General features: G+C 39.4%; 1 long non-coding RNA gene and 1 pseudogene across 2 annotated transcripts; one reads left to right on the top strand and one right to left on the bottom strand.

Moving 5' to 3' along the window:
• LOC102172947 lies at positions 38,317-39,002 on the top strand (annotated as a pseudogene).
• On the bottom strand, positions 44,411-119,618 carry LOC102173237. Of its 2 annotated transcripts, none has more exons than XR_310955.3 (4): positions 118,778-119,618; positions 117,933-118,062; positions 117,087-117,184; positions 44,411-45,655 (listed from the first exon to the last, which is right to left on the bottom strand). It is a non-coding gene; the product is annotated as an uncharacterized LOC102173237 (long non-coding RNA). The 2 variants fall into 2 exon arrangements; XR_001917042.1 differs by lacking the exon at positions 44,411-45,655 and adding an exon at positions 84,735-86,183.

Genomic DNA, 144,179 nt, shown 5'->3' on the forward strand with positions numbered 1-144,179 from the left:
CTAAAATACAATATTATTAAAATTAAAATTTTCTGCTTTTACTTTTTAAAAATATGTCCACTAGATAAGTTATAATTACATTTATGACTTGCATTGTATTTCAATTGGACACTGTGCCATAGATCAGGAATTGGAAAACTCTTCCTATAAAGAGCCAGATAGTAAATATTGTAGGTTTTGCTAGCCATAGTTTCTGTTGCAACTATTCAGCTAAGCTGGGACATTATATAAACAAATGAGTATAACTGTGTCATAATCAGATGTTATTTATGGACACTAAAATTTAAATTTCATACATTATTTACATATCAGGATATACTTTTCTTTATTGTTTTCCCAGTCTTAACATATTAAAAAAAAAATTCTTAACTCACAGGTGGCAGGACAAATGAGCCCAAAAGCCAGTTTGCCAACCCCTGCTTTAGACCACTAAGCAGTATTGAGAAGAATGGATTAGGTCAGTACAACATGTACTTTCTCTAAAACAAACTGCGGCAGAATAATATATAGAATGAGATTTCATACGTCTAGAAAAGAAAAAAAAATTATGTTTATATATTTACCTAATTTTAAATGACCAGAGGGCTATGGAAGGATGAATATACACCAATCTATTTACCTAACCTGTTACCACTGGACATAAGATTAGAAGCAAAGAGAAGACATTGTCTGTGTCAAGTTTCCCAAATCAATGGAATCAATTATGACTCATAATTAAAATCCTGATAAAATGTAACTAAATTCAAAAGAAACCCACAAAAGGTAAATCATATATCCACAAAGACTTCATATTGAAATGTTGATCAGTTCAGTTCAGTCACTCAGTTGTGTCCAACTCTTTGCGACCCCATGGACTGTAACATGCCAGGCTTCCCTGTCCATCAATAACTCCCAGAGCCTGCTCAAACTCACAACCATCAAGTCAATGATTCCATCCAACCATCTCATCCTCTGTCGTCCCCTTCTCCTCCTGCCTTCAATCTTTCCCAACATCAGGGTCTTTTCCAATGAGTCAGTTCTTCCCAACAGGTGTCCAAGTACTGGAGCTTTGGCTTCAGCATCAGTTATTCAAATGAACATTCAGGACTGATTTCCTTTAGGATGGACTGGCTGGATCTCCTTGCAGTCCAAGGGACTGTCAAGAGTCCTCTCTAACACCACAGCTCAAAAACATCAATTCTTCAGCGCTCAACTTTCTTTATGGTCCAACTCCCACATCCATACACGACTACTAGAAAAACCATAGCTCTGACTAGATGGACCTTTATCAGCAAAGTAATGTCTTTGCTTTTTAATATGCTGTCTAGGTTCGTCATAGCTTTCCTTCAAAGGAGCAAGTGTCTGAATTTCATGTCTGGGGTCACCATCTGCAGTGATTTTGGAGCCCAGGAAAATTGAGTCTGTCACTGCTTCCATTGTTTCCCATCTATTCACCATGAAGTGATGGGACTGGGTACTGTGATCTTAACTTTTTGAATGTGGAGTTTTCAGTCAGCTTTTTTACTCTCCTCTTTCACTTTCATCAAGAGGCACGTTAGTTCCTCTTCAGTTTCTGCCATAAGCGTGATGTCTTCTGCATATATGAGGTTAATGATATTTCTCCCAGCAAACTTGATTCCAGCTTGTGCTGCATCTAGCCTGGCATTTCTCAAGATGTACTCTCTATATAAGTTAAATAAGCAGGGTGACAATATACAGCCTTGGTATACTCCTTTCCCAATTTGGAACCAGTCTACAGTTTGTTGTGATCCATACAATGAAAGATGAACTCCCTGGAGATCAGCGGAGAAATAACTCCAGAAATAATGAAGGGATGGAGCCAAAGCAAAAACAACACCCAGTTGTGGATGGGACTGGTGATAGAAGCAAGGTCCAATGCTGTAAAGAACATAGGAACCTGGAATGTTAGGTCCATGAATCTAGGCAAATTGGAAGTGGTCAAACAGGAGATGGCAAGAGTGAATATCAACATTCTAGGAATCAGTGAACTAAGATGGACTGGAATGGGTGGATTTAACTCAGACGACCATTATATCTACTACTGTGGGCAGGAATCCATTAGAAGAAACGGAGTAACCATCATAGTCAACAAAAGAATCCGAAACGCAGTACATGGAAGCAATCTTAAAAATGACAGAATGATCTCTGTTCATTTCCAAGGCAAACCATTCAATATCATGGTAAGCCAAGTCTATGCTCCAACCAGTAATGCTGAAGAAGCTGAAGTTGAACGGTTCTATGAAGACCTACAAGACCTTTTAGAACTAACACTCAAAAAAGATGTCCTTTTCATTATAGGGGACTGGAGTGCAAAAGTAGGAAGTCAAGAAACACCTGGAATAACAGGAAAATTTGGCCTTGGAGTACAGAATGAAGCAGGGCAAAGGCTAATAGAGTTTTGCCAAAAGAACGCACTGGTCATAGCAAACACCCTCTTCCAACAACACAAGAGAACTACACAGGGACATCACCAGATGGTCAACACTGAAATCAGACTGATTATATTCTTTGCAGCCAAAGATGGAGAAGCTCTATACAGTTGGCCAAAAACAAAACCGGGAGCTGACTGTGGCTCAGATCATCAACTCCTTATTGCCAAATCCAGACTTAAATTGAAGAAAGTGGGGAAAACCACTAGACCATTCAGGTATGACCTAAATCAAATCCCTTATGACTATAAAGTGGAAGTGAGAAATAGATTTAAGGAACTAGATCTGATAGTGCCTGATGAACTATGGATGGAGGTTCATGACATTGTACATGAGACAGGAATCAAGACCATCCCCTGGAAAAAGAAATGAAAAAAAAACAAAATGGCTGTCTGGGGAGGGCTTACAAATAGCTGTGAAAAGGAAGAGAAGCGAAAAGCAAAGGAGAAAGGGAAAGATATACCCATTTGAATGCACAGTTCCAAAGAATAGCAAGGAGAGATAAGAAAGCCTTCCTCAGTGATCAATGCAAAGAAATAGAGGAAAATGACAGAATGGGAAAGATTCTTCAAGAAAATTAGAGATACCAAGGGAACATTTCATGCAAAGATGGGCTCAATAAAGGACAGAAATGGTATGGATGTAACATAAGGTGATGGAATTCCAGTTGAGCTATTTCAAATCCTAAAAGATGATGCTGTGAAAGTGCTGCCCTCAATATGTCACCAAACTTGTAAAACTCAGCAGTGGCCACAGGACTGGAAAAGGCCAGTTTTCATTTCAATCCCAAAGAAAGGCTATGCCAAAGAATGTTCAAACTACCACATAATTGCACTCGTCTCACATGCTAGTAAGGTAATGCTCAAAATTCCTCAAGCCAGGCTTCAGCAATACATGAACCATGAACTACCAGATGTTCAACCTCGTTTTAGAAAAGGCAGAGGAACCAGAGATCAAATTGCCAACATCTGCTGGATCATCGAAAAAGCAAGAGAGTTCCAGAAAAACATCTATTTCTGCTTCATTGACTATGCCAAAGCCTTTGACTGTGTGGATCACAATAAACTGTGGAAAATTCTGGAGATGGGAATACCAGACCACCTGACCTGCCTCTTGAGAAACCTGTATGCAGGTCAGGAAGCAACAGTTAGAACTGGACATGGAACAACAGACTGGTTCCAAATAGGAAAAGGAGTACGTCAAGGCTGTATGTTGTCACCCTGCTTATTTAACTTCTATGCAGAGTACATATTGAGAAACACTGGGCTGGAAGAAGCACAGCTGCAATCAAGATTGCTGAGAGAAATATCAATAACCTTAGATATGCAGATGATACCATCCTTATGGCAGAAAGTGAAAAGGAACTAAAAACCCCGTTGATGAAAGTGAAAGAGGAGAGTGAAAAAACTGGCTTAAAGCTCAACATTCAGAAAACGAAGATCATGGCATCTGGTCCCATCACTTCATGGCAAATAGATGGGGAAACAGTGTCAGACTTTATTTTGGGGGGTTCCAAAATCACTGCAGATGGTGATTGCAGCCATGAAATGAAAAGACACTTACTCCTTGGAAGGAAAGTTATGACCAACGTAGACAGCCTATTAAAAAGCAGAGACATTACTTTGTCCACAAAGGTCCATCTAGTCAAGGCTATGGTTTTTCCTGAGTCAAGACTAGGTTTTCCCTTGTGGCTCAGATGGTAAAGTGTCTGCCAACAATGTGGGAGACCTGGGTTCGATCCCTGGGTCAGCAAGTTCCCCTGGAAAAGGAAATGGCAACCCACTCCAGTATTCTTGCCTGGAAAACCCCATGGACAGAGGAGCCAGGTAGGCTACAGTCCATGGGGTCGCAAAGAGTTGGACACGATCAAGCAACTTCACTTCAAGGTTTTTCCAGTAGTCATGTATGGATGTGAGAGTTGGACTATAAAGAAAGCTGAGTGCCAAGGAATTGATGCTTTTGAACTGTGGTGCTGGAGAAGACTCTTGAGAGTCCCTTGGACTGCAAGGAGATCCAACCAGTCCATCCTAAAGGAGATCAGTCCTGGGTGTTTATTGGAAAGACTGACATTGAAGCTGAAACTCCAGTAGTTTGGCCACCTGATGCGAGGAGCTGACTCATTGGAAAAGACCCTGATGCTGGGAAAGATTGAGGGCAGGAGGAGAAGGGGATGACAGAGGATGAGATGGTTGGATGGCATCACGGACTCAATGGACATGCATTTGGGTAGACTCCGGGAGTTGGTGATGGACAGGGAGGCCTGGCGTGCAGCGATTTATGGGGTCACAAAGAGTCAGACACGACTGAGTGACTGAATACAGTCAAAGGCCTTAGTGTAGTCAATGAAGAAGTAGATGTTTTTCTGCACTTCTCTTGCTTTTTCTATGATGCCACAGATGTTTGCAATTTGATCTCTGGTTCCTCTGCCTTTTCTAAATCCAGCTTGAACATCTAAAGTTCCCGGTTCACATACTGTTAAAGCCTGGCTTGGAGAATTTTGTGCATTATGTGCTAGCATGTGAGATGAGTGCAACTGTATGGTTGTTTGAACATTCATAGGCATTGCCTTTCTTTGAAATGAATGATTCTATGAAGAGCTACAGGAACTTCAAGAACTAACACCAAAAAAAAGATATCCTTTTCATCACACGGACTGGAATGCAAAAGTAGAAGTAAAGAGATATCTGGAGTAATAGTCAAGTTGGCTTGGAGTACAAAATGAAGCAGGCCAAAGGCTAACAGAGTTTTGCCAAGAGAACACACTGGTCATAGCAAACGCCGTCTTCCAACAACACAAGAGATGACCCTACACATGGACATCACCAGACGGTCAATACCAAAATCAGGTTGATTATATTCGTTGCAGCTGAGGATGGAGAAGCTGTATACAGTCAGCAAAACAAGACCAGGAGCTGACTGTGGCTCAGATCATGAACTCCCCTGGAAGGGTTGTTACAAAAGAGCAAAGTCGAAGCTGTAATGCCTTTTCTGGCCTAACCCTGAAGTTGCAAATCCACAATTTCCTAAGGATATACAGGTCAGTCCTACTTAAAGGTAGGAGGATACTATATAGAACATGAATACCAAGAAGCAACTGTCACTGGACACCAACTTAGAAACTGGCTAACACAGAGATTCATGGGGTCGCAAAAAGTTGGACACGACTGAGCGACTGAGCTGAACTGAACACAGAGATAGTCAAAAACATTTCTAGAGACACTCAGGAGTATGGTTAAATCTAGCTATTGACCATGTTTTACAAATAGAAATCTGATTTTAAAAGTATTTGAATTTTGTTGGTAGGAAAAAAAAACTTTGTTACATTAAAAGCACACAACTATAAGTTGTCAAATACATGACAACCAACAAGTCAGTGTTTTTAAAACAATTAGATAACACAGGGAATTTTTTATACAAGCATATTGTTGTTTAGTTGCAAAGTTGTGCCCAGTTCTCTGTGACTCCAAGGACCTTAGCCCCTCAAGCTCCTTTGTCAATGGGGTTTCCCAGACAAGAATACTGGAATGGGTTGCCATTTCCTTCACCAGGGGATCTTACAGATCCAGGGATTGAACCTGCGTCTCCTGCAAGAATTGACAGGCACATTCTGTATCACTGAGCCATTAGCTATCTGAATAAATTCCATGGGCAAGCGAGTAAACGTAACAGGGCATCAGTGCAAAAACTTTCTATTATAAAAATTGCTTGCTTTAGCTTATTATTTTCTTGACAAACTAGTATAAAATTAAAAGCACAAAAAACAATTTGTTAAAAATTCAGGTTACTAACCAGTATATAGAATATATTTTTGAATAAAAATATTTATGCATAGAAAAAAGACTGGAAGTATACAAATGACATCAAGAGTAGTCTCTGAGTGTTTGGATTGGACATGACTTTTTCCTTTTGGCTGTGGTTTTATTTAGGACATCTGCAGAGAACATGAATCAATCACTTTTATAATGAGAAAAGACTCATGTAAAAATGCTTATAGTCTATTTTTCTGGCTGGCATTAAGATATGTCTGTTACCTAAATTACCTTCTGAAGAATTTTCTTTGAGATCCATCCATCACCCTTTCTTACAAACCAAAAAAGGATAAGTTACCTATTCTAACATTTATTCCTGAGGCTACTGGAAACTAATTGTGAATAGGTGAAATAAGAAGTAAATTTCATTTACATTATTTTACTTTTATGTTCAATAAGGTCAAAGGTAAAGGTTTTGTATCTTTCTGGTCCATAAAATATGGATTGCTGTTTTCAAAGTACATCAACAGTGGTAATAGCTATTCCCATTAGTCAGTCCTATAATCTTATGAAATATTGACATGATAAAACAATGTAACTGAGAAAAAACCCAATAGAGCACAGGTTTTATTGACAAATAAATGCAGAGGCTTAAATTGTCTCTCACCAGCTTTATACTTCATTGACACATTATCAGAAAAATAAAGATTCAAGCTAGCCAAGATCAATGATTTCAAAATGATTCTTTAGTGCTCCATCAGATAAAAAAACAAATTCAATCCAATCATAATTCATATTTGGGTTCACGCCACCCTGACAGTTACATTTTATGGCAAAATGTACTTTAATTTTATATTCAAACCTTTTCCCAGATTTTCTTAGAGAATTCACTTTTTAATTTATGATACTTCCTTGCTCAATTCAAGCTTCATTCACTTTTAGATACTTTGGAAAGATAAATAACTGACATACTCTGCCATTCATGAGTAATGTACTGCCTGTAACTTAAGAAAATAAAATAGGTGGCCAAAGATATATATTTGTTTTAGAAATAAATATGTATCATATGTATAAGTAATAAAATAACAATAAATTATAAATATGTTATAAAAGTGCTTTCCTATTTTACTGGGTTTAAATTATATACTGTTATATATTGTTAGGTCATATACATTTTAAGAATGAAATACCTTAGCTGTGGCTTATGCTGAATATGTAACTACATTTGACTGTAAAGCCTGCAAGTTTAGCCATATGTTTACATATTATTACAGACTGCTGTTTCCAGTATATATCCATTGAGAAATATATTCTTTATTCTTTCTTTCTTTTGGTAAAATACTATGTGTCATAGAACTCTAATTAACAAAAATCTTGAAAAGCAAAGATTTCTCCAAGTAGTGCTTTAAACTTTTCTCCATGTCCCAGTCTGTGACATAATGAATTCAGTTCAGTTCAGTCACTCAGTCATGTCCGACTCTTTGCGACCCCATGAATCACAGCACGCCAGGCCTCCCTGTCGGTTACCAACTCCCGGAGTTTACCCAAACTCATGTCCATCAAGTCAGTGATGCCATCCAGCCATCTCATCTGCTGTCGTCCCCTTCTCCTCCTGCCCTCAATCTTTCCCAGCATCAGGGTCTTTTCCAATGAGTCAGCTCTTCGCATCAGGTGGCCAAAGTATAGGAGTTTCATTTTCAGCAGCAGTCCTTCCAATGAATACCCAGGACTGATCTCCCTTAGGATGGACTGGTTGGATCTCCTTGCAGTCCAAGGGGCTCTCAAGAGTCTTCTCCAACACCACAGTTCAAAAGCATCAATTTTCAGCACTCAGCTTTCTTCACAGTCCAACTCTCACATCCATACATGACCACTGGGAAAACCATAGCCTTGACTAGACGGACGTTTGTTGGCAAAGTAATGTCTCTTTTTTAATATGCTATCTAGGATGGTCATGAATTTCCTTCCAAGGAGTAAGTGTCTTTTCATTTCATGGCTGCAATCACCATCTGCAGTGATTTTGGAGCCCCAAAAATAAAGTCTGACACTGTTTCCCCATCTATTTGCCATGAAGTGATGGGACCAGATGCCATGATCTTCGTTTTCTGAATATTGAGCTTTAAGCAAGTTTTTTCACTCTCCTCTTTCACTTTCATCAAGAGGCTTTTCAGTTCCTCTTCACTTTCTGCCATAAGGGTGGTGTCGTCTGCATATCTGAGGTTATTGATATTTCTCCCAGCAATCTTGATTCCAGCTTGTGCTTCTTCCAGCCCAGTGTTTCTCAATATGTACTCTGCATAGAAGTTAAATAAACAGGGTGACAATATACAGCCTTGACGTACTCTTTTTCCTATTTGGAACCAGTCTGTTGTTCCATGTCCAGTTCTAATTGTTGCTTCCTGACCTGCATATAGGTTTCTCAAGAGACAGGTCAGATGGTCTGGTATTCCCATCTCTTTGAGAATTTTCCACATAATGAATAAGCTTTATAGAAACCAATAACAATAATCATTTCTTGAGGATTTTCTATGTGTAGGAACAATACACACATATTATTACTTCATCTAATCTCGTAACCTCCTGTCAAGGTAAAAAATATTATCTCCGCTTAACAGATGACGAAACTCACATCCATATATACCAAAAGCCTGGATTCTGAACATCACTTCCTTAAATACGGACCCTTAAGCATATTCCTCCTCATCTTAAGACCTGTGAGCCAAAGAAGCAAGTTATCCACCCTTGATACATCCACCATCCAATGGTGGGACAGACACAGAATAACTGCTAAAGATGGTCCTTATTCATGAGTATAGGACAGGGGGACTCACTGCCAGCACTGCTCCACTGCAGGTCCAAAATTAATGCTTTCTTTGATTGGACATTAGTCCTAGGAACTTTTTATTAATACTACAACCTTTAGTTCCAGCCTTGAGGTCAGATTTCTTTTTCCATAAAATGGAGGCCACGTTAGCAAGAAGGAAGCCTGCTTCCTGCCTACAGAGTCTAAAGCTCCCTTTTTCACTTTGTACTTACTGTGTCTGTCCCTCTCACTACAGACTGATTTAATTCTTTTAAAATTGTTGTTTATTTTTATGAATTAATTTATAATCCACTCTGTTAGACAAAAGTTGTCGTACTTACGTATCTCTCAAGATGACCCATTCTCTACACTTGGGTTTCCTATAAGGTTGGTACGAGATAACACCTTTAGGACCCTTAAAATTCCTACCGTTTGTTTGAAGTACCACTTCAAACATTTCTGAGGTCTTAATAAAAGGCTTCATAGTTACACTCTCGCTTATATCTTTATGATTTTTTTTACATTATCCTGTATTTGATTTCCACCATTTGATTAGGAAAACATCTTCTAATCTTAGAACTGCAGAGAGTATGGAATAGGAAACAGTTTAATGTTTAAACTTAGCAGTCTTATTCCTTAATGTTTCCCCTGAAATGTCACTTGAAAACTCAACAAGCTCATTAGGTACATTTCCAATTTTGCACATTAATCCAGGTGTTGATACAGTTTCTACCACAATACAACAAGAGCTCTTGATTTTCAGCTTTCAGTGTTATTTTCTTCACTTTTTAAAAGACCTAACCAATAGCTTCCTCAAGGGTCCTAAGACTTCCACTATCCATATACCCTGTCAAAATCCTCCTAGAGATCCATCATGTTTGCACTAAGAGCATCCTCATGGCCCTTCAAACTCCACCTATTACTTAGTTCCAAAGCCACTTTCATACATTTCAGATTTTTGCCATGGGATCTCCTCACTACATTACAAAACATATTCCTATTATTACAGTTAAACGCTTATTTACCCCAAACTTACTGGCATAAAATAATTGATTATTGTGCTAACAGAAATACAGTAGGACACAGCAGAGATGGCCTGTCACTGCTCCGTGATTTCTTGGATGTCATAAGGAAGACCCCACGATTAGAGGACAAAATCACCTGAAGGTTGACAAGTCTTAACTATTTGAGAATTAATCCTGGGCTGTTACCAAGGATACTAATACATGGCTTTTCCACATATTCTGTGCTTCCTCACAACATGTTTCGTGGATTCTAAAGCAAGAGTCTTGAGAAAGAGCAAAGCCGGTCAGAAGTCACATCCCCTTTAACGCAAGAGCCCTTTTACTGAATTAGACAGAATGTCATGTTCGCTATTATCTGTCGGTTGATTACAAAAGTCCACCCAGTTTAAAGACGAGAGAAGAAAGACATCACCCATGATGGAATGGCATCTGTCTCATACTGTAAAAATAGGCATACAGGATGAAATATATGGAGATATGGCCATTATGGAAAGTGCAATCTGCTAGGACAAGCTTGGAGATCTGTTTGATTAGGAACACTTTTATTTCTATACACTGTAATTTATAAGCAGCCCCAAAATCGCTGAATAAAAAACATGGGGCAGATTAAAGACCTGCATCTGCCCACAAACCAGGTCATCCAGAAAAAGATTCTATTCCTCTGCAGGTCTCAGTATCACTACTTATTTAAAAACAGAAGTATTATTTATAAAAGATTGTAAACAGATGATCTCTAAAATTCTTCACATGTCAAATATTCTATAATGCATCTATTTTAACAGATGGGCGAATGTTTTCCATCAGGTGCTGTGTGATTCTTGTTCCTTGTGCTTCGTGTCCAACTCTTTGCAACCCTAAGACTGTAGCCTGCCAGGCTCCTCTGTCCGTGGGATTCTCCAGGCAAGAATATTGGAATGCATTGCCATTTCCTCCTCCAAGGGATCTTCTCAATCCGGAGACCAAGTTTAAATACCAGAATCTTCACCTGCGAAATGACTATAACAATGTTTCCCTCTTAAGGTCATTATGAGAATAAAATAATATATGTAGAAAAGCTTAGAGTAAAACCTAAACTATAATAAGTACTCAATACATATTGCCTGTAATTTAATCGAATATAAAGTCGCCATACTAGTTTGGGAAGCAAATGTTGTGAAAGAGGTGACTTTTATCAAAATGTTAACTGAGATGCATACAAATTTAGTCTCAAATAAATGCGAATAGAAATTATTCTTTGCTATTTTTAATAGTAAATATTTATTGATATCAGGAGTGGTATTAAAGATTTACACATATTTGATGCTTACATAAACCTGTAAGACAGTTTTTAGAGTTAAAAATTGCTACTTCTCCCTATCCTATGAAATATTACCTTCTACATTGCTATATATTCTCCACATGTTTAATACTTTTTACTTTTCTGCACTACCAGATATACCAGGCAAGAGTGGTTATGAGATACTGAGGGTTATTAATAGACAGCATTAGTAATAAACTACAATGTTAATTTCATGCCCCAAATGCCTCTTATCTGCTCCTGATTGAAAAGAATTCCTTGTCTGGCCCTCTCAGCCTCATGTCACCCCAGAGCACAGCCAAGGATTGGTTTCCTTTCTTAAAGAGTTAGACAATTTAAAGGAGAATAGAAAAGGGCAACCTTTCTTTTTCAAATGAGGATTTCTAAAATTTGAGAAGTGGATACCAAAAGTAGAGGGACACAGAAAAATCTTGTCATGTGATAGCCTTATTTCAATCCTTGTTGTTTCAATTACCAAGCTACACTTTTCCCTTTAAAAAAAAATGAGGTAAAATTAGTATATAATGTTATATGTTTCAAGTTACAGCATTATAATTTAACATCTGTGTCGAATTACACTACAAAGTGATAACCACCAAAGGTATGTTACCATCCATCACTGTACATTTGACCCCCTTCAGCCACTGTGAAACACAGTACAGAGAACCACCAAGCTACTTTTCAAAAATACAAAAAGTTAACAAAATAAACTGGTTTTCTTACCATAGGACCTTTCAGAGCTAACATCTGAGAGTCTCCAAGGAGAGTTCATGAAGAATTTCACAGATATATTTAACCTTGAAATTTATCTCCTAAAGGAGATCAGTCCTGGGTGTTCATTGGAAGGATTAATGTTGAAGCTGAAACTCAACAATATTTTGGCCACCTGATGCAAAGAGCTGACTCATTGGGAAAAACCCTGATGCTGGGAAAGATTGAGGGCAGGAGGGAAAGGGGACAACAGAGGATGAGATAGTTGGATGGCATCACCGACTCAATGGACATGGGTTTGGGTGAACTCCAGGAGTTGGTGATGGACAGGAAGGCCTGGTGTGCTGTGGTTCATGAGGTCACAAAGAGTCGGACATGATTGAGGGACTGAACTGAACTGAAATTCATTTTTATTTTTCTTACTAGATTAGTATTCATTGGAATACTAGTTTTCATTCACAGAGTGCTGGGATGGATTTATCAAGAATTCACACAATGATGTCAGATAAACAGATCTGGTAGAAATGGTAGTTTTGATTTGGAAAGACAGTAAGAGGCATGGAGGCATTTCTGCAGTAGAGAGTCCCAGATTAGTTGGCAACTAGAAATACCCAGACACTGGTATCAACACGAAGACAAGAATGTCTGCAAACTGGGAACAGGAAGAGGGAAGGTACCCCAGGTAAGTTTACTCTGCTTTACACTATTTTCTTTCATCCTGCAACTTCTCCAGGCCATTCAGCTTATTCAACAAGTGAACTCTAAAAGTGCTCCATTGAGAGACTTCATCCACAGCCAACTAATCCTTGTATTCCAGAGTAAGAACCATCATCAAAAAACATGCAGCACAGACTAACTCAAGGTCAAGTAAGCTTTATCTTAATTTGTCACTGTTGATCAATCACAAGCACTTCCTTTTTATTAATAATACTTTTTTAAGATGGTGAAAACTTCTATCTCATTTGTGACATGTCGGGAAGTAGAATCACTGTCATACACTCACATCTGCCTTTGGTTCAGGTGGAGAATGTGATAACATATGGCCTTCCTAGCTGCTATCCTGCACTCCAGCTCAGTCGCTCAGTCGTGTCCAACTCTGCAACCCCATGGACTGCAGCATGCCAGGTCTCCCTGTCCACCACCAACTCCCGGAGCTTGCTCAAATTCATGTCCATTCCATCAGTGATGCCATCCAACCATCTCATCCTCTGACGTCCCCTTCTCCTCCTGCCCTCAATCTTTCCCAGCATCAGGGTCTTTTCCAATGAGTCAGCTCTTCACATCAGGTGGCCAAAGCACTGGAGTTTCAGGTTCAGCATCAGTCCTTCCAATGAACACCCAGGACTGATCTCCTTTAGGATGAACTGGTTGGATCTCCTTGCAGTCCAAGCGACTCTTAAGAGTCTTCTGCAACACCACAGTTTAAAAGCATCAATTCTTTGGTGCTCAGCTTTCTTTATAATCCAACTCTCACATCCATATATGACCATTGGAAAAACCATAGTCTTGACTAGATGGACCTTTATCCTGAACTAGGGGTCCGTTAAGTTTTGACTGTTTACAATGATGAGCCTAATAAACCCACAGACAGCTCTTCTCTGGATTCTGTCCCAAAGTCTCCCTTATAAGAAAGAACATAATGAATGGAGTCTAAAAGTTAAAAATAATAATAGTGACAATAAAGCTTTGGCTATAAACACTTTATTCTTCCTTTTCAAATAAAAACAAATGACATATTACTTGCAAAATTTTGGATTAGATACAAAAATTCTCAGAGACATTGAAGCTCACTGTATTCAGAGGTATTTCTTGTTATTATTTTTGTCTAGTCAGTCGTCTCCAACTCTTTGCAACCCTGTGGACTGTAGCCTGCCAGGCTCCTCTGTCCATGGAATCTCCCAAGCAAGAATACTGGAGTGGGTTTTCAGTATGCCACAGGGATCGAACCCATGTCTCCTGCATTGCAGGTGGACTCTACCACTGAGCCACCAGGGAGCCTGTATTCAGGGGGATACTCTTGGTCATTATTTAAAACACTCATTCACATAGGGATAACATACTCTATCTTTGACATTTTAAAATGTTCTACTTAATTTTACTTGATTAAGATTGTCATTTTTTTTCAGCCTTGCTCAGCTTTACATAGTTGATCTTGCCACATAAAGCTGTAAGTCCAAATAACTGAGAGAAGGAGAAAATTTTCAATCCAAAACAATTATATGAAACTTTCTTCTGATAGATAATTTTTACAGTAAAATGTACTTAACAAGATGTCTATTTCTAATATACTCACTTTTAGGCAAATTTCATAGAGAATTGGACCTTCAAATTTGGCAGGTACAGTATTTTAATAGTCTAATCATAAAAGAAAGCTTATGTGTTAGATAAAAATGTTCTCAACTGACATTAGAAGACTTGGACTTTTATATGTATGTGTATATAAGACTGTGTGTGTGTGCGTGTGTGTGCGTATATATATATGATTCTCCAGCACCTACTGAATGAACTTTTATATATATATATATATGTTTCTTTCCCAAATGGTGAAATTTGTGCTTAGTCACGCCTCTAACTTAGAGGTCTATTCATTAATTCGTTCGGCATATATTTACAGAGTTATCTATTCTAAGTCAACTACTTGGATATTGATTGGGATTGAATAGAAATTCATTCATTCATTCAACAAATTCTATGAGCTTGGCTCCATGCTACATGCTAGAAACAGAAGGGTGAGTAAGATAAGATAGAGTCTGGGGAGAGTCATGAACAAATAATCACAGTGATGAACCCAAGAAATGAAAAAAAAGTCTAAGCAACCAAAACCAAAACAATTAGGGATTTGACCAGGGCATTAAGTTAGTTGGTGAACCAGCCCCCTGTGCATACCTCCCAATCCTGTACAGAGGTAACAAAATTAATAATGTTTCCCACAGAGTTCCAGGTGCTGGCTGTGTGCCCATTTCACCCCTCAGATGATGATTCCATTTTACTCTGACAATGTCTCAAAACTATTCTGAAAGAGAAATCTTCAGAGGCCATGTAGAGCCTCCAGGCTTTAACTTTTCTGTTCCTACCCTCCTCCCCTGCCCCCCAAACCTGGAGGCACCTTAATTTTTAACCCTGGCTAAGGTCCCTGACCAGGTCACATGTGAGTAGTTAATATCCTAGGGAACTATCACCAGATCACTGGTTTCCAAGCCTGGCTGAACACCAAAATCACCTGGGGGTGTGCGGTGGGGTAGTGCTTAAAAACAAAAATTTCCCAGAAATGCACAATCTAGGACAGAGATAACTAAAATATTGTCCCCAGTCCAGCAGTATCAGGACCATCTAAGAACTTACCAGAAATGCAGAAGCTTGTCATTCAAAAAGATACATGCACCCCTATGTTCACAGCAGCACTAGTGACTATAGCCAAGACATGGAAACAGCCTAAATGTACACTGACGAATAAGGAAGACGTGGAACATAAATAGAATGGAATACTATCCAGCCACTAAAAAGAACGTGATAATGCCATTTGCAGCAACATGGACAGACACAGAGATTATCATACTAAGTGAAGTAAGGAAGGAAGAGAAAGACGAATACACAATATCACTTATACATGAAATCTGAAATATGACACAAATGAATGTACCTATGAAACAGAAACAGAATCACTGGGGGTCAGGAGAGGGATGGAGTGTGAGGTTGGGGTTAGCAGATATAAGGCCTTTTATAAACAATGGATAAGCAAGGTCCTACTGTACAGCACAGAGATCTATATTCAACATCCTATAATAAACCATAATGGAAAAGAGTATCTTTAAAAATGTGTGTGTATAACAATCACTTTGCTGTACAATAGTAGTTAACACAACATTGTGAAGCAACTATACTTCAATTAAGAGAAAGAAACATCCAAGAGAAGGAATCTTGGGCCACACCTCAGATGCCCTGAATCAGAAAATCTGTGGGTGCAGCCTAGTGATCTTCACTCTAATAAGCTCTCTAAATGCTTCTGAGGTACTAACCATTTGATCTTGAATTTATGGGGTAGGCGCTAGGAATTATTTTTTTAGCACCACAGGTAACTTTGAAGACAAATGAGTTTGGGAACAAAAAGGAGAGTACCCCTCATGGCTTCAAACACTATTTGGAATGTCTCAGAAAGGTGAGATAAACAATGCACAAAACAAAATAATGGAAAAAATCTTGAAGAAGGAGAGAAATTTGCCAAAGAATTCACAAACTGAAAGGTATTGCTATCAATAGTAACACATTCAAAAGTTACACTATGTTTTTAAGAACGCATTTATTTCACAAATTGAGCCTATTTTGACACCTACAAACCTAATCTTTAAAAAAATTATCTATTCTAAAGCCATGATTTTTAAAATAAAACAATTTAAAGAATACATGCCTGAAATAGTAAAAAAAAGAAAAAAAGAAAAATGTTCTCTTAAATAAATGTCCTGATAAAAAGAGAGCTTTTTATCTTGGATAAAATGTGTGGCATTTTATTCTATTTACATTTAACACTAGCTTAAAGTATTACTGTATTTTAAATGTTTATAATATGAGTATATCTCTGTTAATTAAGCTTATCTGTGCTTTACATTGTTTAATACCTGAAAATTAATAGGAAAGAGGTAAGAGCTAGAAAGACCATCACACTCTTGATTGTAGACTGCATATAGTAAAGGTGAAAACAAAATCTTTAATGGTTATGACTTTTTACTGCTTGTTGACTGCAAATAGATATCCCGCAGAAGCACGCTAATAAGCTATGCTTTGGAACCCAACAGACGCTTGCTAAATCCCAGGTCTGTGGAGCCCTGTGTTAAGAACATGGTCCCTCTGAGTCTTTTATAGTTTCATGCCTTGGGTCTGGACTGTGTCAAGTGCTTTCATGCATAATTCTCCACTCCCACCCCTACACACACACACACACACACACACACACACACACACACACACACACGCACGCACATGCACACACGCACACACACACACACACACAAAATCCACTGTGAGTGCTGGATCATTAGAATCCCTACCTCAGGTAAGAGAACTGAGTGTTAAAGAGGCTAAGCCACTTGGCTGCCTCAGCTGACCCTAGGCAGACTTTATCCAGCCCATGTCTCTTCCCCTCCTTGAAGCCTAACACAGTACTAGGAACACAACAGATACCAGGAATGCTCGGGAAATGCAGGGCTGTTTTGTTTGCTGTGCACATGGCTTTCTGTCTGGCCTGGCTTAAGACTTAAAGAGTCCCAAAGTACTGAAAAGATGACCTATTTCCAATGTTAAAACTATACTCAACTATAAACTAAGCCTACGAAAGTCCAAAAAGATTTTTATTTTTCTCATGACTACTACTCTGTTGCTTTGTTAAAAGATCAAATGTAAAAAATCTTTAAAATAAATGTTTATTGTTTTGGCTTCACTAGGTACACTAAAAACATGCATACAACATGATCCAGGGCTGGCCTATTTCAACCTGATTCACTGAAGAGGGTGTTAGACTTTTCTCCATATTTTTCCAACTCAGGGCTTCTCAGAAGTATGGCTGGCAAGGGAAGAAGGAAGTCTGTCTTTCTGTCTATCTTGGCTTTAATACATCCTTGACTAAGCTTCCACGTATCACTAAAAATCTGCAAGAGGGAGCCAAGTGCTAGAGCCTTCTCTCCTAAGTGTGAATATTCTAAAACCAATCCAGGTTTAACTAGCTTAGTCAAAAAGATCTTGGGAGTCTCAGCACCAGGCCATTTGCTTAAGCATGGGAGCAAGCACTGTCCGTGTGTGTATGTGTGTGTCTGTGTGTATGTGCATGTGTGTGTGAGTGTGAACTCCAGCTGGCACTGGTGTAAGAAACAACTCCAAAGTTATGAGCATAAAGCAGGCAACTACTGTCATCAAGATAGGCCAAGAAGAAGAAATCAGGCTTTGACAATAAACTGAATGTAAAAGCCTGTATGGTTTGGTTTTCTTGGGAAAACACAAATTCCTCACCGCAGCTTAGCACTCACTGATGTGGAGTCTATCAGCGCTTTGCCTGACCAACTCGCCTTCTAACACACCAGTTCCTAAATGTTATACACACCCTAGTGCTCCATCATGAACTCCTCACCTTGTTCTGAAGTTTCCACGGGAGACGTCTTTTGTGACAAGGGTGGGGAAAATGTAGCGAAGAGTTAAAAGTGAATCTCTTACCTCTTTGAACTGTTTTCTTCATACTTTGTGTACACAGATACACTTTTGATGTGTTAACTAGAAAATCTGACTAGAAAAGAACAAAGCAGCTGTCACTGGGAGGAAGACACTGACAAAAAAAAACTACACAGCCCTTTATTGAAGAACTGTCAAGCCCGTCCTACACTGCTGGGGTTGTCTGTGGCATTTATCAAAGACCTAGATCTGATGCAGGAAATTAAAAATAATAATAATAATAAATCTGTCCACTGGACATTTATTAAAAGAGTCTAAAATTATATTACATTTAAAATAACAAAAATTGATATTTTAACAATTCAGACACAACGTTGTTTTTATTAAATTTATTTATATAGATATATACTTGTATATACATGTACATGCTTCTCTAACCACAAAAATATCCAAGTATGCATAGAGAATTACAGTACACATGTCAATAACAGGTCTATATAAAAATTAAAAGCATATATATTTTTCTCACCATGAAGGAATTCTTAATGAATTTAAATGCTTTTTCTCAATGTAATTTTCACTTGAATATCATAAAAAATTGAATCTTTTTAATATTCTGAAGAGATTAGAACTTAAACAAGGTCCTTAAAGGCAAATTGATGTCTTCACGTGCTCTACTGACTTACAATTATTTTACTGAGCATCATTCCTGGCTTTAAATAATATACAGACTTTGCTTGACTCCAGGTTTTTACATAATGGTTATAAATCTGGGCTCAGTTCTAACTACAATACTACATGGAATTTAGTAACCTTTTTCTAAGTAAATATACTGTATGTAATTAGTGTTGTTTGTTGTTGTTTTTTTAACAAAATCCCAATAGCATGGACATGAGGAAAAAAGAAATCCATTAAGGAGTACACAAGAAAAGAACTGTTCAACATAGAAACTATACATGTTTCAAATGAATGTAGCTCCTTATACTTTCAAGTCACAGTGACAGAGTATGATAAAGCTTCAGGCTTCAGCCTTCAAATCTTACCTCAATATCACTGAAGAGTTGCATGACCATAGGCAGGTTATTTCACTTCCCTGAGTTCAGCTTCCTCCCATCTGTAAGACCTAACAGGGTTAGGTTTTACCTAACTAGGGTTGTTCAGATTTTTAAAAGGCAGGGAGATGTTCTCATGGTTAAATAAGCTGAGAAGATGCAATACCAAACAATTCATTCTGCATTGAACAATGGTAAATAGATGGCAGAAAAGAATGCAGACCTTCTCAGAGCCTTTGACAGGTTCAGGTATCTTTTTAATCTCAAGTACAACTCAGTGTTTAGAATGCCACAGAATTATTTAAACTGGAACATTTTTATGATGAGTATTTCTAGAGATTAGCATTTCCCCAAACACAGTTTGAAACATGGTGGTTCTAAGGGACATCTTAAGTCAAGTGAAACCCTTTTATGGCACACTTCAACTTGTATATGTAGACCAGGTCACAAGAACTGGGAAACTCTTTGCTAACTCTGGTCACTGTTGCTTCAGTTGCAAAATGATTTCCATGGCCTGAAATGACAAGTTTACTTTTCCTATATCCATTAAGAAGAAACTCTCTGGAGGATAAATTATTAAGTAAATACATTGTTCAGAATTATTTTTAAACTAAGATTAGAGACTCCCCAGGGTGGGATTATGGGTACAAAATAGGTGAAAGGGATTAAGAAGTATAAAACTCCAGTTGTAAAACAAATAAGTCACAGAAACATAATATGCAGCACAAGAAATGTGATCAGTAATATGGGGACACGTGGTTACTAGACTCATTGCAGTTATCATTTCATAATGTACATAAACGTCAAAGCAATATGCAGCACACTTGACGCTAACAAAATTATGCATGCCACCTATATCTCAACCGAAAAAAGAATTTGAGATGTTGTTGCAAGTGGTTTATATGCATTTATGTATCCAAACATTTATCAAGTTGGACTACAGACCAAGCAGGTATCTAAATTTAGGATAAGCACTGGGCAAGATGGCCAGTGAGATGAGTTTTACTATATTTTCCCCAAAAAAATGAAATAAAAGGAATATTTTCAGGCAGGTATAGCTTAAATCCATGATTTCTTGTTTATTTTTGATTCTCAAAAGCTAAAACATTGCATTGAACAGGGCTTTATCAATCTAATTTAACTTTTCGATCCTTTGAAGACAGAAAGAATTGATGATTAACTTCTCTCCTTTTTGAAAATTCTGTCCTCTGAAAATTCCAACATTTTCAAAGGATCTGATAAATAATACCAAGTTCACTGGCATTTCAAACAGACAAGACACATCTATTTTAAACCATTATGAATGTCATATTTCCATTCAAACTTGAGAAGATCACATTTTCAGCTACCAACCAACTATGGAAAAATCTTTCAGACAACAATAACCTCTTAATTGAAGATTTCTCTTAAAATTATTTTTATAGAATAATGTGGGAGTTCTCCTTCTGAAAAACAAAATTACTTTTAATGAAGCGGTTCAAAATCAGGGCAGAGAAAGAGCAAAGAGTTTCCTTGAGGTTCTCGTGACAGTTTACATAAAAAGATGTTTTATTTTCTCTTTGCAGGGTGTACACCATCATTTTGTCTTATTATTCCTGACATTCAGTTCATCATATTAGCATCTTTGTGGGAAACAAGAAAGCAATTAAGGTTTTAGCTCTTTATTCTTTGGGAGACAGATTTGCTTTCCCTCAAAACTCTTAATGATGAGGCAGACCTGGTCAAACACCAAATGCAAGGATTTTTAATGCAATAAAGATGGAGCTTTAATAATTTTCAATTACAGTTATTCTGCAATAATGTTAGCAAATCTCATCTAAAAAGTAAATTATTCATTGAATAGGAAATGGGAAAGTCTCAGGATTGTGTGACTTTCCCATTTAAAGTTTCACTAAGATTCTCCTTGATAAAGTCCTTTTAAAAGATTACATATTTTATACTTTGTTTCTATCCTTTTTCTTCATTCTTGATGCTGTTTCTACTTTTTAATATACTTTTCTAACAAAACACAGTAGTTATAGAGCAGCCATTCAGAGAGATCTATTCAGAACGAATACTCATTCACTTGCTGCCAGAAATACTGATAATATGATATTTTTTATTTAGTTTTAAGAATACATTTTTCATTTTAAGCAAATGAAACCTAGAACCAAATTTTTAAAAAAGTCATTGACTTTCATTAGAAAATTGGTAGTAAAAAGTCTTTCATGTTACTTTTGCATTTCTTACTTTTCACATAAATAAATACATCATTTATTGAAAATTACACAGAATAGAGCAAAACTATAGAAAATAATTTAAGTTAAAACAAACTTGAAAAAAAGGCAACACAGTTTTCTTTAAAAAAAAAAAGGCAGCAGTGCCTTTCTCATTGAACTTGAAAATATGTTATTAACTTAGTCACTTTCTATATTCCCTTTGCAATAATTTCCAACATTTATGCTCAGATAAATGTTAGATTCTTTATAATCTACCTCCTCACTCTTTCTCTAGACAGGAATTTAGCTACATTTGTTTAATCTTCATGTCTTAAACCTGAAGGGGGAGTCCCAAATTTAACTTGGTGACTAGCTTTGTACAATACTCTTTCAACGAAAACTCATGACTGGAACACTTTGTGTTCAGAATTCTAGAACATATTATAATACAAATTTGCAGAAGATTTATGGGAAGTGTTCTTGAGTTCAGTAACACAGAAATCTCAACTTTTCCTCCAAAGGATATCACCAATTTATCTCACAAACCAAAGCCAACATGTTTGAGATGGCAATGTTGTGGAAACTGTGAAGGCACATGTCAAATTCACTGCTTTCTGACAATTATTTTAAGTTCCTCCTCTTCTGTTTGTTTTAGATTTTGTTTAAGGAAAGAAATTGTTTCTCCACTGTAATAGGAAACTAGATTAGGGCAAGAGTAAGTGAATTAATTCCAGTATCTGTGAACACTGTTTCAGCTGGGATAAGAAATACCTTCTAACAGCCACATCTATTACCTTCAATCATGCCACTTTATAAAATGCTTAGGGTTTATTTCAATGACAGATACTTTAATGACAAAATAAAAGAAACAGAATCCACATTTTTTCTTAAGGAGCATCTTGCAGCACTGCCTCTCTAGATAAGATATGGATGCTTATATCTTCATGAGTTTAATTTAATTTACATAATTAAGTATGTATCAATGCATAAATATTAGAGGAACAATCTTGTTCATGAAATTATTCAAGAAGAATAGTTGTAGTATTAACTTTTATTTTGGAAACCATTTTGAAAAGCCCTTTACTGTTGGAATTTAGGTAGAACTAATATAGCAATATAGCTGTTATGGGCTTCCCAGGCTGCACTAGTGGTAAAGAACCCATCTGCCAATGCAGGAGATGTTAAGAGATGCAGGTTCAGTCCTTGACTCGGGAAGATCCCCTGGAGGAGGAAATGAAAACCCACTCCATTATTCTCGCCTGGGAAATCCCATGAACAGAGGAGGCCTGGTGGGCTACAGTCCATTGGGTCGCTGAGTCAGACATGACTGAAGCGACTTAGCACGCACAATGTAGCAATTACATGCATGGTGCTTAGGGTCTAAGAGACATAGGTTCAAATTCATGCTTGACCAATTACCAAAAAGCTTTAACTTCACATTTCTGGAGTTCTATTTCCTTTTCTTGGAAGTGGAGATGGCAATAGTAGCTATCTCATGGATTCTGAGCTGTCTAAGGCAATAAACATATCTGAAACTCTCAGACCAGTATCTGGCACAGAGCAAGCACTTAAGAACAGGAGCTAATGACTAGCAAATTGTTGCAATGAATAAGCAGAAGTAAAAAGGCATCTTTTCCAATCTTGTCAAAGTTGACCTGCATCAACAGAAATTATGGTCTTATGTGAAATTTAGTCTCTTTCAAATCCAGCACTGTATATTTGATTCCATAATTCTTCATATGATTTGTACGGTTCTGTTATTTATTGCTCTCTATCTCCCTATCTCTCAGTTCAGTTCAGTCGCTCAATTGTGTCCAGCTCTTTGCGACCCCGTGAATTGCAGCATGCCAGGCCTCCCTGTCCATTACGAACTCCCAGAGTTCACTCAAACTCATGTCTATCGAGTTGGTGATGTCATCCAGCCATCTCATCCGCTGTCGTCCCCTTCACCTCCTTCCCCCAATCCCTCCCAGCATCAGAGTCTTTTTCAATGAGTCAACTCTTCACATGAGGTGGCCAAAGTATTGGAGTTTCAGCTTTAGCATCATTCCTTCCAAAGAACACCCAGGACTGATCTCCTTTAGAAAGGACTGGTTGGATCTCTTTGCAGTCCAAGGGACTCTCAAGAGTCTTTTCCAACACCACAGTTCAAAGGCATCAATTCTTCAGTACTCAGCTTTCTTCACAGTCCAACTCTCACATCCATACATGACCACTGGAAAAACCATAGCCTTGACTAGACAGACCATTGTTGGCAAAGTAATGTCTCTACTTCTTAATATGCTGTCTAGGTTGGTCATAATTTTCCTTCCAAGGAGTAAGTGTCTTTTAACTTCATGACTGCAATCACCATCTGCAGTGATTTTGGAGCCCCCCAAAATAAAGTCTGACACTATTTCCCCATCTATTTGCCAAGAAGTGATGGGACCAGATGCCATGATCTTTGTTTTCTAAATGTTGAGCTTTAAGCCAACTTTTTCATTCTCCTCTTTCACTTTCATCAACAGGGTTTTTAGTTCCTCTTCACTTTCTGCCAAAAGGGTGGTATCATCTGCATATCTGAGGTTATTGATATTTCTCCCAGCAATCTTGATTCCAGCTTGTGCTTCCAGCCCAGCATTTCTCATGATGTACTCTGCATAGAAGTTAAATAAGCAGGGTGACAATATACAGCCTTGACGTATTCCTTTTCCTATTTGGAACCAGTCTGTTGTTCCATGTTCAGTTCTAACTGTTGCTTCCTGACCTGCATGTAGGTTTCTCAAGAGGTAGGTCAGGTGGTCTGATATTCCCATCTCTTGAAGAATTTTTCCACATTTTATTGTGATCCACACAGTCAAAGGCTCTGGCATAGTCAATACAGCAGAAATAGATGTTTTTCTGGAACTCTCTTGCTTTTTCCATGATCCAGTGGATGTTGGCAATTTGATCTCTGGTTCTTCTGCCTTTTCTAAAACCAGCTTAAACATCTGGAAGTTCACAGTTGACATGAACTGTGAACTTGCTGAAGACTGGCTTGGAGAATTTTGAGCATTACTTTACTAGCACGTGAGATGAGTGCAATTGTGCGGTAGTTTGAGCATTTTTTGACATTGCCTTTCTTTGGGATTGGAATGAAAACTGACCTTTTCCAGTCCTGTGGCCACCGCTGATGTCTGGGGAGGCTTACAAATAACTGTGAAAAGAAGAGAAGCAAAAAGCAAAGGAGAAAAGAAAGATATAAGCATCTGAATGCAGAGTTCCAAAGAATAGCAAGGAGAGATAAGAAAGCCTTCCTCACGATCAATGCAAAGAAATAGAAGAAAAGAAACAGAATGGGAAAGGCTAGAGATCTCTTCAAGAAAATTAGAGATACCAAGGGAACATTTCATGCAAAGATGGGCTCGATAAAGGACAGAAATGGTATGGACCTAACAGAAGCGGAAGATATTAAGAAGAGGTGTCAAGAATACACAGAAGAACTGTACAAAAAAGATCTTCATGACCAAGATAATCACGATCGTGTGATCACTCAGCTAGAGCCAGACATCCTGGAATATGAAGTCAAGTGGGCCTTAGACAGCATCACTACAAACAAAGCTAGTGGAGGTGATGGAATTCCAGTTGAGCTATTTCAAATCTTGAAAGATGATCCTGTGAAAGTGCTGCACTCAATATGCCAGCAAATTTGGAAAACTCTCTATGTCTAGAGAAATATTAACATAAGTTTTGTTGATATGACAAGATTATCATTGGTTACTATGAAAGTGTTCAGCAAAAACATGAAAATAAAGCACTACCTGCCAACATTAAAAGGAAGAATCTCTTAAAGTAAGCCTATTTTTAAAATAAATTTGAATATTTAGTTAAAATCTCCACTTGCATAATTAACATCTTTACATATAGTGTTACTTTGAACTCCATATTATACTTGAATCACTATTCAAATTCTTTATTGCAGAGATCACTGTTTATCATTTCTACTTGGCTTCATCAAAGATATTTTCTTAAAAATCTTTTCCCAATGTCTTGATTTCTAAAAAAAAATTCTTCTTTTCCCTGACATCATTTTTTGGCTAAGAGGTATGAATGAGAAAAACACTAAACAGAGGCACCCATGAGCACTGATATGTATTTGTGGGCATTTTGTGAAACTAAATGACTTCTACCCACTTTAGCTTAAATGAGTGCCTTGACAAATACTCTAAATACAAAAGTTACTAAAAATGCCTTTGATTCATGTTTTTGATGCCCATCTGCATAAACAACTTATGTTTGACTACTTTCCTTTCAATTTTTATTTATGTTTTTCTGTATTTACAAAGAGGTTTAGTTGGAGAAAGAAAATTACCCAATATTTTCTACCTGAGGTCAAAAGGAACATCCAGCTATGAAAAAAATGATCTAGATGTCCCATCAATTCCTCTTGAGAGTCCAATAAGTTGAGAAACACAGGGTAACCTACTCATTGTAACACTCAACAAAATATAAGGTAAGATCTGGTTTCAAACATTCTCATCAGGAACATACACAACTAGACCAGCACACATCAGAGATTTAGATTCAAGGAGTTCACTGGCTACTCAAGGTTCAGTTCTTCTTCCCACAATCTCCTATGGTGGGTATAAAACTGAGATGAATGAATTGGTGCCTCCAATTTGATCTACCTTCTGATCCCAACCTCATCAGGGTGCCCTGTTGTCTCAGTCAGCTCAGGCTGCTAAAATAAAATACCACAGACCAAGTTGCTAAAACAAGAGATACTTATTTTTCACAGCTCTGGAGGATGGGGGTCCAAGATCAAGATGCTGACGGATTCAGTCCCTGGGGAAGATCCTCTTCCTGGCTTCCAACCATGGGTTCACAAGGCAAAGAAAGAGAAGCTCTGATCTCTCTTCCTCTTCTTCTAAGCATACAAATCCCATCATGGGAATTCCACCTTCATGACTTCATCTGAACACAATTATCTCCCAAGACCCTCACCTCCAAATATCATACTAGGAGTTAGAGATTCAACATATTAACGGGGTCAGGGGGACAAACATTCAGTTTATAATAATGTGTCACCGTACCATATCTCAATTCCAAAACTCATAGCAGGAGATAAACTCATATATATCATTTTTCATTTATGAGTGTGCTAGATCAAATCCCTTGGGTTAGCTCTTCCTACATTAGTTGAATCAGTGGTCAAGCAAAATATAAATAATAATGTCTTGAGATAAAAACTTAGTGAGACTTGATAACCTGCTTTTTCAGTTCATCTAATTTTTCCTCTGTATATATATTGATTTTGGTAATTGTTTGTAAATTTGGCTTGTGTACAATTACATGAATATAACCTGGCCTATTATTTACTCTAGCTTTTAAGAATTATGTACATGATCAAAATATCAACAGCCTAATAACATGGGGAGATTGATTTAGTGAAAACAAGAGAGTTATGTCATAACATAATCACAGATAATTAAAGTCTTCATGCCTTTTAAATTTCTGTTTTATCATTATGGTGCAGTAAAACTTCCTAATTAAAAGAACTCTACCATATGCTGTTATATGTGTCCATTTTGTTCTGAAAGGAGATGTATATGTCCCTTCATATGCTTTACTCTGAGCCATCTGTGAAAACTAATCCTGTGGCAAACACCAACCAGCAGTTTTTCAATTTGATATTATAAAACATTAAAATACTTGGAATCCTACATCTGGCCATGTTCAATTACTATTATTTCTTGTTCATAGAAGGCACCCTAGAACATGGGTCTGTGTGAGTTTTGGCAACTCTACTGTGAAAATGGAGTTTTAGTGACTTTCTTAAGATTCTCAAAGATTAAAAAGAGATCAAGTCCAACTGTGTTTGTATTCAACATCTTTCTTTTGAAAGAGTATATAACTGGAATTTTTTAAGCCAACATAAATATCAGACCATCAACTAGCAAATTGATTCATTTACGTGAACTGTGGTTATTAAAATATTTGCACTTCTTTCTCCCATTATATTTTGCAAATTGTAAATATTTACCATGATTTCTTTTTGTCCCTCCCAAATAAAGAAAATTCTTTGTTAAATTTTTACCATGCTATCTTAACAAAGCATTGAAAATTTTTAGATATAGCCAACAATACTTAAATTCTGCTCATTTTTGTTCTGTTGTGGAATATGGCAGCTTGATGCTGTTTTACTCTCTTTATCATATTAGTCTTTACCCTCAAATCAATATCCGTTTAGGTAACTCCCACCATCTCCCACATCTTGGTTCACCATTGCTTCTTCTGTTCCACCATTTCCTTTCTCCTGAGATTCCATTTTCCTCTTCCTGAAGTCCATCTTTTGGTTACTATTTGGCAAGCTTCTATGAGGGAAGCATGCTTTATATTACCACTTTTACTCCTGAGTAGCATATGACCTGGATTCATAACTGTAGGTTGATAATTATTTCCCTCAGGACTTTGCAGGTATTTTAGTGGTTGGTTTTTTTTTGTTTTGTTTTGTTTTTTTGACACTTGTTACTATTGCTCAGAATTCTACTCTGAATGAATGCTCTGCTCCTTTGTAAGTAATCTGTCTTTTTTCTCTCCCTCTTTATAAGGCTTTCACTTTATCTGTGGCATTTCACAATTTATTTGTTTCTAGGTGTTGATTTACTTTTATTTACCTTGCTTAGGATTCACTGTAACTCCAATCAGGAGATCCATGTCTTTCATTTATACTTAAAATTATCAACCAAATATAATATAATTTACCTCCCAATCACTATATTATTTCCTTCTAGAAAATCCAGTAAATTTATTGGACTGTTTCATTTTCTCTGCCATGTATTTTAATGTTTCTACCTTATTTTACAATTTTTTTAATCCGTCAGGATAGCAACTGCTATAATGCCTTTAAGTCCCTCTTCTCTCTTCCTACCATTCACCTCCCATATATCTAATCTGCTTTTTTACTTACTCTCTGAGGTCTGTTATAGGACTGTATTCCCCTTTTGTGTAACTCCTGATTTTAAAATCAAAATTGCCTATTATTAAATTTATACAGTCCCTCCTCATTCATGAAGTCTTTAATCAATTTAAACTTACTTGTATAAAACCTTCTTATACCTCAGATTCATTTCAGTGTCAATCCTCCTGTTTATAGAATCAGTTTATTCTATTAATAGTTCATTTCCTTGCATGATTTGTCTTTTTCCTTTTCCTTTTTTTTTTTTTAACTGCAAACAGAGGTCCAGCTAAGATTATTTTTCCATGGGAGTTCTATGCACTAGAACAACATAAAAACATCATAAAAACATAAAAACATCATAAAAACAACTCCATAGTATAGTTTTGGGGTTTTGGCAGGTGGGGAGCCTAAACTAAGTTCCCCCATCAATGTTAAGAATCCAGCCTCTTGTCATTAAAGATTATATACAAACTGCTCTCCTGCTAACTACACTGGATAGAGTTCCCTCTATAAATCCCTGGAACCTGGATATTTCCCTCATCTTTCTTTTTAACTCAGCTATAAAATGTTTTATCATTAATTTTATCCAGCCTATCCATATGTTCTCATGTGAGGTAAAAAAACTCCTTCATTAACTCTGTTCCTTGTATTATAAGACCAAGAAGTCCCCACTCCACAGTGTTATATAAAGATCTAAGATCAACAGCACAGTGCTTGGTGATTCATCAATGAGGTTAAACTAAGAGACATGACTTTGATCAAATGAGGAGTAGAGGTCCCCAGGAAAGCCAAAGACATTATGAGCAAATGGATTCAGAGGGTCTTAAATTTGATCAAAGAAAGGTTTCTTCCTATTTACTAATTTCTTATGCTCTGGTAGAGGTGTTCTGCCACACCCAAGGGCTTTCCTTCCAACTCTACAGATAGGTGGCATTTCTTGAGGTGTCTGCCCAGAAAACAATAATTTCCTCTTTCTCTGGGAACTATCTTTCACCACCTCTTTCCTATCTCCACAAGAACAAGTCCTCAACAGCCTTGTTTTCACTGATCCAAGCTGGACCAAAAAGATACTCTCTATGGGAAAATTAGAACTGAAATTGAATGAAGCTAAGTTAGTCTTTACATGTGGCTGAATGTACAGTACCTAAACCTGGGAGGTATAAAGTGGCTGGATTCCACTATGCAAAGAGAAGACACAGCAGTTCTGTAAGAGAAATGGGAATGAACAACTGAGAATTCAGAGGGATTAATATGCTTCTTAAATTCTGTGTGTGTGCGTGTGTGTGTGTGTGTGTGTGTGTATTTGAGAAAGAGCTCTTAGTTAGAACAGTCTATCACAATCAGCATGGGTAAACATTAAAATGTAAAAAATAAGAGGTAAACACATTTAAATCTAAAATGATACTTCTGATTGATTTTAGACTATTGTTAATTAGTGATATAAAGGATAAATACAATTGTTTCTAAAATATTTTTAAAGACTTTACTTTACATACCACAGAGTGAAATTATGATTGAATGAAACTGATGATCCACGGAGATGTACCAGGTTTATTTTGTCCTTCTTATTTTACCAAGATACTGTAGGATGCGATCAACTTAAGAGGCATAAATTCAAATAATTCCCAACTAAACTCCACATCTCTGGATTCTCCCTTCACTACAGTTTATGAGACAGACTCACCCTTCAAAAGGTAGTGCATAGGATCCTTCCTTCCATCCATCATATCCTGTTGATTCCTAGGACAAATCCCTTCCTTTCATAATCTCTTAATTTACAGACTATCAAAATTAATTTGAGTTATTATTTCAAATTTGAGTTATCTCAAACTGATAATTTTTTAAAAAGAAAAAAATATTTGAGAACAATTAGAACATCTATTTGCCCACATATACACACATACACACACACACACACACAATAGTTCAAATGAATAAGAATAAAGAAGTTCTGAAAGGGAAATGAGAATAAGTGGCTTGGGTTAAAAAACAGCTCCCCAGTGACTACTAAAATTCAACCCAAACATCTTTCACTGGATTTTGAGGTCATTCCATTTGTAAACCCAACTTTCGTTTCCAAGGATACTGTCAACCATAATCCCTGCATGAAATCCACATTTCAGCCAAAATGAAACTATTCCCAGTTTATGACACATATGCTACTTTTCCTACCATCTATTTTCTCAAGCTTTCTCTTCCTATAATATATTCTCACCCCAGTCCACACTTCACAGCCTCATTTCTACATACCCAATCTCATAATTCAAGTCTTAGTTCAAATGCTACCCTCTCCATAAGGATTCTTTTGGGCTCTACGATCAGAGGAGCTTTCTTTCTTTCCCTTGAATTCAATTAACATTTAATTTGGGTCTTTATTACATCACCTTAAATAATCTCCATTTCATGCTAGTTTTCATGTGTATACACTGTGTCTCCCTCACTCCACTTACAACGGAGTTTAAGCTTCTTGGTGGCAGATATGCACCTTATTCAATGTGATTCCATGCAGCCCTCAAGAGAATGCACCGCACAAAACAGGATCCAATACTTAGAGAAGTTGCTCTATCTGCAGCTCAGGCTACATAAGTGAGTTGTGGATGTCACTCAGATTGTATGTAGTATTTGCAATTCAATGTGAGCTCTTAGGAAAATAGCTCTTATTAGGCAGGGATTTTTGTGAATCATTAACAAGCAGCAGCAGTACTAGGGATTAATTTTAAGAATATTTCTGTTATAAAATTCAAAGGCTTTCTTAACCAAAATATGTATATCCCAGATAAGTGCACCTGTTGATCATCACAATGACCACAGCTGAATTTTAAAATTCATCCCTTAGTTAGAAAGATACGTGAAGCCTTGCCACTTCAAGTGTGAGCCAGAGACCAACAGCATAGTTCAACCCAGCAGCTTATTAGAAATGCAGAATATCAGTATACCCTTCAGACTCAGTGAATCAGATCTGCACTTTAACAAATATACACAAAGGAAGTTTAGAAGCTCCAGTCCAAATGTTTAAATGGATATTTATTAAATTTTAAATATTCATTTGATTCCATTTATTTGAACATATATTTATGTCCAGATATATTATGTCCGTCTATTTATTAAATGGGTACATAGTTTAGTATATTTAGTAGGATTGAAAATATGGAAGTTAATTGAATGTAATATAAATATAAAATTAAAAAGGAATTAAAATAACACATCAAATCACTGTTTCTTACATTTTGCCTTCAGCTTTCCAAAAAGTAGCACAGAAAAACTGTTCAGGAATGGGGAACACCAGCTATCTAGTGGTTAGTAAAATTTTTCTTCTCATGAAAAAATGAAGAAAAACACTAAATATGGACATGACAGGGTTGGAAGTTGAGTGGTGGCTTCCCAGGTGGGGCTCAGGAAATCCAAACTGTTTGATTCAAGTCTTCAAGGGAAAGAGAAGCTTGTATATAACCTCTGAGGAGAGATCCAGAAGACCCCTGAAAAGAGGAGAAATATGGTCTTCCTGCCACACTGACACCCTTAATTATGGCTTTTGAGCTTTTGATGTTCTGACACATAAATAGCTAAAAATTTGCTTTTTCATTTTGTGCACTTGTAAGTTGGAAATGTCATCAAGTTTCATCAAGATTGAAATGGGGTCCAATTTGCTAAAAATGCCTCATGCATAAGGAAGTTGTGTGCTCTCTTCCACATGGGAGTCAGCCCGCACAATGCATTATGCACCTCGAGCTGGAAAGATCTCGATTATGCCACTCAAATACTGAGAAGGAGGGAGCAGTCACACGTCAGGGTCTTTGCCCTTTCAGGGGGAGGGGTGCTCTTATCCCTCAAATATTCAATCCCCCAATAAAACAGTTCTCTGTACTCTCTATACAAGTACTGTGTATAAATTATGCAATACACAGACTGCTTCCTCTGATTCGTAATTTCTGAAACAAAGACGATTGTTCTGCCATAGCGCACCCCCAAACAAAGGCAGGCAAGCCAGTGGCAAAAATATCTGTTTTATATTCCTTTTACCTTTAACAAAGTATAAAAGCAATAACTTCTTTCTTAAACAGTAGGAAAGCAAAGCGAATTAGTCCAAGAAAGACCACATCCTTAGAATTTCACCTTATCTTTTTCACTGGGATTCCATTTCCCTTGATTCTGTCAAGAATCTCTCTGAGATTCTAGGTCTAGTAACAAACTTTGAGAAGTATTTGAGTCACTCTTCTAGAGAAGTGTTAGTGACTCAGTCATGTCCAGTTGTTTGCGACCCCATGGACTGTAACCCATCAGGGTCCTCGGTACATGGAATTCTCCAGGCAAAAATACAGGAGTGGGTAACCATTCCCTTCTCTAGGGTATTTTCCCACTAAGGGATTGAACCCTAGCCTCCTGCACTGCAAGCAGATTCATTACCATCTGAGCCACCAGGGAAGCCCCACTCTCATGGGCAGACAAATTTTCATTTACTTCTTCAATATTTTCTTTTTCCTTCTGCTCTTTCTCTGAATCCACACATAACCACTATTTTATATACTCGTCATGTGATTCAGGACACTGAGAACCTACAGCAAAGAGTCTGCTGCCCAATAATTCACATTGAAAGGAACAAGATCACAAAGTTGTCAGATTATTTCCCACTGGGACCCCATATCTGAAAAACAGGAACCTGGAAAGCAGGCTTTCCAACCCACCCACAGTCAAAGATATGCACCCAAGGTGTTTGCATACAGCTTGATGTATTACCAAAACTTCTGAGCAACTCTTGTTGCATCCAAAAACTCCTTACAATTCATTTTATTTCTCAATGTATCTGTTTATTTTAAAGATTTTCTAAAAAACATTTTAAGCTCCGTGCCACAAAGTATAATTGGCTCTTGTTAAAGGTTCCTCATGCTTCCAAATACAGCCTGACCCAGCCCTTCCTACCATGGGATTGCTCATACCCTCGTCTCCACACTGAAAATAAAAGGTCTGAGTGATCACAATAGTTTTAAAAGTGTTTTTATGTTGATCAGCATCATCAAAACATTAATAGCCAACATTAATTAAATGCATACTGTATGTCAGGTATTATGGGAACTCCTTACACACACACTCTCATTTAACAGTTAAAATATTCCTACAAGCCAGCACTTTTTACTTCTCAATGTACAGATATGGAAACTGAGGCTTAGAAAAGTTAAATAACTAGTACTTAGTTCCACAGCCAAGAAAATCAGGATTTTGATGATTCCTACAGTTGGTGAAATGAAATCCCTGTGCCCAACACACAGTGAGGCCAAACAACACCAACACGTCAGAGTTGCGAACGGTGAAAGGTTTACTGAGCACCCTGCAAGGAGATAGATGGCTCCTGCCTTAAAAACCCCAAACTCCCCAGAAGCTCTCAGAAAAGTCCTTTCATAGGAAAGGTTGAGGGAGGGGTATGGTAAGTTGCTGCAAACTTCTTGGTGTGAGAGCCTTTGTTCTTGAGGTGAGTCATGGTCAGGGCACAAATGATCCCGTAAATCTCCACCAAACAAAAGTTACTCTCTGTTCTGACAAGAAAGGGCAAGGATCTCAAGGCACAACTTTCAACGTCTGAGACCCAGGTCCTGGCTGAGAGAATGCAGATCTCAGCTAGCAGCTCCCTCAGGGCCAGTCCTCAGGCCCTGCCATTGCTGAGAGAGTCAGGCAACCAGGACCTAACAGGCCCTCAGGTTACTCAGGCCGCCCACACATTGGGGCAAGTCCCACAGACCATGTTCCAAACAGACAACTGCTGCCATTAGGCCTCAGAGGTAGGGATGGGGGAGAGGTTCACCATGGCCTTCAGGTCTGGGCCCGGCCAGTGGGCAGACTTGGCAGGGGCTCTGGAACCCTGCAGGACACAGCCCCCATCCTGTTCCCTGGGCCTTCAGCTCACCCACTGGCCAGAGGCCAGGTGAGCTAGAGAGCTAGGGAGAAGGCCAGGATCCATCTCTTACCTCTCTCCACCTCAGGACCACAGCTCTGCTGACTGTTGACAGACTAGCCCACGAGGTACCTGTTTAACAGTTGGTCGCTTGGGGGAAGGGCCCACTGCAGCACCAACCAGTAGCTGAGCGGGACCACTAACCTTCACTCTTTGACAGATGCTCACTTGGGGGAGGGGCCCATTACCAAGCCAACCAGTGGCTGAGTATGACCACTAATAGTCCCAAGGTAACCTTCCTGGCAATAGTACATGAACCGTGAACTTCCAGAGGTTCAAGCTGGATTTAGAAAAGGCAGAAGAACCAGAGATCAAATTGCCAACATCCGCTGGACCATGGAAAAAGCAAGAGAGTTCCAGAAAAACATCTATTTCTGCTGTATTGACTATGCCAGAGCCTTTGACTATATGGATCACAATAAAATGTGGAAAATTCTTCAAGAGATGGGAATACCAGACCACCTGACCTACCTCTTGAGAAACCTATATGCAGGTCAGGAAGCAACAGTGAGAACTGGACATGGAACAACAGACTTGTTCCAAATAGGAAAAGGAATACATCAAGGCTGTATATTGTCACCCTGCTTATTTAACTTCTATGCAGAGTACATCATGAGAAATGCTGGGCTGGAAGCACAAGCTGGAATCAAGATTGCTGGGAGAAATATGAATAACCTCAGATATGCAGATGACACCACCCTTATGGCAGAAAGCGAAGAAGAACTAAAGAGCCTCTTGATGAAAGTGAAAGAGGAGAGTGGAAAAGTTGGCTTAAAGCTCAACATTCAGAAAACGAAGATCATGGCATCCAGTCTCATCACTTCATGGGAAATAGATGGGCCAACAGTGGAAACAGTGACAGACTATTTTTGGGGAGCTCCAAGATACTGCAGATGGTGATTGCAGCCATGAAATTAAGAGACTTGCTCCTTGGAAGAAAAGTTATGACCAACCTAGACAGCATATTCAAAAGCAGAGACATTACTGTGCCAACAAAGGTCCATCTTGTCGAAGCTATGGTTTTTCCAGTAGTCATATATGGATGTGAGATTTGGACTATAAAGAAAGCTGAGTGCCAAAGAACTGATGCTTTTGAACCACGGTGTTGGAAAAGACTCTTAAGAGTGCCTTGGACAGCAAGGAGATCCAACCAGTCCATCCTAAAGGAAATCAGTCCTGAATATTCATTGGAAGGACTGATGCTAAAGCTGAAACTCCAATACTTTGGCCACCTGATGCAAAGAAGTGACTCATTTGAAAAGACCCTGATGCTGGGAAAGATTGAAGGTGGGAGAAGAATGGGACTACAGAGGATGCAATGGTTGGATGGCATCACTGACTCAATGGACATGAGTTTGAGTAAGCTCCGGGAGTTGGTGAAGGACAGGGAAGCCTGGTGTGCTACAGTCCATGGGGTCGCAAAGAGTCGGACATGACTGAGCGACTGAACTGAACTGAACTAAACCTTCCTGGCAGTGCTACAGTCCATGGGGTCGCAAAGAGTCAGCTGTGACTGGGTGATTGAACAAAAGCAACAACAAACCCTCACCTGGCAATGGGGCACCAAAGGCCGCATGCTAAGGGCTATGCATGGCCACACTCTGTTACACTATAACATACTGCCTGTTCATATTTGTTTTTCACACTACTTGCAGAGACTTTATCAGACTCTCACATTCAAAAGAGGAAACCAATACTTCCAGTTTCATATCATATACTGAATAAGCAGCAGAAGTATCAGTTCAATATCTTCTGACTTTAAGAGTTTCCATTCTACCACAACTGCTAGTATCATTTCCAGTTTCACATTTCTAGAAATCATGATAGAAAAAAGCTTAAATGAATCAACGGAACATGAGGAAACTTAGAGTCCTTATTTTCATGTAAATCGTCTCAGAATGAAGGTCAAGACATAAAGATTCAATGACCTTAATTGTAAAAGAATTAGAAATTCCATTAGTAACTATCACAATTTAATAATGTTCATTTTTTCTAAGAATGGGTGATACTTACAGGAAATTATAGCTACCTCTTAATTTCTAAGACTATTTTTTCAAGCGCATTTTCCTAGTTAAAGATTAGGTGACTTTTTCAGCTGCCAATAACAAAAAGGTTGAGAAAAAAAAATTTGCTATTAAGAAGTTCCCTATCTTCAGACTGCTTCTAATAGGAATGCACAGTGGTAAGTTCCCTGTCCCCAGAGAAACAGGCAGACACTAGAAAAACTTGTCAAGGATGGGATAGAAGAGATTCACAATCTTTTACGTTGACAGACTTTTGGAGAATGTCATAACATTGAGAATGTCATGGACATTTCCCCCACAAAAACAGAGATGTGCAAAATTCTGCATACAGGGGTAAGAGGCTTTGCTCTGCCGCGTCTATATGGCAGGAAATCACTTAGTTTGCAATGACTTCACAAGTGTAGGTATAGAAAACAGTATGTTAACTGGGCAGGTTTTCCATGGGCTTTGGCTCATCTCCCTCCCTCAGCCTGGTTTCCAAATACCTATGGAAAAAAGCAGTTCAGTTGCAACATGGCATATTTTGTATGGCCTACCAGATGATTTATTTATTTTTTTGTTGTTGTTGTTCAACCAAGAGCTGTCACATAAAAAGATTTCTAGGTTCTGATGAATAAAATCAGAGGTTCAAAGTAACCATGGGCATTTCAAGAAAATACCAATTTGCTGAAGCTGAGTGAAGACCAAACCATGCCTTTAGATGAGGCCATGCCAGTGTGCCACAACCCTTATCACCATCTATCATCATCCTCAGCCTGATTTACTGATTTATATTTCTTATTTCACTATGCATTTCAGCTTGTGATCCCTGAAAGAGAAAAATCTTTTTTGGTCCAAAGTTTTCCAAACTGGCTCTCAAAGCAGCTGGCATGCTTCTGCTTAACCAGTGTCTCTCAGTAGAGACACACATAGTACTGAAGGGAGGGGAAAGAGTGAGCTTAGGGCCAAATCAGACATAGGAGCAGAGAAACCTTTGACAAAAGTCTAAGGAACAACCAAATAGACCCATTAATTTTCAGTCCATATGCCCATTTTCTCCTGATGACCAGAAAGAGGTGGTCATCTCCTGATGACCACTTAGCAAGCTTTTAGAGACCAGAGACAAGGTGCAGTTGTTTCAACCAGAAGCTTTCTCTCCAAGTCCACTGACTATGAGCTTGAACTTGGAGCTGTTCATACAGAAACAGGAAACGATTCTCCCTCCTTTGCCCAATTCACCTTGTGTAACAGAGCCCCCAGCTCACTGATCAAGGACAGAGGAAGGATCTGGGAAAAAAGGTAGGGACCTGAAAAGGAGATGCTTCTCCAGGGGCGTTTCCACTAAAATACAAATTGAGATTCCAAGAAAAACTCTGGGGGCACCTACAGAAATGATTACAAATAGTCCTCCAATTTCATAGAACTTTCATGTCAGTACATTGGACATTGACAATTTCAACAGAGTGTTTGGATGCCAGATTCAAGTGTTTTTACATCACGTGACGAGCAAACATCTGCGGCGGTTTCATGATGATTCAGTTACATTTCTCTGGATGGCAGTACATGGCCACTGATTTAGGAGGTGTTACTGTTTCTTGGATCTTCCACATTGCAGGCAGACTCTTTACCATCTCTTTACCCTGAACCATCAGGGAAGGTTGGTTCTTACGTTATTACTAAGAAGACAGAGGAGCAGAGAAAGATGAAATGCTGATGGCAGTAACAAAAATTGTAGATCTGATCACCTTAATTATAGAATCACTAAACAGCATTTCACCTCAACTGAATGCTCACTGGTCTCAGCTGTATATTAACTCTGAAGGCAAAGACCTAATTTCAGAACATATAGAAAATACCAAAAATATATCAAAGAGAGAAACCAATGACTGTAATTAGAAAACTGATCATTTATTTCTAATACTCTAGCATTGGAATGCTGCCAGAACTTCATAATTTGTACTATAAATTCTCATGATTTGTAAGCAGTAGTCAACTTTTCCATCTTCTCCATTTTGCCTACATTTGCAGGAAGGCATTAGGTATGACACCATAGAATTATAATTTTAGTTTTGTTATTAATTGATTTCTCAGTTTAATTCAAGCCACATAACCATTTCTGGTCTGGTTTTTCCTCTCTCAAATGAGGCATTCTATCATCCCAAAGATACTGGAAGGAAAAGATCCAATAGTGGATATCAAAATGTTTAGAAAAGGCAAAGTAAGATACTACTCAGATATAAAGCGCTAGCAAGGCATGAGCGTGTTATGTAGACAGTGCTTGTTGTCTCACATAAAAACCTAACTAATGGGTTGCAGCTGCTCTCCCAATTTCACTATGCTGCCCAAGGACAAGAAGAAGAAACATGCTGGAAACATGGTAAAGAAAGACAAACCTCCAGTGAAAACATCTGGGGGAAAGGCCAAAAAGAAGTCGTAGTCCACAGGCAACGTCTGGGACAAGCTCAATAACCTAGTCTTGTTTGGCAAAGCAAATACGACAAAACTCTCTAAAGAAGTTCCCAACTATAAGATTATAACTCCAGCTGTCGTCTCTGAGAGACTGAAGATCTGTGGTTCCCTGGCCAGGGCAGCCTTTCAGGTGCCCCTTAGTAAAGTACTAATTAAACTGGTTTCAAAGCACAGAGTTCAAGTAATTTATGCCAGAAACACCAAGGATGGAGATGACCCAGCTGCTAGCGAAGATGCATGAACAGGGCCAACCAATGTTACATTTTGAAAAAAGAGAAAAAGATTTATTAAATAAAAAGACAACTCAGAAAAAGTTGCCTTTTTGTCACAAAGACATTAAGACATATTTATTTTATTTTACTCTAAAATCTTCTTTTAAAACTCCTTAAGTTCTCTTTTCATTAAACAATCCCCCAATAGTCTCCCAGGTAACACAATCAAGATGCAATTTAGAAAACAAGTGATTATAAACACTTAATATTCATTTACTTCTTCCATCCTGTCATTTGTTATTGTAGCATTTATAGCTTTAAATATTAGTCCCATCTTATTTAGAACAACATTGAGAAGCGCTGCTCATTTATCTATTTAAGAAAGGCAATTTGGAGGAGGGGTAGCTAGAGTGATAGCAATTTGTCATTAACAGCAGTTCTAATTAAATAACCTCATCTACACACGACTGCACCCACCATCTTGTGCATTTTCCCTAAGACTAAGTATCTTCTAAACCATAATAATCCACCAGATCAAAAATTCAGCTGCTTATGAAAGTGAGAAAATAGTGATTTACATGTTACACTTTAAAAGGTTCATCAAAGCTGTAATAATTTTGTTGGATAAACAATGTGATTCTTGAAATTAATAAGAATTTATAAATATGAACAATATGTACCCTGAGGAGAATATGATTTAACAAGGAACTGATAAATCATGTTGGGCAAATAATCTGCATACTAAAATCTGTGTAATGGAGACAGGAAATTAAATATTGAAACGTGTAAATAATACACAGTTTGGTGTGTTGGGTCTTTTTCCTCCCCTTAGTCAGGTTAAATCCTAGCTTCATAATAACAGACGTCCCAGTGCAGGTCCTGGTCATTTATAAAAGAAAGAAAACAGAGTAAATTGACACGGATCCCAAACACAGATTCACACTAGGCACGAAATAGAAAGTGGTTTGATTAAGCTCCATTTGGAATAGCTATCTGGTAAAGAATGGAAGAAAATAGCTGTGGAATTTTTTTGTAGACTTCAAATCTGCATTTGGAGCTCTTTCCTCTCAATTGAATAAGCGTCTTTGAAAACTGGAATCAATGTTGCAGGTCCAAAAGACCATGGTGATATGGAACTCAATGAAAATACTGCCAAGGCTAAATTAATTAGAATATTTATATAGGACCTGAAATCTGTAGACAAGTGTTTTTGGTAGGCCATTCAGGAAGATCTTATCAGAACTAGGTGACTAGGTGGCAAAGTCATCAGACATTATTTTCTTCTTCATGATAATTATTTCTGGGAGGAGAAAACCTAAAAATTCTTCCCCAGTCTGCACAGGGCATGGTGCAAGTACAGATGCAAGGCATGGTGCAGGGAGGCAAAAACTTTCTGAAAGATTGGGCTGTCAAGACTGATAAATGTTAGCCAAGCCAGGAGCAGTTACAAGCACTTTAAGGAGAGGAAACAGCATAAGCAAGAATCTGGAGGGACGAAGCTTATGTGCCAAAGCATAAATAAGAGGTGCAAAATGTTGAAAATAAAACCTTAGGAGAAAAGGAGGCAAAATTCCCTATGCTTGTATTTTCCATGCTAAGAATTTTAGAATATTTTAACCTGAACACATTGAAGAACAAGCTTAAAGAAGATATGAGTAATATTGGCAAAATGTGTAATTGACAAACGGTTGGTATCCTGAATATATAAAGAACACTCACCAATCAATAAAAAGACAATCCAGGTGAAATATGGACAAAAGCTACAGACAGACAATTTTCAGAGTACAAAGCCTAAATGATTACAAAAAGACACTTACAAAGATGTTTTGTTTGGTAGTAATCAGGAAAATGGAAATTAAAACATAACAAGGTACCAATTTAAATCCATCAGACATAAAAATCTGACAATGTCAAGTACAATGAAATACAGAGCCGTCAGAACTCTCATACACTATTAATGTGCATACTGGTATAACATTCTACAGAAAAAGCAACAGTTAATAAAATTTAAGATATCGATACCATTTGATCCTACATTCCCCTGCTTGTAATATATCTTAGAAACGTCTCACATCATATATAAATACATGTAAGTACCATTATAGTAGCAGTGTTTATATTCAAAAAATATAACTCACCTAAACATCAACAGAAATAAAAAAATGTGTGGCATACTCAGAGTGAAATATTAAACTGCAATGAAAATGAACCAGAGCCACATATATCAAGGGTGAAATCTCCTAAAATAAAATACTGAGGAAAAAAAAAAGAAAAAACAAGTTGCAGAACGATATATACCTTATGATGCCAGTCATATAAACTTTTAAAACATGCAACATAATAATCTATACTATTCAAAGATGCATATGTATCAGTACAGTATAAAGATAGACATGGGATGTGGGAATGATCATTGCCACACTTCACAGAAAATTGTTTTACAAGGTAGAAACAAAGACCCTGAGAGTTTCTGCTTTTTCTGGTAATATTTTATTTCTAAAGCACAGTGGTAGAGATATGAGAGCTCATTATACTATTTTTTGTACACATACATGGACTCTAAAATATGGTATAGATGAACTTCCATGAAATAGAAACAGACTCCCAAACAAAGAGAAGAGACTTGTGGTTGCCAAGGGGGTGGGGCGGCTGAGAGAGGGAAGGACTGGGAGTTCGGAATTAGCAGATACAAACTATTATATAGAGAATGGATAAACAACAAAGACATACTGTATAGCATGAGGAAATATATTCAATATCCTATAATAAACCATAATGGAAAAGATATATTATATTAAATATATATATTTAAGCAATGACTCATAGCCCTGCACTTTCCAAAGAGGGTTCAGCAAGACACTAACTTGACCTGAACTTGAGTCTCAAAATTAACTCAAGAATTCTATATTCAAAAATATCCACAAATGGTTAAATTTGGCAGAAGAGACACAAACTTAGAGATGGAAAACAAAACAGACAACTCAATTAAAAAGTAATACTAAGTTCCCTATGGGGGCGGGGATGGGGACATAATTTAACCTTTCAATCCCTTGCTCCATATTTATTATGTGGTGATAATAATACAGGGGATGTTATGAGGATTAATAAATTCATTTCTCAAGCTTTGTAGATAAAACTGTGCTCCATAAGTACTTTATTTTAAGAACTATGAAATGGTTTGTTTATGCCAGTGTCCTATTCAGCCATTCCATAAACCTTATCTCCCAGTTCTGGGTTTTGAGATGAATATGGGGTCTTTCAAATAATTGCTAGTAACCTTTGAGGATTATGCATTTTAAGCACTGGTTCACAATGAATATGTGACCGGATATATGTCACACAAGAGAAAGTCAAAAATATAATCCCTGAGAGGTTAACAACACAAATTGTATTTAGAGTTTCAATTTGCTACAGTAATTTCAAACACTTTAGTATAAGTGACTTTGGCCTTCATACCCAGTGTTTGCCAATACAAAGACATCCTGATTAGGGGTCTATTAGAAATGTTAGGGTTTGAACTAGAAGGCAGTAAACGAAGTTGTAAAATTCAATGGAAATATATACACTATGCTCTTCATAAAGATAATTAAAGAAGTTTGTGAATAGTTTTCCTAGAAGCAGGCAATGAAGTGTTAGTCACTGAGTCATGTCCAACTCTTTGCAACCCCATGGACTATATATAGCCCACCGGGCTCCTCTGTCCATGGAATTCTCCAGACAAGAATACTGGAGAGAGTTGCCATTTCCTCCTCCAGGGGATCTTTCCAACCCAGGGATCAAAACCAGGTCTTCTGCATTGCAGGCAGATTCTTTACCATCTGAGCCACCGAGAAGCCCCTAGAAGCAGGTAATGGTTTATCCCAATTCATCCACACTTTCTTGCCTAGCCTCCTTCTGGAAAAAAAGAGCACAAAGTTGAAAAAAAGTTGGCCCTTTTTCAATAAAATCAATTTTGAACCAAAAATTCTGGCAATTTTATGATAATTTTAGATGTATTCATTCATCCCACAATTATGTACCAGAGGAATGCTTTTTATACTTGTCTTTTAACAGCCATATTAATACCTATGGTTAGGTACTTACTAGTATTCTAGGTACTTACTATATATATTCTCATTTAATCCTCACAACACCACCTAGGAACTATCACTGTCCAGAGAGGGTAAGAGAAATTTAGGAAAATTAAGAAATTAGTGTGGCCCAAGATTCCACCACTGGTAACTGGCCTAAATGAGTGTTGAACCTCCTTTTTAACTATGATGCACATGGTTTTAACTTGATTCACAGCAACAAGTACAAACTGTACACTATGATGGGTTCTACAAAGAAAAGGTATGTGGTCTTAAGACAGACTAAATGAGATTTAAACCTAGCCGGCAGTAGGAGACACTTGAGCTGAAATCCGAAAGATGACTAAGACTTTATTCGAGAGAGACAAGAATTCCAGGGAGCAAGAAGAAGAAATGACAAGGGCCCTGTGGCAGGAAGGTAGGACTAAAGGCAGAGAAGAGAAATGAGATCACTGGGGTAGAGATGAGACATTGAGGAGAGACTGAGGGAGAGCAGATATGCCAGACCACACAGAGCATCCACACCATATGAAGGAGCTTTGTCCGTTAAGATCAGTAGGTGGAATAGCACTGGAGGTGTTTAACAAGGATGGGAGGGAGTAGGAGGCTCACATGAGCATATCCACTTTTTGAGATGATCTAGACTCTAGAACGGGCTTCCCAAGTGGCTCAGTGGTAAAGAATCCATCTGCCGATGCAGGAGATGTGGGTTTGACCCCTGGATCAGGAAGATCTCTGGAGGAGAAAATGGCAACCCACTCCAGATTCTTGCCTGGGAAAATTCTATGGACAGATGAGCATGGTGGGCTATAGTCCATGGGGTTACAAAGAGTCAGACACACCTGAGCACAAACACACACACATACACACAGAGAGAACAGACTGAAAGGAGTCCAGAAAAGACGTCTGAGGCTATTAGATTGATTCAGTTCAGTTCAGTCGCTCAGTCATGTCTACCTCTTTGCAACTCCATGGACTGCAACACACCAGGCTTTCTTGTCCATCGCCAACTCCCAGAGACTGCTCAAACTCATGTCCATTGAGTTGGTGATGCCATCCAACCATCTCATCTTCTGTTGTCCCCGTCTCCTCCTGCCTTTGCTCTTTCCCAGCATCAGCGTCTTTTCTTTTTTTTTTTTTTAATTTTTTAATTTTTTTTATTTTTTAAATTTTAAAATCTTTAATTCTCAAATGAGTCAGTTCTTCACATCAGGTGGTCAAAGTATTGGAGTTTCAGCTTCAGCATCAGTCCTTCCAATGTCTATTCAGGACTGATCTCCTTTAGGATGGACTAGTTGGATCTCCTGGCAGTCCAAGAGCCTCTCAAGAGTCTTCTCCAACACCACAGTTCAAAAGCATCAATTCTTCGGTGCTCAGCTTTCTTTATAGTCACATGCATAAGTGACTACTGGAAAAACCGTAGAGTTGACTAGACAGACCTTTGTTGGCAAAGCAGATTGGTTCAGGTGAGAGATAATGGTGGTGACCTCATCAAGGAGCTGCTGGTAGGGATGGCAGGGAACTGGCACAACTGAGACCTACTTAGGAGATGAAAAGCAACAGGGATTGGAAAAAGGGAAGAAAGGAAGAGATCAAGGACCGGCAACTCTTAGGTTTCACTCATGTACAGTCTGAATCTTATACAACGTGCACCAACTATGGGCTGATGGTTACATGATTCTCAAAGTAAAAAGCAGTGCCTCAGGAAAAGTTAGCCCCTGGAGTCAGGTTTGTGGTTTCCTCATATATCACAACATAAAATGTAAAAAAACTTACTAGAGAAGGTTAGGGGCTACAAAACATCCCCCAAAGGCACCTAAGGGCTTTGACTGAGAACTTCAATCATTCACTTAAAAATCAAATAGCTTTGGTTTTAGAAAACAGATATTTTTCATGAATAGGGTAATCTGGTTTTGCTTCAGGCATCATTTCAAACATTCTCTGGAGAAGTAATTCTGAGCCTGTTTGCATCTCTAAAGAACCAATGAGATCTGTGCCCTCTCCACCCCACCACGTGGGCTGAATGGCATCTCAAGGACCCAAATCCTTTCTTTCATGACTGTCCAGGATTCTTCTCTGGGCTTGATATCGAAAATGTTCACCCCGTACATAGTGGGCAGGACATTTCTGAATGTCACACTGAGAGGAGCCCACAGTGTACTATCTAACCAAGAAACCAACTTAAAGATAGCTTCTTTCATTCAGAAAGTGGTTATAGTGCAAGTCTAATATGGAGCAGGTTATCTTGATTCCAAGCAGCTAAGCCAAGTCCTGTCTTCAGGTACAAAGATATACAATTCAAGTCAGGGCAATTAAGGCAGCACAATCCTCTAGAGTCTTATGGCTAGTCCAGAGCATTTCTCTAGCTTCTATTTAGTTTTTGTGGCTTCAGTTTCCTTATCTGCACAATGGGTATAATAACAGTCAATGAGAATTGAAAGAAGTAATCATGAATGATACATTGTCTCCAGAATATGTTCTTCATAAATGTTCATCATTATGATTATGCCCCATCTGGTGATATTCAGAAAATCAGGTGAGAACATAGATGTCAGAGAAAAGATAGCCCTTAGCTACAGGCGTTTCCAGCTTCTCTGGTGGCTCCGTGGTCAAGAATCCTCCTGCAAAGCAAGAGACACAGCTTCAAGACGTGAGTTCAAGATGTGGTCCAAGCCATGGGTCGGGAAGACCCCCTAGAGCAGGAAATGGCAACCCACACCAGTACTCGTGCCTGGGAAATCCCATGGACAGAGGAGCCTGGCGGCTACAGTCCATGGGAATGCAAAAGGTAGGACACGACTTAGTGAGTAAACCACTACCACCACCATAGGAACGTCACATTCTAGTGAAAGAGACAGGGACCAAAGGAAGGCATGTAATGAGAAAAATCAGTGGAAAAACCTTGCCAGGCCCCTAAACCTCTGTCCCCTTGCTCCTCACAGTTTTTTCACTATGCCAGTCCTAGGAGGGTCCTGGCACAAATCTGCAGAAGAAAATTTGAAGAACACTGATCTTGTTAAAAAAGAAAAAATTCTGGACAATGCATCCAGAGACTCTTGCCTAAGCACCTGATGAGACAGATCACTAAACTCGGCTGTCGCATGCCACCATTCCACAAATGCCAGGGTCACAAATCTCACCTACACACAAAAGCACATTTGTCTTTATTGCTGTTGTTCAGTCACTAAATCAGTGTCCAACTCTTTGCAACCCCATGGATTGCAGCACACCAGGCTTCCCAGTCCCTCCCTATCTCCCAGAGTTTGCTCAAAATCATGTCTGTTGAGTTGGTGATGTTATTTAACCATCTCATCTTCTGCTGCCCCCTTCTCCTTCTGCCCTCAATATTTCCCAGCATGAGGGTCTTTTCCAATGAGTCAGCTCATCGCATCAGGTGGCCAAAGTATTGGAGCTTTACCTTCAGTATCAGTCCTTCCAATGAATATTCAGAGTTGATTTCTTTTAGGACTGACTGATTTGATCTCCTTGCTGACTAAGGGACATTTGCATTGAGGAAAGGATAAAATGAGATGTTAAGTGAACAGCCATTGAAAAATAAAAGCAATTAACCCAGTGTCCATCTAGTAAAAGCTATGGTTTTTCCAGTATCACACATGGATATGAGAGTTGGACCATAAAGAAAGCTGAGTGACGAAGAATTGATGCTTTTGAACTGTGGTGTTGGTGAAGACTCTTGAGAGTCCCTTAGACTGCAAGGAAATCCAACCAGTCCATCCTAAAGGAAATCAGTCCTGGGTGTTCACTGGAAGGACTGATGCTGAAGCTGAACCTCCAATACTTTCGCCACCTGATTCTAAGAACTGACTCATTGGAAAAGACCCTGATGCTGGGAAAGAGCAAAGGCAGGAGGAGACGGGGACAACAGAAAATGAGATGGTTGGATGGCATCACCAACTCAATGGACATGAGTCTGAGAAAGCTCTGGGAGTTGGTGATGGACAGGGAAGCCTGGTATGTTGCAGTCCATGGGGTCGCAAAGAGGTGGACACAACTGAGCGGCAGAACTGATACTGAACTGATATTAGGCTTCTCTGATGGCTCATCAGGTAAAGAATCTGCCTGCAAGGCAGGAGATGCAAATCAGTGTCACAAAGAGATAGACACAACTGAGCAACTAAGCACCTACTACATGCTCTGCAACGTGTAGATGAATGCAGAGCAGAATGAGTTTACATGAGGTGCCAGTTTGGGGGCAAAGAATGGTTTTTCTCTGGGTGGAACAAGGAATAGCAGTTTTCAAGCTTAACAATACAAGGCAAGATAAAATGATAAATGATGTAGTTGAGATGATCATTTGATAGGATTTTAGAGCAATTAGAGAACAATAAGGATAATGCCATCTGTCCTTTTTAAAGGACAGAGTTGGGTCAAGGAAGATGATCCAATGGAAATTAGAGGCTGTTCCAGGGTGCAAACAATCGGAGTGATGAGCCAAAGGTGGAAACGAGGAAGGCAAATTTGCAGGAAACTGGAGTGTCTATTGTGAATCTTAAAAACTTACACATAGCTTTGAAGAAATTTAATTTTGAAATCCTCACTTAATCATACTTTCATTTCATTGCTTATATTTCAGAGCAGGCATGACTGCATATGGGCAAACTGAGACCAAAAGTTCATTTCCAAAACTAAGGCAAGTAGCACAGTGGAAACAAAGGTCTAAAGCCTGGCTAGATATTCACTTTCTCATTTCTAATCTCCTCTTGGATATTATGTTCTCAGGTTCCATGAGGAAAACAGGAAGAACTCTCTTTTATTTCTTCCAAGAACTAAAAGAAAGCAGTCAGGGGTCCCAAAATGTAGGCAGTTGGAATCGAGCTCAAGATTTAGTCTCTCCCATGTTCCTAAGGAGAAGAGTGAAAGAGCCAGCTTAAAACTAAATATTAAAACAACTAAGATCATGGCATCCAACCCTATTACTTCATGGCAAATAGAAGGGGAAAAGGTGGAACTAGTGACAGATTTCCTCTCCTTAGGCTCTAAAAGCACTGCAGATGGTGACTGCAGCCATGGTATCAGAAGATGACTGCCTCTTAGCAGGAAAGCTCAGACAGTATGTTGAAAAGCAGAGACGTTACTCTGCCAACAAAGGTCCATATAGCCAAGGCTATGGTCTTCCCGATGGTCATATATGCTTGTGAGAACTGGACCATAAAGAAGGCAGAATGCCTAAGAATTGATGCCTTTGGAACATGGTGTTGGAGAAGACCCTTGGACAGTAAGGAGATCAAACCAGTCAATATTAAGGGAAATCAACCCTGAATACTCATTGGAAGGGCTGATGCTGAAGCTGAAGCTCCAGTATTTTGGCCATCTGATTCGAAGAGCCGATTCGTTGGAAAAGTCTTTGATGCTGGGAAAGATTGAGGGCAGAAGGAGAAAAGGGTGTCAGAGGATGAGATGGCTGGATGGCATCACTGATGAAATGGACAAGAATTTGGGCAAACTTCAGGAGATAGGGACAGGGAGGTCTGGCCCACTGCAGTCCATGGGGTTGCAAAGAGTCAGACATGACTGGATGACTGAACAACAACAATGTTCCTGAAAGAATATTTTTCTCCTGATAACCAAGCATGTGCTTTGTCATAGCTAACTTAAAGGTCACATGTTCTGACCTTTAGAAAAATACAGTTTAGTGTTGAAGTCTGCTCTAGCGTCTACTACATGCTTGCCCTCTGAGCCTTTAGTTTCCAATGACATCACCAAATATTTGCACACTGCCTCAAATGATGGTATTGCCAGACCGTTCCATTCAATGACAGTCTCAGAAGGCCATTTTGCTTATTAAGACTGTCCTTATATATTAGCTTCCCCAGTGGCTCAGACAGTAAAGAATCTGCCTGAAATGCAGGAGACCCAGGTTCAATCCCTGGGTTGGGAAGGTCCCCTGGAGATGGGAATGGCAACCCACCCCAGTTCTTGCCTGGAGAACCCCTGTGGACAGAGGAGACTGGTGGGCTATATTCCATGGGGTCACAAAGAGTCAGACATCACTGAGCCACTTTCACTTTTATATATGAGCATCCTTCAATATTCAAAGTGCTTCCTTTCCAGACGCTTTTTCAACAAATTTGAAAGGTAGTTGCTCAAGGTGACTAAGTGGAATTTCAGCAAGTCAGTGAATGACAGGAAGCCAATCCTTACTGATAAAGATCCACTTCAAATTAACAATATGCCACAAAAGTAGACAAGAATTATTCTGGCTTTAGCTGGCAGATATGCTCAGGTGGTAGTCAATCTCTGGTCAGACCTGGCAAACCAAATGAATCCTGCCACCTGAAAATCACTGAGGGCTTGTTTTCATGGAAAGCTCTGTGACTGAGCAGAGATCCGGGAAATACAAATGCATTTGTGTGAAAAGCAGTGGTGACCTATGCCTGAGGGCCTCACACACACAATCAGTTAGGACCCTCATCTCCCAAGTGCCTTCAAATGGCTAGAAATTATGCAGGCTAGGCCATGTTGCAGCCTCATCAAAAATAGACTTGCACATTTTTCCCCCTGAGGTCACATGTTAGGTCACCCAACATAAGGAACAATGCACAAAGCCATCCAAAGCATCAATTCACCCCATTTGTATGTGGCCCATGATGGATGGATGAGGAGAGACTAAATGAGACCCCTTTCTCAGAGGCTAACATAAGTTACAGTTCCACTTACACATCAAGACTAAGTATAACAGTAATATATACATGGATCCTGCATTTTTAGAAGAGGTGAGGGGGAAGGATTTCTAATAATATGCTACTGCATACAAAATTTATCTAAGTAAATAATTATTTTTAAACCTAAGATTTAGGCAGTTTTACTATTCCACATTATGCTAATGTTTGACAATTACTAAGTGTGGGTATCAGCCAGCGTTTTTTTTTTTTTAAGTTTAATTTAAAGCAATTTGACACGGAAAGGTTATTACTTTAGTTGCCAATAAAAGCTGTACTTTTAACATAAGTGTACAGTAGGCCCTAGGGTATGTGACTATTATCTTTTCTGCAATTATGTGGTGTTCTACATAAATGTTAAAAAAAAAACTTAGAAATATCAAAAGTACTAACTTAGATACAATATGAAAGTTCAATAGAAAGAGAACAGAAAATCCGATTATTTTAGATACAACATGGGTTGAGGTTTCCTCCTAGAGGTTATATTGGGATTAGCACCAGCTGGCTTTGAATAAATTAATTCAAAGTATATCTTAAAAACACACACTTAGCAACCAGAATATCGATTTTATGAACATTCTGTCTTGAGATGCAGTTGTTCAATTTCACAAGCTAAATGCCATTAACAGTAAGAGCAAGTCTCTGAACCAATTAACCTATTTTCTGGAGTTGCTGTGCCACCAAAATAAGAAGAACATTTCTCAGATGCTGTTTGCCATCCCAAGCTTTCATACGGCCCCGAGAAAAGAAAATAATTTATTGCCAGTAACTGGGTAATCTAAACCTTTTCTCCTCCCTTGATCTCTTAGCAAGATAGGACTTGAACAAAACAACATACTAATATTTTGTTCTTAAAAAGACAGAAGGCAACCCAATGCCAGCTCACCTCTTTTCACCTCTTTGCATTTATCTTTGAGGTGCTCAGATTTAACTAATGGGGGAAAGTCAAGGAAAAGAGGCTAGAAAAGAATTTAATCAATAGTGCCTGTCAATTTTTCATTATTATGGGATACTCCCTTCCTATAATAGGAAATCACTCAAGAAAAGTAAGGCCAGCAAAGACAGGGACATTCGCCCAGCCATCTGCTTAATAGGAATATTTAATCCATCAAAGGAGGCCCAAGGGGCACCCCCAGAGACAGAGATGGGGCTGGAGGAAGCCAAGTTGCACACTCTGGCTTTGAAGACTCACCCATGGGAGCAAAAGTTATGTGGACAAATATTTTTTTAAATCCTGTGTCTATCATGACTATTATTATTATTAACATAACATTTCTGGAGAACAGCCTTCTCTATAAGTGCTGACTAAACACTTTAAAAGCATTGCCTTATTATCCCTTAAATTAACCCAAAGGGGTAGGTGCTGTACTTAAACGCATTTTCCCTATGATCACGCCAAGATTCCACTGATACTAGAGGTCATACTGGAAGTCCAACCCCATGTGTCTGCCTACAAAATTTCTGGCTTTAGGACAGTAATTCAGTCAGCATCAAGCAGAATAAACTCATTGAAACTACTTCTCTGTGTGACTCAGTTTCCCTATCCATAAACCAGGGATAACTACAGTACCTATGTCATAAATTTGAGAGAATTATATGCACTGATGCATATGAAACATTTAGAAACTGCTGCATAGTGGACATTCACTAAGAAATGCTACTTTAGTAGATAACTACTGACTTTCAGCACAACCTATCAGCCTTCTTTAGCAAATGTCTTCTATGCTTCTCTTGGCACTTTGAGAGACACCCACCCCCAAATAAATCAGCCTTCCAGGCCCAGAGGTGGAATAAAACTCACATACTGATAGGCTATGCTTCCAAAGAATCCTCAGTAGTAAGCGGTTTGTTTTTTGAAGCATCGTCTTTAATTGCCCCAATTCAGTGCAGAAGTGTGTTTTTTTTTTTCATTTAGCAACTTCTATTTTGACTCTTTTGCTCAGTGACCCCAACGATCTGCTTTTCCCCTTCCTGAGATAAGAATTCAGATCACATCAGAGGTTTGTGAGTGAAAAAAAGTCACTTGCTAATGAAGGCATCTAGTTACCTGCCCAGCATTCATCTCCCAGTTCACTGTTACTGATATAAGTTCATCTCAGATCCAAAAGGATCAGTTCTATTTCCTTATCATCTCTACTTCAACTTGAAGGGGGAATCAAACGCCATGGAGAAGTAAGCAGATTTGTGAATAGAAGGGATGAATATAATACCTTGAACAGTTTGACTTCCATCCCATGAACATCCTTCTCATAGTCACACACACACACACACACACACACACACACACACATACACAAACCTATTGTAGAGATATTATCACACACAGCTGCAAAAAAATAAGAAGCTGAAGCTCAGTAACTCAACCACAGTGACTCATTGGTACCAAGTACAACTGTTGCCTTACCTTCTCCACAAAGCATCCCAATTTAACAGAGAAAAGCCTGGCCAAGGTATACACAAGACTTTCTCTCATTTTGATCTGAACTGTAAACTTTGCTTTCCAATTCTAGTTCCTGCCTCACTTCTATTATGGATGCACCATGGTTAACATATGTTATATCTGCCTTCTTTCTCCCTTCTTATAATACAAACCCAGTTTTCCTTCAAAATTATACCTCTTCTGTCCTCAGCTCATGAGACTCAGTAGGACTACCTACTCCCAGCTCCAAGTTTGGTCACTTAGAGCACATGGATTCAGGCAGAAATGCCTGGTTCAGGGACTAGCATGCAGTCCAAGCCGGACTACAGTTCTAGGTCCACTGGAAGCATTAGCAGAGAGAGGCTGTCTTTACCCTAGAGTTACTCCAATCCTAAGACTCTAAGTCTACAGCATTTGAAGATCTTAAGTGAAAAGAACCTACCTGCAAATAAAGCCATCAGAGAGGAAAGCAGACCCAAAACAGGAAGAAAGCAACTTTTCTATCAACATTTGAGTCCCTGGATTCAGCCATGCCTGAAGCAATACTACTCCCTACACTCGTTAGTTATGTGAGCCAGTAAAACCCCATTTTAATTTACATCCAAATGGGATGAGTTTCCTAGCCTTCTCTCTAATACACTCATCCACAAAGGCCTGCATCTATTAGCAGCTTGTCCTCCTTCTGAGTTGTGACCTGTCACAGTGCATGCCTGATACAGACCTGAGGATCTGGAGAAGTGACATGCCCTTGGTTCTCTTTCGATCATTCCTGATACGTCTCTCTGCATCCTCAGGCAGTTTGAATGGTAAATAACAAAAACGATGCATTGCCCAGACCACTCCATTCCTTAAATAGGAAAATCATCTTTCTCTTCTTTTCTGGGCTTGACTGAGTGGGGAATATAACTCAGGTGTTATCTCTGCTAATGAGATCATGCTTTGTTGCTTTACTCGGATGTCGGTGGACTCCACGTGGAAGACAGCCTAGTCCACAAGACTACTCAGGCAATACAGCTGCTTCATTTCAAATCAGGAGTCTATTTCATGCCTATGTATACATACAAAGAAAAGAGTTTGAGGCTGGATGCCTAGGATGTAAGGAATATGGCACTTCTATAACTTTATTTGCATCTATTTGGGGAAACTTTCTAAGATCATTTTCTGTCAAATTAAATAAACCTACATTTATTTGCAGACAGAATTATGGGCTGGGAACTGATCACCCTGGATGGCAACACGTGGTCCAAAGCCAGGAAGACAAGGTCAGAGGCTGGGAAGGTGGGCTTCATCAGCTTGCTGGGTACTAGCTTTTCACTAGTGGCCACTGAAACATTTCTAAGAAACAGAACATGGCAGAGACTCAGTCAAGAGGAGAACTTCAGTGTAACAAACCCTAGGAGTCCTCTAGGAGAAAGGCCAGGGCCAGCTTAAGATGGCCTGAAACTCAGAGATGGAACCTTTCAGGCTCAGAGAAAGCAGCTCTGCACTGTACCAACTTCTCAGTCAGATCTCCATGGCTTGAATCTGGCCTGAGCCATGAGGTCTGCAACCTTGCGGAAGTTACTTTTATCTTTTCTATGCCTCCATTTTCCCCCTTAATGAACTGAGGTGCCTGGTGTGATCATCACAAGTGTTAAAGGAATGAGCTTCTGCTTGTGTGAAACACAGAGGACACAGCTGTGCATACAGAAAATGCTCAATAAACTGGAACTCTGCTATCAGAAATAATCACAGTCAACACAGGTAATTTGAAATACATGGGAAGACTTCACAAACAAGAACATCTGAAAGCATTCCAGAATGATATGGTACAGGACTTGGGGGCCAGAATTTATTAACAAGTTTTTCCCAGAAGGGACAGGAAAATCTGACCAGAACTGGCAGAACTTCCAAGTCAAACCTACTATGGGCTGGAAGTCTGGGCTTCCTGTTCTAACATCTAACCCAGACAGGGATGAATGCGGCAAAAATGAAAAAGCCAGGGCAGAGTGCCTGGTGAGCTTTACCAGGCAAGCCAAAATGAAGCAAGACCTCAACTACGTTTGGACAAGATTCTGAACAGGGCACGCTTAGTTCTCTGTCTTTGTATTTATTTTCTTTCACTTTAGTTTCTGAGTAAGAGATCCTTTTGAAAACACTCAAATTTGCTTTGGCTGAAATGAGGAAAAAATTTTTTTCAAACATGAGACCTGACATAAAGGGAGTGGGGCACCCATAAAGGACAGTTATGAGTCCACAAGACAGAGGTGCCAAGCGTAACTGTAACATCTGAAGATGTGAGAAGAGAGGGAAGGGGAGCCGTGGTCCCTGAACCAGCCTCCTGAAAGGATTTTCTTTGTCAGTACCAGACTCTGCCTCCTTCCATGTTTTTCTGAGTGATAACTGAAATGACCAGCCACACCCCATCAGACTGTCTTGGAAAGTTTCTGGAAATAGTACAGCTGCCATACAAATATATATATATATATAGAAAAGAGATGATTTTAAGAACTGAAGAGTCAATTCTTTGACATTTCTAAGCAAACCAGAGCTCTTAATATTGTTTTCTTCCTTAAAGTCTAAACAGAAAGTCTGGAGTCATAGACTATGTTTGTGGTTTCACAAGGTAATTGGATTATGACTTCTTTAAAGGCATATTCCAGTCTAAAGAACTTGTCCAATGGCTGTGCCTCTCATATTAGTCCTTCTCTTATTTTGGGGAACAAGACCATCAAATTAATAGTAACTACACTATGACCTTGAAGGTTGGTGATATGATATAACTCTTTGGGCTTAAAATGGACCCATTAACAATGGTTATGATGAGATTCTTGTTAAAATATTAACAATTATCACATCACTCTTTAAAATTAGGATATGAAATTTACTTTAGAAAAATTAGGAGAGGTTGGATAGGGTAAAGGGAAGGTTGACCTCTTTCAATATATCAGGAAGAGATTCCCAAGAGTGAACTGAATGTAAACACTGTAGTAGAAAATTCAGTCAAGGTAGGAAATCAATCTAAGTCAAATCAGCACCACTGACCATACAAAGGGCTTCCCTGGTGGCTCAGTGGTAAAGAATCCACCTGCCAATGTAGGAGATGTGGGTTCGATCCCTGGGTTGGGAAGATCCTCTGGAGGAGGAAATTGCAATCCACTCTAGCAGTCTTGCCTGGAGAATTCCATGGACAGAGGAGCCTGATGAGTCACAGAGTCAGACATGACTGAGCACGCACACACGGCTATGGCATAGCTATATGGACCATCCCAAAATGTAGGCAATATAGTGAAAGCAGGGTTTTGCCTTAAAACTTACAAATGCTCAAGCCTCACTGGACTGTTTCCTCTACATTTGTCCCATGTCCTGAGTGGCAATAAAATACCTTGGTTATCAATCAAGTCATTAAGAAAATGATGGCAAAGAAAGAACCCAAGAAGTTCTGCATGGTTTTTTAAGAAGTCTGCCTATACCAACAAGAAGGTCATTAAGCAGATAAACTATTAGTTGATCCTTGCTAGCAAAATATTTTTAAACTAGGAAGTTTAGTGACAGAATGGTCATTTATTCTGAATGTAAGTGATTTCAGGTCAGCACATAGTTGAAAATGGCACCCACTCCATGGTTTGGTGTGAGGGGCCTCTGAACATCTCTACCTACAAAATATGACTTCTTGACCTCTTTTTAAGATATGGTAAATAACCCTCTTCTCTGCCCCCCTCACTGACTTCTGTACAACATCACCCACCCCTACCCCCTCCCCATTTTTAAGGTAAGACATCATTTTTATAAGAACATACTATTAAAATGCGCACATTTTGTCCTGGAGAGATTAATTTGTAACCCATTTCAACAGATTAATTTATCAGTTTGATTTTTTCACTACTCTACTATGGTCCAATTTCTATCTGTAAATTAGGGAATAATAATGGTATTTATCTCACAGAACTGGCTACAAATTCAATAATTCACACAATGTGTCTGGCGTTCAGTAAGTGCTCAACAGATGTTGGCTCATTTTGCCACTGTTGCCACTGCTTGTAAGTGATCAGCTGCAAGTCTCATGGTTATGACTACAGTACCGAGAAATCCAGAAGTAAGAGGGAAAGCAAGTTCTGTCATGCAGGGAGCTGCCCAGTTAGACCACACCGCACAGGGGATGGGGACTAGATGAAGTGTGGACTGGCGTGAAGGCAGGGTTCTTACACCCTTTTTTGTTACTCTACTTCTGAGCAAGTATATCTTCTCCAATCCTTATATATCCTCTGAGAATGCTGGAAGGAAAATAATCTCTTCAAATTTCATTAAATGGTTCAGAGGCCATTTTTTTTTCCCTTCTGAGGAGAACCAGGCTGCATGATTTAAATGCTCCTAATGAAAGATTTTCTCAGCTCTGTTAATTAGTGTCAATTGCAATGGTGGTTTCTGTTTCAAATCCATTCTTGTTCGCCACTTTACCCTTGCATGATGCTACAAAAGGCGGCAGCAGGCAACAGGTAAACCCTACTGAATCATCTCCAGTCAAAATGGTTGGGATGACTTCCTGAGGGCCCCAGTGAGGTATGTTTATTAATCCATATCATAGTGAAAAACAAGACAAAAAAGTGAGAGCAGGTATGTAATGTACAAGCTAACACGAAGTTGTCAGAGTGGAAGGGTGTGATGGGGAACAGAAATGTGTTGAAAGTGCACACGCTGGTATATCTCATAGCAAAGACCAATGTCTGTGGTTAGGATTCTAATTACACGTGGATGATTGAAAAAGCTACCTATGTAAGCAGCATTCATCTCTACTCATTCATTCATTCAACTCATACTTATAGAGCTCCTACTTGGGATGCAGCTCGCAATTTTACTGGAAAGACAGACATTCAAATGAATTATATAAAAGAAGAGATGGATGGATTAATGGATAGATGGATGGATAATAGGTAGGTAGATAGTTCACAGTGAACAGGACTGGGTGACAAATATAAGAAGGTTAACTAAAGATGACAGCCACTATAAAGGAAAGGGAGGTTATGCTGTAAAATGACATGCAAAACTCAAGCCTGAGAGGTCAGTAGCAGAGACCGAGGGAAAGGTTTGGTGAGAAAAGGCAGCAGGAAGAGTGTGAGTCTCCACTGCCGAGAAGCGCATCTCCTCCTTCATCCCCTCAACACCAAGAAGCAGGCAAGGAGACCCAGGAGCAGTAGGAGGAAGGCCTATCAACAAAGGTTCTGGTCCCGTCTTCGGAGGCTGGGCACCACAAGATTTGATGACTAAAAGGTGGCATGAGGTGAAGTAAGGCCACTTCAGCCCTGCTCTCAGTGGCTAGGAGTCACGGCTGTAGGAGATACAGAATCGGTGGAAGAGAACAACTTTCTCGAGTTCTCGTTTTAGTTTAAACAAGAAGATAAATGACCTGCAACACTTTCTGTAAAGACAGGGAGCTGACATGTAAACTTTAAGCTCCAGTGTAATGATATCCCTTCAAGAGTATTTATGTTACCGTCACATGTGGCTTCGGAATGAAAACCAAATGGCACACTATAAAAGTCTTTCAAGACAACCAATTCTGGCAAATCACTAGAATCCTGAGCTGCTTAGTAACAGTGAATGCTGCTTCTTCCAGTTACTTATATGCCCCTGAATGGTTCCACAGAACAACAAAGGCCTTCAGAGTCCTAAACTTCTCAATGGCCAAGGGGATGGCAATGAAGATTATCCCAGTTTCCCTAACTGGACACTCACTCAGCCAGCTGCTTTACAAACTCAAGAGTCAGTAACTAAACACACAGACCCTAGAGCCAGACGGTCTGGAGCTGAATTTTAGCTCCAACGTTGGAGAGCCCAATGTGATCTTGAGCAAGTGACCCAACCTTTTCACCTCAGTTTCTCCCTCTGAGACATGGAGACAGCAACAGCACCTACCTCACATGGATGTGATATACAACAAAATTAACACACAGACACACTGGAGCAGAATCTGCCATCAGGAGGGTGACTAATGCTGATCCTCCCCACACCCCAGAGAGAAAGCTGTTTAATCAATTAAGTTCAGAGAAAAGAAAAAAGATACCTGAAAATACACAGCTAAGCAAGGGGCAGGGCTAGGATTCAAACACAAGTCTGTATTGCTCCATGTTTTTCCCACTGACTGTACTATGTTCCCTGTAAGCACTGGCAAGTGAGTATGCATGAAGGCAAGGCAAGGACCAGAAACAAAAGCGGTGCAAGCACCATCTTCTTGAGAAGACAGGCTGTGAATTTACCAATGATGATTCCCTCACAAACCACATTTCCCACCAATTTGTAGCCCAAGTCCTGTTTATCCTCAAACAGAAGTAATGTAGCAAAGGAAGGGTGCCTTGAAACTTATGAATGCTCAAGCCTCAGTGGGCTGTTCTACCATATCTGCCTCATGTCCTGAGCGGCAATGAAGCCGTTATTTTTGTTCAGTCACTAAGTCGTGTCCAACTCTTTGTGACCCCGTGGACTGCAGCACACCAGGCTTCCTTGTCCTTCAGTATCTCCTGGAGTTGGCTCAAACTCATATCCATTGAGTCGAGGATGCCATCTAACCATCTTATCCTGTTGCCCCCTTCTCCTCTGGCCCTCAATCTTTCCCAGCATCAGGTCTTTTCAATGGGTCGACTCCTCACATCAGGTGACCAACATATTGGACCTTCAGCATCAGCCCTTTCAATGAATATTCAGGGTTGATTTCCTTTAGCATTGACTGGTTTGATTTCCTTACTATCCAAGGGACTCTCAAGAATATCCTCCAGTACCACAGTTTGAAAGCCATCAGTGCTTCGGTGCTCAACCTTCTTTATGGTCCACCTCTTATATCCATACACGACTACTAGAAAAACCATAGCTTTGACCACATGGACCTTTGTCAGAGAAGTGTCGACAATAAAGTGTCTTGGTTATCAATCAAGTCATTAAGATGGAAAAGAAGGAACCCAAGAAGTTCTGCATGGCTTTTTAAGAAATCAGCACTTATCAACAAAGTCATCAAACAGGTAAACTATTAGCTGTTCTGTGCTATCCAAACATTTTTGAATTACGAAGTTTAGTGAAAGTGTTGTCATTCATTCACTGTTTGAATGTACCCAGATAAAAGAATTTGTGGTGTACTACATGCAATCTTAATAAATAAAGTAAAATCTAAATTTTCAATTTTTGATGGGGCATAGTTTCTATAGTTTTTACATAAGAACTAATTTCAGGAAAAAGATCCATGAATATACACTTGTACTTCATAGAAAAGTACTAGATTTATCCAGCTCAAATAGGAAAAGCTTCTGGCCTCATGAAAAACAGGCTGGTAAATTTCTTTAAGTGACTTCACTTATTCACTGATTCACTATAATAATACTTCGTTTTTTTACTGAAGTCTAATTGACTTACAATATTATATTAGTTTCAGGTGTATAACATACTGATTCACTATTTTTATACATTAATGATACAATCACTATGATAAGTCCAGTTACCACGTGTCACATACAAAGTTATTACAATATTACTGACTATATTAGCTATGCTGTATTTTATATGCCAGTGACTTATTTGTTTTATAACTGAAGTTTGTACTTCTTAATCCCCATCACCAGTTTCATCCATCTCCACACCCTAAAAATATTTCTCGAGCCTATACTATGGCACTGTAGCCCTGGAAAGTTGACACATATCTTTTGTGTCCCACCAGCAAGAAAGTCTTTTCAGCAAACAAATCAACTAGAAAATTGTAAGTAGGGATGAAACTACTTTGACCACCTGATGTGAAGAGCTGACTCACTGGGAAAGACCCTGATGCTAGGAAAGACTGAGGGCAAAAGGAGAAGGAGGCAGCAGAGGATGAGATGGTTAGATAGCATCTCAGGATGTGAGGTGAGCTGAGACAAGCAGACTAGCAGGGAAGCCTCTGCCTCCCTCAAGAATGTGGGCCACGAGAAAGTTGCCACGGAACTGCTGAGTTCAAAGATACAGTAACACAGGTATGGCCCAGGGTCAGGCCCACCACCACTGCCACTCAACCCCTAGGAAGTCAGTGAACAGCACAAGGATATGTCTACAAACAAACCCAACATCTTCAGGCTTGTGCCTGCCAGCAGCAGCTGGAGTCACAGGAAAGGTGTTCGCTTCTGTCTTCCAAACACCATCTTCATGCACTTGCAGGGGCCTATTTTCTTTCAGAACCCTAGCTGCAAGAGAGTCAGAGAGTTGTGGATTTTAGCTACCCAACTGATGATCCTAGAAGGAAGATGAAACCAATGCATTCACCATAGTAGGCATTCTGGGAAAGGCTTTATTTGATGAGAACTTAAGGTTTGTCCAACAGGATGAAACCTGTTGGACAGGTTTGAGACTTCCCTGGGACATAGCCAGTTCCAATCCTAAGTCCCTATTGGTAAAGGCAACACCATTCATGGCCCCCAATACACACATACATACACACACAAACATAACTAGAGTGTATGATGGGACTGGTGATAGGAATCAGAAGTTTCTAGCTGAGGGACAGAGGAAAAGATACAAAAAGTTTAACATACAAAGGAAGATTTGCAAGGGGCATAAAGAGTTGGATCAAGGAATGCCAGGAGTAGTAGTGGTTAGTGGTTAGAGTAGTAAAATTATGAGCTCTAAAGCACAAGAGAAGGCAGTCCATCGGTAAGGGGTGAATGCAAAGGGAAAGCTGAGAAAATGCTTTAGATAGGCCTTTACCCGGAGAAGGCAATGGCACCCACTCCAGTACTCTTGCCTGGAAAATCACATGGACGGAGGAGCCTGGTAGGCTGCAGTCCATGGGGTCACTAAGAGTCGGACAGGGCTGAGCAACTTCACTTTCACTTTTCACTTTCATGCACTGGAGAAGGAAATGGCAACCCACTCCAGTGTTCTTGCCTGGAGAACCCCAGGGACGGGGGAGCCTGGTAGGCTGCCATCTATGGAATCGCACAGAGTCAGACACGACTGAAGCAACTTAGCAGCAGCAGCAGCAGCAGCCCATTCACCTTAAGGTAACCACTGCTTTGTTACTATCATATCTATTACTAATGGAAGAAAAAATACTAGCATTGCTCCCTGAAGTCAGAGATGGGTACAGTTAAGTAATACTAAGTATGTTACAAATATACCGTGCACTATAGACTGGAATTCATAATCATTTCCACAAAAAAGAGAATTTATAAGTCAATACAAATGCAGCTATTTCCTTTAAAAATGTTTTGTATTATATGATATACACAAACATATGTTCCATAGATGGGATTATGGATTAAAATAATGAAATACTTTCAAATCCACCATGTAACTTAAGAATTTTAGAGCTGGAGCTGCCTGTGTGTGTTTTCCCTCATATTTCTAACTCATTCTCTTTTGTTATCCCAAAGTTTATAATTTCTGTTTCTTGCTTTAAAAAATATATAATTGATTCCAAATATGTGCAGTCTGAAATTATTTCAAGTTTGCACACCAGTGATTTCCAGGTGATAGAAATTAATACTATTGCTAATGAATATTTGTCAAAACTTACTTATCAGAATTAGAAAACGAACAGAAGTCTTGAATATTTCCAAAAAGGATGGAAAAAAGAAAGGCAGACATCTTCCATGAATGGTTAATTCACCTTGTAATTTGAGCACGTTTTCATTTAAAAAAAGAATAGTTTAATCATAAAATCCTTTTAGATGTGCCAGTCGGCTAAAACAGTGGCTAATTTCAACTGTTTTTCACAATGGTGAGCAAGTTGCAGAGTTAATGAAATTAAGCTTCCTTCATTTCTCTCAAATTCTCCCCACAAAGAAGAGCTGTAACGTACAAAATGCAGCCTTAAGTGTGTGGCCGTGCTGGTTTTCAGGACTGGAGCCATCACCGATTTGTCACACAGCCTCTTAACAACGTATTTGTATTTTGCAAAATGTATAATTTTTTGTAGCCCCTGAACAAATATATTTACATAACTGTGTCTAACGAGAAATTACATTTAACTTCTCAGAAATGACAATAACTAAAACCTGAACTGCCAATTCCACTTCATTAGTGTGGTAGAAATGCATTCCAAATGTTAATAAAAATTCCAACATGCTGATAAATTAGAGCTTCTAAGGAGCATGTGACACCTTGGTTAATATATTCAACCTCAATTATATTTCTCTTCAGCACCCTGTTATCTGGAACCTTTGCTGGCAATCAGAGGTGCTGTTTTTCAGCGGCCAATTTTCTAGATAATGTAGCTTATCAACACTGTGGGTAAACTTGCCAATGGAATCAGGCTGCACTGAACCACACACACGCTAATTGCATCCCTTTTTTATGCATATTTACAGACTGTCACTTCAAAGAAATCAGTGGCCCATTGAGGCACCCAGTTAGCTGGAAGAATTGCCTCTTGCAAATGAAAATTAGCAAACAAGCTAGTGATAAATATGAAATGAACAAAGTATAAAAATACTGTTTTGTTCAGAAACTTCCTTGTCATCCCAATTTATGCTCTCAAAGAAAAGGAGTTGGGAACCTGGGATGTGCCTTTTGTTTCAAACTAAGACAGAAAGAATTCTTCCTTAAAACCACTAACAAGGTAAAAGCCTATTAGCTTTTCCCTCTGCTCCCACGCCACCCCCACCCCAAATTTCTATTCACATAAACAGGTTATTAAATCCCGTATTAGATTTGCCTTGGAGTTTGAATAGACAAATGACATGTTAACACTTCAGAAACAATTAACCCTGGGAACTTAATTAAGTTCTTCTGACTTTAAGGAAGCACATTTCAAAATAATGTTTCTAAACTCTCTGAATTTGTTCAAGAATAGCAATGCTTTCCTTCTCTCAAGTATTCCTAAGTTCAACAGCAGAAAGCTTTGGCTGACTATATATGGATAAAGGTTACGGTGTCATGAGCCTGCTGTAATTTGACTAACTCAGAGTGAGTATTAACAAAAAAAAAAAAAAAAAAAAGACAGGTACCAAAATATAACAATACTTTAAAAAAAATTTTTTTTCCAAAAGTCCCAAACACTAGCCATCTAAAAAAGCGAAAATGATTTTATAACTATGTCCTGGGAACTGCATACAAACAAAAATATTGAAATATGGGCTGTGTTTTTGTCTGAAATCCTTTCCCTTGCTTTTTAGAATAACATTTTGAAACCTTCCACCACGAGGACAATGTTGTGAAGGTAACATTAGGTTTTGGAAAACATGTCATTTTAATACAAGCAGGTCATTTTAATATAAGTTAAAATAAACCACATACCAATTAAACTATAAATACTTTCAAACGTCTTGTGCCAGAGTGAGCAATTTAGAGTGGCAAAACTCAACAAATAAATGGCACTTAAAGTCTTAGCTTACGGCTCAGGTTCAATGATACTTTATTTGGATTGGAGAACTAAACATCAAGCCTGCTGTATTTCACAGTTTCAACAGATTCCTAAATTCCTCGTCACTACCATTAGATATACAATGTCATTTGAGAGCTTTTTTTTTTTTTTAAGCACAAGCAATAATATAAATATTGATACAAACACTGGGGGAAACATTGCTCTTTTAAGAAACACACTACACCTACATGCCTACTGCTCATTTCTTACATGAGAAAATAGAGTTCTTTAGTTAAATTAGTGCTCATCTGTGTGCACTAATTTAGACAATTATTTAGTATCACTTTCTAAACTGACATACCATGGTATGTTTATCTGTCTGTCTCCCTGCCCAGACTGTGAACTCCTTGAAGACAGATACCTAAGCTGTGGAAAAATGAATAAAACAGAGACCCCACCACTGAGAAGCTGAAAGTGTATGAGGGGCAGGAAAGACACTTACTCAAAGTTATTACGTACCAGGGAGAGGAGCAAAGCGGCGTGAGACCCTAAGACAAGACTAGATGGTGACTCTGCCCAGGGCTCCGGGAAAAGAAATCACACAATTGCTGACACTGGAATCACACCTTAAGAGACATCTAACACTTCAATCCAGCAGGAGAGGGCATTTCAGGCACACTGAACCACAAGGGCAAACCAGAAGGCTGGAAGGTGCGTGAACCAGTCATGGAAAAGAGTTTTGGTGATACTAAATCCTAGGCTGGGCGGGCACGTGTGGGAGTGGGGGTGGACAGGAGCATCCACAGTATAGACAGACAGAAAGATCTGAATTCTGTCTGACTCACCTTTACCTTTCCTATCTTTTTGCTCTGGGGAAGACCAAATGTGGGGGAGGCTATGTGAGCACTTTCGAAGTAGAAAAATTCTCATGAATATGGACCAGAAGACACCCTAATTTTTAAAAGTGAGTAACAATTTTAATCTTTAAAGTTCACTTCCCATGCTACCAAGTTATATAAATACATATTCCCCCAGCACCCTCCTAGGATTTGTCTCTAATACAGTAAGACTGATTTCACAAGACACAGATCTTCTTTTCTTCTATACAGACACACTGAAGAATATGTCTCAATCACTCCTGAATCAAAGTAAATATTAACAAATTTCCCCATCTCTTAAAGAGGCTAACTGAAATTTGGCTTAATCTTTAGTCCTCAAAATGTCTGGAGGAAAAGACAGCAGTCGCATCTCATGTGGCAGAGTCTTGGTTTATCCAAAAAACTTGGTTTATTGAAAACAGTTTTGAACTTTAACATTCAAAAAAAACCTGCTTTTTGTGAATGGGCAAAAAGAAAAAAAAAACATCAAAAGATAACGAGTTATATAATATCAAAGTTAGGTAGTTGGTTTCAGAGAAAATTTGTGGATTGATTAATACATCATTCACTATTTCTTAGCTATTTTATAATACAGACACTGCTCCTAGAACATAAAAGGCAAAATAATCATGGTAATAGTAACAGCAATATTTTAGCAGCTAACAATTTCAACACACTATCTGAAAGGAACTGAGCCAGTGACTTACAGTATGCCATCTAATCTCTAGAACCTTCCTTTGAAGGCAGTATTCTCAGCCCTGGGTTTTATAAAAGATTCTTTTCCATTCTCTTGGACAAGACTGTGAACCAGTTAATGGCAGAGCCAGGATTCCAATCTGAGTCACACCCTTCCAAGCCTGGGGTGGTAACTACTGTAAGATGCTGCCTCTTCCTAAATTAATGTGAGATTGTTTCTCGTTTTCAACTTGAGCTAGGCTGAATTCTGTTTTACTTTTTCCACTGGTCCATCTCTCTGGTAGAGCATAAGCTCCATGAGGGCAGGAACTGTATCTGTCCTGGCCACCACAGTAATCCCTACAACAAGCACAGAGTAGGCAAAGAGTAGACACTCACTGTATGAAGAAATAAAATATGTCTCTTTCCCTTTATGACTTGAATATTTCACTTGTCAACTAGCTGTTTTCTTATTCTTGACAGCCTCAAAACATATGCATCAATGCCTAAAACTACAAGGATTGAACAATTCCATTCTCTTGTACCCTTACATCTGCAATCACAAATGATTTAGGTCCAAAGAGTGCCACTCTCCTGTCACCGTTAAGTAAGCCTTCCTAAGTAGGAGCCCTGGGCTCCTGTATGCTTTCCCAAGTTTTTATTCATCTGCGACTGGGCACTGGATGAATATAAATGCGAGTAGAGTCCCTCTCCCTTCTAACTTTCGAAAATGAAATCCCTATAAAGCAGTTGGAGGATAATTCCATAACCGAAATTTCACCACTCTCAACATTCCACAGAGGTCAAAGATCATTTTAATAATTTTTGTAGCCAAAAACTTGTACCCTTAACCCAATGAAAAATGATTTTCAATTGGGCTATTACCCCACTTAATACTATCAATCAAAAAAGCCATAGGCTTCAATATATAAATGTATGTTCTACATTCAAATTTGGAGAAATACATATTTGCTTCATAAATAAAAACAACCTAACAGCAAAAATACATGTCAAGGATGTGCCTTTATCTTGCTGAGTTTCTCACTGTTTATTTTTTTCTTACTCTTCATAAGATACCTGTTTTGTATTGAAATCTTCATTAAAAGGTTTTACTGTTGTTGTTGTTGTTATTTTCCTTTTCTCTCTATTCTCAAGCCCTTTGCTTTTTGGATTAAAGCTGCAATGTTTATCTGTATTCTCAGACTCCCCTTTCACTGGTCCGGAGGAGAGTTTATCTTTGTGTTAGAATTATTCACAGGGCCCATGGAATGAGGGCTGAGTACAAAATAAACTCCAGCTCAGGAAAAAAAAAAAGTGTTGTTTGAAGAGGATGGCTGTGGAAAGTTCACTGAGCCCAGGACGAAATAAACAAAAGTAGAACTAACTTGGGAGCAAGAATATTCTCAGAGCAAGCAGCCAAGCTGGGAGCCAAAGCAAAACAGAGCGTCCTGAACATCTGTTTTGTTTTCATTTCAGGAATGAAGAACACCTTAGTCCTCACTGATTGTTTTGCTCTGAGAGTTCCTTTGGACTTTTGCTAAATCCAGAGAAAACCTGGGACAACTTGGATAAAATGTGAAAATGCAAAGCATTTACTTCATATTTAAAAGAAGGAAGAGAAAAAGAAAGTCAAAGAGATAGAAAAGAGAGAGGTACCTTTCAAAGTTTCAAAACATCAGGTAATATACAATTTATTCTGAATATTTTTGACACAAATCACCCTATAATTGCCATTTCTGCAAGGTGTCTCAATTACAAGAATACGATGTGGTTGTTTAAATGCCTATACATTTGTCTGAAGAAGAGAAAAAGCCACAACATTGTCTATGAAATGTCAGAAAGCCTTTTCTTTCACTATCGAGGGCTTGGACAGAACTCAGGAAATACTTCAACTGCAAAAGAAATGTTAAAAGCCACCCTTCAAGCTACTGGAAAACCTATTATCAAATGTTAAAACCTTTTAAAAAAGAAAATCTGTGACTATCCCAAGGTGGATCACAGATCTTTGTTTAGCAAAGCTTGGCCATCACGGATACCCAAAGTCAGAGTAACAAAGGACGCAATCTACCTGCTCGTTAGGAATTACGATGCTTCAGTTAAGAAACTCAAGAACAGGGATCTGATGACGTTTGTTCTCTGGATGCAGGAACCACAGTTACTTACAGAAAATGCCGTCCGTGTTTCTCTTTATCACATCTCTAAGTCATCATGTCAGCACTTTGGACGCTGCGAGCTGTCACTGTGTGTGAGAACCCGGGGGGTGGGGGGTGAGGGGGAACGGGAGGGGGAAATGAACATAACTTTCCTACAGAAGAAAAACAGTGTGGAGAAATATACATCGTGTACATGCACAGGCAGACAACCTTTCACTTCTTTTTCTTGGTTCATAGGACATAATGAGAATTAATTAGCACATGCCTAAATCATTTGCCCCCATTTCCTCTCTAATGTGTGTATCTATGCATAAGCAAAGATTTTGTAAAGAAAGGAGACGGAAATCAGAAAGCTGAGGTCAGAGGCAGGAGCACAGATGTACAGATGTACATATAAATGGATGTTCTGAGACTGTGTCTCTTTGTGATGCGGAATTACAAAGGATTTTAATTCAGCCCCTTTGATATGAGTGCTCCTTTTTTTCTGTTCTAAATACAGTACCTACAAGCCCCCCAAATTCATCTCTTACAGACTTGGAAGATTTAAAAATTTCTCCAAAATGCCACATGTCAGTCAAAAAAGCAAATGATTGGCTTTTAAAATTATAATTTAAAGCACAATGACGAGAGGGTATATTTTCATTAAAATTTAACCCTTTTTTAAGCTCTTGAAGCTCTGGTGTCTGGGGCTTTGGGGAACACACTGAAAACTTGGGGGTTTTGCCTGCATATCCTTCTGAGTTAAAAAGAACTACAAACAAAAGCACAGAATTACAATGAACTGTGTAGCCCGTATTAACACAAGGCTATGTCCTTCAATATACAACTCAGTACAGGAGATATACAGAAAAATTGAGTCATTTCCATCTGTAAATGTTTAGAAATTAAATCTAATAGGTAAGGTTTAAACCGTACATGTACGGGAACTTTATTTTTTTAATGGAGTCATTTTATACCCTCTGAGAGGAATCATTTTCTATAAAGTGTGACCTTTCTATACTATGATTAATCATTCTTGCATCATGGTAAGAGTCAATTAAAATTAAAAGAATATTCTACTCTTTTAGCAAAAGAGTAATCCCAAAATATAAGAATTAAAAAAAAAACAAACCTGAGGGTTCAAAACATTTTCTTTTCCTTTATGCCAGCATTAAAAAGCATCACCTTTGGGCAGTTACACAAATCTACATGTGTGATAAAATTTCATAGAATTATACAAAATAGTTGTTCATATCGAAAAACTGACAAAATCACATAAGGAACTATAGCCTAGTTGACTATTTTGCACAAGTCACTTTCTCACTTTTGATACGTACTGTGGTTATGTAAAGCGTTACTATAAAGGAAAGCTGGGGTAAGGATATGTGGTACCTCTCTGCTGTTTTTTACAACTTCTTATATATCTACAATTATTTCAAAAGAAAAAAAAATCACCTCTATCCAAGTTTTATAAGTCTGAATTCCCAGACATTATGTTGGAGTTTCACAATGCAAGGAAATCAAATCGCTTTTCACTAAAATTTAGATCTACAGAGCTTTCAAAGAAATCTCTGAAAGGTTCAAAAATGCATCCTCCAATTGACTCCAACTTGAGGGAAGCCGGATTAAGTCTTACCATCTTTCAAGTCCTGATCACAGGCATGTCTCTAACTTTCTCTGATTGCCTTATACCTTTTCTGGTCCTAATTCTATACCTATCCACCTCCCCAGGCAGAAACAATGTCTCCCTTGATCTCACAAACAGTCAAGTGTAGTGGTTAAGAGTCTAGAGTCAGATTGTTTCTCAGATGCTATCTGCTCAACCTTAGTCAAGTTGCTTAACCTCTCAGAGCCTCAGTTTGCTAATCTATAAATGGGGGACAATAACAGTATCTAGTGTATAGCATTACTGTGAGGTTTACATGAAGCAGTGGGTGCAAAAACCTGACATGTAACAACGCACTACACCAATGTCAGCCGTGACCTAGGGTACTGCTTCGTATATACACTTTTACTGTAGGAAGTGAGTAGAGGATAAAGAAGATGAAACCCGAGCCATACAGATCTTTAAATGCTGGCCCCTCCTCTTGTTAACTACAGGATCTACCCTACCTCCAAGCCACAGCTCCCTTGTCTGTAAGAGACTAATGATACCAGGCACTCAGTAAGCATCCAGCACCAGGCTTTTTTTGTTAGTGTTGCATCTACCAGACCATAAATATTTCTCTTGATTCTGTTTTGCTGTGCTATGAAATCCTGATAGGCAAGTCAGAGTCAGCTGCTATTGCATCTTCCTGTCTCCTGCCCAGCATCAGTACAAAAGACATGTCTCGTGAATGCTTTTTAAATTTTTTAAAAGCTAATGATTGAAAAATAAAACTTAAAAGCCACTTGAACCACATCACTAAGGACCCAGAAGTGAAAAAGACATTTACAAAACCATTCTGGTTGCCAAAAACTTTTTCTTTTTACAAGGATGGTACCTCTTTTGAGTTTCCAGAAACTGAATATGTGAAACTTAGCCTCAAGGAGAGTTGTAAGTTCTGGGTTCTGAAGCCGAGGAGGCATGCACCAACAAAAACCCTGCTGTGAACACTCAGGTCCCAGAGTAACTAAGTGAAAGTTACACCTACAGAAGAACACCAGCGATCAATGGGAGGGTCTTACCTGTCTTTAGTAACATATTCCCACGTGCTGCTGGTTAAATAATATGCTTGAAAAGTTGAGAAATGCCCACAGTAATGGCCTGGATGCTATCATTCCCTGTAACGGTGTTAATTCCTGTGCTTTCACCTCTTCATTACAAAGGGGTCTCGCCATCACCCTGAAGTCACTTAAATGAATGGAAAGTCATCTTCATGAAGTAGCTGGTTTTCTATCCTAAGTCCTTATTGACTGTGACTTGAGAAACCCTCCTACAGATAAATCTAACACCCCAATAATTCAATATTTTTCTTCAAAACAAAAACCATTAGAATTTTATTAGAAGAAATATTTCATCTCTCTCTCTCTCTCTCTATTTAAACACGCCACAGATGTAGCACTCTGTGTGGGTTGTTAGAAAGTCAAAGAATATAATTTCTTGATTAATTGCCATACACAGGATCCAAGTTATGCACAATTTTGGTAGTTAACCCCACAACCTCCCATAAGCAGTCTTGCTAAACCTTCCAAATAAGCACATTTCTGATAAATCACTTGCAGCTCTTTAAGTGGATCAGGCTTTAAGTTATTCCTTGGGATAGATCATGTCATTTTCAAAGTGCAAGAACTGCGGGAGAGAGATTCCATAGTAAACCTCTGCTGCGGTAGCTTTGTTTCACTTGCAGGCTTCAGGAGTCTTGGTCAATATTTCTTACTTTATTTTTAACTATGTTGTGGTCTACGAAATGGTTGGCGATTCAGAAATTACATCAAGAGTCTAAAGATAGACTTCAGTAAATGCAGCAGTTCTTGAACAGGAAAAGAAAATGCCTGTTGGTTTTAAGAATGTAGGGAATCCAAGAGCTATTCTTCGTTGGGCCAATTAGAGTCGATCCCTCCAAAAGCAAGTTACTGTCTCTCTTTCAACCATCCACTTAACTGGGTTCAGTTCAGTTTAGTCACTCAGTCGTGTCCAACTCTTTGCGACCCCATGAATCAGAGCACGCCAGGCCTCCCTGTCCATCACCAACTCCCGGAGTTCACTCAGACTCATGTCCATTGAGTCAGTGATGCCATCCAGCCATCTTATCCTCTGTTGTCCCCTTCTCCTCCTGCCCCCAATCCCTCCCAGCATCAGAGTCTTTTCCAATGAGTCAACTGTTTGCATAAGGTGGCCAAAGCACTGGAGTTTCAGCTTCAGCATCATTCCCTCCAAAGAAGATGCATGAATATAAATCGCAGGGATCCCTGGATATTGGAATAGTGCTCAATTCTGACCTATAGATACATTTTTATGAACTTTATTCCCCTAGCACAGGAGGAAAAACAAGTTTTGGGGAACAGTTACCATATTAGCTATTTCACCAACAGAATAACTGATGTGCCCGAGACAGCGGGGCTGATAGCAGCAGCAGCAGAGAAGGTCAGGTCTCAGATGCACCTGGTGGATGCTCTTTTATGCCACCCGACCTCAGTGAATACTGTCCCACGTTTCCACCATTTAGACACTGGCATGAAAATTATTTGCAGGTGATCCTATACCCCTCTTAAGCTCTTCTTTTTCCAGCACAAGCATAACTATAAAAAGCACCTCATCTTATCGCCAACAGAATTAGTCAACCGATACGTAAATGGCAAGCAACTGGCGCATCTTGCCTTCAAGGCCAATTCAAACCCTTAGCCAACTCCTCCATTTCTCTGAAAATTTATCTTCTTTAACACCAGAGGTGTGTTTCCCTAAATGTGAAGTTATTTGGGATTCATCCAGACAACCATTCCTTTGTTAGTTCAAAAAGTGTGGGGGTATACAAGAATTCTGGAATGGATGACAGTCAATTAATCGTGACTTTCTAGTAAAGGAAAAACACGCACTGGTACTCTCCTCTTGAATACCACATCTTTGTAAATCAGGGACAATATATGTTCATTAAAAATAAAAACTGCATTTGTTTTTTGATATTCTCTTTAGTTTATATGATCTAAACGTCCCGTAGTAAGCATGTTCCACTTTTGCAAATACAGATGATCTTTAAAATACATTAGACAAAATTTTCTAAACATATTAATACAGTGTCAAAAATACTGTAAGAATGTCTCCCTGAAGCTCATGCCAAGTTTTGTTCACTTTGTTGTTGTTCAGTTTTGTTTTTGCTTTTTATGTTTCTCTGACCAGCCCAGCTTACTTTATTATTAGACTACAAACCATTCAATAATTGACTCCTCAAAAGTATTTTACTGAATCTGTAAAATGAGAATGAAGGGGAAAAAAGGAAAGAAAAAAAAACATGAACAAAAATGTCCTCTAAGTTTTCCTACACATATCCTATAATTTTCCAGTTGGCTTAACCACTCAACATATTTAAATAACCAACCAACATATTTATTTAACATTCGGCAGATGGACATGATAGAAACATCATGATTTTCAGATGTACTTTCATAACTGCAAGGGTTTCCTCTTGCCAGGATCACAACAGGTTCTTAAGGTAAAGCTGCTCCTACCTGCTGTTTCTTTAATGTCAGAGCAACTCTCAACCTCAACATGTCCACTCAGATTAATTTAAAGCCCTGACATTACAGTGGAAATCAAATCGTTCTCTTCCATCTATTTTTTACCCACAGCATAAAAGAGACTATTTTACATGTTAATAGTAATCTGATGTGGTTGTATAAATCTGATATAAATATGATACTCTGTTTGGAAATGATGCTAATTTAGTTTAAAATGGAGATTACATTTCAACTTGTAAAAAGAGCAGGATGGAATATTAGCATTCATGGCTGTTATATAATTTCCCTTTACACTACACAAGTGTTACTCAAAATCTTTTCTGAGCCTCTTTGTCCAAAGATTTCCCATTCTTCCTATAAGAAAAAGGACCTCTCTATTTAACTATAAGTTAAACAGGTGGTACAGACCCTTGAAAAAAGATTAACAACAACATTATAAATGCATTTTTGAAGAAACATTTAAAGTTACAGTGTAATAAACTGAACAGAATGTCATAAGAATGTCAAACTGGGCACAGTAAAAATAAATGTTATTCCCAAGGAAAATAAAAAGTCTGCATATTTATGTAACATTCAGCAGATGGACGTGATATTAATATAGGGTTTTCAGTTGTACTTTTATAGCTACTAGATTTTCTTGCCTAACTTGGCAACCCGAGGCACCATTTGAGTTTTGGATTTGGACAATACTGCAACAGATGTCCAGACCAATAAAATAAATTCCTTAAGGGCCCTGCTTAATTTGTGTAATTGATCAATTTTGGTTACATAGGCCTCAGCTCACCAGCATGTAACTGCCTTCCACAAAAGCTCTGCAGCGGGGATTTCATTCCATATGTTACGAGGGTTTATGGACGCTCTCTTTGACAATGCTGCAAATAGAACAGGGCCTGGGGTGACACCTGTTGGCAACCAGTGGTGAAAACCAAGAATAGAGCGGATGGATGGTTCTGGGGCACTGTTTGTGAAACTGAGCTCTGTGGACATTTTGGACCAATTCTTTGTCCCAGGCACTAATCCTGTGCATTGTAGGATGTTTACCAGCACCCCTGGCCTCTCCCACTAGATAAACCAAAAATATCTCCAGATTGTGCCGAATATCCCCAGGGTGACATCACCACGCTGGGTGAGAACTCCAGCAGTACCATGGATGCTTCTGGAAGGGCTTAAGATATCTCACATAGTTTTGTAAAACAAAACACAAGACACTCTTCTTTTTCCTTACCTTAAAGTCTTTCAATCTAATCATAGTTTTATAGACAACTCACAAAAATTTTGGCCTGATTGAAGGTAACCATAATATCACTTCATCACTGCACTCAGGCAGATGGTAATTAAGACATGGATTTTGAAACTGAACTCGAAGTGTTCATCACTCACCTATTAAACTTGCCAGAGTTGCTATGTTAATTATCTCCCTGTATCCTTGATTTAGCATAATACGGCCTGCAGCCTGTGACAGAAATTAAAGGAAAGACCAGTGACCTCTTTTGTGATTGTGCTAATAACTACATGATAATAAATTAGTTTTCAATTTTCAGAAGACTTTACATGGTAAAAAAAAAAAAAATGGAGCAAGTATGATACACAAACTTGATAAAAGATGCCTGATCAGCACCAACTTTGAGTCTTCTTAAACTTGTTTCCAATCGATGTAAACAGGAAATTGAATCAGACTGCAGGATTATTTACCTGGCTTATTATTATCCATTACTGAATAATAATAATGATGAGAAAATGATGTCAGTTTATAGTTTATATGGGATATTACAGCAATAAAAGCCTACTCATCTGACGTTTACCGAGGCGAGGAAAACTTGACACATATACACGGCACACAAAGCACACATCCAAACACACAAAAGATTTTTGCAGTCAGACAGATTGATCTGAAAGATTCATACTAATATCCGAATAAAAGTATGCAAAGCAGAATGACTTACTTAACAGTAAAGAAGTACCATGACTTCTTGGCATGTTTTATGCCTTTCTTACATCTGCTCCTGCCTCTAACAGCTTTCTTCCTTTGGCTGACAAAACACAAATAAGAATGTACAGGAAGCAGGGCCCCTCTCCGATGCACAATAATATTTAGCTAATTAGAAGAATCCTCCAGCTCATTATGCTAGGCAGTAGGAAGTAAGAAACGACATGAAAGCATGACACTTGCTAAGCCCCAGGACGGTGTCAGAGCTGAACTGGCATCACTTTCTTCTATTTCTTTATAGACTTGGTTGGGTTGCAAGTTTATTCCTTTAAAATCAGTTTTGACTTTCAGAGGGAATGATCCCTTGAACACTGCACCATCTTCTGGCCAAACGGTGAACTACAAGTTCTTAATTAAAGCATGAAAGTCCCAATTTTCTAAGCGAGTCTGCTGGATGAGTACTTGGTATATTTGATTATTCCTTCCTTCAGACAGTACAGTAGATCAATGAGAAACAGGAAACATTTTCCTTCTAATTAAATGAAAAGGCGGCAGAACTCTGTTTTAAGACAGCTTTGTGCTTCGCAGTCTTAAATAATTGTTTATCTCACAAATACTCATGGAAAGTCCTGTGTAAACTTGGCCTTTCGAATATGCTGACTGGGGCCAAAAGAGGTATACAACATGGTTCTGGCCTTCTGAGAGCTCACAACCTCATCGTACAATGGGTGAATTCTGTAAGAACCCAGACAAGAAGGGCAGTCAGAATTAAGAGGAGGGAATGTGAGGACTGATCTCCCCTGGTGGCTCAGAGGGTAAAGCGGATGCCTACAATGCGGGAGACCAGGGTTCGATCCCTGGGTCGGGAAGTTCTCCTGGAGAAGGAAATGGAAACCCACTCTAGTATTCTCGCCTGGAGAGTCCCATGGACAGAGGAACCTGGTTAGGCTACAGTCCATGGGGTCGCAAAGAATCGGACACGACTGAGCGACTTCACTCACTCACCTCAATCTGAGGACTGACCTTGGTGGAAAAAAATTTATTGTGGACAGGGGTCCGTGAATCACGACACAGAGTGATGGTGTTTCCGCTAATGAAGGCACTGAGCTAAGTCCTTACAAATATTACCTTAATTAATCATCAAAACAACCTCATCTTGCTGACGAGTCTGGAATGGAGTGGAAGAGGATAAGACTGAAGCTCAGGTTCCAGAGCCCACGCTCTGAACTACCTTGCTGTCCCGTCTCCCATGACAAGAATGAGATGCCCACAAAGGATGACAGAGACGTTTCTGGAAGAATGAGGAAGGAATGTGCAGCTGCAGCTCTAGAATTTTCCACCAAAAGGTAACTTAGGATGGAAATCATTTTGGAGGAAAGGAATATAGCTCCGAGACTTACCCGTTTGAAGCTGTGCTCTCAGAGGAGACACAGAGATCCCGCCTAGAGAAACGAAGACGAGCCGGAGGGAATTCTGGGAAGGGCTGACCTCCAGGACTTCCACAGCTGCTGCCACTGAGTCCGTACTCAAAGAAGAGCAAGAAAACCAGTAGGGGGTAAATAGCTAAATAGTTCAGAAGGCAAACGGAGGGAAAAAATGGATTAGAAAAACAGGTTGGGAAAAGATAAACAGGTTCGGAAAGGTAAGAATATCAGGGTTCCAAAAGAATGACGAGTAAGCAGCTGGTTCATTCACTCATGTAATTATTCATTCATTCACAAAATGATTGGGTTCAAGGGCAAAAGAGCATGGGAGGAGCGTAGAGAGAGTAAAGGGAAATGCTGTAGAAACAAGACACCATTGAGGAAGTAAAAGGAGGAGGCATGTGTTTACTGGGTAGAGATTGAGGGCACCTATCTTCAGAAACGTTCCTCTCAAAGGTATGTCAATAATTCAGTCATAACCTGAACAGGGACTGTCAACTCAGTTTTGAGGCTGGGAGTCAACGAGCACGGTGTGCCAGCCAGGTGAAATTAATAGGGAGCAGTGGATGGAGGCAACCAGATGGCATGACCCAGCGAAAGGGGATGGCTAAGCCTCAGCTCAGGCTGCTGCCATGCCAAAACCAGAACCCATAATTGCCAGATGGGCTGATATTCCAAGACAAGCTGAAAAGATGGGTTTCTATATGCAGTCTCTCAATGTGTATGTTGTTAGAAATTTTAAAGATTTTTAAAACACTATGCGAGCCAAACAAAACACATCTGTAGTGCAGATGGGGCTTCAGGTTGCCAGTTGAGAACCTCTGGCTTAGAAGAAAGACGTTAGCGCGGTCCCCAGACCCAGTCATGGTTCTGAGCGCAGGACACACAGTTGCATTCACCAGCTAGGAGGCCCCCAAATGGAGGTTTTGCCAGCATCTCAACCTGAATACCCCCAAATCCAACTTCATTTCCTTTCCTCCAACCCTCTCTTCCTGCTGTGCCTATCTGTCCTAGACCCCATTGTCAAAGCACTCACCTTTGGAATGGCCTTTCCTTTCCTAAACCTTCCACAAGCCACATACTCAGCTCCTGTCCTGTGCAGCAACTGGACAGCCATCCTTCTTTCGGAGCTACCTCTATCATCATCATCCATAGTTGAAGCTCTCATGATTTCCCATCCAGACTTCCGATGTCATCTCCCACCTCCACTTGCTCCCTATGCCTCTCATGCTACTCATATCACTGGACCCATCTTTCTTTTTTTGCCACCCACATCAGCCTCATCCCAGAAACCAGAAATGACTTTCCTCACTCCTTATTAAAATAAGTACAAATGATTTCAGCTCACCTACATCCATTTCTCTTCATGACAAGGCATCATTATGCCATCAAAGTGGGCTTCCCTTGTGGCTCAGATGGTAAGGAATCCGCTTGCAATGCACAAGACATGGGTTTGATCCCTGGGTTGGAAAGATTCCCTGGATAAGGGAACAGTTATCCACTCCAGTATTCTGGCCTGGAGAATTCCATGGACAGAGGAGCCTGGTGGGCTACAGTCATGGGCTCACAAAGAGACACAACTGAGTGACCTACACTTTCACTTTCATGCTGTCTAAGTAGCCCAACATTTCTCCCCAAATGAAATGCCCTTCCAAATCTGTACATATCCTAAACTTTTGCTGGTGAGAACTACTCACCCTTCCAAATGCAGCTTAAGTTTTCATATATGTAGATCAGAGTTTCTCACAGTCAGAACTATTGATATTTGGGGCCAGATAATTCTCTTTTGGCAAGCGGAGTGCCCTGGGTATTGTGAGGCGTTTAGCAGCATCCCTGGCCTCTACAGACTAGATATTAGCAGCCCTGCTCCCGAGCTATGACTGCCCAATGATGTGATGGAAAAACCCTGAGCCCTCTATTTCTCTCAGGATAACCTTCACATTAAGTCGAACTCTAGAGCTTCACCAACAGGTAGCAGAAAAGTTTGCTCAGAAACAGCCAGAGGGGCAGAAGAAGGCTGGCCACTGATTAAAAGTTATGCGTATAAACAGCATATCTTCCTGACTTTTTCGTCTCTTATCAAAGAAAAGAGTGCTTCCCCTCAGGAGGTTTTTTACCACTGAACCACCAGAGAAGCCCCCTCTTCATGTAATTCTTAACAAATCCCAATATTTATTCCTTTCAGACATAGCTCACAATAAATGATCACCATGAAGACACCCTTGACTAATACCAACTGACTATGATCTCGCTCTTCCTGTAAATTCATACAGCATCTCATAGTGCTTCTTACTCATGGCTTTCCATATAGTAGATCCTTCTCACCAGTGAATATCAAGATCTTCAAGAGAGTCTTTATCTTTGAGCTTTTTCATTATCATCTTTAACGATAAATATACAGGTGACAGTTCTAAATATTTGCAGGTGCAATGAATAAATGATTGTTTTATTCACTAAAACAGCTAAAAAGCCAGCCATCACCAAACTGACCCTGGAAACCAAAATTTGAATGTATGATCTCTGTCTAAAGTGCTTACCTAATGTTTTCTTCCCGTATTTTAAAATTAAATTTCTATTGACTCACATTCAATTATTATTTATTCGTACCATAAACATGTCACTTTACAAATAATACTTACAAAAACCTTCTCACCAGCACACATTTTTCTCATCCCACAAGTCTGTGGTCTGGTAGAATAAGTTATTTGTTAGAAAAAAAACAGAGAGCTGTGAATTCAAGCAGCTCAGTTAACCTTCCTGGTTTCCTCAACCCATAAAATGGGTACATTAATACCTACCTGCTGGCATGGGGAATGATCATTCCTGTAGGCGTAGGGTTTGGAGTCCTACAAACCAGATTCAAATCTGTGCTCTTAGTCAATTATTCAATCTCTTTTCCTTGGTTTCTTTAAATATAAAATGAGACTAAAAATAAAACCTACCTATTGTGAGCCATCTATGATGATGTACACTGTTGTTGGTGAGTAGCAAGCACTCCAGAGAAGGCAATGGCAAGCCACTCCAGTACTCTTCCCTGGAGAATCCCATGGACGGCGGAGCCCGGCAGGCTACAGTCCATGGGGTCGCTAACAGTCAGACACGACTGAGCAACTTCACTTTCACTTTTCATTTTCATGCATTGGAGAAGGAAATGGCAAACCACTCCAGTGTTCTTGCCTGGAGAATCCCAGGGACGGGGGAGCCTGGTGGGCTGCCGTCTATGGGGTCACAGAGTCAGACATGACTGAAGTGACTTAGCAGCAGCAGCAGCAGCAGCAGCAGCAGCAGGAAGCACTCAGTGAATGCAAGTCCTCTTTTAGCAGAAAGAAACAAATGAGACAATGTCAAGAGAAAAAAACTTTGGACAAGAATAGTTTCTAGGCATGACCCCATTTCACAATTACTGGAAAGTTAAATGATAAAACCAGTTACCTAATATCCTAAGAATTTTAGACAAAATGCTTACTTCTCAGCCTTAACGGCTACAAAGTCAGCCCTGAGTTCCAGGACAAGCATTATACTTCAAAGTGTATAAATCCTGTCATTTTCTCTCTTGGTCTTGTAATTTTAAGAGATTTACTTTTGTTGTTAAATCTGGTGATTCTGTATGGCATATCCCAATCTTTTCTGAGTTAGTTGGACTTTTACTGCACCAAAACTGAGACAAACTAGAACTGCAGGTGCAAAGCAAGTTGAGCAGAAAAGCAGCTTCATGATATGGAGTGCAGCACCCACTCTGCTGCATAGTCGTGAGACCCTGCTACATCCTGCCAACCGGGCTGGGAAAACTGGGCTGCTTGCTGTCTACCTCTCCTGCCCTCCCTCTGCAGTGCCAGCCGCGACTGCTACCTTTAGGTCCATAGGTCAGCCTTTCCTCGCCTACTCTCTGGAGGCTAAAGAAAATTCAACTAAATTCGTGGGTTAGACGGCATTTTTTTCAAAAGGAAGAAAACAAATGAGGGGATACTGTGACCATTCAGAACCCAAATCTCTTTCATATGGATATTTCATTCACTCAACCAATACTTATCTTCAGCTTGAAATAGCATATAAATGTTTCAGATTTCCTTTTCACTGTGGCTCTGAGGACCTGGATCTTGTTTGACCTTGAACAAGATTTTACTCTCAAATTTCCCATCAATAAAGTAGAGATAATGACAGTATTTGCCCACTGCATGGGGGAATTGTAAAACTTAATTAATTGAAAGCTTGGATGAAGTGTCCTAGCAACACCAACATTCTGCATTACTTCCTGACCTGGATGTGAATGAGTGTTAATTTAAAAAGACAAATTCTCCAATTTCTAGCATGATTGTAGAGTGGAGTTCTACACACACACACACACACACACACACACACACACACACACACACACACGTGCTCATCCATATACATATGTATATGCATATGTATAGCTTGGCATTTATACGAATGTGTGATTTCAGCAGCAAATCAGCCAAAGGAAAAATTAGCTACAGTTTTTTCCAAGGGAAATAATTTTCTGTTCATGTTCTGTTATTTTCAAAAGACTCTAATGCTGTTATTTCAAAACTGAATGTCCTCAAACAAGGCAAAGACAATTCTTCGTTGAATTATGCTTGCGGGTGCCAAAGTTTCAGTGTTGTGTTAAAGTCCTACAAGAATAATCCAAAATTTTTTAAATGTATGTGAAAACATTCTTTTAAAGCGAATTAAAAATATTCCACCCCTTTAGTCTCAAATAACCTTAAAAAGAAGATAAATAAACATTCCCCAAGAGAGAGGGAAGGAAGGCATAAAGAAATTGTCATCACTTCCCTCTCCCCAAGAAAAAGTTACAGATCGCCCACAAAATTTATTCTGCATTCCTGCTGGACTAAAGCTGGGCAGGGTCACTCTGTGACAAAAGAAGAGAAAGGAAGGACGCTGATGTAATTGAGCAGGGGATTAAGAAGCTAAGTCCTCTTCTCTTGGCACAGATCTCTGGCTCTCACGTCCGTAAATTCCTGCCTGCCTTTTTTTGGGACACAAACAGATTAGTTATTTCTTACAGATAAATGTTTTCTCTGGATGCAGCTACTTTCAGAGCTGATTAGTTGACTAAAAGCCATAGTATTTTTAAACTAGTTCATTTATATAGATAAGGCTTTTTTTTCAAGATAGCACCAGCTAACTTTGGCATCAAGATACAGCCGCCTGTCATAGGAAAAGTACATGGAACTGAATCGAACATGGCCTAATATGCAAAGTGGGAAGAACAGATAGCTTAGGGCTGTTTATCTTCCACCATGAATGAGAATCTTTTGTTAATTTCAATAACACTCTGTCTTAACACCTAACGAAGTGTTAGAGGTGATATATAAACATTTGTATTGATATGCTATGAATTTTAATATTATTTAACTGAATTTTATTAAATTATTTTCTACCTCGGCAGCATATATCCGTTAACATTTTTAAGGAGGAGAGAAAGACACCATACGTAAAATAACAAACATGTAGTAAAAAGAAAAGGATAAAGAGTTCTCTCTGAAATCACATACTCAAAAAGAAAACAAAAATAGAAAAATCTAAAAGGGATCATAACTACTGATAAAGAACAGATACAGCTTTTAAGAAGCTACCAAATCCTTCTTTCCATTGTGGAAACCCAGTTTTTATTTATCTTCCTCATTCATTTAAGGCAAATATTTGTGTCTGTTTTGTTTACAACGAGGTTCTAACAGTCTAGAACATGGCCTGACATATAGCAGGTGGTCGACAAATCTCTGCTGAATAAAAGAGCAAAGGAAGCGAGCTTGTCAAGGCAGGATATCAAATCTGAGGTTGGGAAAAATCAATAGGAATTCCAAGAAGCCCTTCATCCATCACTTTCAGGTGTGCTAAGAAGGAGACGAAAGAAAAAGAAGATCAAAATCAACCAGCCCATGAGGCTCTGGATCAGTGCGTACATAAGCCAAGAGTAAGAAAACAAGGCCCCCAAAGGATAGCTGGAATATGATGCTCCTCGTTCAGAAGAGTAAGACCATCTCACTTTCAACAACAACAAAAAAGTAGAACTGAAGTAACTAGAAGAAATAATATCTAAAAATTGCTACATAGTAAGAGGCTCAACAAATATCTCTGAATAAATGAAAGGCTGTCTACCCACACAGGCACTGGCCCAGCACTGCGATGCCAAACCATTAATTGTCCTCAAGGAGCTCACAGTCCAGAGAGGAAGGGATAAACAAGCAGATTCCAATTCCAATAGAAAAGAAAGAAAATGTAAGTAAGAAAGGTGACAAAATTTCAAGAGGTAGGGGACATATGTATACCTATGGCTGATTCATGTTGAGGTTTGACAAAAAACAAAATTCTGTAAAGTAATTATCATTCAGTCAAAAAATAAATTTATTAAATTTTTTTTAAAAAAAGGAAAACTGATCTTTTTCTCAACATATGACACATTTGGAATTTGTGCAAAAATCATATATTTCTTAGAAAAGACACAACCAAACTTCAAACATATACAAACTTAAATATGCACGTATCCAACCATTATCCAGGGTCAAAGTCATTTCATTTATACCTCTGTTTCACTGATTCCCATATCCCCACTCTAACCTCTGGATCATTTTGAAACAAATCTCCAACACTGTGTCATACATCTGCAAAGAGTTCAGTGAGTATTTCTAAAAATACAAGAAGAGTTTAAAAAATGTAACTTTCATGCCAACAGCATGCCCAAAAAGCTAACACTAATTCCACCACATCATCAAATATCCAGGCAAATTTCAAAATTCTCTGATATTGTCTGAAAATTCTCTGATAGCTACACAATAGCATTTTTAAAAATTAGAAATTAATTGTCACGTTTGAAGACAGTATGGCATAGGAGACTATACTCAGTAGTGTATAATAACCTATAAGGGGAAAGAATCCAAAAAGTATATATTTAAATGGCCTTTCCTGGTGGCTCAGACAGTAAAGAATCCACCTGCAAGAGACCTGGATTCAATCCCTGGGTCCAGAAGACCCCCTGGAGAAGGGAATGGCTACCCACTCCAATATCCTTGCCTGGAGAAATCCATGGACAGAGGATCCTGGTGGGCTACAGTCCATGACTAACACTTTCATATATACATATACACACACACACATATATATATATGATTGAATCACTGTGCTGTACACCTAAAACACGATACTGCTGTAAATGAACTAACTACAAATTTTTAAAAGGGGAGGGGAAAAGGAAAGAAAATAGAAATATTTCAGTCAAGTCTAGATTTATGACTTCTCTCTTAACAAAAATATCTGGCAACACTGAGTGCACACTGCAGAGCATTGAGCAGAAACGATGGAGCCGCTTCCCCTTTTAGGCAGGTCTTGAATGCTCCGGTCCCCACACTCCTCACCACCCCTACTGTCTTGCCCACTGCACACTCCACATACCTATATCACTGATCTGGCTTTTGGACACAACTGAGTCTACAATTCTAAATCTAAGCTAATGGAAATTTTGGATGATTGGAACCTCTTCTAGAGCTTTTGGGTAAATGATGTCTTAAGTAGTGGCCACAGCTATGACTTAGCTTTACAAACTTGAGTAAGTCACAGACAGAACAGAAAGGAACAACCCTGAAGACAAATGCTCACATTTGAGGGTCAAACCAGGGACAGAAGAGGGAAGATGCAAAATCAACAGACAAGGAAGCCAAGAGAGGGAATGGAGGAGTTATGAGGTACAGATTGATTTGATTAGTTCAAGAATTATTTGGAGAACCAAATTATGTGTTGGGCTTTCCTCTTTGCAAGGTATTCCAAGACCCAGAGATGGGTAATGTTGCTTTTAAAGGAGTTATGCCAAGTCCAACACTACATAAAGCCTTCCCACCTTCCCTATTCGTCAGTTTTGAAATGTGAGAATGCAAGCCCGGTAGGTTAAATTAAAAGTGTAGTCACTGGGGCGACATATTAATGCTCTTAAAATTGAAACAAAAATTAAAATCTAAAATAAGATCTCTTGCACTCACCTATATCTATTAATATATGTTGACTCCTTCTTAGAGAGGCTGGAATGCTTGAGACTCAATGTAAGAAAATAAAATGGTGTGTGTTTGACAACCAGATGCTATTCAAAATTAAAAGAGCTTAATTTTAAGAATGGTGCAAGAAAAGACATATAATTTGCTTGCTATGCACACAGTAGATTAAAAACTAAAAAAAGGCAATGAGTGTGAAATATTAAATATTTACTTCTCAGGGTATTTTCGTGCACTCTGATATTAATGGGTAATAATAATTACTGTACCTTATCCAAGACACACCTAGACTGAGAAATTAAATTCCCAGCATATGGAGAGATATATCAGTCGATGCACATGCTTAATTCCCATTATGTTAACAGAACCAGAGGAAATGCACCTATGGAAAAAAAGAGATCCCTTCAGAAACTTAATATAATGGGAAATCTGGAAGTATCTCTTCCCCTGAAAGTAGATGAATTAATTCCATTAAAATTTCTCAAAATAAATATGCATCCAGACAGAAAAGTTGAGTATGTAAATGAAATGATTTCACAGAAAATAACTCACAAAATTGATACTTGTCAGTCTCCTTGAAGATTAAAAATGTGAAGATGGCTTGGGACCCTAGGAGGAAGCTCAGTCAAGGAAATCAGTCATCCATCTGAGACCCCCAGCATCACTCACATCTTTAATAGGAGATGTGTTGTCCCTCTGTTCCCTTTTCTGTTTGCTAATTCTAATTCCCCATCAAAGAGTCTATCTGACCACAGGAATAGGAAGCCCAGCGGATATCAGAGCCACGCCTCCATATCACACATGGAAAATGTGATCAGCACTGGAGCAGTGGGTAAGGAAATTCACGATCAAGAGGCTAGAACTGTGGTGCAAGTTCTACACTTTAGCCACTTGGATGACCTTGATCTTGACCTGAGTATTTAAATCCATAAAGAAGGGATTATCCACCTACTTCACAAAATTGAAAGTCTCCAAAAGAATATGTATATGTGAAGGTAACCGCAAATGAGAGAGCACTCTACAACTGCAAGTGCCTTAAGTAATTTAGCGCTGTAGGTTCTGTTCTTCAGAACTCTGCTTCATTATTATTATTTGTTTTGTCTTCTGGCCTTTTTTCAAATATCAAGAGTCATACACATCAGTATAAACAAATTAGAACAAGATAAGCAGACAGAAGAGGGGATGTTAATCATGCTGTCACCATCTCAAAATAATGCCCATGAATATTATACTTACGTATCGACCTCAGCCAGGGTTATCTCCCCACTCCAGGGGACATCTGGCAATTTCTGGAGACATCTTTGGTTATTCACAATTGAGGAAGAGGTAGATTGGATAGCATCTAGTGAGCACTGGCCCGGGAGGCTGCTAAGCATCCTATGGCGCACAGGACAGCTGTCTCCACTAAACAATTATTCATCCCCAAATGTCGCTAGAGCCAAGAATGAGAAACCCTGATTTAGTTTACACGCAAGTATGTGTGTGTAGTTATCAAATGCAGCATTAATGCTAAAGGGGCATTCTAAATTTTCATCAAATTAAGCTGGGTGGGATGGCAACCCTAGAATCCGACATTTAGCCAAAGTCTGCTGCTATAATAACATAAGGCTGTAAGTGAAATTTAATACAGAAATCATAAAATATTTCTCCACATACATTTAAAGGAGGCAAGGTTTATGATAATATGACACTATTTATTATTTACTCTTCCAACTTCTTCACTAACTGCAAGAAGATGCTGGGCTGATAGATGAAGAGAGACAGGACGGCTTTGCTCAAGCAGAGTTAGGAGTGACTTCTTGGTATCCTGATGCTCCAATGACGTCACACTGACATCAGGCTGGTTACCAAGAGTACACAAGAAATTCAAATTATTATGGCAGCACTGTTAAAGTGGAAACATTATTGGGGGTAATCTTTCTTTTTTTGCTTTTCTTATGAATAAGTAGTTATACAGTTAAGGAAATAAGTTTTCTATTCTAAATTCTCTTTACTAAAAGTAAATATTACTTTTGATATGGCTAATAAATCAAACATCAAAACGTGACCAAAATAAAGTGAATAATTAACAGAAAAAGAAAGATCTCAAATAGAAAAGAGGTTCCACAATTTCTTCTTAAAGAACATTGTAGAAAAATATAACAGTTCAATGAGATCATCATGATCAAAATTAGAATTACCGTCTTATTTTTCACTTAATAATATATAATACACATCTTTACATGACATATTTATATATATACACACACACATAAACATAGATGTATCCTTTAATAGCACAAAATACTTCATTGTATGAATGTCCATAATTTACTTAACACCTCACTATACGTATTTTCGGAGAAGGCGATGGCACCCCACTCCAGTACTCTTGCCTGGAAAATCCCATGGATGGAGGAGGCTGGTAGGCTGCAGTCCATGGGGTAGCAACAAGTTAGACACGACTGAAGCGACTCAGCAGCAGCAGCAGCAGCATACATATTTTAATTTCCAGTTGTGCATTAAACAATGCTAATCTGAACATCTTCATTGTTAAGTCCTTTAGTATGTCTTGAATTATGCTGTTAAATTGGTAGAAGGTGAATTAGAAGTCAAAGTGTATGGTACATATAGGCATTTCCCTTCAAGAGATTTTATTGGAAGGCAAAATTCAAGTTACCTTTCTATCTGCTGTTTTACCTTTTCTAACAATGTAACTCTACTTCCAAAAGTCATGCCAACTGCAATTGGTAGTGAGCAGGATTTTTTTCAGTGACACGGACTACTTTATGCAACAAGAGATATCCCACAGCTTCTCCAAAAACTGCCTATATTAAAGTGACTGCCAGGTTCTGATTCAACTGAGTACTGATCACTGAATTATCATTCAGGTAAAAGTTCACAGAGACAGACCCATAGCAAATCTGATTCAGCCATGAGGGGAGCCCTTATTAGCAATTTGTCATTCCTTCAAACTAACCTCCTAACCTCACCCAACTGTCTACGTGTCAATTTAATTTACACACATAATTAATTTTTTAAATGTTGTCCGCAAGCCCCAAGCCTCCTCTTTCTGATGGGTTCTCAGCAAACACTCATGGAGACAAACACTATTCAAAGTTTCTGACCTTGCTTTTGCTGTCCCTATTGTCAAGAATTTTACCTTTATTTTTCTTCTGAGACTTGCTCAGCCAAACTAGAAGACACTGGAAGTGGTTTGGCTAACACAATGGAAAACACATAAGGTCCCCAAGGTCCCCCACACGTTGGTGTGAGGAATTAAGAAATAACTACACTGAGGTTTTTAAAAGTCGTTACAGTAGACCATGTTTGTCCCTGGACATATATGCCATTAATACAAAATATTTCCGACTATGGTGCGACCCCATAGACGGCAGCCCACCAGGCTCCTCCGTCCATGGGATTTGCCAGGCAAGAGTACTGGAGTGGGCTGCCAGTGCCTTCTCCAATTCAGTGGAAAGGCTTCCTCAAGTGTGAAAAGGGCGCCATATTTCAATAATCTGAACGATGATGTCATGATGCTGCAGTTCTCCTCTCTGGCCACTAGGGTGTCATTTTCTACTCCAAAGGGGAATTGGCTAGATGAGGCCTCTAGCCTATAATACCTCCCTCCAAGTGTGAATTTATTCTTTCCCGCCTCGCAAGCAATTTTTACTTTTCCAGCTTGGCACATAGAATCTTGCAAGTCTCCCTGGAAGGTGACTCATATTTAAATATGAATGGGGCAGCTGGCTTCTGTTATCTTAAAGGGTTTCATTATGTCACTGCACATTTTCAACTGGGGTAAAAACAAACTGTGCTCTTTCCACACATCAATTCCAGTAATATATATATTTGTATAAGATCACAGGGACTTATAAAATGTCTGAAATTTTTCCAGCTCCAAAAATTAAGACCAATATACTAGGTTTCTTAAGAATTCAGCAGCTACTAAAGAAATCCCTTTGTTACCTGCCTTGCAGTTTAGGATTATTTCTCTAAAAAAGGATTAATCTCCAAAATATACAAGCAGCTCATGCAACTCAATACTAGAAAAACAAACAAGCCAATCAAAAAGTGGGCAGAAGACCTTAACAGACATGTCTCCAAAGAAGACATACAGATGGCTAATAAACACATGAAAAGATGCTCAATATTACTCATTACTAGAGAAATGCAAATCAAAACCACAATGAGGTATTATCTCACTCCGGTCAGAATGGCCATCATCAAAAAGTCTACAAACAATAAATGTTGGAGAGCGTACGGAGAAAAGGCAACCCTCTTACACTGCTGGTAGAAATGTACGTTGACATAGCAACTATGGAAGACAGTATGGAAATTCCTTAAAAAAACAGGGAATAAAATTGCCATATGACCCAGCAAACCCACTACTGGGCATATACCCTGAGAAAATCATAATTCAAAGACACATGTACCCCAGAGTTCACTGCAGCACTATTTACAATAGCTATGACATGGAAGCAAGCTAGATGTCCATCGGAAGATGAATGGATAAGGAAGTTGTGGTACGTACTGTACAATGCAATATTACTCAGCTATAGAAAGGAATGTATTTGAGACAGCTCTAATGACGGGGATGAACCCGAAGCCTATTATACAGAGTGAAGTCAGTCAGAAAGAGAGAGACAAATACTGTATATTCATGCGTATATGTGGAGTTTAATAAGATGGTACTGATAAACTTATTTGCACTGCAGCAAAGGAAACACAGGCGTAAAGAACAAACTTTTGGACACGGGGGCAAGGAGAGGGTGGGACAAACGGAGAGAGCAGCATGGAAACATACACACTACCATATATAAAATAGATAGCCAGTGGGACTTTGCCATATGACTCAGGCAATTCAAACTGGTGCTCTGAGACAACCTAGAGGGGCGGGATGGGATGGGAGGTGGGAAGGAGGTTCAAGAGGAAGAGAACATATGTATGCCTCTCGCTGCTTCATGATGCTGTATGGCGGAAACCAACACAATATAGTAAAGCAATTATCCTTCAATTAAAAAATAAATAATTTTAAAAAAATTAAAACGATGATGACAATGAAGATATTGACAAGAATAAAGACAATAAAGGTTAAATTGTGTTGACATTCACCAACCACTGAGTACTGGGCCAACAGTTTTCCCTATAGTCTTCAATGCACTCCAAAGAAAGAGATATTCAAATAGTTCCCAACTTCTAGATAACAGTTTAATGGAAAAAGGTCAGAGCTAGAAAATGGAAGAGGCAGGGTTTGAAAATAGCCAGTTTTAACTTCAAAGCCCATACTCTTAACCATTATGATACACATTCAACCTCATTTCTTAGTAAATAATTTTCTAAGGATCTGGTAAGCAAAGCTTAAATTTTCCTCGGATGCATTTCCTCTATGAAACCTTTCCTTGCCACCTAAGGCTAGGTGAGATGCCCTGAACTTTCCTAAGTAGCACACAGTCAAGGCCTTATAAGACCAGGCAGCACACTCTATTTAAACCATCTGTCATCCCTGTCTCCACAGTGGAGTGAGAGTGTCCTTGTGGACACAAATTTAACCTGATGCTTTTGAACTGTGGTGTTGGAGAAGACTCTTCAGAGTCCCTTGGACTGCAAGGAGATCCAACGAGTCCATTCTGAACAAGATCAACCCTGGGATTTCTTTGGAAGGAATAATGCTAAAGCTGAAACTCCAGTACTTTGGCCACCTAATGCGAAGAGTTGACTCATTGGAAAAGACTCTGATGCTGGGAGGGATTGGGGGCAGGAGGAGAAGGGGACGACAGAGGATGAGATTGTTGGATGGCATCACTGACTCGATGGAAAAGAGTCTGAGTGAACTCCGGGAGTTGGTGATAGACAGGGAGGCCTGGCGTGCTGCGATTCATGGGGTTGCAAAGAGTCGGACACGACTGAGCGACTGAAATGAACTGAACTGAACTGAACTGAAGTGCACCCCAGAGAAGGCAATGGTACCTCACTCCATTACTCGTGCTTAGAAAATCCCATGGACAGAGGAGCCTGGTGGCTGCAGTCCATGGGGTCACTGAGGGTCAGACACGACTGAGCTATTTCACTTTCACTTTTCACTTTCATTGGCAACCCACTCCAGTGTTCTTGCCTGGAGAACCCCAGGGACGGGGGAGCCTGGTGGGCTGCCGTCTATGGGGTCGCACAGAGTTGGACACGACTGAAGCGACTTAGCAGCAGCAGCAAGGGCACCCAGTACTTGGTAGGCACTTGGCATCTGATCAAATAATGAACATAGACGCCAATGACATCTATCTCCTCCATAACAGAGCAGTCAAGTTGAATTTCAGTCCTTCAGCCCTACATTCCTTTTCTATTTTTCAAATCATTCTCCATGAAACTGACCTCACTAGAAAGTTATCCCCAGACTTGCCTCCTTCTGAAAAATGGTGAGCATTGGAGTCGGAATACCTAGTTAGAATTCTGGGCCATTACTCCCCTGATGTAGATACAAGGTTTAACCCTCTTGTGTCTGTTTCCTCGGCCATGAAAGGGTTCTGTAACAGCACCTAATCCACACTATAGAGCTGAGAAGAGGATTAAACATAATATTGCAGTAACTGTGACTAGAATAGTGACTGACACAGAACAAAAACTGAGGAAAAGTGAAGTACAGTAGTAATAGCAATAGTACGAATAACTGTAGGGTAACAGAAGTAGTACATTTTGATTGAGTGTGGACTCTAGATTTATTCATCCATTTATGCCTTCTTTTTCTCCCCACACATTCCAAAACTCCCTATTAACAGAATTAACAGAAGTAGTATTAGCAGTAGAAGTATTCCCTGAAAAACTGAGCATGAAGAATGAAGGATGAAAGAGAACCTCAATTTTTAAAAGCTCACATGCTACTTGGTGCTATCCTTGTAAAGGACATAACTACTGCATTAAAAATAGTACGTATCTTTTTTAAGCATTCCTTCAAACAAGTTACAAAATAACAATGCCTCTGTGCCAACGACTATGCTAAACATTTATGTGTGTTGTGTAACTTAATCTCCATAACAACCTTTCAAGGTAAATTCTGCTAACCTCAGTTACTGATGAGGAAGTAAAGATTCAGAGAGGTACAGTCATCTGCCAAGAGTCACACAGCACCAGGAATATGAGCCTGATTTCTTTCATTTACTTGATGACCTGTCCCTTCCACTAGCGTGCCGTGACACAACAGATCACAACTATTCTGTCCCTTATTGTCCTCATAATAGCAATAGGGAATTTTGGAATGATGAAAAAAAATGAATAAATGGATGAATAAATAGTCTAGAGTCTACACTCTTAACCAAAATGCACCTCTTAATTATCTGAGATGAATGACACTTTTGTATAACAAATCATCACCAGCAATGTTAGAAGCTGGCTGAGAAATTCTGTAAATAATAATACAACTTATTGAGTACCTACTATATTCGTTGTTCTTATGCTAGGCCTGGTAAAAATCTTGCTAATGCTTCCATCAATCAACAAGGTAGACATTACCTTTGTTTTAGAGATACTTTGTTACCCAGTTATGCAGGATTTGAAGGCAGGTCTTTCTGAAGCCTTTTTGCACTTTAGGGTTCAAATCTGCAATAGGAACAAAGGTAGTTGTGTGTTCTGTTCACTCTCAGAGTCACATGAGGTTGATGCCAACCAAACCTCAATTAACAGAAGCTTCATAACTCCACTGACCACACCCAAGAAGAATCTTCCAGAACACCAGATTACCCTAAGTGGCCCATGTGAGCTGAACTTGGTTCTGTCCTCTCCCAGTATATTTCGCTCAGAGTTGAAGGGTTGAAACACTCGAGTTATGGACCTTCTGCTGTCTACTTCCTTCAAGGAACAGGTGTATAGGTTTCAATTCTGACTTCTGAGCATGAGCAGTGACTTTATTCCAACACCTGATGATTAGTTTTGAGTTACTGTAGCTTCACTGCTCTGGCAAATGTTACACCAAGCCATGGATTAGTTTATGAATACCAATCAATTCCTGTAAGACCTCTCCATTTCTCTGCTAGTAACCAGTGCTGAAGTGCCTTCCTACTTATGCTAAATGCTCCAAATAATGCCATCTGATGAATACAGATAAGAATCAATAAATCCATTCATTTTCTCAACAAATACTCACTGAGTGCCGACTATACATCCTAGGTGGTCATTTTTGTAAAAGGCACAAAGCAGGCACCAAATAAAAGTGATGGCAGTAACTGCTGTCGCTGTGGGACTCTGCATCTTTCTGTGTACATAGGCAGAATAGTGGTCTCCCCAAAATGTCTACATCCAAATCCTCAGAACCTGTGAATATGTTAGCTAACCTGAAAAAGGAACTTTGCAGATGTTAAGGACTTTGATATGGTGGTTGAGCTTGAATTACCTGAATGAGCCCAACCTGGTCATGTAAGTCCTTAACAAAGCCCTTTCCTGCTAACGTGACAGGCAGAGGAAGATGTGACTATGGAGGAAGAGTCAGATGGGTGCAACCTGGCTGACTCTGATGATGGAAGATGAGGCCATGAACCAAGGAATCCAGGTGGCCTTTAGAAGCTGGAAAAGACAAGGATGCAAATAACCAGCCTCCAGGAAGGAGTACAGCCCTGCCAGATCCTTCATTTTAGCTCAGTGAGACCTAGAAGGGTAATATACTAAATGTATATTGTGGTACTTTGTTACAACAGCAATAGGAAAACAATACACACAGCAAAAGGAAAAGAATACACACAACTTTCAAAAAGAAACAGTTCTCCCAGGCTTCCAAGTAGTAGAGAAACCAAATTTTTCATTCAGGTTTTTCCATAACATCTCACAGAAAAATCCAAATGAATTTTTCAGCCAACCCAATATATTAAGAGTAAATATCAACTTTTACACCTAAAAACTGGAAAGTGCAAGAATATAATTAATAATAAAATAAATATTAGTACTGGATACACTTGGTACCAGCTGCAAAAATACCTACTGCACAAATCACACTGCAAATCTGCCAAAATCAATACACAACATTAGCGGATTAAAATGTGCTCCCTCATCAGTTGGGATAGATGGTCATTCCTGATACGAAGTCAGCAGAACTCCCAACTGCTCACCAAAAAGATCTACAACAATCATTTGATTTTCATTTTTTCACTACAAATATTTTCACTGGTCACATTCACCTGTAAATCTGTTCTTTCAAAAAAAATGTGTTTTCCACTAAGATCACTTCATCCACTGGGAGGGGAAAGGAAAAAAGGATTGGAGTTGTGCCAAACAAGAAAAAAAATTAACTTTCTTGCCATGGAGTATCTTGTTAAAAAGAAACGTCTTTTCCCATGAAATGGATGCTAACACAACACAACAGAATACTAATAAAGCCTTTTCATAATATTTTTCCTAAAGATTACTTTCATTTCAAAAATTGCCTTTTCTATTGCCCCCAAGTGATTCTTAAAAAGATACATCACTTCTGAAAAAGTGTTATTTTTTTCTTTGCATTCTGGTTAACTTACATATGCTTTTGTGAAGTTATCCTCAGTGAAAAGGAAAAAAAAAAAAAAAAACACTTACCAAAAGAAAAGATCCTTTACAGCTAAAAGGAATACTTAGTATGATTTAAAGAAGCATAATAAAGCCCCACATTTTCTCAAGATAACACACATGCATGGCAGGGCCATATTTGTGCTTAACAACTAGGAAAAAAAGGACTTGTGTTTAATATTTCACAAACAATATATTCATTTTATGTGCATTTAATACATGCAATTTTAAATGTAGGCTTCTAAATATTCACTAGTCACTTCATAATGAAAATTGAGTGCCTCATGCTTTGGGGTTTTGGGGGTGGGGTGATGTATAAATTTTTAAGGAAATATGTATCTGCATTTTCCTCCCACAAGAAAAAGGAGGGTGGATAAAGAAAGCGTTGATGGTGTCAGGGTGTTGAACGGCTGGTGAGCAGGTGCGTGCTCTTGAAGGGGCCTCTGGTGAATTGGAAGCTTTTAAAAGAGATTGATTCTCTTGCTTAACTAGTTATTTCAAACATGCTTTTAAAGGTATTAATTACTTTGCGGAAAAGAGTCTCCATTTGCTTCTAAATTGTTTCTTTGGGTGATTCTTTGCTGGCAAAAATGTCTGGGGTAGAAGTTAACAATCTGTCACCATAATTTTAAGCATAACATTTATATAATATATTTAAATGTTATGCTTAAAATTATATAAAATATACTTGTGTCATTCAAGTAATATTTAAAATATATTTATAATACACTGAAAACATTTAAAATTTTCTAAAATATTTGAAATTATTTGTTTCATATGTACAATTAAGGACTATAAAACAACTATATGCATTATTCTATACATAAATATATGTAAATACTAGATGGAACATCTCTTAAAAGAACTTCAGTGTTTGTTTTATTCGTGCACGGATGTGTATATTACAGAATTGTATGAAAACTTCTTAATCTTGTAGAATTTTGTAAATTATGATCAGACACTAATGAGCATCTTTACTCCCTTTAATACTGGTCCCCAGTGCTTCAAAATTGTTTATTCAGGGATTTTTTTCAGTTTGATCTGCTAAGGGTATTTGAATCTGCATCAAAAAAAGCAGCTTTATTTGGCCCCAAATATTTTAAAATACGTTGAAAGTAGTACCACAAGGGTAGACAGTACTATAATTAGGTCTTTGGGACATGAAACATAATGCTATACTGCCTCGGGTTTTAGCAGCCTGGGGCATCCAGGTCTGCAAGAAAAATATTTTTGCAGCCCCTCAGGTACATTATATTCTCCAAGTACAAAAGGAATACTTTCCAGTGACAAGAGGCCATTTTGCCAATTTGCTGTTCAGAACACAGACTAATGAGTCACAGACAGCAGAATAAAGAAACTCAACATTCCTGGCATTAATGAGTTGGGCAAGGATTAGTCATTTTCAATGATCCTTAGTAATACCATAAAGGAAGAAAATAACTTAAAAAAAAAAACAACCCATAGGCTCCTTGATTTTTGAGCAACTTTGACCCAGAATCTGCCAAAATATGTAAAAATATATCCCCTATGCCAAGATGTCTATACCTTTTTCCACATAAACATTTTGAAACCAAAAGAGAAGAGTTAAAAAAAAAAACAGTAATCCTATCAATTATGTTCACTCCTCTTAGATTTTTAATAATGTTACAGCAAATCACCATCACTCATCCAGAGTTTGAAAAGCTTCACTGCTAATGTGAAATATAGATAAGAGAAATACCAAAGGAAAAAAAACGACATCAAAAATGCATTTTTCGTTCACCCAAAACACATTTTAAGACACTGAATGAATATCTAATTGTTAAAACTAACACAAAAGACTGAAGCCTTTCTCTCAATGTTCCCAACAGGATAATGTAGTCTAACAGTTTATAAACACAAGTCGGGAATTAAAATTTAAAACTACCCCAGGTCAGAAATGAGACCACTTTATAATTACAGGAAAAAAATTACTGGTCCCCAGTGGAGATTAAGAAGGAGATGGTTTCTGAAAATGTACATAAGAGGGACAAAAATAAACAACTTCCACAGTCTGGTGGCACAATTCTGTTCCCTTGTGATGGAAACACAAAAAGGAGTCTCTAACAAGCTCCAAAAATATGTGGATGTGTATTTTAAGGAAAATTTAGCTTTCCAGACAACTATGTGCTTCTGCTGGAAATAATGAACTAACATAAAAATGATATAAGAGTGTGTGTTAAAAGGACATTTAAGTGAAACAGGTTGAAGAGCTTCATAAATTTACCAAAGATTAAATTAAAGCTGGATGTGTAAGATATAGTGATAAAACAATTTGGGGTGGTTCCTTCTTGAAGCAAGGATGGTTTGGGCTTTCAGGAAGCAGGCTTGCATAATTAATCAGTGGTAAGACCAGCCCAGGCTCCAAAATAGGAGTCCCAGGCAGCCCCTTGCAATACAGACACGCTCAAAACTCATTATGTTGGATACGCCTTGTTCTTGACCTAAATGCAATAGAAATTCTTCCTTGGGGTGCACGACATACATGAAAAAGTACAACTTCTTTTTAAAACACCATTAGAATATTTTATTGTGTGTGGACATACACTCCTGTTACTCCTAAATGCTATTCTATTGAGTACAGTTTATATTCACTGGCAAAGCGAAATCTCCAGGGATGCCAGAGAGGGGAATGCAATTTCTAGTAATAACAGCTCACAACAGTGAATACTATCCACTTATCCCCACAATTTCCAGCTATTTTGGACTCCTTTCTGAATTAACCTTTCATATCAAAAGGAGCAATTCTGCACACAAGAGACTCCGGTACAATTTCATGCATAATTTATTCACTCAGTTCAACATTAAACGCACAGTCCTTGACTTTGTCAAGGTGGATTCTGTTGGCAGACTTCACAAGCAGCAAAACAGGAGAAATGAGATCTACAACTCAACCTCTTCACCTATTCTGTCTGGTGAGAGATTGGGGGTGGGGGCAGAGGAAAGAGAAAAAGAAGGCAAGATTGTAATAATGTGTTGTCATCCACAGAATCACTTGCAAGCTCACTGTATTTTCACATCAGTCATCTCTCAAAGGTATTTCTTAAGTCCAGAAAAACTGAAACAAGTTTGAATTCTCTTTCACCAACAGATGTCTCGGACAATTTCTTATCTTCCTGATGATTCCACCATTCATGGGATACAATATTTTTATCCTGAGTTGCTTAGTAGGTGCTGTTGGAAGTAATGACTGAAAGCTGTTCTTCAAACAGATCCACACATGGGCTTGAGGTCATATTAGAACAGCTCGTTTTAGAAATTTAAATAACACGACTTTCTGATGAGATCCCAAATCCCCGATTTGCACTCCCAAATTGGTCTTCAAGAACGCAGACATTCATTTTCTCTCTTAAACTACCCATTTGAACCCTCAAATGAGGGATGTGTGCAACCACTTGTAAAAACCGAAACTTGTCCGGATTAAAACCCACAGACTGCTCTATTTCCCGCTCTCACGGATGACAAGCTATTTTGTTCATGCTGTAACAGAGGGGTTTCCTCTGTCGATGATTACAGTATTAGGACTTAATACATACCAGCAACTTCGCTGTCATTATAGAATTTATTCCAAGGAACATCACCACAGAGATGGTGTTATTAATATCCACGAGTAGCAGATACAGAAACTGAGGCTCAGAGATTTCTGAACAACTAGGCAAACCGCCTCCCTTGCAGGCGTCACTCTGACTCGAAAGGCAACTCTGAAACTAAAGGAATAATAAATTAACACTGATTTCCCCAAATACACTAAGCAAAGTGAACTGCTCCCTAACTTTAGCACTTGCCCTTTAAAACCTGACCTCCCAGCAACCACGGCCCACTCTCCAAACCTGTGGATAATATGAGGCCTAGGAGTATACACGGAGACGCCTTTGCAAATGCCAGAAAATGCTGGAAATTTTCATGCAGGACACTTGGCAAAAGTCTTAAATTCAACTTTCTTAGCCAGCTGCCCCCACAGGCTACTTAGAAGAAGTCCAAAGCATTTAAATTGGAGCCTTACCAAAACTGAGCCTTAGTTTTATAATTTGCCTTTAAGTTTATTGCAAGACCATGAAAATTAAATACCTCTGGTACCGTCAAAGTAGCTCGCTGAGAGTTTTAGCCGTCTTTCTCGGTTACCATTCAGCAGCCTTGTTTTTAGTGTCTCGAGATAGTTTCTGGATTGGGACCAAATCATTGAAATCTGTGAAAAACGGGAGATGCAGCAGGTTTTCTGTTTATGACCTTTTGCACCCCCTGAGATGTTTGAGGATTTGCATCCCACGGAAGACGCACCAAAGTGGATGTGAGAAGTGCCATTTTGCTGTGCATCATTGCCCCGCCTCGCCGCGTCACGAGTGCCATTTGAGATGATTGGCAGGTGGGTGGGACTAGGCGGAGCCACGCCCAGCATGTTCCATTTGATTCTAGAAACCACCGAGCCAGAGTGAGTAGCTGGAGTCCCAGAGATTCCCACGGCTCATCACCCTTGCTGTGCATCCGCAAGGGAAGGAATTTCCTTGTACTCCTATCCCTGCAACAGGACCTCAAGCTTCCACGACAACTAAGCCTCAAAGCTTCTAGAATTCGATTTATCAGAAGCCACACAGAGCTTTGTTTCCTGCAGACACTCGGAAGAATGCTCTTTTGTCCTCCAGCCTGGTGACCTGAGGCTCGTATCGTAACCCTTCTGCACCTCGGTTTCCACATTAGGAAAACAGGGAAATAATACCAACTTTAGAGAACTGTTGTGAGAATTTAACCTAAAAAGGATTTTAAGTGGCGTAAGCCACTGCCTGGCACAAGAGTTCAGTATTCACGGGTGACTTTAGTTGCTCTCCGTGCATGATTTCACTTTTAATTTTAACCTTCACAACACATCTGGGAGGCAGTTATTGTCATATTTGTCATATGGATATAGACTCAGAAGCCAGAAGTTACATGTGTCAATGTTGCTTAGCAGGTAAGTTGGCAGCTGGAACTTAACCATGTGTTAGGCTGGCCAAAAGGCCATTCAGGTTTTTCATATTGTCTAACTGGAAAAACCCCAAAGACCTTTTTGGTCAACCCAGTATATCTCTTTGATTTCAAGCCCCCAAAAGTTGAAATCACTAGACTATGGTGCCACATTAATAAATATTGCCAAAAGGAGCTTTGCAAGAACTGACAAAGTACTGTGGAAGGATTTATAAAGGGCCATAAATTTAACTTGCAACTAAATGTTATTCACTACTCTTTTTTCTTGCATCATTTTTCCAAGCACCCCATAAAAGGGATGTCCAAAAACAGGCTCCCTGAAGGAGACTGGGGCTTCACCAAGATCCTGTTTCTCAGCTGGTACATGTAGCCACCAGCTGCTGAGAAGACCACTGCAAAGGGCTATTTTGTGATCTCTGTAAAAAGAATTGCCCTTGGCAGATGAAAGCTACCTCTCCCAAGAAAGAGGCCTCCGGAAGATGTTTCAGTCAGGATTCTCTAGAGAAACAGAACAAATAGAATGTGTATATGGAAGAAATTTGGGCTTCCCTGGTGGCTCAGACATTTAAGAATCTGCCTGAAATGTGGAAGATCTGGGTTCAGTCTCTGGGTTGGGAAGATCCCCTGGAGGAAGGCATGGCAACCCACTCCAGGATTCTTGCCTGGAGAATCCTCATGGACAGAGGAGCCTGGCAACTTACAGTCCATGGGGTCACAGAGAGTCGGACACGACTGAGCGACTAAGCACACACAGCATGGAAGAAATTCATTATAAGGCATTGACGCGTGCTGTTATAGAGCTGGCAAGTCCAAATCTGCAGGGTGAGCTGGCAGGCAGGAGACCCTGGAGAGCTGATGGTGCGTGTGAAGTTCAAAGGCGGTTTGCAGGAGCATTGCCTCTCACTTGAGAGGCCGGTCTTTCCATTGTACACAAGCCCTCAACTGACTGGACAAGGACCACGCACTGTGTTATGGATGGCAATCTGCTTTACTCAGAATTCAGGGATTTAAATATTAACCTCATCCAAAAACATTCTTGGCTTGTACAATTAACCATTGCAGGAGGTTAGCCAGGCCCTCCACTTTCAGATGGCCAGTGACTGGTACAGGATTCAAAGGGTCCAAGCAGGACATCTTTATGGACCAGATTGAGGCTAGATTTTACCTTAGATTATATTGTTGCTTGGATTTTCCCTTTTTCTATTTAGCTTCCATCTCTCTCTTACAGGCTTGTCATAAGAAGCTGGCCCTCAATAATCAATCACATAAAACATAACCAAATCCTTGTCTCAGACTTTGCTTTTGGGGAAACCATCCCAAGACAATCACTATTAGCCTCTGACTTGCTCCTGAATCACTCCATGCTTTTTTGGGTTTTCTTGACTCCTCTATTTGTATTTGTCTCGCCCATGTGTTCTCCTATTATGAATTGTGCCATTCTGACTCTAGCTTCACCTGTCTGACAGATTGCCCCAAACTCACTCTGCCCCTCCACAAAATTTTCATCTGAGGGTCAGGCTCCGTGAGTCCAAACTGAAAACCAGTTCTCTAAGGAAATTTAATTTACTTATAAATTTCCATCACAGGTTTTTGGTATTTACTGGAACTGCATTCATAATGAACGACAGTTACCTGGACCCTCTTTCCACAGCTGTATTTGAGGTCCGAGATCCCAGAAAGCCTTTTGGCATAAACTACCTTATGGTAAGGTCTCTAAAAAGTTTTTACACTCCTCTTGATTGAGGTTAACAAGAAATTACCACAAATAAAAAGCTGGCCAAAATCATTGTAGATGGTGATTGCAGCCATGAAATTAAAAGAGGCTTACTCCTTGGAAGAAAAGTTATGACCAACCTAGATAGCATATTCAAAAGCAGAGACATTACTTTGCCAACAAAGGTCCATCTAATCAAGGCTATGGTTTTTCCAGTGGTCATGCATGGATATGAGAGTTAGACTGTGAAGAAAGCTGAGCGCCAAAGAATTGATGCTTTTGAACTATGGTGTTGGAGAAGACTCTTGAGAGTCCCTTGGACTGCACGGAGATCCAACCAGTCCATTCTAAAGATCAGTCCTCGGTGTTCTTTGGAAGGACTGATGCTGGGCTGAAACTCCAATACTTTGGCTAACCGATGAGAAGAGTTGATTCATTTGAAAAGACCCTGATACTGGGAGGGACTGAGGGCAGGAGGAGAAGGGGATGACAGAGGATGAGATGGCTGGATGGCATCACCGACTCGATGGACATGAGTGTGAGTGAACTCTGGGAGTTGGTGATGGACAGGGAGACATGGCGTGCTGCGATTCATGGGGTCGCACAGAGTCAGACATGACTGAGTGACTGAACTGAACTGAACCATATATCCATGATATAGTGCCAGTCCACAGAAAATTGTATTAGTATTTTAAACTGGCTAGCTCATATCCACTGACCTTTTTTTTCTCAACTGTAGTAACTCTCAAAACAGAGTGTCAGGTTAATATTATCAAACATCTTAATATGATATTCCAATCCCTCCACAAGGTATTAACTTTACCTGACAAACCATCCTTCCACATCAAGATGGACTCATCTGGGCGGCTACAACAAAAATAACATAGGTTGAATGGCTAAAATATCATTTGTTTATCTTATTTCTTGAGCTGAGAAGTCCAAGATCAAGGCACCAGCCGATTCAGTGTCTGGTGAGGACCAGTTTCTGGTTCATAAGCAGGTATTTTATGTTCTCACACAGAGGAAGGGCTAGACAGTTCTCTGGGCTCTCTTTTATAAGGGCACTAATACTGTTCATAAGAGCTCCACCCACAGGTCCTGATGATCTCCTAAAGGCTCTGCTTTTAAGCACCATCACACTGGGGCTTAGTTTTCAACATATTAAGGCATCGTCATCTATCTGATCCAGCTAAAAGGCTGGATGGCAACTTCAGCTTCATCCTCTTTCAGCCTCCCATGGAGTCACCAACTCCCTTGAGTCAAGTGCTCCCACATCCTTCCAATCTGTCCCCTCTTCCTCATTCACTTTCTGAGCCTCCCTTGTTCAACCTCTCTCACCTGAACAGTTATAAGCATCTCCTGGCTAGTATCCCTGCCTCCTGCCTCTTGCCTCTGATCACTGCAGTCCTGGAGATCATGTTCTCTGAGGTCACTTACAAGACAGTGTTGAATCCCTCTTATGCATCAGAAGGCTTTTGACAAGTGATACCAACATACCTCGCTAGCCTCTGCCCCTTATCAGACTCGTCAGCTTTCACACTCTGACGTATCACCATTCCCCACACATCCTGTCATCTTTGGGGCCTTCAAGAAACACTCTATGTCCTTGGTGCTTTTACACCAGATGCTCAAGTTACCAGCAAGGTAACTTGCCTCTCAACCCACCTTTCCCCTCGAAATTCTAACTCACATCCTTCAACTCCTAGCTTAAATGTCGTATTATGTTTCATGTAGGTTCTTCTAAAGGCAGAGCCTGAATTGAGGACCTGTGTCCAGGTAGTTTAGTTGGAAACTAATCACAGAAAGCAGGAGAGCAAAAAGGAGAGAGGGAAGATAGAAGAAACGAAGGAAAATAAAGCTGCTTATCAAGGTGGTTACTATAAGAAATGTCAGGACCTACTGAAAACCACAATGAAAGCTTCTTAGAATTGTTCCTTCTTCTTAGAATAGGGCATTTATCTACTCATCCTTAGGGGCATTAACTACCTGGGCAGTTCTGCACTCACTTCCAAGTCCTAATGCTTCAGGTACAAAGCTGAGTGGCACAGCCCACACTCTCAGTAAATGGGAACTCTCTACTGCCTGAGCAGTGGAATCAAAGGTGGAAAGAGGGAGGTGATGAAAGGCCCTCGGGGAATCTGCTACATTTTTCTCTCTTTTTTGGTAACGCTTTCCCCTGCTCCCACAGATTCAGTTCAATTCAATTCAGTCTCCCAGTCATGTCCAACTCTTTGCGACCCATGGACTGCAGCATGCCAGGCTTCCCTGTCCCATCACCTACTCCCAGAGCTTACTCAAACTCATGTCCATCAAGTCAGTGATGCCATCCAACCATCTCATCCTCTGTAGCCACCTTCTCCTCCTGCCCTCAATTATTCCCAGAATCAGAGTTTACAGAGTCAGATCTTCACAGCAGGTGGCCAAAGTATTGGAGCTTCAGCTTCAGCATCAGTCCTTCCAATGAATATTCAGGACTGATTTCTTTTAGGATTGACTGCTTTGATCTCCTGGCAGTCCAAAGGACTCTCAAGAGTTTTCTCCAACACCACTGTTCAAAGCGTCAATTCTTCGGTGCTCAGCTTTCTTTATGGTCCAACTCTCATATCCATACATGACTCCTGGAAAAGCCATAGCTTTGACTAGATGGACCTCTGTCAGCCAATAAATGTCTCTGCTTTTTAATATGCTGTCTAGATTTGTCATAGCTTGATGGGACCACATGCCATGATCCTAGTTTTTTGAATGTTGACTTTTAAGCCTGCTTTTTCACTCTCCTCTTTCACTTTCATCAAGAGGCTCTTTAGTTCCTCTTTGCTTTCTGCCATAAGGATGGTGTCATTTGCTTATCTGAGGTTATTGATATTTCTTCCAGCAATCTTGATTCTAGCTTGTGTTTCATCCAGCCCAGCATTTCATATGATGTACTCTGCATTACTTTGTCAACAAAGGTCCATCTGGTCAAGGCTATGGTTTTTCCAGTGGTCACGTATGGATGTGAGAGTTGGACTATAAAGAAAGCTGAGCGCTGAAGAATTGATGCTTTTGAACTGTGGTGTTGGAGAAGACTCTTGAGAGTCCCTTGGACTGTAAGGAGATCAGTCCTAGGTGTTCACTGGAAGGACTGATGTTGAAGTTGAAGCTCCCATACTTTGGTCACCTCATGCGAACAGCTGACTCATTTGAAAAGACCCTGATGCTGGGAAAGATTGAGGGCAGGAGAAGGAGATGACAGAGGATGAGATGGTTGGATGGCATCACTGACTCAATGGACATGGGTTTGGGTAGACTCTGGGAGTTGGTGATGGACAGGGAGGCCTGGCGTGCTGCAGTTCATGGGGTCACAAAGAGTCGGACACGACTGAGTGACTGAACTGAACTCTGCATATAAGTTAAATAAGCAGGGTGACTATATACAGCTTTGACATACTCCTTTCCCAATTTGGAACCAGTCTGTTGTTCCATGTCCAGTTCTAACTGTTGCTTCTTGACCTGCATACAGATTTCTCAGGAGGCAAGATGGTCTGGTATCCCGTCTCTTTAAGACAAGAGTTATTCCAAAATCCTCTGTGCTTAGTCCTTACTGAAGCGTCTCCAAAGTTTACTGTGACTGATTACTGCTCACTCCCTCACTCCAGTTACGCTGTGAGCTCCCAGATGTTATGTTCTCCTAGTAAAGAAGTTGGTTGACCCATTCTAGAATTCCTTAAACATTTGTTAAATACATCAATCACTAAAGCCTCTCCTAAGTCATTCCATGATCCTAAATGTCTAATTCTGCATATGTTGGACCCAGATAAAAAAGATGAGATACCAGTTCATTAACAGGAAGTTTAAGATCTATAGCCCTGCTGTCAAAATAAAACCAAATATTTTAGACTCAATTCAAAATGCTATAGTAAAGTTGTTTTCTTCCTGGCTACTGGAGAAGGCAATGGCAACCCACTCCAGTACTCTTGCCTGGAGAATCCCATGGACGGAGGAGCCTGGTGGGCTGCAGTCCATGGGATCGCAAAGAGTCGAACACGACTGAGCAACTTTACTTTCACTTTTCACTTTCATGCATTGGAGAAGGAAATGGCAACCCACTCCAGTGTTCTTGCTTGGAGAATCCCAGGGACGGGAGAGCCTGGTTGGCTGCCGTCTGTGGGGTCGCAGAATCGGACACGACTGAAGCAACTTAGCAGCAGCAGCAGCATGGTTATTTTATTTTTTATTTTTATTTTTTTATTTTTAGCATGGTTATTTTAAAAGAAATAAGTAAAAGAGACAGAGAGCAAACTCTTCTAGGCTGAAGAATTTTAAATTTATATATATATATATATATATGCACACACTCTTTAAGTCACCAGTCAATACATCTTTATTATATTTTTTAAATGTTGTTGTTATAAACTCAATCAACAAAACGTTATCTTTAAAATAATTTTAAGCAAGTGGCTATATTTTTTCTATTCCAGGCCCATTCAACTTAATTCGAATGATTTTTTTTTTTTTTTCTGTACACTTCTCTTCCTGTTTGCTTGATGTGTCCTGACATAAATTCAATACAAATATGGGTGGTTGGTCAGAAAGGCAGCCTAGAAATGTTAATTGGCTGATCACAATAACAGTCTCATCCTAATTCTGGGCAGTTCTCATCCCTGAAAGAATCATGCTCCCAAATTCCTATAAATTCAAAATAATATTACAGTGCCTTTGATTGAGTGTGCCAGTTTGCATTATTTTTCCATTTTATAAAACATATGGCTGGGGAAAATGTGCATTGCACCCAAAAATGTGCAACACTCAGCTCATAAATAATCTTTTAAGTTGAATTATGATGTTGCTGTTGGCTTTGGGTAAAGTGAGGCTTGCCATTCAATCCCTACTTGCTCAGCACATCCCATGTGCTGGCACTGTGCTGCTGGTTGTATTTATAATTAGGGATACAGAGCCATTCTGCCATGTCAGGCTCCAGAAGTCCACAGTGTTTTAATAGTTTATCATCAACCTCTCTTGGAAAGTCAAATTGTTTCCACTTAGCAAAGCTAACTGATATCCCACGAATTATGCACACACCTAAAATAAAGAAGTTTTTCTCCCTTCAAAAGTGTTTACCATCTGTTAAACCTGATAGTCACTACAATTTTAACCAAACTCTATACTTAGATTTACATTTCGGTTCTCACCTAGTCTTTTTTTTTTTTTTTTTTTTGCCCAGAAGTGTTTTACTCCTTTCTACATATATATATATATATATATACATATATATATAATACATATATATGCATTATATAGAATACATATATATGTATATAGAATACATATACAAAATATATATGTATGTATAAAATACGCATAACATAAAAGGTATAATTTTGGCAATTTTAAGTGTACACTTCAGTGGAATTACGTAAATTCCCAGGTTGTGCTAGTGGTAAAGAATCGATTTGTCAATGCAGGAGACGTAAGGGATGTGGGTTCAATCCCTGGGTCGGAAAGATCCCCTGGAGAAGGGCATGGCTACCCACTCCCATATTCGTGCCTGGAGAATACCATGGACAGAGGACCCTGGCAGGCTACAGTCCACAGGGTCGCAAAGAACTGGACATGACTGAAGGAACTTCGCATACATAAAGTGTCAGGCATTCATAACCTTTATTTCCGGAACATTTTCATCATCCAAAACAGAAACTCTATACCCATTAAACAATAACTATTCATTCCCCTCTGCCCCGGCCCCTGCTAACCTGTGTTCTACTTTCTGTGTCTATTGGTTTGCCTATTCCAGGTAACTCAGATAAATGGAATCATACAGTATTTGTTCTTTTGTGTCTGGCTTATTTTACCGAGCATACTGTTTTCAAGGTTTATCTATATTACAGCATGTATCAGAATTTCATTGCTTTTTGTAGCTGAATAATATTGCATGATCCAGCCTATGACTTGATCCTGTCTTACACTGTGATGTGGGTAAGGAGCCATCAGATGAACTTTAGGACACATCAGCCTCTGAGACTTCCCTGGTGATCCAGTGGCTAACTCCATGCTCCCAGTGAAGAGGGCCCAGGTTTGATCCCTAGTGAAAGAATTAGATCCCACATGCTGCAATGAAGACCCAGCACCACCAAGTAAATAAATAAATATTTTTAAATAAAAAAATAAAACACATCTGGTTTCAATATAGCTTAATGGTTTGGCTCATAGCCTCAAGAGCCAGATGGTACAAATGCAGGATCTATTACGTTACTTTGAGCAAGCAACTTATATTCTTGAAGGCCAGACTGCCCATCTGTCCAATGGGCTTAAAAACTGTGCCCACCTCAATCCAGTGGGATGAATATGGAAGCACTCGGACTAGGGCCTGGCGATGCCTAATACATTTTAGAGATGATTACTATTACTATTCAAGAAGGCAACTCTCTTGTGTGGGTATTGGACTTGCATTTCTTTCCCTGGAAAAATATTATATAATCTTATTTTGGCTATGCCTAAAGAATGGAATGATATTAATACTATCTGGAGAAGTTTCATTTCCAAGTATTGAGAAATGATTTGGTCACAGCCTTTGCTGTCTTTTGTACAAACAAGTAACACCACACTGACCAAAGGAATGACTTCTACCAAAATATTCCATTAAAACTTTCATTTTGCCTCCTCAAATTTAGGGTTGTTCCTTTCCCAACTAATGAATAACCAGACAATTTCTGGGCATGGATGTGACAGAACTCTGTGGCACACACAGGAATTTGTCACTCATCCACATATCTTTGGCCAGAACAAGAATCTGCCAGCCACGAATTCTGCCAGTTAGTCCCTCCCTCTGGCTGTAATCATGGGAATAACGGTCTTGGGAGCACACCCCTGCTCAAAGTAAACACTACCTATTCAAAAAGTATAAGACATGTCATATCCACAAAGGGAGACAACTTCAGGTGAGGGATACTTTTTTAAAAATTTAATTTAAAAAAAACTTAACTCCCATCAGGGAAAGCATTAATTGGGTTTTAGCTGAAAACGCAAAGCCATTTACATTTGCTTTAATATTGCCTAAGTGTCTGCTGCAAAGGCCTTGAAATACCGTCTATTTCAATATTACCTCCATGTGAAAATGATTTTGCGATGTCTTCTGTATTCTTTGCTGGGGACTGAAAAGAAATCACTGCATTACCTTGCATTTGCTCTGAGAGTCATTAGCCTTAGACAGCACCATCATTTAAGAAATTTATCATCAGTGCTGTCCTTCGCACAATGTATTAGTGCAATACATTATAAAAGCACCTTACTCTGATGATGTATAGCTCCAAAGATGGCAACATCTGGAGACGAATGGGTCTAAGAATAGATTTGGTCTAATAAATGTATAGGTCCACCTTGGTTGTGTTATTCTGAAATAAACCAGTATCTGTTGTTCTCCACCAACCCCTCAAACACTCATAACAATCTTTACAACTTCCCTGATTTAACAAAGAGACAATTATTAGTGACATTAAATTGATTTTCATGACAAAGAAGGAAGGCTTCTAAATTAGTGGGCTGATACATTGAGGGATAACCTAGCCCAAGCGTGATGATAAATTTCAATCATGGCTTTCAGGAAAACTCTAATTTAGTCCACCTCTCGCTCACTTAAATTTTTCAGTAGATTCTCCAAAGGAGAGAGCGGAGATTAACGTCTGATGTCCTCAAGGGTATTAGAGCAAAATTGAGTCACAATTAATTCGTCTATACCAAATTCTGGCTTTCTACATGGCTGATGATACATTTTTTTCCAAAGCTCAATTGTCCCATTTCCATTCTTCAAAGTCCTGAATGCTGTCCTCTCCATTAGTTTGCTTAAATAGGGCACAAATATTTTAGCTAACTACTGAAATAAATCATTATGAACATTCAACCTCAGAGAAAATGATGGCAAATGAAAAAAATTCAATGGTTCAATCCATGCCTGCTAGAGTAAAATGCAGGGCTATGGACTTCTTTGTTAAAATGGATTCAGTTTCCAAAGTGCCCAAAGAAACTTTCCAGCAGTCTGGAAACTGGTCCTATTTGCTCATTTTAAGCACTGTGCCTCCAGGAATCAGTGTTAAAAAGTGATACTTGCATTCATCAGTGACTCCTGTCATTCAGTGATACTTCCTTAAGTGGAGTTCATCGATACTCCCTGTGCTAAGGAAGAAAAGACTGAGAGGATAAAGTTCCTTGCATGCACAGTCCCACCATTATGTCCAATTAGTGTATTTCCTGCAACTATGGTGACGTCCCAACCCGTTCAGAATATCAGTGTGATGAACTTGGAAGACTCCAGTTCCTTTGACTCTATGACCAGCAACTTGAATTTTGAAAGAGACCTGGGGCTCTCCCTGTCTCTCACCCTACCGTAAGCCTGTTTTATTACCCAACCTTAAAAAGCAAACTATTTCCCTCCCACAGGAAGTTATGGAGGGAGAAAAAAACCATAGTCTAGACCACTTGTCTGTGGTGGCCAGGGACTTGATGTTTTCAATGCTCCTGCAGTCTCTCATCTTTTGTTTCTGCCAAGGCAATACCCTATGTTATTTCTTACAGATTTACCAAACCACCAGGAAATCTTGATTGTGATGGGAAAGAAACAGAGGCAAAAAGAAACACAGACAAGTCAGACGAGAGAGAGAGTGGCAGAAGGGAAGAAGAAATGAAAAAGAAATGGATAAAAGAAATAAATTGCTGTGCTTCAAATTGGTTTATATTTAATGAGCTACCAACTATCTTAAATCAGAAATCCTATTCTTAGAAGTTAAAAAAGAATCTATTCAATGCCTGGAGAGCAGCACTGAATATCATCTTCCAAAGACATTATTTCCTTTCATGAAAGAGAGAACCCTGGCAAAATAAAATATTTAATTAAGGAACATATCATTGTGTCATTGAATAATTTTCCAAGACTATTATATTTCTTCCTTTTTCACTTTGATGAAGAACTAAACTTCCACTGTTTGTTATTTGCGTTATTTTAGTTTGTTCTCCTTTCTATTTCCTGTTTTCTAAATTCTTTCTGAGAATAGGATTTGATTCAAGGTGGCTTTTAACTTATTAAATACAAAAAAATAGAGAGAGAAGGCTCAGTATTATCATAAAACTCTGTATATATTCCAAGATCCTGTTTCTCCAGACACTTTGAAGCAAGTGTGCCCCAAAACCTTACCACTCCCCCAATCCACAAGTGCTATGAAGTTCAGCTGATTTCATTTAAAATTAACACACATCCTCTGCACCTAAGTATAGATATTGGTCCATGGTGTCCTTTGTGGGAAGTTCAAGGCCTTTGTCAGCCCCTTCTTTATCCCTTTCACCAAGAAAGGGACAAGCTCATGACCACAACAAACTTTAGGTCATCTTTCTCACACCTCTTCCCAAAACTGATTAAGCAAATCTGAATTGTCAACTACTCTCCAATTTACTGCCTCTCTCACTCCTTTTCCTCTGTATCTTTCTTTCTTTGTCATCAACGTTAACATCCAAGATATGCATGACATATGGGAAAGCACATGATGTGATTTAATCTCTCATCTCTGGAAAACAAAACACCATGCCACTGGGACCAGCCTAAATGGCAAAATTCTACATTGAAGTTTGGAGGCAAAGTCCCAGTCAATAAAAGAGCATTCTGACAGTTTTCTATGCCTCTTTGTGTATGTGTGTGGGTGTGGGTGTGGCTGTGGGTATGGGTGTGGGTGTGGCTGTGGGTGGGTGTGGTCAGTCATGCCCAACTCTTTGCAACCCCGTGGATCGTAGCCCACCAGGCTCCTCTGTCCATGGGATTTTCCAGGCAAGAACACGAAGGGGATTGCCATTTCCTTCTCCAGGGGCTCTTGCCAACCCAGGGATCGAACCCACATCTCCTATGTCTCCTGCATTGGCAAACGGATTCTTTTCCACTGTGCCACCTGGGAAGCCTATATATATATATATAACATATGTCCTCTTAACATATATCGTATATCTCTTGGGGACCTTGTGGAGAACAAGAGATTAGGATGAAATAAAATTCAGCTGGGAGGCAGCAGAGTATAATGACTGAGTGGTCCTCTGGCATCTGAGACTTTACTGCTTTCTGGCTCTAAGCCTTTGGGCAAACATCCTATATTCTCCATTTTACATTTTACTTGGTGGCACATGATAACTTGTGGATAAATATCTACTCATTTTACCATTGTTCTTGGGATGCTGGTTTAGTATCATTTTCTAGCTTCTATTCTAATCAGAATGGATATGTCGACCTTGTTTTTAATTTAAGGCAAATAGAAGAGGTGGCCTTGAAAAACCAAAAGGATAAATCATTAAAAAATTACAGCCAAGTATTGTGCTTTGACCATGGTATATCAGTAAAAGCTGGGAAGTCATGCATTGGTTCCATTAATCAGATTCTTGTTTAATATTAAGCACCTAATACCTTTCTAAACTGTGCCAGTCACTGTCAGAACACAAAAGAGGTATGGGGCCTGGATTTTTGAGTCAAAGAGCTACAGATTTGGTGGAGGAACCAAGATGGACATAGAATGATGGGATCTGGTATTTTTAGTGACTGAAGCACATCTGAAGTAAAGGACAGACTAGTGTGGGTGACCATAATCAGGAAGCTGACATAAAAAAGGAATCTGAACCAAGCCTGATTGGGAAGGTCAGACTAACAGAGCCAAAAGGAAAAAGTGTGGGTATCCTAGGAGGAGGCCTCAATGTGAGTAGAGAAACAGAAACAGACCTGACCACAGTGACAGCCAGAAATGGGGAACAGATCTTGCTTCACGATTATTGGAAATTACTTGGTAGTTTCCACTGAAATTAATAATGTTCAAAGAGCCAGTTTCAGAAGAGAGATTATGAAATGAGCTGAGATTTTGTAATTCTGATGTCACATAAGATGTTTCAGAGGCTAGTGGAATTTAAGAAGGGTTGGGATTCAATTTCTCCACCCATTTTCTTAATCCAAGGCAGTCATGGGAAGATATCAACCCAGTTTTTTCTTCACAAGAGACGTATGCATGCAATCTTTCCTCCATCTCCAGAATAAAAAATAAGTAAATAAAAGCCATTTGAAACTGATGGTAGCTACCATTATGTTTCAAGATGAGAACGTTAAACCAAATTGAACTATAATCGTCTTACAAGCCTTTTAGTTGCGCACCAGATCAATCAGCATCTGTGAATTCTTTTATAATATTCTTGAGAAACACCCTGGGAAGATGAAATGAAATGGTGAGATGCTTACATCCAAAGGGTCCTTACTTCATCTGGTCAATTAGAATTGCCTTTGGAATTTATGATGCAAGCCAGAGGACTACATAGATTTTGCAGTAAGAAATGAAATTAGCCTCATAAATGTTCCCAACTGAAAGGCCAAAAGAACTGGAGGGAAAAAAAAAAAAAGACTATTAGAAATAAACCAGTCGTCTTACTCTCTTCTAAACTGGCTCTCACAATACAATTCCTTAACAAAATCAAATTATATATATTTGGGGGCCAGTGGAGGACATCATGGTGTCATTTGAGTCCTCTGAGTTTCTGTAGAGAACCAGTTTTGCAGAAACTTTTGTATATTCCAGCCTCAACTCAAGGACAACAGATGATTGGAGGAACAAAATCTTTAAGGTTGGCAAAGACAAAAGGCTCTTCTTGTTAATATGTTGCCTTCCAGCAAGCACTACTTCTCAGCAGGCAACATGAGACTCTGTCAGCTACCATGATGGCTAAACAGGTTTAGATCTCAAAGTCTTTCTTCTCCTTGATAGAGACTTCTTTAAAACTGTTGATGAAGATTTCACAGGTTTCTTTGAAAAGAATTATTAAAAAAGAAATGGCTCCCAGGCTTTACCCACGCATAGCAATAAGCAAGTTTTTTAAGTCAAGAATTTTCATTCCAAAACACAGCTTTGTAGAAATACATTTAAAAGAAAAACCTTATTAATTGAAGCAGGCTACAGGCCAATTATTCCAATGGCTTAAAAACAACTCCAAAATAATAAAATATACAATAGTGCTATTTTTTCCTGTAAATATCACCACAATCTTAGAAAATCTTTGAGGCATTGCACGAAAAGTAACTTGGATCTTTAATGACTTTTTTTTTTTTTGGTTTTGCCACACGGTGTGTGGGATCTCAGTTCCCCAACCAGGGATCAAAGCCAGGACCTCTGCAATGGGAGCACAGAGCCTTCACCACTGGACTGCCACTGAAGTCCTTCTACTGACAATTTACCAAAAATCAATGAGGGAGGTTTGAAGAGTAAAGAAAATGTAACCAGGTATAGTGTACATTCATTTGCATTATTTAAATAAGCTATGTTTTTCTTAAAGCTCATTTAGTATTTTGCCACAGATGTTTTATTTTATAAGTGGATAAATTTTATCATTTTCACAGACTAAAATTTTTAAATGTAAGATAGGCAAAAAGGTTACCTACTGAATGAGAGGAGATATTTGCAAATTATATATCAGATAAGGGGTTAATATAAAAATATTCAAAGAATTCACAAAATTCAACATCAAAAAAAAAAAAAAAACAGGCAATGGATCTGAATAGATATTTTTCCAAAATACAGATGGCCAACAGGCACATGAAAAGATGCTCAGCACCACTAATCATCAAGGAAGTATAAATCAAACCCACAATGAGATACCACCTCACACCTGCCAGAATGGCTATTACCAAAAAGGCAACAAATAACCAATGTTGCTATGGAGGAAAGGATACCCCTGTGCATAGTTGGTGGGGATATAAATTGGTGCAGCCACCATGTTTTTAAAAAGTACGGAAATTCCTTTGAAAAACTGAAAATAGAACTACCATAAGATCCAGCAATTCCACTACTGGTTATTTATCTGAAGAAAACAAAAACACTAATATGAAAAGATAAACATGCCTCTATTTCATTGCAGCAGCCTTTACAATAGTCAAGATATGGAAACAACCCAAGTGCCCTCAAAAGATGAATGGACAAAAAAGATGTATGGTATCTATATTATATATATATATGTATATCTATGAAAGTGAAAGTGTCAGTCACTCAGTTATGTCCAACTCTCTTTGACCCCATAGACTGTAGCCCACCAGGCTCCTCTGTCCATGGAATTCTCCAGGAAACAATACTGGAGTGGATAGCCATTTCCTTCTCCAGGGGATCTTCCCAACCTAGGGACTGGACCCCAGTCTCCTGCATTGCAGGCAGATTCTTTACAGTCTGAGACACCAGGGAAACCTGTGCGTATGTGTATGCACACATGCATGTTAAGCTGCTTCAGTCATGTCCGACTCTTTGCAACCCAATGGACCCTATGGACTGTAGCCTGCAAGGCTCCTCTGGCCATGGGACCCTCCAGGCAAGAATACTGGAGTGGATTGCCATGGCCTCCTCCAAGGGATCTTCCCAATCCAGGAATCGAACCTGTGTCTCCTGTGGCTCCTGCACTGCAGGCGGACTTTTTATCTCTGAGCCACTGGGGAAGCCCCATATATATGTGTGTGTGTATGTATATATATATATATGTATACATGTATACATGTATACACACACATATATATATACACACATATATATGTATACTGGAATATTACTCAACCATAGGCTAAAAGAAATCTTGCCATTTACAACAACATGGATGCACCTCGAGAGTACTATGCTAAGTGAACTAAATCAGACATAGGAAGACAAACACTGTATGATTTCAGCTACATGTGGAATCTAAAAAAAACAAAAGAAATGAATAAACATAACAAGACAGAAACAGTTATAGATACGTAGAATAAACAGGTGGGTGCCAGAGGGAAAGAGAGAGAAAGGAAGGAAGAAATAGGTGAAGCAGACCAAGAGACACAAACTTCCAACTGCAAAATAAATTACTCATGGCATGAAATGTACAGTGTAGGGACGATAGTCAATAACTACATAATATTTTTTATGGTGGCATATCGCAACTAGATGTATCATGGGGATTGTTTTGAAGTGTGTAGAAATTCCAAGTCACCATGTTGTGAAACAGCAATTAACACAGTATTGTAAATCAATTATACCTCAAAAAACAAACTCATAGAAAAAGAAATCAGATATGTGGTTATCAGAGGTGGGGGTTGCATGAGGGAAGAATAGGATGAAGGCGGTCAAAAAGTATAGACAATCCAGTTTTAAGATCAATAAGTAGTAGTGATGTGATGTACAACATGATAAATATAATTAACATTTCTGTATTTTACATACGAAAATTAAGGGTAAATCCTACATTTTGTTTTTTTCACTACAAAATGCTTTTTCCATTTCTTCTATTTTGTGCCTATATGAGGTGATGGTGTTCACTAAGCTTATTGAGTCAATCCATGATGTAAGTCAAATCTTTATACTGTACACTTTAAACTTAACACAGTGCACTATGTCAATTATACCTCAATAAAACTGAAAGAAAAAACTGAGGTAAATAATTACAAAAAGACCAAACAGTTCACAAAGCTAAAAGACAGACCATATACTAGCTTATTTCTTGAAAAGTAAACATATTTAGCAGAAGTAAATGAATACCTAATACCAAAAAAATGCACATTCTTAATTGAAAACAAAAACTCATTATACTAACTGTAAAAGCAGGAGATGTGCTATACACTGCCTCTTATGAATAAGATCCCTCATATCCTTCCTTTCCACCCTCTCCCCAAACACACACACACCACACATACACACCACATAATTACAAGAAATTCTTTCCATGAACCAATGATGTGGTGAAGAAAAAGCTCTCTATAGTCATTTCCCATGAAAAACAAAATTTCCACTTTTAGCTACCTCCTTGAAGCTAAGGCATCAGAATGCCCACGCTGAAATACAACTGTTACACCTCAGAGGGTAGAACACTGCACTCACCATTAACAACTCGTGGGTTTGGTTCTGCCTCTTTGGTACTCAGAAATTTGCACAAGGGTTCTAAATCCCTTCATGGGTAAACAACTATAGGTGTTCATACAGCAATGCAAGTGCATATAGTTGCTGGGGAGGTGTTATGAAATGATGTCCGTCAAGAGCTTGCTTTGCCTCATGCCTCATGAACTGCAGAAGGGGTTCAATCAGCAGAAAATGCTGCTCCCTGGTGATTACCGTTACTCCCATCAGCTAACAGGAAGGGGCAGGACCCAAGCTGGCTCAGTCAGATACATAGTTGGAAGGTATAAAGAAACGCGTAGATGAAAGTAGTGGAAGATGGGCAGTCTGAGAGATCTGGGTCCCTCACTGCACTGGGGAGGGGAAACGTCTAAGATAAAACCACCTCCTGGTCAAGTTCGTCTGTAGCTAGGCCTGACTGGTGGCTCCCCTGTCACTCCCACAGATGCCACCATCTCCAGACTGGTGGGCAGGTGTCTTAGTCCATGTGGGCTGCCACAACAGAAATATCATAGACTGGGCAGCTTATATGCTGCTGAAATTTATTTGCCACAGTCCTGGAGGTTGTAGAATCCAAGATCAAGGTGCTAGAAGATTCACTGACTGATGAAACCCTCTTACTGGTTCATAGACTTCCTTCTAGTGGTGTCGTCAAATGGCAGAAGGGGCAAGGGTGCTCTCTGAGGTTTCTTTCGTAAGAGTACCAATTCCACTCACGAGGGCTCTACCCTTATGATCCAAACACTTCCCAAAGGCTCTGCCTCTCATACCACCATCCTGAGAGTCAGGTTTAAACATAGGCATTTGTGGGGCACGAAAACATCAGACTAGGGCACTTAAGTTAGTAGAAGCAGACCTGTGCAAGTACAGAGAATTTGGATAATTTATTTCTACTCCTTAGACCACTTCCTGGGAACATTAAAGTTGTACTCTTTCACCCAGGGTCCTCACAGGGAACAAAAACTCCCCAGAGAGAAATTTCCTTGATCATTCAGTACATCTTACACAGAGCATTTCATGGAATTAGCAGTCTCCTTAAACACTTGGGGAAATGTTTGGCAAAATCCCAAGATGGTTTTACATCTTTATTTGCTCTTTTTACCTTATTTAGATGTGGTAATCCAAGTTCATATTATCTACTTAAGAGAGAAATTTAGAAACCCTATCATCATCCTTAGTCATGCTGGAATGACGTTTAGGACACAGGGCTCAGGATCTTTAACAAAAGCCACAAGTCCCTGAGAGATACAGAGAGATGGACAACTCATACAGAATCACACACTTCTGTGAAAAAGCCTTTTTCTTACACTCCACTGTTGACTCTTGAAGATTAAGGCCATTAGTTACACTGGGTGTTAGAGGAAGATCAGCAGGACTGATTCTGTGTGTAGCGTATGCTAACTGGCACCCTAACTGGCACCTTTCCATACCTTTGGAGAAGGTGGTCACAGGTGGATGCCACTTTGGTGTGTTCATTCCCACCTCAACCCCACAGAACAGAACCGACGTATCTGGATTTGGCTGGAAGGTATGCCCTCAGAGAAACGTTGTGGTTTTGCCCAGACTACAGACTACTATTATACCAAAGAACAATAAATGTTATGTCCTGAGGAATGAGGGAGCATGGTCCTCAGATACAAGCAGTTTCTCCAAAGTCTCCTCATAGTGGACAAAGGTTGACTTTGCCTGAAAAATGAGGATGTGTTTTATCTTCCTTTTAGATACCTCTATATCTTGAGGAAGAAGATACTGTCTAACACTATACGAAAGCATCTCACTGTAGCCTATATAGATTCCCTCTGTCCTGTAGGTAAAACCCTGGGTGCCAGACCCACACAAGGCCCTAAGAGTGGGAAGCCCCTCTCCCCTTTGGAAATAGGAGATGCTATGGGTCGTAAGAGGGCTTCCCTGGCGGATCAGTTGGTGAAGAATCCACTTGCAATGCAGAAGACCCAGGTTGGATCCCTGGGTGGGGAAGATCCCCTTGAGAAGAAATGGCTACTCACTCTGATACTTTTGCCTGGGAAATCCCATGGACAGAGAAGCCTGAAAGGCTACAGTCCATAACTGAGCCACTAAAGCACCACCACCATGGGTCATAAGCCTGGAACAAAGCCCGTATCATTGCCATCAGAGCAGAGATGCTCTTCTTGCAACTAAAGCCAACACAGAGGGAAACAGACTTGCAAGATGTAAAAGTATCATTTCCAGATGATCGTGCCAGGATACCACTGAAATCTTTTCTCCTTAAGCTAGTTTGAGTTGAATTTCTAAAGCTTCAATAAGAAAGTGACTGAATAATCCACTCCTATTCTTAAAAATTCATGCAAAATTTGCATTCTCCTTCATAATGCATCCATGTTTATTTTAAAAGAAAAATATGTTAAATTATTTACCTTTGAGTAGAGCTGACTTTCTCAGAAGATATGCCATGTTTATACAGTGTCTTCTAACGCCCCTGACTCATTGCTGAGGTTCCCAGTTTTGGGGTTGCCTGATTATGGAAGAAGAATGCAATAGTGCCTTTTTAGTTCTTTCGATCTTAACTATCCTGAAGGCAAAGAAAGGACACATCAAAGAAGATGAAGAAGAATTACATTCTAGGGAGGCTTACGCATCGACTCCTGGCCTTCTCTGCCTGGAATCCCATTGACTGCCATGTGGCTAAAGTTTACTGAGCCCTTACTATGTGCCCTATGCTTTATATGTATTTAAGTTCTCAGAAAATTTGAGTCAGTTACCATTATTATCTCTACTTTATGGATGAAAGGGCATTGAGATTCACTCAGATTTAAAAACAATGTACATGATCACAAACTTAAGAATAGCACCATAATCAAAATCAAACAAATCATCACCACCATTATCACCATGTATATTATGTTCTAGGCACTGCTCAAGTATTTGACATAAATAACTCATCACTTAGAGACTGTTATCCTTACATTACAAATGGAGAGACTAAAGTTAACTGACTGGCTTAAAATGTCATAGTGAATATGTTCCAAAACCAGACAGTCCTGCTCCAGTGCCTACAAATTTGTCTAATGTACTACCTTCTTTACGAGGCCTGGATGAAAAGGAGAAAGAGGGCTTCTTCCAAAGTAAAATAGTCCCCAGCATTCTCATGCCATCCCACCCACCCATGTAAAAAACTAGAACTTCTAAGAAGCCAAAGCAATCATGACTTCCCATTGAAAACTAAGAGTGAGAAGCAGAAAACTTGCCATTCAAAATCTCACCTGTCCCTAGATGAAACTCAAAGTTGCACCTTCTAAACTGCGAGCTGACACCTGTCCTCTGGGTTGACTGAGGCACAGTGAGCTCCTCTTGTAGGCAGAGTGGAAAGGTTGTACCTCTTTTCAACTGCTGCTGTAACAAATAACACAAACTTGGTGGCTTAAAAAAAAAAAAAATCCCTCACATTTATTATCTTATGGTTCTGGAAGTCAGACAAAGAAAATGGGTCAGTAGGGACTTCCCTGACCGTCCAGTGATTAAGACTCTGCCCTTCTACTGCTGGGGCTGCAGATTCAATTCCTGGTCAGGGAAGGAAGATCTCTCATGCTGCAAGGCATGGCCAAAAAAGTAAAAACAAAAACTAAATAAAGTGTAAAAATAAAGGGATTTCTCCGATGGTCTGGTGGCTGGGAATCTGCCTTCTGGTGCTGGAGATGCAGGTTTGATCTCCAGTGGGGGAACTGGGCCCATGGGCCACAACTACTGAGCCTGCACGCTCTGCAGCCCACATGCCATGAATAGAGAAAGCCTGGAGGTTGCAACAAAAGATTATATATGCCACAGCTGGGACCTAATTGGCCAAATAAGTAAATACATAAATATTTTAAAAAATAAAATGGGTTAGCAGGGTTGTGTTCCTCCTGGAGATGCTAGGGGAGAATCTGTGTCCTTGCTTTTTCCAGCTTCTAGAGGCTGCCTGTAGTCCCTAACTCGCCATCCCTTCCTCCATTTTCAAAGTCAGTGGTGTAGAATCTTCTCATCTCTGCTGCCTCTTGCACTTATAATGACCCTGGTAACTACAGTGGACCCATCTGGACAATCCAGGATACCATCTCAAGGTTCCTACCTTCATCACATTGCAAAGGCCCTTTCGCCATGTCAGGTATCCTCTCCACCGGTTCCAGGGATGGTTGCTCTAGAGGAGCTACTATTCTACTCATCACAGTAGGCAGAGGAGGTGTCCGCAGCCGCAGTGGCCCACAGATACTGCCTCTAGAAAATAAGTCCGACTTCAGGATTTCCGCGTTCAATCTCTCTACTCCAACCCTGCATCTTGGGGTGGAACTAGCCAGCCCTGTTTGCTCAGTCTGGGAGGACTCTAAGACAAAGGGGTGGAGACAGTTCCCACAATGATCCTTGTCTCTTCTAGGTCAAAGGTCACACTGCCTTTTAACCCAAAGCACTGCCATTTATGGTTGCCAGGATGCAATCACCTGCGGGAATTAATTTCATCTACTTCTTTCAAAATAAGTTTCCAGAGGCCTCTCTTCGATAACTGTGCTTAAAAACACAGTATGAACAGTGATTATTTCCTTGTCTAGCTCTGAGATCACTGTGCTTTCCACGCTTCATAATAGTAAGTGATTTATCTGTTCTATAGCTTGCTTTCTTGGATTCCCTCCCAGGTCATGTTGAAATGGGCATTATCAGATTTTCCCAGTCTGTTTTCTTTGCTATTAGAGAAATGGAACTGAAATACCCACAGTTTTCTCTTCAGATACTTCTCAACCAATTGACTTCATTCCTATCATAAAAAAATTAATAAATAAATCTACGTTCTTTCAGTCTTCATACAACTCTGAGACCTTTTCCCTCCCTTGAATTTTGGAGTAAATGAAAGCAGAGAGGCTTTTGTTAAGATTACAGACAAATTATGTACATTATGAATGACTAACAGAAAAATAAAGAATAAAAACTCCCCCTACAAATACATTGGACTGGGGAGAAGAAAAGCCCTAAATTTAAGAATTCCATTGGTCAGACTCTTAACTACAGGTACTTTTAAAACTTTTGGCCAAACGCTTATGTATTCAAAGGAGATCTAGAACGGAGTTTGTAGGGAGAGCAAAGGAAAAGTGGATTGCTTTTCCCGTAAGAGAATGAGACACTTGTTGGTTTTATTTTTACTTTTTTAAATCTTAGAAAACAGCTATACATAAATGAAAATACTGGTCTTTCACAAACTTTAGAAAAACAGGTAATGAGCCAGATTTGGCCTGTGGGTCATAGTTTGCTAGCCTCCGATCTAGTTCTTGAAGCTAATAAATTCTCCCCCATTCTTGACATGTTTTTTTCTTTTTTGCTTGAGCTAAACCAAGTCATCGTACTGAGTGAAACTCTACTTCAGTAGAACTGGTTTCCTTTGTATTGCAATTAGAAACATTAATGTGAGGTGTCCGCATCATACTGCCAAGGGATCTGAAACACAAAAAAGGTTAAGAACCCCTGAGTAACACACCAAAGTGTAAAAATGAGTGCTCTGTATATACACTTCTCAGGAACCAACTATTCCTGAGGGATTATATGTGATGAAGTTACAAATAGGGTATCAAAAGTTGGGGAGGTTTAACAGAAACCATAAGACATGAAAACAAGGTCAAAGAGAGTAGCATCCACCCTCTCCTTGGTGCTATCGTTAGAACATCAGTAGAACAGGATGCGCCCAGGGCTAAGCCCGAGTGGCATTTCTCATGGTAAAGCATGATTTTCTTCTGACTGAGAGTCAGCTTGGGAGCAGGAACTCATATGGATTCTGTTAAACACTGAGTCCTTGGCTTGAATCCCGTGTTTATCTCTAGGTAGCTGTGGGTCCTGGGACTACCTACTTGATTTCTGTGAGTCTCAATTTCCATCCCTGTCAAACGTCACACAGCTCGTAAGGATAACAAAGGACAAAATGCAGGTAAAGAAGGGCAGGCACCTCTCTTGCTCTCCTTTTCGCTGTGGTTATTGGTCCCTAACGACTACCGAAACAAGAGGCAGGAGCGTTCCACGAATGTGTCGAAGCGCACAGCTTCTCATTTCGCATTTCAGGTTTTTATTAAGCAAACCGATAAGACTTATATTCTGTAATTGGTACGTGTTCTTCTTTTTGCCTAATGCCACTAATCTGTTTTTATCTGAGTCATTTAACCACGTTTCATGATTAGCACAGGCAAGGTTTTAGGGATTTAAATCATTTGTTTGATGTTTTCGCTTTTAGGCATGTTTGATTATTTATTAAAATCGATAAAATCAGCTGTGTCAACTAGTTATTAAAACTATAATTCTTTTATTGTCTAATACCAGGAGGGCTGAAGCAAATGAAAAACTAAAACATTACATGAATTCTTGATTACAAAGCCAAGCTTCGATAGGGGTGGCCTACATACTTTGCATTAACTGCAGCCTGTTTAGAACAAGTCTGTTCTATCTTTAGTCCATAAGGAAAGGACCAAGTGGGTAAGCATATGCGCGACTCATGTTCTAATTTATGCTTTAAAATAAATACAAGTTTGAAAGAAGCAATGTGTTCTGGTCTTTAGAAAAGAAATATGAAATACTTGCCAACGGAGACTGGTGAGTAGTATCCAAAGATGGCTTCCATCAATCCCTTCTCCCCACTCACAGGCACATCACTCCAACCACCAAGAGGTGGATTCTATCGCCCCTTCCCTGAATTTGCACCTGCCCTGTGATCTACTTTGACCAGTGGAATATAGTGGAAGTGACACCTGACCAGCTTTGTTCAAGGTCTTCAAGAGACCTTTAAGGGCCTCCACTTTCAATGTAGGGAGCCAGATGCCAAGCTCTAAAGATGCTTAGGCCAGAATCCTAAATGAAGAGACACCACATGGAGAGAGAAAGGAGACATGGGGAAACACAGAGAGGCAATGCCAGACAAGGCAGTAACATCTTCTTGTACCTTTTGGCCCAGCCCACCCCATATGGAACAGAAGAACTGCTCAGATGAGCTCTCCCAGAATTCCTGATGCAAATACTGCAAAAGATAATTAATCACGATTGTTTCAAGCCACTACGTTCTGGGTTGCTCGGTTACCCAAAAATAGATAACTTAAATGAAGGCAGAAGGGATAAGGGAATGAACACAACTTTTGATCTCAGTGCTCAAAATAAAATATCTAGTTGAATGAGAATCCCAAGAGTTTTTACTTACCTAGGATTATCTCAACCCTTCAAAGTTACCTCAAAAGAAAGCTCCTCTTATGAAACACTGCTAGGAAGAGAGAGAAATGCCCAAAATGTCAATACAGTTGAGGAGAAGATGTTGGTCCAGGAGTTGGTCCAGGTCCAGTGGAGTCCAGGTTCACTCCAGATCAGAGTGACTAGCAGGAATAATTAGTAACATTAATAATGTGCTTGTCCATATAAAGAGTTAATTTATTAGCCATAGGCAGCACTTAGATGAGTTTGTTTTCTTTGTGTGTGAACAAGAAGCAGATAAGTTACCAAGAGCATCCCTCATACTTTAACCTCAGTTATGTGAATAATGTAGGCTCTCCTCATCTCTGAGTACGGAAAAATGCACTTAACCTTGTAAGAAATTAAGTACCTAAGAAAAGAAAAAGGTAGTAAATATATAAAACATACTCAAATTAAAAGAGTATAATACCACTATCATCTGTCAAACTGGCAAATTAAAAAAAAATAATTTCCAATGAAGGCAAAGTAAAGGCATTTTTATTCTAAAAGACTAAAAGAATTTGTCACAAGCAGATACTCACTAAATAATATGCTGAAGAGGATTCTTTAAGTAGAAGAAAGATCATCCCAGATGAAACAAGATGCAGAAAAGAGTAAAAAGCAACAAAAACAGTAAACATGTGGATATGTCAAAATGGATATTAAAGTTACAAAACAATAACACTCATGTTTCATTTGCTTTTGCAGTATATAAAATTTAAGTGCGTGATGTCATATTAGTCAAGAGAGGGTGAAGTGAAGTGAAGTGAAGTGAAGTCGCTCAGTCGTGTCCGACTCTTTGCGACCCCATGGACTGTAGCCTACCAGGCTCCTCTGTCCCTGGGATTCTCTGGGCAGGAATACTGGAGTGGGTTGCCATTTCCTTCTCCAGAGATCTTCCCAACCCAGGGATCGAACCTAGGTCTCCCATATTGCAGGCAGATGCTTAACCATCTGAGCCAACAGCAGCAAAGTGGTTAACATTAAAGTTCGAATATCCATAAAGAGGTTTAAAATAGTAGTATTTGCCTTTGGTAAGTCAAGGATGGGTGTAATAATCAGATAAATAATGAAAGAATACGAGTAAAACTCAAATTCCTGGAGAAAAATAAGAGACATTTAAGAACTCTTTAGTTTAATTCATCCAATATAACACCAAAAAATAAAGGGAAAAGAAGAAAGAACAGGTTGAACAAAATTATAGAAACAGTCTCCAATATATCAACAACTATATTAAATATATATGTACTAAATGCTCCATTCAAATGACAAAGACCACTCAACTGGATGAAAAAAAAACCAAACACTAAATCCAAGCTGTTTACAAGTTATAAATAAAAAGGGTTGAAAGCAAAGGATTTTAAGGGAAAGAAAAGGTTAGGCCATACAAACTCAAAGCAAGAAAGTTGTGAAGGAACATAAAGTAACTTTTAAGTCAAAAACACTGCTAGAGTTGAAGAGGGACAATTTAAATCATAACTATTTAACTGACTCGGCAAATACAAAAATTTTAAATCTCTGCAACTGATGGGGCTCAGGGCAAGTTGCCTCAAAATATACAAAGGTTGCATACTGATTACTTTGAATTAAATTTACTTAAGAAACAGTTGGTACAAAAAGAACCCCCTGACCCTCCTTTGTTCCCCTGAAAGCAAGAAATCCAGCTTTCACGGGAAGGTATCGTCCCTACGCTAGGAGCATGGGGGGCATCCTCATTCTCCCACTGAGACAGAGAATACAACCAAGAAAGTATATAAGCTGACGTTGTTCTTTCATTATTTTGCTCTGCCAGCTGAAACCCTTCCATCTTCACAAATCCTCATAAATATGATTCGTGGTCTTAAAAGGGATACAGACAGACTACTTTAGTCTTAGGACCTGTACTTATCAGACCTCTATACTTACAATATTAATTTTTTTCTCCTGTTAATATATCTTAAATAAAACTTGCAAACTCCAGGAGATAATGAAGGACATGATGTGCTGTAGGCCACGGGGTTACAATGAGTCATGTGGACATGACTGAGCGACTGAACAATAACATATAAACTTGATTATTATATCAGCTAAAAGAATCTAGAAGGGTAGAGGAATATTTTTGCTCTCTTTGCATATCTAACAACTGAACTTCAAAATATATGAAGCAAAAACTGACAAAATAAGAAGAAGAAATAAATAAACCCGTAATCATGGTTGGAAATGGTAACATATTAATATATTTCTCTATTACTCACAGATCATGTCAACAAAATCAGTAAGCATGTAGAAGGTTTGAACAGCACAATTACCAAACTCAGTTTAAAGAGAGTACAAAGAATACTTCCCTGAAATAGAGAAAGATACACATAAATATAACCAGAATCAATCACGTAATGGTCCTTGAGTCAAGTCCCAGCAAATTTCAAAGGGTTGAAACGATACAGAACATGTTCCGTCACCACTAGCAATTAAATTAGAAATCAGAGAAACAAAAAGTTAAGTAGAAAATCTCATATATTGGGAATTTAAGAAATATATTGAATGGCCTCTATTTCCAGCTATGATGGAATTGCTTGTTGGTAACAATTCTCTTTAAAAACACCCCTAAAATCTAGACAAAAAACAACAACAACGAGTAAATGTAATTCTACCGCCGTGTGTGAGAAAACTATAAAGTGATTTGGCAGCTGGCTTTTTTTGTGTGTTTATATTTATTTTCCAAGTTTCATAAACTCAGCAAGAATAACTTTTTCTATATTCATTAAGAATAACCTTTTCACTTAGCAACCCCAGAGTTACTACAAATAAAGTATAACTACATTTTTTCCATTATTTACGTTTTCTGTCAGTAGTTACAATAGAATGATTATTCTCATGTAAGGGCCTTAGATACCATTTCATGCTATTAAAATTGTACACATCCTTTGAACCAGCAGTTTCATTTATGGAAATTTACCTTCTAAAGTATATTCACACATCTGCCTAAACACAGGTAAACAAGAACAAATATTGTGTATATATGTATATTCTGGAGCATTTGTTGTTGGGATACTAGAAACAAGGTCCACTAGGGGATTGTCAAATAAGGGTAATAAATGGATATAAACATGGATATATACATCTCTCAAAAATTAAAGGATGATCTGTATATGCTGATAGACGGTATGCCTTTGATTAAACATCTTTGGTTCAAACAGCAGAAATCAAATCTGGAGTACTCGAGCCAAAACGAAGGGAACTGGAACATTATGAGTTGGTCCGCAGAATGGCCCAGAGGCTGGAGAGCAGAAGAGGAACTGGCAACCCCAGACCACTCAGGACCTCAGGTATCACTCCATCATCCTCTCGCCTTCAAATGCTTTAATCCTTTAGTCACTCTGGTTGAGATTCACTTTAAAAAGCTCGAGAGAGAGCTTAGGTTGCATATCTCACCCTTGGCTACCACCGAAGACAAAGGACTTCATTTGCATTCCCATGAGTGCAAAAGGAAAAAGAGGTGATCCCACAAAATAAGATTAGGGAGCTATTTGGAAAGGCAAAAAAATATTGTACACTACAAAAAAAAAAAAAAAAAAAAGAGTCTTCTACATAATGTGACAGGAATAAAAAAGGTATGTACGTAGTAAGTCACCATTTGTATTTTTTTTCATGAGAGAATATATATTACAGATATATGTGCAGAAGGTATTCTGAAAAACAAGCAAATGAACAAAACTAAAACCCCACTAGAAACACCAAAGCATCTGTATCTCTCATTAGGGCCCTCAGTTCAATAAGAATAAAACTGTCCTCAGCTGTATTTTCAACAACACACCACAAGGCTCACAATAAAAAGTTTCAGAGTGAATACAAGAATGCAGTTCAAAGCAAGAGAAGAGGGGATCTGGGGGCAGGGGGAGAAAGAGAGAGAGAGAGACTGACTTTTCACACATTAATTTTTAAAAATCAAGTTTCTGTAGTCCTTTCACAGAAAAAAGGGTAAAGAGAATTAGTAATTACAATATACACATCTTTTTATTTGAAAATTCCTTACTCTAGGAAGCTTGGGGATTGTTGTAATGGATGGCCAGCCTCACCCACTCTCCCCTGCACCATCTCACTGTACGCGCCCAGTGAGAGTCAAGCAGAAAAGGCTTCATTGTCCAGTGGAACGCACCAGCTTCAGCAGGGGGAGCGCCCCGCCCCTGCACAGCACATAGGGCAACCCAGTCCCTCCTGGGCCTCAGGAAAGAATGACTGTGCAAAGATAAATAGTCAAGGGTTATTTGGTCATCACACTGGGGCTCCAGCTCTCTGGAAGTCTGCACTGATAGCAAAAACATTGCTGACTGTCTAAATAATTTGAATGATATTAGGAAAGAGACTCTGAAAAGAGGAAAACAATGGCTTCATGACAGCAAGCTGACAGTGGAACAGAATTTTGTGGGCTGAGATGATTGTAGAAGCAAACAATGGTGATATTGTCCTTCTGGTGTTATTGTTGTGTGATGCCGTAATTTATGGATGAAGTGGGATCTCACACAAAATAAACAGACGTGAATTTGTTAACTAATACAGTAAGCATAGAACATTCTGCTATGTGAGAAGAGAAATGAGAATGTTTTCTATACCTCTGCTATCTGCTGAACAGAAATATGTTTATATTTGGCATAAAGTCTTGCTTTCCATTGTTTTCGCTAGCTTTTCAAGAATATCCTTTTTCATTTAATCTTGAAAACAGATATAAAATGTGGGTGAAAGAGGAATACTGTCAACATGTATCACTATACAATTATTTTATAGTTTGACAACTTAAAAAAAAAAGAGTGCATTTTACCAGCCAGAGAAAAATCTGTAAAAGTGTCAACTAATTTACTCTCTTCTTTGAAAATGTAATGCCTCTCTAACCACAGATACTAAGGTAATGTGATAGCAATAACAATAACTATTTCTCTGTCACAAGTAGTTCATGATGTTCTGTTGAAAAATTTAGTTTCAATTACACATAGAAAAGAGGAACCATGTCTCTCTGACCTATAAAAAGTAGGTTTATAGCTCAGTAAGCCCGGTTAGTCGGAGAAGGCAATGGCAAGCCACTCCAGTACTCTTGCCTGGAAAACCCCATGGGCTGCAATCCATGGAGTCGCTAAGTCAGGCACGACTGACCTACTTCACTTTCACTTTTCACTTTCATGCATTGGAGAGGGAAATGGCAACCCACTTCAGTGTTCTTGCCTGGAGAATCCCAGGGATGGTGGAGCCTGGTGGGCTGCCGTCTATGGAGTCGCACAGAGTCGGACACGACTGAAGCGACTTAGCAGCAGCAGCAAGCACTGTTAGTGAAAAATTACCATTATTATTAAAAGTTATTATTATTATTATTATCCATTATTACTCATGGAATTCTTAGATTAACCTTTAATAAACTGGATAGGAGATAAATTATGTACCTTACATATCAATGCTGGGAATACTGCCTGACACATGCTAAGGAGCGGATATTTGTTGAATGAGTAAATATTTGATTTTTCTATGATCAAGGTATTATTCTAAGTTGGGGATACATTTGTCAAAGACAAAACTAAGTCTGAGACAAAATTCACAAAGAGTATTTATTCATAAACTTGAAAGGGAACTTACAAGCTGTCACTTTCATTTCAGCAGGGATTCAAAGGTGCTAGAAAGGAGAGGAAGTTACGTTGCACAAGAAAGGAAAATCTAAGATAGCCTCTGATGGACAATGGTTCTATTAATACTAAGATGGGATTTTCAAAGCCCTGGTTTGGCCACCACTGGGCAAGTAAGCAACACAGGGACACTTATTAAATAGATGCTAGGGGCAGAGAGTTTTCCATGCCAGTAATTTTCTGGCACATAAGGTATTCAAAGTGGTATGCTGTTAATAGTCAAATGATCATGGTGGTCTTGTATGAGAAGCTGCCTACAACCTGGGTCCTCTTTCTCTCTCTCTCACACACACACAGAAACAAATTTTGTCTCTACACAGGCAAAACAAAAAACATAAAACTCCTAAAAAAAGAAAATCTAAAAATAAATAAAATAAGACATCAACTTCAAAATGGAAAATGCCACTATCACCCCCAAATCCTAAATGCAATAAAAGTAAGAATAATATCTCTTCAATTGTTCCTGAGAATTCACCTGATAGAAGCAAATTTGCTTTTTTATTCAAACCTTATTTAATCACAGATGTGGTCTCAAGACAAAGATAAACAATTCTATTTTTTCCTGAAATTTACATCATGTCAGTGAAACATTTTCCTGAAGACAGTAGAGCCTGCTTTCCATAGGTGTTATCATGTTTACTGTGCAAAATAACCACCTTTAAAAAAAAAAAAAAGCTTGCAAACATGATTTAGAAGTTAACCGCAAGGATTCTCAACCTTTCAATGCCTATGTCTTTATTTATTAATTTATGAAAATGCCATAGGGAAGGCAGTATTAGTGACCATGGGAAATTTTAAGAAATTAAATAGACCTCTGGCTTGGTTCCCAGAAAAAAAATGTCAGTCCCTGCAGAGAAAACCAGGCGAAAGATAAAAAAGATTCCATTATATCTATAATACAATCTTCTTATGGCTTTAGTACAAGTTTCTTCTCTGCTAACAGAAGTCCCTGCAGAAGGTTTAAACAATCCCAACAATTTCATTATGTGAGCGTAGCTAAATCCAATAAAGTAAAAAGGCCTACAGAGCCTTCCCATATGCTCAATTCCAGACCTTTTCCTTCTCTGGGAGTCAGAGAACTCACTGGCTGGAAACTGATTCTCTCCCGATTGCCCGGAGCACAAATCTTGCTTTGTTGACATCAACGCGAGCTCTCCGGAGGACACACAAAGAAAAGAAGAAGCTATTAGAATTTCTCGTGACCCTGCTCCGAGCCAAATCCAGCTTGGCTTAAATGAATGAAAATGCTTGTTTCGTGGCCCAAGAAGCTACTTTGTCCATTTGAAAATTAATTAGACCGTAGCTAGATGAACAACCGTAAGATGCTTTCACAATGTTCGTAGATGGATGACCTTGGCAGAGTTCCCGATTTTAACAAGTTTACCCTAAAGCAAAAACATGGCCTTTTGGCTGAGCTAGTGCCTACAATTATAATGCTTTCCTGAGTGGTAGCCAAGTGCTCAGCACAATCCCATCAAAAAGGAAGTTAAGAAGAAAGCAGTTAAAACTTTCACATGCAGTTGTAACAGAAGATGTTCTTGAAGGAAAGTTTATGTCTCTACGAGCCAATTTAGTTACCCATTTCACAGCTGGACTGGGAGAAAATGTTAAAATCTTGTACATACCATGATCCACTCTTAATTAAGACTCCTCGAGGGTAGAGATTCCATTGCTCCTTGTGGTGTAGAGGGACCAGAGGATTGGTAGATTAACTGAAAGAATAAAACACAGACCCACAAGTTAATCTGTTTTTCAAACGTTGAGTTGAGGGTGTTCCTGAATGGCTACGGATCACCTTTGGGTATAAGATTCTGATCCACTCCACTCACAAAGATAGTAACAGTTACTTTATAAAGCAATCTACATTGAGGAAGGTCTTTATTAAATATTAGGTATGACAATATAGAATAGCAAAGAGAGATAAGAAAGCCTTCCTCAGTGATCAATGCAAAGAAACAGAGGAAAACAATAGACTGAGAAAGACTAGAGATCTCTTCAAGAAAATTAGAGATACCAAGGGAACATGTCATGCAAAGATGGGCTCGATCAAGGACAGGAATGGTATGGACCTAACAGAAGCAGAAGATATTAAGAAGAGGTGGCAAGAATACATGGAAGAACTGTACAAAAAAGATCTTCACGACCCAGATAATCATGATGGTGTGATCACTCACCTAGAGCCAGACATCCTGGAATGTGAAGTCAAGTGCCTTAGAAAGCATCACTACGAACAAAGCTAGTAGAGGTGATGGAATTCAGCTGAGCTCTTTCAAATCCTGAAAGATGATGCTGTGAAAGTGCTGCACTCAATATGCCAGCAAATTTGGAAAACTCAGCAGTGGCCATACAACCGGAAAAGGTCAGTTTTCATTGCAATGCCAAAGAATGCTCAAACTACAGCACAATTGCACTCATCTCACACACTAGTAAAGTAATGCTCAAAATTCTCCAAGCCAGCTTCAGCAATACGTGAATCTGAACTCCCAGATGTTCAAGCTGGTTTTAGAAAAGGCAGAGGAACCAGAGATCAAATTAGATCAAATTGGAAAAAAGCAAGAGAGTTCCAGAAAAACATCTATTTCTGCTTTATTGACTATGCCAAAGCCTTTGACTGTGTGGATCACAACAAACTGTGGAAAATTCTGAAAGAGATGAGAATACCAGACCACCTGACCTGCCTCTTGAGAAACCTGTATGCAGGTCAGGAAGCAACAGTTAGCACTGGACATGGAACAACAGACTGGTTCCAAATAGGAAAAGGAGTACGTCAAGGCTGTATATTGTCACCCAGCTTATTTAACTTATATGCAGAGTACATCGTGAGAAACGCTGGGCTGGAAGAAGCACAAGCTGGAATAAAGATTGTTGGGAGGATTATCAATAACTTCAGATATGCAGATGACATCACCCTTATGGCAGAAAGTGAAAACTAAAGAGCCTCTTGATGAAGGTGAAAGAGGAGAGTGAAAAAGTTGGCTTAAAACTCAACATTCAGAAAACGAAGATCGTGGCATCAAGTCCCATCACTTCACGGGAAATAGATGGGGAAACAGTGGAAACAGTGACAGACTTTATTTTTGGGGTCTCCAAAATCACTGCAGATGGTGATTGCAGCCATGAAATTAAAAGACACTTACTCCTTGGAAGGAAAGTTATGACTAACCTAGATAGCATATTAAAAAGCAGAGATATTACTTTGTCAACAAAGGTCCGTCTAGTCAAGGCTATGGTTTTTCCAGTAGTCATGTATGGATGTGAGAGTTGGACTATAAAGAAACCTGAGCACTGAAGGATTGATGCTTTTGAACCGTGGTGTTGGAGAAGACTCTTGAGAGTCCCTTGGACTACAAGGAGATCCAACCAGTCCTTCTTTTTTTTTTTTTTTTTTTTTCCAACCAGTCCTTCTTAAAGGAGATCAGTCCTGGGTGTTCATTGGAAGGACTGATGTTGAAGCTGAAGCTCCAATACTTTGGCCACCTGCTGCGAAGAGCTGACTCATTTGAAAAGACCCTGATGCTGGGAAAGATTGAGGGCAGGAGGAGAAGGGGACGACAGAGGATGAGATGGTTGGATGGCATCACCGACTCGATAGACATGAGTTTGGGTAAACTCTGGGAGTTGGTGATGGACAGGGAGGCCTGGAGTGCTGCGGTTCATGGGGTCACAAAGCGTTGGACACGACTGAGCAACTGAACTGAACTGAACTGATGACAGTATAACTGACGCTGAACTCTGCAACATGGATTTGAGGACAGAGATTATAGGAGGTAGACAAATTGTATGGAAATAAAATTCCCCACTGTTCACAGAGCAATATTTAAAACAGTCAAGGCATGGAAGCAAACTAAATATCCATCAACAAGATTGGATTAAGAAGATATGGTGTATATATACAATGGAATATTACTTTTCCATAAAAAGAGTATAATACTGCCATATGCAATAACATGGATACACCTAGAGACAATTATGCTTAGTGAAATGTCAGAGAAAGGCAAATACTATACAGTATAACTTATATGTGGAATCTAAAATAATATAAATGAATGTATATACAAAACAGTAACAGACTCACAGAGTAAAAAATAAACTCATTGTTACCAAATGGAGGGACATATTAGAAGAATGGAATTAATAGACATATACTATATAAAGTAGATAAGCAACAAGGATGTGATGTATACCACAGGGAATTATACCCACTATATCACAATAGCCTATAATGGAATATCACCTGCAAAAATACTGAATCACTATGAAGTGCTTGTGAAACTAACACAATACTATAAATCAACTATATTTCAATTTTTAAAAAAAAATTCCAGAAACTATCAAAATTACAGACATTTTGAAAAGTTTGCCCAAACCACCACTTTTTATTAATTCATTTATTTTTTATTGAAGGATAATTGCTTTACAGAACTCTGCTGTTTCTATCAAACCTCAGCATGAATCAGCCATAGGTATACCTATATCCCCTGCCTTTAGACGCTCTCTCCCATCTCCCTCCCCATCACACCCCTCTAGGCTGGCATAGCCCCTGTTTGAGTTACCTGAGCCATACAGCAAATTCCCATTCTTTATTGATAAAAAGGCTCGAAAGTTGACTCTGCCCTCATGATAGCTGACTGGGGCAAGGACAGACCTTTGACCTTGACGGAGCCAGTTCCCTGGCCTATGCTGACCAATTACATTCTTCCTCTGGCTTCACTCAGTCTCCTGTGTGCGTGTTTTCTCTTTCTGAGGAACACAGTGGAACATCTTCAGGCATAAAGATGATGAAACAGAGGCACGAGGTGGCCTCGGTGGAGGAGAATGGTTCAGGTGTTGAAAGAAGAACAGAGGTAAGAGATCATGCCAGCTTTAATTTCTTGAGATAGAGGAAAATTATAAAAACTTAAGAAGAACAACATTGAAGCAGGCCACTAGACTCCTTAAGGGATCTTTCCTCTTTTAGTTTACGTGCACAAACAATTAGATGCACTGTTTGGTAGGACAACTCTTTCTGCCTCCCCTAATTCCAGAGCTCTTCTGTGTCCTCTATGACTTAATAATTATCCACCATCATCACTCTATTCACTCCTTTTGAAAGAAACTTATGTAGATCTGGCCTCTGGAAAAATCTAATACATTCAGAAATCTTTAGGTTGTATAGTTCCATAGATATCAGGGAATGAGTGACTCTGGTAAAAGTGTGTTGAAATGCAAATATTAGTCTCTGAGTCATGTTTGACCCTTTGCGACCCCATGCACTGTAATCTACCAGGCTCCAGGCAATAAGACTGAAATAGGTAGACAGTCCCTTCTCCAGAGGATCTTCTTGACCCAGGGATCAAACTCTAGTCTCCTGCATTGCAGTTGGATTCTTTACCATGTAAGCCACCAGGGAAGAGAGATATTAAATACTTCCTCTTGGTGCTCCCAAATTAGAGACTGGATAGAGTTAAAGACCCACTGAATAGAGTTAGAAACATCACACTGTTTCCTCCCCCATGGGAGGAGGAAAGCCACTTGACTTCTCCAGGATAAAATATTTCCTAAGTTAAACAGCAGGATTGGCCATTTTTATGTTATCACAGGAGGTTACCTTTGCTAGCAAGTGAATAATTTGGCATCCTTAAGGCACACTGACTACTCTGGATTTGCAGAGATGTCTTCTATCACTTCCCTGGTGGCTCAGATGCTAAAGAATCTGTCTGCAATGTAGGAGACCATGATTCGATCCCAGGGTCGGGAAGATTCCTTGGAGAAAGAAAGGGCAACCCACTTCAGTATTCTCGCCTAGAGAATTCCATGGACAGAGGAGCCTGGAGGGCTGAAGTTCATGGGGTCACAAAGAGTCGGACACAACTGAACGACTAACACTTCCACTTTCTTTCCTCTATCACTTCAGGGAAGTCCCCTCATAGGCTCACGTGTGTCAGATTCTGGCCCCCTGCTTTCTGCCAATGGTTTGAGTGTTTTCACCCTCCACCCAAAGAACCATAACTCTCACAGAATCTCCAACAAGTATGTAGAACTGTGGATGGCTTCGAGACTCTATGTTCTGTCTCTTTCTCTTCCATTTAGAGGGGAAGTGATCTACAGGATCACTTTCAAAAGGTGGACTGACCCACAAAGAACCCAGAGGAGGCAACACAGAGACCCCCCAGGATGGCTAAAATGGGTCCTGTAACAAGCATGGAAGACAAACAGAAAGCCTGATTTGACAAATATGCAAACAGGCCCATCACAGGCAAAGTAAAATGTGGAATACAAAAGCACAAGTCAGCAGTAATACTAACAGCAATTTCTATTTTCCCAAGATGCTTCATAGTTCTCAAAGCACTTGTGAGTATCTTATCACAGCTAAATATGCAGTTTGCTGTTATCATACCCAGACTGCAGATGAACAAACCAATCCTCCAAGAGGTTAATCAACTTTGCCAGAAGCACAAGGCATAATTGTGGATAAGAACACATGCTGTAGAGGCAGAGAGACTTGAGTTGGAATCTTGGTTCCCACTGTTTATTAAGCGCATGAGAAGACTGGGACAAGTAGTTAAATCTTGCCATACCTCTATTTATCTGTAAAATTGAACCAACTTATAAGAACTAAGCACTGTTCTGAAAGTTATATTACAGATACAATAAACATTCTCCCCAAACTCCTGTAAGATAGAAACCCCATTTTACAGTTAAGAAAACTGAGGCAAGTAAAAATTAAGTCACTTGCTTATGATTACACAGCTAGCAAGCTGCAGAAGCGGGAATCACGCCCAGGCCCAGCTTCTCATGATGATACACTACTGCTGTATGTCTTCCAAATCTCTCTCATTAGAAGAGTTTATGGCCTCACAAGACTGCTGTGTATGGTGTAGCAAGAGTTCAAAACATGGCAGCCATTCATTGCTTTTTTAAAGGAGCTTCTCTTATTTACTGTCACTATAGAATGGAGGCTCTCTAAGGGCAGAGGTGTCCATTTAATCCGCCATAATGGCCCTAGAATACAGAACAGTGCTTGGCACAAGAGGGGCCTAGAAATTACTTGTCAAGTAAATGAAGAGTTGAAGGAATAAGGATCATATTCAGAGGGCTTTGGGGGAGTGGAATAGGGAAGGAGTCAGAATAGAACCTCAGTTATTCTCTCTGAGCATATTTTCAAAAGTGGGTACACTGTCAACATCTTTAAAGAAATACCATTAATATGAAAGTTAAGACTGATGAAAGGCATCTTAGGAAACGGAGTGCAATACACAACTGAAACTTCAGAGGCCAGACCTTGAGACAGGCAGACAGGTAGGAGAGGGTTGTCTGGGGTACATGGGCGCATGTCACCTGCTGGTGCTGCAAACTCTACAGCCTTCTGCCTCCCCCCTAAAGCCTTGCTGTACCTTCTAGTCCAGCCACTACTCCCCAGAGTTTTGAATCTGGCTGCATCCCTGGACCCACTGAACCAACTAGGGAGCTGAATGGAACCCAAGCCTCCTGACTCCTATCTCAGTTTTCTATCACCCCTCATGACCTTAAACACCCCCAAAGGATTCCATAAATGGACGAGGATCCAAATGAAAGAACTAGATTGAAGGTAGGCAGGAAAGTGAGAGTGTCCTTTAAATGCCAATAGGCACTGCCTTTGGCATAACAAAGGAGTTAAAACATAATTAAGATCTGAAGACCGATTGCAGGAATGTGTATGATTATTTTTATTATTTTTCCTCTTTCTATCTTCGTGATAGGATGTGATCAACCTTGGCCATGCTCCGTTGCTTAGTAGCAGACAGTTAGAGTTTTAATTATATACTAAAATAAGCTAAAGAACAGAAAACTGCTTTATGTCTAATACGTATATATCAAGAAAGGCATGTGACAGCATCTAAATTGCTTTAGTGCCTGATAAAGAGTGCCTCCGGTAGGGTTGTCATCAAAAGATCACAGACGGAGTAGGAAAGTATTATTAATAAAGCTGCTACTCTATTTATATGTCTTCCATTGTTTGTGATTCCTTGTTAGAAGCTAGAAATGAATTTTTATCTACCACTAATTTCATCAGTTTTTTTTTTTTCTCCTAGTCAGAGGAGAGAAAAAAAAAAAAAAAACTTTTATCAATTGCACTGCCAACCGTGGTCCTCCAAATAGAATTCTTTTCACTCCTCCAGATCTTCAATTCCCAAAATATTATATCTCACAATAAAAAACTAAAGAATTAGTCCATTCATTCTTTCAATGTTCAACAAAGTCATGTGCCAGCAGCAAACCCCAGAGGCGTTCTTGGCCCTCACAGAGATTTAAGGGAAGGGAAAGATGATAAATAAGTAAAACAATGAAAAGATAATCACAGATTCTAACAAGGGCTATAAAAGAAATAAAGTATATTATGTAGGATTATGTTTAGCTGCAAGTGATAGAAGATTCAAAATCATTTGGCTTTAACCAAGGCTGTGATTCAGCCCAGTATGTATTTAGGTAGTTACAACAATTTTTTAACGTTGGCATCTATTCAGACTGATCAGTGCCTGATTCTCTTTGGTTGGTTCAGATTCATATGCTGGAGAAGTTGTATATTTGTTGACTATTGATTATGGTTTAAAGAGTTTTTTCTCCCTTTCTCTCATATTAAGAAAGGTTCTTCATAATGGGTAAGGCAGCTTCATGAATTCAGCAAGGACCCAGATTTTGTTGTTCACCATTTTCTGCACCTGGTTCCCAACTCATGGTCTAAGATGACTGCTTGGGTTCCAGCCATTACATCTACACGAAGAACAAAAGTGAAAAGAGAGCCATACCTCCACCGCCTGAGGATAACTTAGTGTTAATCCCAATAACCAGAATATGGTTCATGGCTGCAAGGGAAGCTGGAATAGGTAGACATCATTTAGAAAGGCAAATCCTCACCTGGAAATCAGGCAGAAATTCTACTGCTAAGAAAACAGGGAGGACTTCCCTGATGGGCTGGCTAGTGGTTAAGAATCCACTTGCCAGTGCTGGTGACATGGATTTGGTCCCTCCTCCTGGAAGATCCCGCATGCCCTGGGGCAACTAAGCCCATATGCCGAAACTACTGAGCCTGTGCCCCCTAGACCCCATGCTTTGCCACAAGAGAGAGAAGTCTGCATATTCCAACTGGAGAGTAGCCCCCACTTGCCTCAACTAGAGAAAGCCCACATGCAGCAACAAAGACTCAGTGCAGCCAAAAATAGATTAATTGCAAAAAAGAAAACAGGGAGCACACATAAAGACAGGTAAGTAGACCTCGCCATGCAGAGTGATGGGCTGCAGGGCGACTGATACACAGAGTGCTGCTTTCAATACTGTAGTCAAACAGGGCAGTCAGGAGGCAACAGCTGAGCTTAAGCCTAGGGCATGCAAGTGACCCTGCCAAGTGCATCAGAGGCAAAGGACTCCAGGCAACAATGATGTCTTATTTCAAAACAGATCAACAGATTTTTACTTCATTTTATAAGGAATATTATGCAACTATGACGTTTTCCTGAGCTGCCTGATAATCCGTTTTCTTCCCTAATTCTTAGTTGTCCAAATCTCAAAGCACGTTACATGATATTTGAGGTTATTGCAACAGAAAACTACTGTCACCTGTAATTCTGAACCTGGGAGGAAGATAGCTGAGAAGGTATTTAGCAGCAAAATACTACTTGATGTATTATTTAGGGGTGCTTCTACCAGGGTGGGGATATGGTAGCCAAGCCAAACAAAATGTGCATCTAGTATGTCTTAGAAACCACCATGAGTGGTGTAAATATCGTGTTAGATTCAGACAAAGCCACTTACAAATTAGGGTATTAAATCACAACTCACATTACAATAACATGATTTGGTTTGGTGCTCACTGGAATAGAACTGATCGTATGGAACTAATGTGATGTTTAGTGCATCTGTCACATTCGTTATGCATTTGTTACGTGATTTTCGTGGGTGCCAGAGTGCAATTCATTGGAATAAACAGAAAAGCCTCACAGCATGAAAGCCTAAGCTGTAAAGGGGAATCTGCCTTCCCATCCTATAATTAAGGTGATATCACACCCAGTGCATTTTCTTAATGAATATCTTACACTGACATCAAAGAGAAAAAAGGAAATTGGTGATAACTGTTTATTTCTGTAGACTTCATGTGAACAAAGGTCATTATAAAACCAATGAATTTCATCTAAATTTATCTTCCAATGGCGCTTCCCAGGTGGCTCAGTGGTGATGAATTCACCTGCCAGCGCAGGAGATGTGGGTTCGATCCCTGGGTTGGGAAGATCCCCTGGAGGAGGAAATAGCAACCCACTCCAGTGTTCTTGGGAAAATCCCATGGACAGAGGAGCCTGGCGGGCTACAGTCTGTGGGGTTGCAAAAGAGTCAGGCATGACTTAGTGACTAAACAACATCTTCCAATGGCAATCCTCCTTACTACAGAAAACAGAGATAGTGTGTATGGAGATGGATGGATATGGATATGTGTGTTTTAAGACTTCTTCTTGAATCTGCTGATCCATCCACAGAAGAAGGGAATTGCCATTATTACATGTTTGGAGGAAGAAGCTCTAAGAATATACTTTTTCTAAAATGACTAGATTCCCTACACATCTTTATGTATCTACAAACATAAGACCTAGTCTATGGAATCAAGAAATCATGTCTGTTCCAAAGCTGTGAGGATGTGAGGCTCATTTTCAAGTGCAAAGACTGTGTCCTTTTTTAACCTCTGTAACTTCAACACCTGACACAATGTTTGACATAGGGTGGTTGCTCAGTAAGGTTTAAATGAATGAATGGTAACTCTCCTTCACAATTTTCACGTACTCTATAGCTCTTTTAAGTCCTTGCCAAAATCCAATCTGACAAAAATCCAATATATAATAAAATTCCAAGACCATGGAAATTAGAATTGATCATTGAGAAACCAGTAGCATATGGGATTCTATTGCACAGATCCCCTTCCCTCTGGAAACCTATCTCAATTCAAAACAGTAAATGCACACAGTGACCACACCGTACTGCAGTATACACATTTAGGTGTGAAAAAAAAAGGAAACTGTATTCCCCCCCCCTAAAATTAGACTTCATTGCTAATTGAAGTTTCCCACCTCTTATTAAGGAGGTGGAAGGATAATCTTTGAAATTGGGGGTTCCATTCCTTTTCTCAAAAGGTTTTGCCTCAGATTCGAGGGACTCTTTAGAAAAGAGCCATTAGGGTAAGCAAAGCTTCAGGTCCAGCCTGCTACTGTCTCTGATCCTTGGCAATGGGCCCAGGTAGGTTACTGATGAGTCGTCCCTCACAGCCTTCTCTGTAAGGTCCTTCCCAACTGGTCATTTTCTTCATTAATGCCAGGCGTTCCTAGCGGGTGATAATGCTGCCTAAAGGCCCTACTCTACCTAAATGCTCCAGGAGTCTTTTTTGTCCTCTACAGAATGGCTTCATCTTTAGGAACTTACCTAGGAAGACCTTCCTGCCCTCTCTGCTCTCAGATCCCACCAAACTACCTGAGATTTTTGCCATCTCCATAGGCTGTGGTCTAAGTAACACTGCACAAGATCTGATTCCTCTGGTGTCCACCAACACCTCTGCTCCCTGACCTTTCCTTTACCCCAAACTTGGGAATCTTTTTGGAGTCTGTTAAAAGAAATTTTTGTATCCAAGTATTGTTCCTGTGCTGTGAAGTCTTTCCTATCTCACTGTGAAGAGACTCCTCTGCTTTCCCTTTTCTGAAGTCACATCCCTCTGTAGGGTCCATGAACACAGAATAATCAAGTACATGAACTTATGGAGCCATCAAGGAGGAGGTTACAGTACAGAGGGAACGCTTGGGTTAGTATGATATGAAAATATGATTCTACCCAGTAAGTTCTCTGTGGGGACATGGAGCTGGAGGCAAGAAAGGAAGTGAGAGCCTGGGGATGGGGATGGGCAGTAACAGAAAACGCTTTCAGGGCTGTGGAAGCAGCAAGTGAAGGTTAGCAGAGATGCCCCAGGGCCCAGATTCGATGGGTTTAGGATTACTTAAATCCTAATCCACAAAGACCCAGCAATCGAGGAAGACCTAGAAACCAGTAGCCAGAAGCACTCCGGTAACAAGCGCTTAATGATGAAACAGAGCCAAATTTATAAGAGGAAACTTTTTTTTAAAAAAAGGAAAAAGACTTCAAATCATTGACACTTCTCCCATCCAGAGGGGATCCACATTCCCCTTCTCCTCCTAAATCAGAGAGGGCCAGTGATTGCTCTGATCAGTAGAGAAGCGGAAGTAACGCCTTTGGACCTGTGAAGCCAGGTCTTAAAGCCATGCAGCTGCCGTCTGGGTTTTGCGAAACACCGGCTCTTGGCTTCCTCCCTCTCAGACACCAGCCACCAAGCTAAGCGAAACCCAAGCCACATGGAAAGGCCACGTGTGGGCACTGTGGTCAACAGCCTCAGCCGAGCCAAGTCTTTGAGTCATCCCGGCTCGGGCGCCAGACTTGGGAGCCAAGAAGCCTCTGGAGGAGTCTAGCCCTCAGCTGCTGAGTCATGGCCAGCTGTCGACATCCTCCCAGCTGCGGCTCCAGACATCATGGAGCAGAGATAACACCAACCATGCCAGCTAGGTCCTATCCAAGTTCCTGACCCGCAGAAGCCATGAGCATAATAGGATGGCTTTTGTTTTATGCCATGATTTCAGGTGGGTTTGTTATGCAACAAAAGATAAGTAGAAGAGTTGGGAAACAGAAACGAGAAAAGCAAGGCAGTGGGCTGGAGCTGCTCATTGCTAGATTGGAAGGTCGGTCCAAGGAAAAAAATTAGCCTCTAGTGCACAGTAAGAGCTGACATCTGAATGTTAGCCTGTGATAAGTGTTTCTGACATGTATTCATTAATTTAGCCTCACAACTGTCTGAGGTAAGGAATATTATTTATGGACATTTTACAGTTAAAGAAAGACAGGTAGAGACATGTTAGATTTCTAGCCCAAGGTTATACGATTGTAAGTGGAGGGCACTGAAATAAAATCCACTGGTGTGGCTTGTGTGGAACTTGTGTGATCATGCAGAAAACTGTAAATCTATTTGAGAAGATTCTGTTAGCCTTTTTAACAAAAGAAAAAACAACTGGTCTTTTCCCTCAAGGAATTCTACTTGAAAGATAACAAGAGAAAAGAAGTTGGATGTTTTTATACTATTTCAGCTCCAATACTTTGGCCAATTGATGTGAAGGGATAACCCATTGGAAAAGGCCCTGATGCTGGGAAAGACTGAAGGCAAAAAGAGAGGAGGGTAGCAGAGAATGAGATGGTGAGATAGTATCGCCAACTCAATAGACATGAATTCGAGCAAACTCCAGGAGATAGTGAGGAACAGGGAAGCTTGGCGTGCTGCAAGTCCATGGGGTCACAAAGTGTCAGACAAAACTTAGTGACTGGACAACAACAACCATTTCAAACACTATTTATGGCTAAATGGAGTTTGGGTTTTATAGATACTAAGATATATTGGCTAATAATAAAATTAATTTATCTGGAGAAAAGACTATTGTTTAAAAGAAAACACTAGTATAAACACAACTGGAGAGAAAATAACAATAACCATCAAGTGTTGTTAAATGTGGAAATAACTGGTTTTTATATTTTGTCTTATTAATCTTCACTCCAGCCCTCTGAGATGGTCTTAAACTATTTACCTAAGAAGCTATTACATATCCTATACCCTTAAAAAAAGGTGAGAAAAATGGCATTTCAGGCTCATTTCCCCACAGTGCATAGCATTTATAGTGTCACTGTATAATTTTTTATTTTTGTCAATGTGTATATAGATAAAATGTCCTCTTTTCAGGGGTTCTACATCTCAAACTAGATATGATTAAATAAAAAGTTCAGGGGACAACAGAAGAAATAAATACCCAAGGCTGTTATTGAGTCTTGTATAATAATCCCAATAAAGAGATTAAATCTGCCAACGGTTTTCACTAACCAAAGTAAGATAGACCTCCCATGTTTTGGTTTACTTTCCTTTTTTCTTTCTTACAAAAGAATAACTATATCTCATAAGCCTTGTTTAGGAAACACACAAAAATCCTTAGATGGCTTTTAAAATTCTAATTCAACTATCCTCATCCAAGCTACAAAGAGGAATTTACATCTGTTTTTGCTTAGGTAGAGGAAAAAAAATGCACTGATTTACATTATTTGAGTAGTAGGCCAGTAAAATATAGTGAAAATCTTTAAGTAACATCATTAAAGAAAAGGATGAAGAGGAAGAGCAGGGAAAAAAGGAGACGGAAGAGGAGGAGAAAACATTGCTTCCTTTCAATAAGCATATAGTATGTTTTCGAGCACAGCCAAGTAATAACAAAAGATTTCAGACTACAGACTTTAGATGAGTCCCCCCCTTTTTTTTCACATACAGTCTGGATATGAGAGGTACAGGGCTGGAGAGCAGCCGTGCTACAGTCAACGTCAGGCAGCTGTCTCCCGGTTCCAAGCAGCTGTTTCAGCTCTCCCTCTTTTCCAGCCCATAGGAAGTAAGACATAGAGGGCTGCTCACATCCTGTTATCCAGAATTCAATGGCATGGTCTCATCTAGTTGTAAGGGAGGCTGGAAAAAAAGAAAGTGAGCAATGCAGCTATGTGCTGAACTAAAATTCAGAGCATTCTATCATTAAAAGGAAGAAGAGAAAATACGGACAATTATCCGTCTAAGTCATGGACCAGAGATTGGAAAATTATGGCCCGAATCTGACTTACCACCTGCTTCTGAACAGCCTGTGAGGTGACTGGCTTTTACAAATGAAGATTTACAATCAATTTGATCAACATTTACAATCAATTTAGTTAGTGTTGCTGCTGCTGCTAAGTCACTTCAGTCGTGTCCGACTCTGTGCGACCCCATAGATGGCAGCCCACCAGGCTCCCCCGTCCCTGGGATTCTCCAGGCAAGAAGACTGCAGTGGGCTGCCATTTCCTTCTCCAATGCATGAAAGGGAAAAGTGAAAGTGAAGTTGCTCAGTCGTGTCCGACTCTTTGTGACCCCATGGACTGTAGCCCACCAGGCTCCTCAGTCCATGGAATTTTCCAGGCAAGAGTACTGGAGTGGGGTGCCATTGCCTTCCCCGTTAGTTAGTGTTAGGAAACACTAACTTCAAACTCCAACTAAGCCAACAGTTATTCCCCTCAAAAGAGAATTCCTTTCTTTTCATGAGTAGATCTGAGCTACAAACACAGTACTCAATTGTTACTATTATACTTTGAGGCTCACCAACAAAACACTTGTGGTAATTTGTTCTCTCTCTTTTTATACAAGTAGTGACATACTTTCCTTGATTTTGCCTCTTGACTTGCAAAGTCCACAGTATTAAATTTCAGGCCCTTAAAAAAAAAAACTTTGTTGACCCCGGTCACCGTCTGAGCTGGACTAAATTTGTGGAATTCCTGCAAAGCACAGAAAGAATGGCTTACCAGCGGCAGAGCAAAACAGAACCTCATGACCCCAAGGAGTCTGGCCTGTGTTTCTAATCATAGTAAAACCTCTTTAACCAGGTCACCAATCCAGGGACTTCTCTAAGCCAAAGTCCAACGGTGTCGGGGGAGGAAACTAGGGGAGAAAAAAAGTTTCTGCAGAGCCCAAATGAAAGCAATGAAGTTCATGCACTGCACATGCAGAGAACACCCAGATCTTCATATTTCACGTGTGTCTTCCTCATACAAGACACACTTCTATAAACTGATAGTAACTTGAGTGGATTAGCAGTTCACTTGAACCCACTGCAAAGTTTTAACAGTAAATTTGAAGGGCTGGGGAAGAAAGAAGACGAGGTTAAGAGCGCTGCTCTCTCAGGCCTTTTCATTTAAAGACCGCAAGCTCCATTCCATCTCTGAAGCCCCAAAGGACACCACTATATCACAGCTCAAGGAAGTAATAACCTTAAAGATGGCCTGTGCCATCAAGCACAGGTTAACATCACATTCCTTATGTTCTGTTTCAAGAGATAGAGAATAATAAAAATGATGAAGATGGACTTTCCTAGTGGTCCAATAGTTAAAAAATCTGTCTGCCAATGCAGGAGACGGGGGTTCTATCCCTGGTTCAGGAAGATCCTACAAGACGCAGAGCAACTAAAGCCTGGTATGCCACAACTACTGAGCCTGCACTCTAGGGATGGCACTGAGCTGTGGAGTCCCTGAGCCACAGCAACGAGACGCATACGCACTGAAAGGAGGAGAAGCCCCACCCTTACCAGGACTAGACAAAGCCCGCACAGCAACAAAGACCTAGCGCAACCCAAAATAATAAATAAATAAAACACTGAAGAGAAATTTTGGCCAATTAGAGAGATTGGTTATCTAGAACCAATTCATAGGGGGCTTTTCTTCTTCCAAGAACTCATGTAAATAAAACATGGTAATGTACTTATAAGGGCTTCTTGGGTAGTTCAGCTGATAAAGAATACACCAGCAATGTGGGTGACCTGGGTTCAATCCCTGGATTGGGAGGGCCCCCCTGGAGAAGGGAATCACAACCCATTCCAGTATTCTTGCCTGGAGAATTCCATGAACAGAGGAGCCCAGCAGGCTACAGTCCACTGGGTCACAAAGAGTTGGAGGCGACTGAAGCAACTTAGCACAGCACAGTACAGGTATTTCCACAATCCTAGCCAACAGATGATTTTAACGTATAACTTTTTTCCAACATTA

The sequence above is a fragment of the Capra hircus genome, chromosome 22 (genome assembly GCF_001704415.2).
Source record: "Capra hircus breed San Clemente chromosome 22, ASM170441v1, whole genome shotgun sequence".
Classification (NCBI taxonomy): Eukaryota; Metazoa; Chordata; class Mammalia; order Artiodactyla; family Bovidae; genus Capra; species Capra hircus.